This window comes from Podarcis pityusensis (genome assembly GCF_964106645.2).
Source record: "Podarcis pityusensis genome assembly, chromosome: 3".
NCBI lineage: Eukaryota > Metazoa > Chordata > Lepidosauria > Squamata > Lacertidae > Podarcis > Podarcis pityusensis.
The window spans coordinates 4581791-4724739 of NC_138026.1; the positions used below are offsets into that span (position 1 = coordinate 4581791).

At 44.9% G+C, this 142949-nt stretch overlaps 6 protein-coding genes and 1 long non-coding RNA gene across 8 annotated transcripts in view; 4 read left to right on the forward strand and 3 right to left on the reverse strand.

The window, feature by feature from the left end:
- Window positions 1-851: 851 nt before the first annotated feature.
- MCM3 (minichromosome maintenance complex component 3) lies at window positions 852-23636 on the reverse strand. The gene is made up of 17 exons (XM_080997374.1): window positions 23477-23636; window positions 22412-22524; window positions 21208-21416; window positions 19990-20120; window positions 19002-19240; window positions 17461-17569; window positions 16591-16744; window positions 15913-16044; window positions 15249-15457; window positions 14095-14269; window positions 13183-13309; window positions 12025-12175; window positions 10711-10851; window positions 7273-7376; window positions 3593-3684; window positions 2420-2492; window positions 852-1564 (listed from the first exon to the last, which is right to left on the reverse strand). The coding sequence occupies exons 1-17, from the start codon at window positions 23552-23554 to the stop codon at window positions 1366-1368; spliced, it is 2436 nt and encodes an 811-aa protein (XP_080853500.1). The 5' UTR covers window positions 23555-23636; the 3' UTR covers window positions 852-1365.
- A 13359-nt stretch (window positions 23637-36995) lies between these two features.
- Window positions 36996-46180, forward strand: PAQR8 (progestin and adipoQ receptor family member 8). 2 transcript variants are annotated; one of them, XM_080998306.1, is made up of 2 exons: window positions 36996-37133; window positions 44278-46180. In XM_080998306.1, the coding sequence occupies exon 2, from the start codon at window positions 44312-44314 to the stop codon at window positions 45368-45370; it is 1059 nt and encodes a 352-aa protein (XP_080854432.1). In that variant the 5' UTR covers window positions 36996-37133; window positions 44278-44311; the 3' UTR covers window positions 45371-46180. The 2 variants fall into 2 exon arrangements, with proteins under 2 accessions (XP_080854432.1, XP_080854433.1); XM_080998307.1 differs by having other exon boundaries at window positions 37019-37133; window positions 44288-46180.
- Window positions 46181-51430: 5250 nt separating this feature from the next.
- Window positions 51431-67947, forward strand: EFHC1 (EF-hand domain containing 1). Its single transcript, XM_080998305.1, has 11 exons — window positions 51431-51582; window positions 52494-52715; window positions 56622-56909; window positions 57798-57947; window positions 58718-58910; window positions 59904-60124; window positions 61441-61581; window positions 62950-63163; window positions 64028-64175; window positions 66477-66690; window positions 67796-67947. Exons 1-11 carry the CDS (start codon window positions 51520-51522, stop codon window positions 67865-67867), a joined length of 1926 nt encoding a protein of 641 aa, XP_080854431.1. The 5' UTR covers window positions 51431-51519; the 3' UTR covers window positions 67868-67947.
- A 4104-nt stretch (window positions 67948-72051) lies between these two features.
- TRAM2 (translocation associated membrane protein 2) lies at window positions 72052-115514 on the reverse strand. Its single transcript, XM_080998763.1, has 11 exons — window positions 115292-115514; window positions 93258-93321; window positions 87713-87822; window positions 86871-86987; window positions 83129-83187; window positions 79754-79838; window positions 79055-79125; window positions 78234-78338; window positions 77549-77692; window positions 76109-76287; window positions 72052-74285 (listed from the first exon to the last, which is right to left on the reverse strand). Exons 1-11 carry the CDS (start codon window positions 115409-115411, stop codon window positions 74212-74214), a joined length of 1128 nt encoding a protein of 375 aa, XP_080854889.1. The 5' UTR covers window positions 115412-115514; the 3' UTR covers window positions 72052-74211.
- Window positions 115515-121728: 6214 nt separating this feature from the next.
- On the reverse strand, window positions 121729-126123 carry LOC308473644 (uncharacterized protein). Its single transcript, XM_080999447.1, has 3 exons — window positions 125918-126123; window positions 123770-123869; window positions 121729-122027 (listed from the first exon to the last, which is right to left on the reverse strand). The coding sequence occupies exons 2-3, from the start codon at window positions 123834-123836 to the stop codon at window positions 121885-121887; spliced, it is 210 nt and encodes a 69-aa protein (XP_080855573.1). The 5' UTR covers window positions 123837-123869; window positions 125918-126123; the 3' UTR covers window positions 121729-121884.
- A 3507-nt stretch (window positions 126124-129630) lies between these two features.
- On the forward strand, window positions 129631-131250 carry LOC308473935. Its single transcript, XR_013984421.1, has 2 exons — window positions 129631-129792; window positions 131000-131250. It is a non-coding gene; the product is annotated as an uncharacterized lncRNA (long non-coding RNA).
- A 7503-nt stretch (window positions 131251-138753) lies between these two features.
- The window catches only part of LOC308473028 (cysteine-rich venom protein TEL1-like), a gene marked incomplete at its 5' end in the record, with an annotated part of 15163 nt that continues 10967 nt past the window's right edge, over window positions 138754-142949 (forward strand). The window contains one exon of the mRNA XM_080998277.1: window positions 138754-139008. Within this exon, the coding sequence (XP_080854403.1) occupies window positions 138754-139008 (255 nt within the window). The remainder of the gene's footprint in view (window positions 139009-142949) is intronic.

The following is a 142949-nucleotide window of genomic DNA, read 5'->3' on the forward strand; positions in this document are numbered from 1 at the left end:
TAAGGATGTAAAATGAGTATTTTAACTTGTAAAACAGAAAATTTAATAAAAATTATATACAAAAAGAGAAATAAATGAAAGTTTATTTTAAGAGAGACAAGGAAAATGAAGAAGAGATTAAAAATTCAGGGGGAGGCACTGCACTTGTAGGAAACACAATTCTGCACAAATGTTTTGTAGTGGCAGATGCTATGCACCTTGGAACCAGCCCTGGAGCAGGGCCACCTCAGGAACCAAGCTTCACCCAAAGCAGACAGCACCCAACCTGTTCATCACCCTCCTAGATACTAGCAGATAGCTCAGGTTAAGGAAGTTCTGCTTACAAATAAATGCAAGCAAATATCCCAAATGTTCTATTTCCTTGCAATCTTAAAAAATATACATTTTCCTTGCAATCTTAAAAAATATATATTTTTTAGAATGGCTTTTACTATTTCTATACATTTTCCATTTTAATTCTAGCTGCAAAACTCCCGCGGTATCAAAAAGGACAAGATAAAGACCAAAGGCAGAATACAAAAAGAAGTTTTTAGCCTTCCTAGCTCAATTCCCCTATCACTTTGCAATGATAAGACACATGGCTGTCTTATGAGGGAGGCATGTAGCTGCCTGTAGAAGTAATTTTCTCTAGCTATATGTAAGTTGAGGCTTCCAGGATCATCTTGATGCATGCTATACTCCAGTAACCAAAATAACTTCAGAAAAAAGCAATTGCTTTCAATGTTATGTAACAGAAACATGACTCAGCCATGATTTAATTTTGGAATCTTTGTTCCCAAAGGCAAAGCTGGCAGCGTATATAATGGGGAAGAGGAGCTACGCATGAGTACAGATACACAGTGAGAGAAATGTAGTATTTGTCTTTGGTTGCAAATATACTTTAATAGCTTCATTCACTACAACCACATTTGGGTTATTTATTAAAAGTCTGTGTCAAGTGATTACATTCGTGAAGAAAATTTGAGCTGCTAAATAACAACAAATTGCAGGCACTGTAGGCTGTGATGGTTGAGGGGACAAAGGTGAAAAGCTTATAATTGCACCACTGTGCTATGTCAGCCTCTATACGTTTAACAACAGGAGATTTGCACAGATGTTTCTTTCCACCACTGGTTTCTTTAGGACATACCAGTGATTTTTAACTAAAAATTGCAATTAAGTACTTTTGAATGTAAATGTGTTCTCCCTTGCAAGAAGAAAAAACCCAAGGCAAATAAACCCACATAAATGTTTTATAACATGGGCATCCCAAGTTGCAGTCAGTTCTCCTAATCTAGATGGCTCAGGTGAGGAAAGCCAAACTTTTTAGATGGTCCCTATAGGAAGGTGCTGAAAAGGGGATTCTCCACACCATGGAGCTGTTCATCAGATCAGGAAAATTATGTCATCTGACATCATGATCTGGTTGTCATCTTGCATCTGTTCCAAGGCCACCTTGACTTCCGCAGATGAAAAAGGGTTTGGGTTGTCTCGATTGATGGACTCCATTAGGCTCTTCAACCCCACAGACTGCGCATGAGCAGCTTTGAATACCTCCAGAAGGGCAGCCTTGAATGCTTTCAGTCTGTGCAGGTAGAAGAAAACAAACAAGGAGTCAAACAGTATGGTTTGGCTACACAGAACTCGGCTAGGCTCTCAAGCCATGAAGCAGCTAAGATGCTTTTAAAGAACAGTGTTTGAGCTCTGAGTCTCCCACCGCTGTTTGCATATTATTCTCTGCCTCTGCCACAAGATGCCACTGTGTTTCTGCTGCAGGAAGCGACAGCAGTCTGCAGTCTCTATCCATCTTTAATAGAGAGAATACAGAACTGGGTGAAAGAGGGTGAACTGAATGATCCCTCAAGTGGGGCACTTTGGATCTTAAAAAGGCCAGCCATGAAGCCACTGAAGGAAATCCTTATGTTTATGCCTTATGAGGCTCGGCGGGGGGGGGGGGGGGGGGGAGATGGGGAAATCCCTCACTGGATCAACATGAAACTTCACAATGAACCAAAAGAGATGCAGCTAATTTGCATACCTTAGTCATAAATAACTAGCATCATTTGACAATCTTTCAGACATGACAATCTTGGGTCTTATTATAAAATTACTTTGAACTACAGAAAACTACAATAAGACTGAAATCCCAACTGCCCTTATCTGGCAGTAAGTCTCATTTAACTCAGTAAGACTTATTTCTGAGTAGACACAGTTGAGATTGCACTGTTAGCCTCTGAAAATAATACTGACAAATGAGTTTTCACATCAAGGGTCAAAATAAGCATGGCCTTCTTTGTTTTATTTATTTAAACTACCACATTTTCAAAATGACCAGCCACAAGACTACTTGTAATTCTGCAAAGTCTCAAGGATCACACTAGTGCTTGAGCCTGAATCCCATTAAACTCTGACCTGTAATATTTATTTGCATACTACCCACCTGGATTCAGCCAACTTTGACTTAGTCTCACCAGTGCCCAAAGGTTCAGTAGTCTTGGGAGTGTGTGCCTCAACTATATAATATCAAGGAGAGATGAGTTAGTCTTGAAGGTGTCAGAAAATAGGGGAATGCAATGTCAAGTATTTACCAACAAACTTTGATCTATCATAAACCAGCATAAACTTTAATGGATTCATCCTCTTTATCAGATGTGTCTAACGGGTAATTAATGAATAACAGATTTGTTGCTCTAATAGACTTGTTCAGTCTTTAAGCTATAAGACTTTGTTGTTTTTGCTGCAACAAACCAACACAGCTCTTTCTCTCTGGAAATTATCCTATTTATATAGCAAATATTTAACAGGCAACCCGTGTGGTCTAGTGCAAAGGCATCAAACCAAGACCTATGACTGATGCTATAATCCTACATCCACAAACCTAGTAACAAGTCTCACTGAACTCAGTGCGATTTATTCCTTAGCCATCTTCTGTAGGGTTGCCCTGTTACATACCTTTTTATTTCTTGAGTACTGTTACCACAGAAAAATAAAACACTTTCTTTGGTTAAAGAGCAGTGGATTTTAAGAGACCCAAGAGCAAAGTTAACTCAAAAGGTTTGCAAGTACTGGAGAAACAAATACAGTGGTACCTCGGGTTAAGAACTTAATTCGTTCTGGAAGTCTGTTCTTAACCTGAAACTGTTCTTAACCTGAAGCACCATTTTAGCTAATGGGGCCTCCTGCTGCCCCTGCGCTGCCGCCGCATGATTTCTGTTCTCATCTTGAAGCAAAGTTCTTAACCCGAGGTAATATTTCTGGGTTAGCGGAGTCTGTAACCTGAAGCGTATGTAACCCGAGGTACCACTGTACTGTGTATATGAACAATTTGCAAGTGGTAAATTCTGGAATGGCGAAAACAGAAAAGCAACAGTTTTTCATAGTCTGGGGAGTTCTCCAGGGAAGTCTGCGAGTTGACACTAAGCAGCTCCAAAGCTATCACACTTTCAGCAAGCTTGCCAGAGGTGAAGTGACTTTTGCAGCCAACTGCATGCTGAAATCCCTTGTGGGCAGATTCTACTGTGCAAATGAATCAAAAATATAGCGCAGGAATGCTTTTTTTTATCTGAATCGATTCATCTACTAGCCTGAGGAAGACCGGAGGGAAACTGCTCACCTTCTGGCATTTCCTCTTCAGTGTCGCTGAAGGAATAGGGATCATGAGTCTCCCCTTCCACTGGCTCATGACCACTAGAACGCGTCTTCCTCCTACAGAAGGACAAAAAGTTTATAGCAATATTCTCACCACCCACAAATGGATAGAAATACCTGGAGTGTGTAGATTTGTGGAGAAAGGGAGGGAGAGGAGTATTGAGCTAGAAACCTCATTTTATTTTTTTAAAACTGTAAAAAATTATTCTGTGAAACTCTCCCTCCCTCCTATCTTCTACCTGGGTAGGGGACTGAATACGAGGGTAAGACTGGAAGCCAGTGACAATGGGAGGCAGAAAGCTACGGACTGAATAAAGTACCTTCCAGACCCTTCTAGTTTTATTACCTACTTCGGGTTTGTCCTTCAGATGGGTTTGAAACTTGCAGCCCTTCAGATATTGCTCAATTACAACTCCCATCAGCTCTAGACAGCATGGTCAATGGTCAAGGCTGAGGGAAGCGGTAACTCAACTACGTCTGGAAGCCCAAAGGTCCCCACATCCCTGTTTTAGAAGAAAGCAGTCCAAATTATTCTAGATTTTACATTAAAAGCCATATTCTATGCAGTAACCTAATTGTAGCCATTCAGGTGGATGTATGGGGGGGACGACAATAATATTGCTTTTAGTTTTAGATGTCATTATTTGGGGTTGGAGAAGGAATGTGCAATCCATTTGCTGTGCGTAGACTGCACTGGTTACCTATTGAAGCGGGTTGTTTCGGACTATAAAATCTTTGCAAGTATCTTAGCAAAGAGGTTGAAAAAGGTGTTACAAGAAGTTATACATAAAGATCAAGCGGGTTTCCTTCCTGGCAGACAGATGAAAGGTAATATAAGGAATATAGTCAATCTGTCAGAATATCTGACAGCCAGGAATGAGAAACAAGCAGTGTTAATATTTGTGGATGCAGAAAAGGCCTTTGATAATATATCTTGGGACTTTATGTTAAAAAATTTAGAACGCATGGAGGTGGGGAATGAATTTTTTAATGGAATAAAAGCGATATACACTGAACAAAGAGCTAAACTGATTGTAAACAATATGACTACGGAAGAATTAAAAATATCAAAAGGTACGAGACAAGGATGTCCTCTTTCACCATTGTTATTCATAATGGTTCTGGAGATTTTCCTAAATTCAATAAGGAGAAATGAAGCAATAAAAGGTGTGTCAGTAGGCCGTAATGAATATAAAGTAAAAGCCTTTGCTGATGATCTGGTAATAACAGTGGAAGAACCGCCGGAAAGTTCAAAAGTTGTTTTGGAGGAAGTTGAACAATTTGGTCAAGTGGCAGGGTTTATATTGAATAAGAAAAAAACTAAAATGTTAGCAAAAAATATGGATCAAGGTATGATAGAAACAATGCAACAACAAACAGGGATAGAAGTGGTGAAAAAAGTTAAATACCTGGGAATCTGGTTAACCCCCAAGAGTATTGATTTGTTTCAGAATAATTATGTGCCAGTGTGGAAGGGAATAAAGAAAGATCTAGAGGTGTGGGGCCGAATGAAGTTATCCTTTTGGGGGAGAATTTCAACGATTAAGATGAGTGTGCTGCCAAAGATGTTATTCTTATTTCAGACAATTCCAATAATTAAGGGGACAGCGATATTTAAAGAGTGGCAAAGAGCAATTTCAAGATATATCTGGCAGGGTAAGAAGCCAAGAATTATGTATAAGTTATTAACGGATGCGAAAGAAAGAGGCGGCTTCGCCCTGCCAGACTTGAAATTATATTATGAAGCTTCATGTCTCTGCTGGTTGAAAGAATGGATAAAGTTTAAAAATACTGAGTTATTGGACTTAGAAGGTTTTGATAACAGATTTGGCTGGCACGCATATCTATGGTGTGAGAAAAGAAAGATTCATAAAGGTTTCGAAAACCACATCTTTAGAAGATCTCTCATAGAAATATGGGAGAGATATCAAAGTTTATTAGAATCAAGAACTCCCCACTGGCTATCTCCGTTAGAAGTTATGAGTCTTAAGAAAGTCAATATGAGGGGGAACTGGATTACATATAAAGAATTGATTATAAAGGAAGGAGGAAAATGGAAAATGAAATCCTATGAAGAAGTGAAAGAGTATGTGTATGATTGGTTGCATTATTATCAGGTTAACGAAATGTTTAAAAAGGACTTAAAAGAAAGAGATTATGAGGTAAAAGAATCGAAATTTCAAATAGAAATAATAAACAATGAAAATAAAATTTTGTCCAAGATGTATAAAATCTTGCTAGAATGGTATACAAAAGATGAGGAAGTTAAATCGGTTATGATACACTGGGCCAGAGATTTGGGTTATAATATACAGTTTAATGATTGGATAAAACTGTGGAATGAAAATATAAAATTTACGGCATGTACTGCATTAAAGGAAAATGTTATGAAAATGATTTATAGATGGTACATCACACCTGTGAAACTGGCAAAAATGTATAAAACATGTAATAAGTGTTGGAAATGTAAAGAAAAAGAAGGAACATTTTATCATATGTGGTGGGATTGTAAGAAGGTGAAGGGCTTCTGGGAAATGATATATAATGAAATGAAAAAGATGTTGAAATATATGTTTGTTAAGAAACCAGAGGCTTTTCTTCTAGGAATAGTAGGAAATGAAATAAATAGAATGGACTGTAAACTTTTCCAATATGCAGTAACAGCAGCGAGAATATTATTGGCCCAAAAATGGAAACAGGAACAACTGCCGACGCTCGAAGAATGGAGAATGAAACTGATGGAGTATGCTGAACTGGACAAACTAACAGGAAAGATCAGATATATACGAGATCAAAAGTTCATTAAGACTGGGGAAAATTTTCAGACTATCTGAAATGTGTATGTGATGAGCAAATAACACTAGTGGGATTTCAAGAAGTTCTGTAAATGATAGAGGACTATTGTATTGATGAAAACTAAGTGTGTGAAGGTTTATAAAATGCAATATAAAATTAGGAAATGCGTATTTAAAAATTTGAATAATGGATGATTGTCAGAGAGGTTGAAGGAAGTCTAAAAGAGAAAATATGTGATAAATTTAGATTGGATACTATAAATGTATGTTGGAAAATTTAATAAAAATTTTAAAAAGAAAGAAAGAAACGAGTTGTTTCAAAGCTGCCCACCTGCCCATCACCTGACGTCATGTGATGCTTCCCTTTGAAGCCCCAACTTTCAGAACTTCCAAGCAAGTATCCTGGCAAGGGCTTTCCATAGGACCGGAAGTGCATCTTGCTTGCTTTAAGCTCCCAATTGTTGCTTTGAAGTGCCTCCCTCCCTTCCCCGCACCTGTCATCATGTATGATGTCAGGTGGGGTTCCTGAAAATGGCCTCACGCTTGCTCTGTGAGCCAGAGGTTCCCCACCCTGTACATTATTGTGTGCAACCACACAGCTTGTGCATTATGCAAAACACACACAATGTGACCCAGATTATCTGGGCCAGTGAGCTGCATGTAACTGTCTGAAAGCAACCCACCAATTGAGCCACCGGCTGAACAGATAGTTGCAATGAGATGGAAATGCAAGATGATCCATTAAATATGACAATTTTGTGGTTTTGCTATCTGTTGCCCAATGAAGACTTTTTCTTGAAGAACAAAAAAGCACATGTGGGTTCTCCTTACACCGCTTTTCTTTACTTACCTCTTTTTCTCTCTCGTTTCACTTTCTTGTGCAGCTTCATTCTCCGTGTCTGGGTCTGAACCATCTTCAGTCTGCTTCTTTCGCTTCTTTTCTTTTTCCAAAACCTTTGAAATGAAAGAAGCCCAAAGAATCTATAAGTAGGTCAGCTAATCAGCCATTTGCTCAGGAGCCGAGAGGTCTTAAAGGCAGAAGCCATATACACAGCCCAACAAGACAATGACAAAAATCCACCAACAACATACAAATCAATATGGCTAACCTGATCCAAAACACCCACCCACCCCACTCACACATGAAAACAAAGATCACCACAGCCAATCACAAACAAACAACCACACCCTAGGCTAACCCCAACCTCTCTCACCACCAAAGGAACACAAGTGAATAGCAGAGAACCTGCACAAGCGACGCTGACACAAAACCCCACATATATTAAGTAAAATAGAAACATCGCCACCCGACCCCACCCCCCCAACTCTTTTTCCCCTTTTCTTCCTAATGTCTCAACAAATGAAACTGATCTGTAAAAAATGTTACTTGGAGAAAAAAAGAGAGATTGCACATACTTTTGTAAACCAAGAAAATCTTTAATAAAAAATAATAATCAGAAGGTGCAAAAAAAAAAAAAAAAAAAAAAAGGCAGAAGTCATCAGCAATGTGGCTCCTTAGAACAGGAGGGTGAATCTTAGGTGGTTTTAAGCCTTAATTAAGGTTCAGTCTCCAAATAAATGAGATACCCAACACTGTAGCTTGAGGAGACATATAACCTGCACAGAAGCATGTTGACTTCTGTGTTATGATTAATACTGCAAGGATTTAAGACAATGTGTAGAAGAATGCAACCATTCGTTTCACAACACACCTGATAAAAACTGACTCTGATTTTCCTGCTCGCTGGACCAAAATTATGTGGCGACTAGCTAAGACACCTTTTTATTCCATCAGGCTTATGCAGGCAATTAAGAATACCTATTTCCACAATAGTTATTTGATTTAAATTCGTTTTATATTATTTTTATTGTATGGTTTTATGCATAGCTGTTGTGAACTACTTAATTAAAAAAATGAAATGGCAGTAAATAAATATTCTTATATAAATAAATGGTGGCTGTATGGACAAAGAGATTGATTTACTCAGTATAACTACAGTCAATAAGCTGACCACCTGCATCTGTGAAATGCTTTGTAATTCAGGAGACTGTAAATTCTCCTCCATGTCTCAAGAAGGCACAACCCACCCACAATCTCACTCGAAAGCCCCCAGGAACACTACTAGAGAAGTAAGCATTCATTACTTAGTATAGCCACTGCAGCTTCTGTTGGCTCCAGCTTGCCGTCAATGACATGGAGCTGAGATCAGGATCAACCAGCTAATGTCCAAGTAACGAGGGGCAGATTCATATACCGTATTTTTCGCTCTATGAGAGGCACACGACCATAAGACGCACCTAGTTTTTAGAGGAGGAAAACAAGAAAAGCCAGCAAAAGCCGCAGACTCGCTCGCTCAGCAAGCCTCTTTAAAGATAGAGCGGCTCTTGCTGGCTTTTCCAGGAGGCGGCAGAAGGGACTGACGGGCTGCCCTCTGTCCCTTCTCCCACCTCCCTAAAAAGCCAGAGCAAGCTGCGCAGCTATCGCTGAAGCCAGCAGAGCAAGAGCGATAGCTGCACAGCATCTCTTGCTCTGCTGGCTTCCCAGCGAAGCAGGATGAGGGACAGAAGGGGCTCCATAAGGGCTCCCTTCCGTTCCTCCTCTCACTTCGCTGGGAAGCCAGCAGAACAAGAGGCGTTGTGCAGCTCTTGCTCTTGCTCTGCTGGCTTCAGCGATAGCTGCGCAGCCTGCATTTGCTCCATAAGACGCACACACATTTCCCCTTTTTGGAGGGAAAAAGGTGCGTCTTATGGAACGAAAAATACGGTACATTAGTTACTAATAAAGGAAGGTGTATTTTACTGCATCACACTGTTGGTCCATCTAACTGAGTACCACTTCCATTCTCCAGTGTTTCCAACAGGAGCCTCTCTCGGCCCTACCTGGAGACAGCTGATCTTTTGAAGATAAAAGCATGTGCTCTACCACCAAGCTACGTCCCTTCCTCATGAGTTCAGGATGTCTGGGCAGCAGAGGAGGCAGCGTGCTCCATTTCTTCTGCTCATCCAACCTGCAGCATTCCTCCTTTCGTTTCCCAATCTCACCCTTTGTATGAAAGCATTGCCGATGTGTGTCAAGATACCAAATACAAGCCAAGTGAAGAGAATTTTATCACCTATGCACAACTGCTCAGAAATCTGCAAGATGGGGGGGGGGGGAATGACAAGATTTTTGTCTCTTGGAAGGATACTACTACAACAACTGACTTATCAAGTGGTCCTAACAGTGCTGCAAGTCACCACATGGTAAATAGTTACCTGCACTCTCTCATTCTGCCCTTGGCTAAGTGGGGCAGCACCATGGTGCACTTACTTTTTGCTACTGAAAATCCTTTACCCTTCAGGAACAAGGATGCATGTGTTGCTTCAGCACAAGCAAACGGCCCTTTGATCCCCTCCTGAAGGACTAGTAATTGGTCCTGCCTCAACCCTGGCCAGAAGTCAAGTGCAATAGAGCTCTACTTTGTGCAGTAGAGATGCGCACAGCAATGACCATTGTCAGGGAAAAGCTTCAGCACAGCAGCAATAATTCTGGTTCCTGGACTCAGCAGAGTGATGGAGTTCTTCTGTCCAATCCAGCGACATCTGTGTAGCTATTCACACAAGTGCTGAGCCATTACAAAACTCTGTACAGCAGATAACACTATAGGTTTTGGGAGCAGCAATACAATTACCGTATTTTTCGCTCTATAGGACGCACTTTTTCCCTTCTAAAAAGTAAGGGAAAATATGTGTGCGTCTTATGGAGCGAATGCAGGCTGCGCGGCTAAGCCCAAAGCCAGAACAGGGAGACGGAGCGCTGTGCAGCGCTCCGTCTCGCTGTTCTAGCTTGGGGTTAGCTGTGCAAAGCTTCCGCAGGGCAGCAGGGTGAAGGCTGTCCCCGAAGCCAGAACAGCAAGAGGCTATCCCAGAAGCCAGATCCCTCTTGCTGTTCTGGCTTCTGGGGTTCAGAATTTTTTTCTTCTTGTTTCCTCCCCCCCAAACTAGGTGCGTTTTATCATCCATTGCGTCCTATAGAGCGAAAAATATGGTAAGCAAACCTCTGCCACTCGATGAGAAAAGACCAGCATCCTCTTCTGCCGTTTGTGAATATGAAGGTAAAGGCCATCTAATTACTGATCACTATAGGCCACCTTGGGAACATTTACAGGGAAGAACACTTGAAATAATGGATGACATTAGTACCATTAAAAGATACAAGCCAAGCGCTACCAAATACCTGTCCCCAGGTTAGATGCATATTTTTTTTTGCCCGTTATGATAACAGGCAATCCAACAATAGTTTGCACACCTTTTTGAAGTAGGCAAATTGCACCAGCTCTAAAGCAGCTTTGGCATCCTGCTTGTCCACTGTTTTGCTCATCCTGGCTTTAGCATGTGCAGTTGAGAGTCTGATCAGAGTTTCCAGCGTACGGGCCGTTATAGGGGAAGTCTGGAAAGTAAGATAGAACCATTGAGCTGCTGAATGATAAAAAGAATGAGACTCCCATTTCTGGCAATCACTTGTAGAACAAATACATAGCAGCACATAAAGGGGAGAATCCACAGGGCTCTTTTGCTATAGGCCAAGCAAGGAGACTACCAAGGTTATGCAGCTGACAATTCAAGCTGCAGGACAAGCCTCTGATAAGCACTGCATGCTCCTGTAATCTTCCACAATGTGAACTGCAAATGTCTCTCTCTCTCTCTGTCTCTCTCGCCTAGGCAGGAGACAACTACATGCAGCCTCGCTTCAGGTTGCATTTTTTCAGGTTATGGAACTGCCGAAACCCGGAAGTACTGGAACGGGTTACTTCCAGGTTTCGGCGGTCATGCATACACAGAAGCGCTAAATCGCACTTCGCACATGTGCAGAAGCGCCAAATTGCAACCCGTGCGTGTGCAGACACACCGCAGCGGGTTGTGAACATGCATCCCGAACGGATCACGTTTGCAACCTGAGCGTCCACTGTACATGTAATTTCTCAGATCCATAAAAAGAATCTGCCCACCCATCTGCCAATACTAGTGTGTTACATGCAGTTGCATTTTTTTTTTAAAGTGTGCTTTAAATTCAATGGGATTTTAATCTGAGGCTACAGGCTCCACTCCTAGATTTTGTATGTTATGGATGGGGGCCAGGGAACGTTATGGTGCTCAGGTGACTTCTATCTGCACAAAATCCTCTTATTAAGCAGTGTTGCAGCCCTATAGCATTGTTCCCCTGCTGCTGTTATTCAGAGAGGAAAGTGAGGATTTCCAGGCCGAGTTCGGCTGACTGAAAAGCAGCTAAGCTGCACATCGGAAAGCAAAACAGCTGCATAGTCAAGGCTACTTTGATTCAAATATACAGTACAATTATTTGTTCCTCCTCCTAAGAGTTCAAAAGAAACATTGCTTTTACCTCAGAGGTCCAGTGGTGTAAAGTAAGCTGAGGAACAACCACATGCCCATTGCCATCCAGAAACCTCTGCAGTTCAGCAGGTGTCTGAACTCGGGTTTCTTTGTGTCTTAACACAATGTTCTTGTGCTACTACATCACATGTAATATGTAATTTTCTCAATTTCAGCTTTGCTCTCCTCCCCCACCTTTTTCCCAGTAAAAAGGACCCAGCCCCCTACTCACTCTAGCCACATCAGAGCTGATCTGGTCCTGACTGCGAAGAGAAGAATATTCCTGAGCGATGAAGGCTGCTGCTTCCTCGGTCAAGACTGGCTTGATCATCTTGGCAAAATGAATGTATTTCCTCATGAACTCCACACTAACGATCTTCTCTCTGTTTGGCAAACGCAAAGTGATCAAGTTCTGTAAGCAATTCAAAGTAGGTTCCTAACCTTCAATGGGTCGAATACACAGCCCTAACTGTAAAAAGATGAGAATTAAAGCCAGTGAACCCATTTGCCATTTCCCTTTTATGAACCCTGCAGCCTCACATCCCTAAACTAATGTTTGTATTAAGAACTGTGGTGGAAGCACCTTGCAGGAGGGAAGTCTCAGAAAAATGCGGGGGGGGGGGGGTTGCCTCTCTGGAGGACTCTCCTTACCTCCAACTCCCAGAACTGCCCTGCGCAGAGAAGGAAAGTAGTAGGGGGGTCCCCAACACAAAAAAAGATGGAGGGGCGGAATCTTCTCTATGAGGAAGAGTAACAGTGCTTAAAGGCTTTCAAGTTTAGTGGGGCGGAACTACTAAGGAGGATAATATGAACAAAAGCTTATAAACTCATAAATGCTGGAGCCAAAAGTTCTCCTCTCTTGCCACAATACCTGTCACCCAATGACTTTGGATTGGCAATAGATCCACCACAGACAGAAGTACAATAAGCGTAAGGAAGTCAATGAATTCATTGCCACAAGGTGCAGGGCTAGTTGGGGGTTGGAGAGCTTCAAAAGGGGGGAGTCATGGAAGATGCAGCCTATCTATAGCTCATCCCTGCAATGAGAGGCTGGCGAACAACAAGAGTAGGGCAGTTCCTTCCATCTCCTGCCTGTGAACTTTCAGACACACAGCTCACCATTGGAAAATAAAAGCCAAACCTTTGGTTTGATCCAGCTGGGCTGCTCTTATACTATCTAACCAAAACTTCCTGTCAGTTCCCGAGAAAGCAAAAATATTGGGTGTGTGTATGTGATATAGGGCCCCTGAATATAGGCTACTGATTTGCATTTCTATAAGGTTTGGAGGCTGCGCTTTAAGCCACCTGCGTTTTAAGCTACAGTAAGTGTGGCAGGAGAAGAGATTACAGCAATCTATCTGCAAGGAGGAAGACTGTGGGAGGCACTCACTTCCTCCTCTTAGGCCCATGCAGTAGATCGTCGTGTTTTTCATACACCTGCAGCTCGTGGTCCTCCTCCTCAGCAAAGGCAGGATCATCGGTGGCCAACAGCTCAACGGTGCTGCCCAAAGGCATGGCTGGAAAGAGAAGGGAAGGGTTGCCTGGAGACATATCTAGGTCACATTCAATTACTATAGCAACAGACATGAAAACCAGCACCTTCTCACTGTACTGTTTCCTGAAAAGCTCCATTTAAAAGAGAAAAAAAATCTGGGCAGCAGAGCAAGTTTTAAGTCACTACCGATGAGAAAATATTATAGCAATTGGGCAGTGCCTTTACTGGCATGTGCATGGGCCTCTCTAGGCATGCACTGTGCGCTCAGTGGCACCATTCCTGTACACAGCCATGCAGAAGTGGAAATTCTGGCTGGTACAGCTTCCCTGCAGGGATGAGAAGAGCCAAGTTGCCAAAGCTCCCTCTAACAATGAAAGCAGGCGTGGTGAAATAAACTTGCATTATTGGTCCATTTTTGACTCTGACCCTACCCACAAGGGGCATGTTGCCCAGGAGGAAATGTGGCCCTTGGGCTGAAATGGTTCCCTGATCCCCGTGATAGGAGAAAAGTCTTCTGCTTTTTCTCCCCTACACATCTGCATGCTAAAGTTCTATTTTCTCCTCAACTTCCAACCTGGCTTCCTGTTAGTTGCAGTGGAATTCCTTATCTAATGTTAGGAGCATCCCTGCGTTCCACAGGCAACTTAACATGATCGTTCCACCTCCCACAACAGCAAGTGAAGACCTGAAAATATGCCATGGCACAACAGGAGTGTTGCTTACAAAAGAAAGAAGCCTTGGGTAATTCTGATTAATTCTCATGTCACATAGGATTTCCCACAAAGCTTTTCGGGAAGAGAGACTCACCATCTCCATCCTGTTCACCAGCTGCTCTGTAACGATGCATCCGCAAAACATGGTCCGAAATCTCCCGATCTAGCTCTGGATCCATTTGATCCAAGACAATGAAGAGCAAATCAAATCGAGACAGTAGAGAGTCCTGCAAGCCAATGTTCTCCATGGGGGTTTTGTATTGGTCATACTGTAAAAAGTTATATGAAAAAACAGCACGTTCAGCCTGCAACTGTTAAGGGTATCTTATTCCTAAAGAGGGAAATAAGGCCTACTGGATGGGGAGCGCGATAAAGAGAAACCCAGCATTTTCTGAAATAAAAAAAATAAGAAGCACAAATATTGCTACTTATGCATACCATGGTACTGTTTTTAAGTACAGAAAATGCAGGTGAATGACAGCCAAAGCTTGCCATTCATATTCCCCTCATTCTCTATTACATAAAAGAACTCCATTTTCAAATAAAGACAAACAAACACAAACCACTGTGGTGACTCTGGCCTGCTTGACAAGGCTATTGCCATTTTTAAAGCCACTTTTAGGAACAACAACAATCACATGTCTATTCATGTGCATATATACCTTGTTCCCTTTGCCTACGTATTACAGCACTTTGTTTTAATTGTTTAATATTAAATTATCCACCCTGAAATCTTATGTAAGGCAGGCTATAAATGGATTAAGTAAAATGTGTTTAGTACAATTCACAGCATGTACCTGGGTCATTACATCGTGAATCTCCTGTTTCTGTCAGCAAACCTCACTCATTGCATGAAAGACCACAATATCAACTCACGTGGTAAGTTCATCTGGATCACATGTTTCAGAGAACTCTTTCTCTATCAACTTGGGGGAAAGAGGGCAGGAAGCACCCTACCTGCTTGCCAGTCACTGAACAAAGTGCAAAATGCAGATTGATGCCAACTGAAGAATTTCACCTGAAACTATGCCAGGGGTTCACCATCAGCAGTGTGTGAGAATGTATATGACCATCTGCAGAAGGCTATCCCCATATTTAAGATGACACAACCTCTTTAGCTGCAGCCCCACAAAGTGACTAACAAAACCAGTATCAAAATTTAAAGCAATAAAAAGAAAACCAGAATGGTCTGCAAGGTCAACAACTCTGCCATTAGGTGTGCCTGAAGAAGCATCCGTAAGTACTCACCTTTCCATACACTGGGTTGGCAGCTGCTAGGACGCTGCAGCGAGCATTGAGCTGGGCCTGAATACCTGCTTTGGCAATGGTAACGCGACCTTGCTCCATCACCTCATGGATAGCTGTGCGGTCAATGTCAGACATCTTATCAAATTCATCAATGCATACCACACCCCGGTCAGCCAAGACCATGGCACCTGCTTCCAGACAACGCTCTCCTGAAGACAGTAAATTGAGAGTACACATGAGTTTGGACACAGCTCCCTTCACACCTTTCCAACTAGGTGAACTGGAATACTGATATCCAAGCACTGAAGTGTTATACTACTTCCCCATCTCCATGAACACAGTAAGCTGTCCCAGCACTGTCCCTTAACATTCAGTAAGTCCTACAGAAGATCAAAGACAGTCTAGCCCATTGCTATGGGCCTCCAGTTGCCCTGGATCAGAAAATCGAAGCACACATGTTGATTACACCCATCCACTGACCACAACTTCTTGAGCATTCATCTCCAAGTTAGCAAAAGCAATATGCTAAGCAGTACATATTAGCCAAAGGTTGCTATTCCACCTGAAAAACAGGCTATTTAGCAGAATTAGCTCCTAGAGTACTGTTTCCATCTATGAAGCTGCCAATAATCTGTGCAGCTTCTGCGCATAAATGCTTACTTACCAGTTTCCGGGTCTGTAGTGACGGCAGCAGTCAGACCAACTCCAGAGGAACCCCTGCCTGTGGTGGGGATGGCCCGTGGAGCTGTGCACAGTACATAACGCAGCAACTGAGACTTTGCAACAGAAGGGTCACCTGAAAGAGAAGAGAGAGTGGGCTCGTTATGATGTTAACACCGCCTCAGTACAGAACCGCTAGCCTTCCATTTTGGCCCATGAGACTATCATGGCCAAACCATGCTCACTTGATGTCGTCTATGGCATCAGGTATGGGGCAGACAAAGCTGAAGCTGGGCCAAAAAGGGTTTTGCAGGCATTGCTGATTGGCTGATGATCAGCACCCAAAAAGCCCTACGCAAAGTGCTGTGCTCGGGACTTCACAACTGCTGGCTATCAGCTGACCAGCGCCACCTGGACAGTGCTGGGCTGTGCCTTTGCCCATGGGGTTTGATTTCAAATTGCAGAAGCCCAGACAGGTCACACAAGGTCACAGAGGCATTAGGTGATTGACAGATGGGTGGCCCTGGCCCCAACTACTACAGGACAACTAAGTGGCAAAGCAATACAACAAAACAGAATTTAAACATCTTCAAAACAACTAAAAACATCTAAACTATGGCTAGCAAGATATGAACATTTCCATGATATATATTTTTTAAAAGAAAAGTGCCCACAGTCATACCAATTAGCAGGATGTTAATATCCCCTCGGAGGCGACTTTTGTTCTCCAGCACCTTCTCCACTCCACCAAGCAACATGCAGAGAATTGCCTTCTTGATGTACTCGTGCCCATGGATACTGGGAGCCAGAGACCTTGAAAGCTGATCAAACACATCCTAGTTTCAGGAAACAAGTAGCAGAAAAATGTATTAGGAGGTGCCCATAGACAATTAACCATGGTTTCAAATGGCAACAGAAATCAAAACTACTTTCAAAGCACATCAGGAAAAGGAGGGTTCCGCCACAATTGTATGGAGGGTCAGAACTGGTTTAAGGTAACACCCATACTGGAACTAATATTTTTCATTATCAGTTGAAAAAATGTAATACAGTACAGTGATCATGATATATTATGGAATACGTCAGTGCAAGATGACGCTACAGAAACACACTAAGATGTATTTGCTTATTAGCGGTATTTGAAGGCCAGTATATGCCGAAGTTTCTCAATGTCTCACAACAACAAAACCCCACAATTTAAAACTGAATAAACCATAAAATGAGCAGAGTAAAAATAGCTTTAAACATAAAAATTCAATGCAGACATTCCTAATCTTACTTTTAGTTTTGATTTTACCATAAACAGGCTCCTTGCAATTAAGCTCTAAAGCCCTTCACACTACTCTCTGCAACCACAGTTTTTAGCACAAAGTTTACAAGGTCCACTTAACACATTCCATTTTTAGGCACATGGTTTAAACATTGTACGCCTCAGAACTGACTACAAGAAACACATGGATTGGTTGCAACTCTGCTGAGTCAACATTAAAGCAAACCTGAATCTTCCCAAGCAAAATATGTGAAATTGCCCTAACATCATAGCCCAATTTACCTTTGAGTGGCTTTTGCTGAATTTTTTTATCTTGGAAATATCAGCTGATGAATATTCAGGCCGAACCTCCTTATTCATCTGCTTCACTTGGCAAGCAATCAGAATAGTCCTAGAGAAGGTGAGAAAACACAGACCCTTTGTTACAGGTCTAGACTGACCAGCTGCAGATTAGCGGAAGATTGCTCAATTTTTTTTTGACAAATCTTACGTCAACAAGTGTTTGGTCCATTTCCAATGAGACTTTAGAGAAGGTACAATGCTCAGGGAACCCTTTTTTAAGCCATACTCCACTTCACTACATTAATATCTGCAGAGCTATAATGTTTTAAATTTTCAAAAGACTTATATTCACTAAAATGTATCTCCAGGTTTTTTTTAAAACACACACAGAGATAAAACACCATCTGAAGAGTCTTTGTCTGCTTTCTTCTTATACTATATGAATGGTCTCCAAGATGATGGGCTGGTTCACATGCAGCTAGAAGCCATGGTTTAGCACTATGTACACAAGCCACAATGAACCTGAACTAATTACACACTACCTCCCTGCCACGGCTGCTTCCCAATACTGGCCTCATATTGAAGGCAAGTCTGAAGTGGGGGAAGCCTGTGCACACAGATGGGGAACAATGTCATTTGTCCTACAGCCCCTTCTCCTTAATTTAGTGTGAGGACAGGCAGGTTGTACTTGATGAGCAGAAAGGGAAAACGCTTCAGAAGCACTTCTAGTAAACCCAAATTACCTAGGAAAAGTATTAATTGGCTACTAAGCCAAAGAACAATTTGTGGACCTCTGAATATGATACTAAGTCTTCTGGGTGCTGCTACTCTCCTGCATTTAAGAATGGCATGTTCAATGGGAGGATAGAGGGATTATCAGATTTTGCATTCACAATTTACATATTGGCATGTGTAAATTCTTATGTATGCACCACCTGCAATTTTAGGAGAAATGTGTGATGGAGGAGAAACAAAGGAAACCATTTTGTGAGGGGCTTCAGGCAAATTCTTATGATAGGAGAGAGACAGAGAAACACAAACAAAAAAAAAACCACCTCATACTGAGAGAGGCCAACAGAGATCACATAGACCAAAAACAGCAAGTCAATGCTTAAAAGGATCATAAGAACATGTGTGAAGGGCAGAATCACACAATTTATCAAGAGAACTAAGATCTACATGATGCACTTTAGAAGTCAGGCTATCTGGAATTTTTTCAGCACATATATTTGGCAATGTCCTTTGTGAAATAAACTGACATTAATCCTCTTATAGAATGGGGGGGGGGGGCAGGTCTTGGCATAGCAATACCTTCCCTAGGACAAGGCAGAATCTTTGTAAACTGCCAGAAGATTTAACAGACAAGAGGAATGAAGTTTAAAATGTTGTAATATCATTACCATAACTAGGCAGATAATGTTTTCAGATTCTGTGACAAGTAGGCAGTAGTAAGGGCAAGAATCCATTGCAAGAAGCCTTGCTGAGTCGTATGATTTTATGACAGCACGCCAACAAATAAGCTTGCCTGTTGAGCGTTTTACCTAAATGTCCCTGAAGTGTAGCCACCTTTCTTTCCTGGCAGACAACGGAACGTCCCAATGACCTGCACTCTGTCCCCTGGTTTCACCTTGTCTACCAAGTCATCGTCTAAAATGATGTCCACAGAGCGAGGGAGCTGCCCAGCTGGTGCTTTCTCTGGCATCTCTTGGATTGTGATTGTCTGGTGGTCCTTGTAGGTAGACAGGCCAAACTCTGTCTCAAGCGGGTTGTTCTCTTCATCCTAGATAACCAGCGTAAGATAAAAATATAACTTGCTTTTTAGTGTAGCCTGTTATGTCCACACTGGGTGGTGCCCAGGCATGGTCCAAGTGCCACTTAGGGAAATCCTGTCGTTAAGTAATTTAGCAAGGTACGTCATGAGAGATTATTTTAACTGTAAGCTTGGAGGATCATAAAATAATTGGTTTTTTTATGGGCAAATAAATTGAAGAGATTCTGGTAGACTCACTACTTCAACACATCAACACTTTCTGCTATTATTATTTGTTAAATTTGTATACTGCCCTATACCTGCAGGTCTCAGGGCAGTTCACAATGTATCAAGACACAGCTGGTTTTTCAGCCAAAACAAAATCGTCACAGTTAAGGAAGGTTACAAGCTGACCAGTATATCCTGTAGATCACTGTGTAGAAGCAGTTGCAGAAGCATCTGTTGCTGCAGCATCTGTTTTGCAGGAGGGGTTACACATAGAGAAATTGAACAGCACAAACCCTTTCAGACAACAATTTTCTTTGGGGGGTGCATCATTTAGAACCAATTTTCAGGGAGCACAAAGGGCAGCAGGACAAATAGCCTCCCTCAATTCTCTCTCCTTTTAGCAGAAAAAGAATACATGAAAGAAGTGCTCTTAAAGAGGTATGAAACTGAGCAGAAAATAGACTTGAGATAATTTGGATAAAGGATCCACTGAGGAATGCCCATCCGGTTGATGGGAACACCCTTGAGGACACGGAACCCACTTGGCTCACCTTGGTAGGGTAAACAGCAGCTGATGGAAAAGGTTCCAGGGATGTCATATCTGTGTACCGGCGCTCAATTGTCTTTTTGGTAGCAGGGCAATAGTGTACACTGCGCACAATCTTTGGGCGGACCAAAGAACCTGTGTTGGAGTGGGAACAGCCTTTAATTTTGTTTTAGGTCACAATACTCTGCAAAAAGAGATGTTGCATTAACAGCATTCACCCCAGACATTCGCAAGTGAAATTCCAAATTTCCATTTCAGAGCCTAACATTAAAAGCCTGATTCTGTCCAGGGCTACAGCCTAAATACCTGTTTAAATATGCTGTAACTGACTCCAAAGGAAATCTATTTCCCACAGGTGCTTCCTTACTCCCCAGCAATAGCCATGACCAACATCAGAGCTCATGAATGTTCTTTTTCAGAACGTGCTTCAACATTCCCAATTCCTTGTCAGATTCCTACACTCTCTCTCTTCCAGCTAATGCAAAGACAGGAAGAAATCCCAAAGCTAGATTGACAGTCTCCAAGCTGGCTGGGGGAAGATTCTGCTGCTCCTGGCCCACTCCCCGTACCACTGTTTCCACACAAATGTCCTCTCCCACAGTAGCATCAAGAGACAACCCCCACCCCAGCCACCCATCTTCCTTTGTGACGGCCCCACCCCAGTCAAAAAGGCATTTGCCAAGGTAACATTTACTTCCACCCAAATACATAAGACCTATACAGGTATTACAAGGCACATAAAAACACACAGGAAAAAACAAGGGGTTGTGTGATGGCTGCGCCCCTGCCCTCTTCAGTCTGGCACTATCAGCCTTGATTTGCAGACTTGCAGAGAGCAACTGTGTGAAACAGGCACCCTCCGGAGTCCTGCATGCAAGGAGGCACCTTGTGCATTGTGGAACCCATGGAACTCATGGAAACAAGAAGCTCCCTGCTTCACACAGTTGTCTTCTGCAAGTTGAGGCCTGTGGGCAGCATACTCATTGCCACTGCCCCCCCATGTTTTCTCTATACTTCAAGGCAACACCAAATAGGGTCACTATATCCATTATGCCACACTTAGCTTTGCCCTGCAGAGTCATTTACTTAGATCACTGATGGTACATGTTTTCGCAGAGAAATCATGAGAGGGTCTTAAGTGCTTGAGAAGACTACCATTGGTCCCACTACATTCCCATCCATGCAGTGTTAAAAGCTGTCCTCACTTTGTTTTTTAACTCACATTTTGTTACAATACCCTCCACACAGACAATGCAGCTGAGAAAGTGGGATGTCAACGTCCGTGGTGTCACATGTTTAGATCCAAAGCTTCCCTCAAGCCCAATGTAAAAATCTTCATATTGCTTGGAATAGGTGGCATCAACAGAAGCAACAAAGTCCTTCAGGGCACGCTGGAAAGCCACCATCTCCTCAAAGGCACTGTTCAGCAAACTGGAGCAAAGATGAACAAGACTCTGGTGTCAGAATCCCTAATGCCATGTCAGCCCCTACCAATATGTCAGTTGCTGGCAGTTTTTCCCAGGGGAAGGGAGACAGAAGATCCCTGGTCTTCTAAGGGACGCTTATTGGCCTTCCTCCCCTTTCCCATCTCTGTGGCCAAACAGTTCTTTCTTCCTAAATGGAAACTACATCAACTTCTGCCATTTTACTCTGCTTATGCTAAATCTTCATAACACTTAGGCAGGAAGAATCCACTGCATAAATATAAGATGGATTTCATGCATGATCTAGTTGAGATTCCTGCACTGAAAGGGGTTGGAAACTGCAGGGCGAGAATCCTCAGGGGTCCTTCCAACTCCACAATTCTATGATTCTGTAATGGGCTGCCCTAGCTAAGAAATGCTACACCTGGAAGCTTTCCAGCAACAAGAGCCAGAGAAATCAGCCACCATGGCTCCTGAAAAGCACTTAAGACAGCCTTCTCTTCCTTTTTCATCTCTTTTGAGGTTATTGTTTACATTGTGTTACCACTCAATGGGCTGTTTTATATTTTCAAACCCTGCTCCAGATTTAATTCCACATATACAAGTTTCTTACTGTGGCAATTTTAAACCATTGTTTATCAATCACATTGACAGTAGCATCTTATTCTTTAAAAAGTAGCTGTCATATGCAGTTCTTTGATTCCATTCCAGTGTGATGCATATTAAGGCTTTTGTGTCTTAAACGTTGCATTATATACAACAGATCTATTTGTATTCATTTATTAAAAAAACAGTTGTACAGGAGGCAGTGAGATGTTCCTGAGCTTGCAAGTACTGTAGCTAACCAAAAGAAAAGGGAGGGGGAAGGGTAAGAGTTGGAAGGGACCCCTAGAGTCATCTAGTCCAACCCCTCCGCAATACAGGAATCTCAACGAAAGCATAAACATACACACACTATATCTATCTATCTATCCGCGGTGACCCAGCGCAAGTTTAACTTACCGACTGGCTCTTTTCTCATTTTTTCTTCGGAGGTCATTGATGTTCACAATCAGGCGGTACTGGTTGTCGCTAATCATGTCCCGGACTTTACTCTGGTAAATCCCCTGGTCCTCCTGCAACAAATATCAGATCACAACCTTTGCTAGAGCCCAAGACCCAAAGCATTGTGAGGGACTCCGGCATCACGCAGGGTGACACGTCCCCCCCCCAAATAGAAACAATCGCAACTATACACCTGTACATATATATATATATATATATATGTATACACACACACACACACAGTCATACCTCGGGTTGAAGTTGCTTCAGGTTGAGCACTTTCGGGTTGCGCTCCGCAGTGACCCGGAAGTAACGGAACGCTCACCCATGTGCAGACGGTCAAAATGATGTCATGCGCATGTGCGGAAGCGGCGAATTGCGACGCGCAGACGTGGGCTGCGTTCGCTTCAAGATGCGAACAGGGCTCCAGAACAGATCCCGTTCGTATCCAGATGTACCACTGTGTGTGTATGTACAGTGGTACCTCGGTTTAAGTACTTAATTCATTCCGGAGATCCGTTCTTAACCTAAAACTGTTCTTAACCTGAAGCACCACTTTAGCTAATGGGGCCTCCTGCTGCTGCTGCCGGAGCACGATTTCTGTTCTCATCCTGAAGCAAAGTTCTTAACCTGTAACACTATTTCTGGGTTAGCGGATGTAACCTGAGGTACCACTGTATACACACATATACATACATATACGCGCATATATATATGTATATCCACGCAGCATAACCATCAGGATGGGCGTGAGCTCTATTCCCTGGGGGCTTAAGCCCTCCTTCCCCCAGGGGACCCCCACCCACCTAGGCCTGCCTCACCCCTATGACCCCCCCCCCGGCCTTTCGCCAAAGCCCCTTCGCAGCCCCGCTCGGCCCGAGGAGGACGCAAGAGGTTTCCACAGGCACCCACAAAATCGGGATTCCAATGAATTCAATTTTACGAAGCGAGGCGCGCCGAGGCCCAAGTCCTAACGAGTCACGAAGTTGCACTCTGCACATGCTCGGCCGCCGCCCGGCCCACCTCGTCGTCCAGGAAGTCCAGGTAGTCCCTCTGGGCCTCCCTCAGCTCCGCGTCGTCCAGCACCGCCGCCGCCGCCATCCTTCCTCCCGGCTCCGTCCTCTTCCCTCTCCGGCTCCCTCACGGTTTTGGCGCCAAAAGCGCGCCGCCTTTTCCCGCCAAACCGAGCGGAGGGCGGGGGGCGGGGCTCTCGGACACGCCGCCCAATGGAACGGCACGCACGGCGCGGAACTCCGAGCACGTCCGGAAACTGCCGGCCAATCCGGCGGTAGGCGCGGGAGGGAGGAGGCGGGGCCCTCGCGCCCCCGGTGCATTGTGGGGCTTGTAGTTCGCGGCCGTGAGTTCCTGGTTTCTCTCGGTTTCCCGCGCGAATTGAGCCTGCCTGTATAACACTGCAGCCAGGAGGGGGCGCTAATAGGCCTTCCCCCCACCAAATAAGGGTCAGCGAACTTTTTCAGCCGGGGGCCGGTCCCCTGTCCCGCAGACCTTGTGGGGGGCCGGACTATATTTTTTTTGGGGGGGGGGAGAACAAATTGCTATACCCCACAAATAACCCAGAGATGCATTTTAAATAAAAGCACACTTTTTACTCATGTTAAAACACGCTGATTCCTGGAACCATCCGGGGGCCAGATTGGGAAGGCGATTGAGCTGGATCCGGCCCCCGGGCCTTAGTTTGCCCACCCATGCTCCAGTGCAAGAGTTTGGTTCCTTTGCTCTCCACTGCTACAGTCGGGAGCCTGTTATCCCTGGGATTCTCCGGGAAAGAAACGCCTAAGAAGAGCCTTGCAGGATCAGGCCCATGAATAGCCCACCACGTCCAGGATCCTGTTCTTGCAACGACCAACGTGGGGGGGGGAAGGGTTAACAGCACCCCCATCCCCAGACGCCACTCCCCATCCTGCTCAAATCCCCTGCAACATATAAACACACAGCTATTCAACGTGTAAAAACTTTTTTTTTAAAATCAATGGAGCCACACGACTGTCACGTCCCTCTTGGCCCAAGAGCGCTATGCAAAGGAGCCTCTGCAGCAGCAGAACTTTCTGTGATGTGTGACGCAAAATGGGGAATAAGAATCACTTACCCTAAAATACATCTTTCAACCTGATCTCTCTGTATTTCTTAAATAACCGGTGATCTTTAGCACATGATTTTGACTGATGCCAGTGGTCCTCCCTCTGTCGGCAAAGGAGCACTTACTTAACACCTGCGGGGGCAGGATTGCTCCCTTAATCTCTCCTCCTTTTTTTACGCTACGGAAGTTGTGTTCTTTCTTCTTCTCCTTTCACACATGATCATGTGTAGTGAATTTGAGGTGTTTAATAACAAATAGCCTACCCCATCATTTTCCTTGTGATTGGTCATATCAGCAGAATCAAGTGCCACAGAATATCTGTTCCGCATTTGTAAGACCTCAACCGTTTACTTTGGAACTCCCTGCCCATTGAGACCAAGCAGACGCCTTCCTTGTACTCTTTTCAGTACAGTTCCTGCTAAAAAACATTCTTGCTTAGACAAGCCTGCCTAGATGCTTAGAAAGTTGCGGTAGTTTTAATCTGTTTCAGTATTTTAACATTTTTATGTTTTAAAGTAGTGTTGTGTTTTTTTCTTGATTTTCTTGGTTTATCTTTTTGTAAACCACTTTGAAGGTTTTTTTTTAATGAAGAAGAGGTATATACATTTTATTAAATAAACAAATGACAGCTGACACTGAGCATATAAAGTCTTGTGTTCTTTATATACTACTAATGATGAAATGGCTCACTAAGACTCTCAAGCATTTCAATTTTCTTTCTGTTAAGTGTGTGTGTTTCTTTTTTTTAACAAGAATAAAAATATATTATCCATTACTTCTTATATTGTTTGTATTTTTGGGTGAGGTGTACATGTGTATATTTAGTAGGGCTTCTAACATTTTTTATATCATGTGTTAGTGAACATATGTGTACTACTAATACATTAAACTAAACAGACAAAAAAATCAAGGTAAAATTCACCTCCAACTTTCCCTCAAAAGACAGGCGTTCTATTGAAAACATCTATATTTGGAAGCCCATTAAAATGACTGTGTTAATTTTCAACATAAAATAATAAACCATCCAGTCTTGTAAACAAAGAACAAGGAAACTGCAGCCAAATCTCCCAGTATTGAATGGAGGGATAGGTAGAACCAACATCTTCGTAGTAACACAACATACCCACTCTGGGCGGCTTACAGCATATATAAAAACATAATAAAACATTAGACGTTAAAAAATGTCCCTATACAGAGGTGCCTTCAGAGGTCTTCTAAAGGTTGTTTAGTTACTTAGCTCAGGGGTCGCATAACTCCACACCTTCCTACATTTCTCCAATGAAAATAGGGACGTCCTAAGGAAAAGTGGGACATTCTAGGATCAAATCAGATTCTGTAAATCCAGGGCTGTCCCTGGAAAATAAGGACGCTTGGAAGGTCTGGCATGAATGAATGAAGTGGAGCAACAACAGCCACATAATAGTGCTTCCTGCCACCCCAATCTCTGAGTGGCGTGAAATTCCAGGGGTCCCAGGCACTTCTCCAGGGTCTGTGTTTCCTTTTGGAAATGACGCACAGTGGAGACTGTGGTGTCTTTATGATATATGGTTTAATTCCACATATATACAACCTAAGCCTAGATGGAGAGTGCAGAGCAGTCACATACTAAGAGGGTCTTCTTGCCTTCTCTCTAAGCGCAGCGTTGGATTCAAACAGACACTAGCCATTTCTCTGCCTCCTGCTCTCTCTCTCTGTGTCACATAATTTCTTCCTCCTGGCTTCTAACCCACCTGGTGTGAGGTGGATCTGAGCTGTGTATTGGATGCTTCTAAACCCACAGGACATCACTTTACACACTTGACGAAGCTGATAGCAATCCTTGAAAGAAAGAAAAAAAGACTTTAAAGTGATAAAATTTTAGATGATAAATGTTTAGAATTTAAAATGTCACAAGACTGTTGTTTTTGCTGCAAGAGACTCACAAGACTACCCCTATGAAAATTAGTTTAATGGGCTAGATTGTGAAAGAAACTACCCTTAAGGCTTGTAAATACCCACTTAACTGGATACCAGTAGCAAGTTAAGGCGCTATGAAGCAAGTGGGTATGTTTGTGACAAGCACACAGAATCAAAACATGTGTATCTCACAAGCAGCACCTTTTAGGGGGACGCGGGTGGTGCTGTGGGTTAAACCACAGAGCCTAGGACTTGCCGATCAGAAGGTCAGCGGTTTGAATCCCCTCGACGGAGTGAGCTCCTGTTGCTCAGTCCCTGCTCCTGCCAACCTAGCAGTTGAAAAGCACGTCAAAATGCAAGTAGATAAATAGGTACCGCTTCGGCAGGAAGGTAAACAGCGTTTCCGTGCGCTGCTCTGGTTCGCCAGAAGCGGCTTAGTCATGCTGGCCACATGACCCGGAAGCTGTAATAAAGCGAGATGAGCGCCGCAACCCCAGAGTCGGTCACGACTGGACCTAATGGTCAGGGGTCCCTTTACCATGCTAAATCATTGTTGGCTGCAGCCCTGCTCCCTTCAACCGAAAAAGTAAAACAGAAAACGGGATATCAGTGGAGATAGATAATTCTTACTCTTTCAGCCCTTTAAGGAGGTGAAATGGGCCTTCAGTTGTACTTTGCAAAAAGGGTCGCTTGTCTCCCCATCCCAATAAGCTGCTGTTAGAGATTTTGGGGGGAAACAACGTCATGGGGCCATATTCTTAAAGTGATTGTTAGCTACTTTGGTTTTCATTATTCAAAGATTTTTTCCATGAAGAACAGCTTGTGCCCAAAATGTATCGGGAAATACAGTGGATGCTCGGGTTGCGAACATGTTCTGTGTGGGATGCACGTTTGCAACCCGCAGTGACGCGTCTGCGCATGCGTGGGTTGCAATTCAGCACTTCTGCACATTCACAAAGTGCGATTTAGTGCTTCTGCGCATGTGCAACCGCCGAAACCCGGAAGTAACCCATTCCGGTACTTCTGAGTTTTGGCGCGTCCGTAACCTGAAAAAATGCAACCTGAAGCATCTGTAACCCGAGGTATGACTGTACTATTGTTGTGGTGGTTTTTAAAGCACCATCCTGGAACCCATTGGAATGTTTTTAGAGACTTAATATTTGAAGGATGGGTCAGGAGCAGGCAGCCTACGATTTCCTGATTCTGTTTTGTACCTTTTCTTGCTCCTGAACGGAATAGAGTATAGATAAAAAGGAGTCTTCTTTTGCTGGCGGCAACAAAGGCCGCCAGTGTGACCTTGAGCCGAACACCTGTAAGGACCAAGAATGAAAAATGCATTAACTCAGGCTCAGTAATAGCCTTGTATGGTAATTGGCATTAGAACCAATGGCCCGTGTCAAGGTAACGAGATTGGAACTAAAAATAGTGGCTGGCTGCTCTCCGTGTGAGAACGCCTGTTTGAGCAATGCTAAAGCCATGTTCTATTGGAACAGTACAGCTTTAAAGAAAATAGAGAAATGAAATGAGAAGGCACGAGCCTTGGCTGGATTGACTTCTTTCTTTAACCCCCCCCCCCATGCCACCCCTACCTAGGGTTGTCACCTGTCCTGTATAATACAGGATTGTCCCGTATTTCGTCCCGCATTGATACAGTTTGTCCTGTATTTCAGGTCTTTTCTGTCTCTGCCAAGTTAGGGATCCTCTCCAAATGTATGTGTTCGAAAAGGTCATGTATTTAAGCTCTGGGTAGCCAAACCCGGACCAGTCCCAGAAGGCCACCCTGTTAGGCTGCAATAGATTGTAATGGATTGCTTTGAAGTCACGTCAGCAACAGATGAAAAAATAAATCGCCCCCAATTGCCCTGCCCTGTCTTGTATTTTAACAGAACAAAGGTGGCAAGCCCCCCACAAGATCTAAGAGAGGGACCACTGTAGCGCTATCTCCGCAAGGTTAATTGTTTTTATTTTGTAGCTATCAGTAGCCATTGTTTATTGGGCGACTATCAGTAGCAATACGCATTCTCGGTATTACCTGGTGCCATATTTCTGAAAGCTATCTCTCTTAATGGTGGTCATATATCGGCAGGTAGAACCAACCTTTGGCTCCCCAGATGCTGCTGGTCTAGAACTCTTGTCCTGCCTGATTATGAGCTGGTCTGCTTGCTGGGTCTGCCAGGAACTGGGAAGCCAGCAATACCTGGAAGGCTGCAGGTCCCGTCCCCCATATCAAATCTGATTCTGATGGGAAGATGCAGGCTATGGCATTTCTGTTCTCAATTAGCAGCTCAAGCACAAGGGTGGGGAGCCCTTCTGCGGCCCGAGGGGCACATTTCCTCATGGGCCCCTGACCCTTCCTGGGGTTGCATGCCAGTGGTGGGAGAAGGCAAAGACAAAAGCGGGTGAACTGACAGAGACGGTTCTCACCTTTCCACAGTAACCTGCCTTCCAGCTCCACAGGTGCCAGAGGTTTCTGCAGGCAAACGCAGCCCTCTCTCCCCACAGTTCAAGGGCACTTTCTGGCCATGCGAAAGCGCTCAAGGAGGGTGTGGAGCAGAGTCGGCGGCCTGGGCAGAGTTTTGAGGGCCAACCAGAGACTCGGACAAGATGCCCTGCCTTTGCGACAACAACTTGGTAGTTTTTTGACCAGTCAGTCTGGACTGTGGTTTGTATGATGGACAATTGGTTTTTTTATCAGTGCTGGTCCAGGGACAATTTATGATGTTTATTTAAACACCTTACAGCCAAATTCTATGCACGGAAAAGTATGGGCAATGTCTTTCATATCGGCAACAACAGGGAGGTGTTGGGTGTTTTTTCCTTCTTCTTCTTCTTCTTCTTCTTCTTCTTCTTCTTCTTCTTCTTCTCCTTCTCCTTCTCCTCCTCCTCCTCCTCCTCCTCTTCAGTTTTTCTCCCCTAACATATACTGTGAGTAATATGTCCATGTTCCCTTCCACCTCCTGCCTTTGCTCCCCTTGGCCCTGGCCCAAGAGGCATTATGGCTTGCAAACAGCTGAGCTGCATTTTTATTTTCCTGAGGAAAATAAAATATTATCCTTCCTTGACTAAGGATAATCAGAAACTTGGGAAGTCCTGCTCCTCCCTGACCTTTAGCTGCACACTGATATTGCTGGCAAATTCAGATGACGGGACTTGTTGCCTTTTGTTTGTCTACATGAGTCAACGAATTCTTTCTTTAAATTATCCTCACTGTTAATAGTAACCAAGGAACAATAAAGCCAACATAACTTCTGGCTGAAAGATAGCATGGTCCCTAAGAAGGCAAAGTAGAAACCGCCTCTCACTCAGAACAACACCCTCTGTGAGTCAGTCCTGCAAAGTAAAGACAGGGAGAAGTTAGTTTTTTAAGGCCCAGCGTAAAAGCCAAATACGATCAAAACCCACAGGGTTGCTGTTAAGTTGTGGGTGAACATATCAGACGACGCAGCGATTTCTCCAAAGCAGCTCTTTATTGGTAAGCTGGAACAGAACTGAACAGCAGTGGCGTAGCGTGGGTTGTCAGCACCCGGGGCAAGGCAAGTAATTTGCGCCCCCTGACCCGTGGATTTTAGTAGGGGCAGAGAGCTGCGAGTGCGAGCGCGCCCCCCCGATGTTGCGCCCGGTGCGGCCGGCCCCCCCTGCACCCCCCACGCTACGCCACTGCTGAACAGCAAACAGCTCAGCCGGCCTCCTTTTATAGGCAGCCAGCTGTCAACATTGTAACAACAACCACCACCACCCAGGGTTTCCAGCCTAAATTACCGTATTTTTCGCTCTATAAGACGCACCAGACCACAAGACGCACCTAGTTTTTGGAGGAGGAAAATAAGAAAAAAAATATTCTGAATCCCAGAAGCCAGAACAGCAATCCCTCTTGCTGTTCTGGCTTGTGGGATAGCTGCACAGCCTGCATTCGCTCCATAAGACGCACACACATTTCCCCTTACTTTTTAGGAGGGAAAAAGTGAGTCTTATAGAGCAAAAAATACGGTAACTTACGAAGACCTGAGTGAAAACTATATACACGATACTCCTGGTGGCCAGGGTGAGAACTTCAATACATAACAGTTGCAACTGCCATTATTTTCAGCACCTCTCTCTTTTCTCTCTCTTTTCTCTTTTTTGTAAATCGACAATGTTAAAAACATAATTATGACCGTCTGTAATATATGTTTTATTTCCTTCGTACCTCACACTTCGTATTTCCTTCGTACCTCACACTTTACAATTCTTTCTTCTGCCAACCCTGCTTGTATTTCTTAGGGTTTTGCTGGCCTTTAGTCACAGTTGATTGTATTCGCTACTTTGCCCTGGCTTGTTGGCTGATAATTTATTGTGTATTTTTACTATCATTTCTTTTGTGACCAAAGCCTTCTAAAATTTAAAAGAAAGGCAGTGTATAAATATTTTAGATAAATAAATAAATGTGCCTGTAGAAGAGAGGATAGCATTTTATGCATCTGATATTGTCCACAAAATCTTACACCACAATAAATTTGATAGTCTGTAAGGTGCCACAAAACTCTCTTTTCCTTCTGCCAACAGAACTACTAATTATCATGATGAATTCTGCCATGGATTGTTGCCTGCTTAAAAAGTATCACGACCTTCCACTGTCAGACAGAAGGAATATGATTTTTCTGTCTGGTCTCATGGGAGCATCAGCTAGATTCTAGTATATGATTCTAGTATATGATTCTAGTATATGATTCTAGATTCTATTGATTCTATGATAGCCATGTGATTCTATGATAGCCATGTTCAAATATATAAAAGGATGTCACACAGAGGAGGGAGAAAGGTTGTTTTCTGCTGCTCCAGAGAAGCGGACACAGAGCAATGGATCCAAACTACAAGAAAGAAGATTCCACCTAAACATTAGGAAGAACTTCCTGACAGTAAGAGCTGTTCGACAGTGGAATTTGCTGCCAAGGAGTGTGGTGGAGTCTCCTTCTTTGGAGGTCTTTAAGCAGAGGCTTGACAACCATATGTCAGGAGTGCTCTGATGGTGTTTCCTGCTTGGCAGGGGGTTGGACTCGATGGCCCTTGTGGTCTCTTCCAACTCTATGATTCTATGATTCTATTCTATGTCACTTCATTTCACATTAGATTATCTATCGTGAAGATAGGAAGTTTGTGCATGCTTTATTTGCAAAAAAAACCCTACACCATTGGCAATATAAAATACAATGAATACATATATATATAACAAATGCACACAAACATATTCTGGTCTGCTTTGCATGTCATGCTGGCATTGCTTTCAAAATAGATATGCTGTTAAGCACTGGATTTCTGCAGGATAAATTTGATTTAATTACAGTGATCTGCTGAATAATTGCTTCTAATACGGATCCTCAAATATGATATCCATGTCTTAGGTTTGCTGAGCAAGAGAAAAAGATTTTGGGGTTAGCAAGTCAGTAAAACATTTTAAGTTCACATTATCTAGTACTGTACATTTCCAGAACAACTAATCAATATTTTTTCCTGTTAATGTTCCTTGTGCCCAAATTGAAAACAAAAACAAAAACTTTAAATTGAAGCTGATTTTTCAGTGATAAGTAAAACCAAATTGATTCTACAAAAGATGTAAAAATAACGCTCCACAGAAGGTTGTTTTATAATTTAAAGAATATATTTCTTCTATTTCTTTGGTTGATGGGGGTAAACTGGACAATGAGATCCAGAGGTGACAAATCATTAGAATCTCAAATGTATGTGCATACTTTCTAAAATGTTTTTGTATTTTCAAACACTTTTCAAGGTCAGTGGGGGCGGGAGAGGGGAACTTAACGACCCTGCTTTTCTGCAAGAGCAGTTTGTAGCAAAACAAGTCTGTTATCCACTGGTTCAAACTGGGTCTGATATTTGACAACCTCTGTTCTGACTTAAATAAAAACCTCTTGACCAGTTCATCATAAATACTCAAGTATAGCCACATGAATGTACAGCGGTTTTTTTAAAAGGTCGTTTTGCTTATGGTTTATATAGTGCTGCTATCCTTTCAGAAGTCAGGATATTTTGAAATGCAAAGAACCCCTTTTTTCATAGCAGAAGATCAAATAATGATAAGCAGGCAGTGCAATAATCCATCTACAGTGGTACCTCGGGATGCGAACGGGATCCGTTCCGGAGTCCCGTTCGCATCCCGAAAGGAATGCAAGACGCGATGGCGCACCTGCGCATGCATGGGTCACGTTTCGCCGCTTCCGCGCATGCGCGTGACGTCATTTTTAGTGTCTGCGCATGCACGAGCAGCGAAACCCGGAAGTAACGTGCTCTGTTACTTCTGGGTTGCTGCGGAGCGCAACTCAAACGTGTTCAACCCGAAGCACATTCAACTTGAGGTATGACTATATTCAACTGCTCATGTGGCAGATAGGCTCTGGTTCAGGTGATAGGGATGGGAGAACGCTCTCGCCATCCCTATGTGAAGGGTATTAATAATAATAGAGCCTGTGGCAAGAGGCTATTGGGCAAGAGGGAAAGTCATCATCACTATGATGTTTGTGTTTTCCTACCCAAAATGCCTTTCACCACCTCCTTTCAACATGCACTTTTGTTCTTTGACTTTCCTCTCTCCTTCCACCTCCTTTCAACCCCACCTCCTTTCACAACCTGTCTGCCTGTGGCCTCCTTCTCACTGCTCCTGCCTTCTTCCCCTTTGCTTTCTCAAACATTTATACACCTTTTCCTGCCTTCTTGTGCTTCCTTTCACCTGCTGCTCCTGCCTTCGTCTCTCCCTCTCACTTTCCATTTTACCTGGCTCACTTTCTTCCACCTGATGTCATCTTCTCTGCCACTTTAACTTGCCTTTCTTCGACTTTGACTCCTTAGGTCAACTTGCCTGAAATCAAAATAAACAGGATTTCTGGTAAAGGTACGTCATTCTCAAAAACTCAGATAGCCAGCAGCCATACTTGGTTGGATGATGACATCTGTGGACAATCCTCAGAATCTTTGAGACTGAAGTAACATACAGCTGTAGTTCCAAAACAAAAAGGATTTTTTGTTTTGGTTTTTAATTTGCAGAGTCCTGCCATTCTTTTGAAAAAGGCAAATCAGCACTGAAATATTCAAGTTACAGTCCTGTACATACTTGACTTCTGACTGACATAGTATCTGCTTGTTACTTTAATTAATGTTAACTAAGGTTTTCTCTCCCTCTGGGGACCTGAGCCTCTTCCCTCTTTCTTGCAGGTTTCAAGGTTTCGTTTTGCTTTTTCTATGGGGGCCTTTCTTTTCCTCTGTCGCAACCACTGCTTATCTGCCCTCTCCTTGTGTCCACTTGCCTGCCCAACCCTCCTACCCTTAGAGTGTGCACTGAACACCACTCCTTACTATTGAGTGGACTCTCACACTGTTGGGCTTGCCCTCCAGAACGGGAGGTGTCTGGACATACCCCTTCCAGAGTGAGTGCCCCACTGCTGCCACCAGTCTGAGCCCCTCTTTTCTACAGAGAGCAGAGGTGCCCTATGGCTTCTAGGCCTCCCGTCACAACTCTCTGGCTTTTGTGGCATGTCATCCACTAAAACTGGGTGCACAGCCAGGGAGCATATGCCCAACCGGGATGGGACTGATGCATCAAGGCTGGGTCGGGTCAGGCCAAAGTGGGGAGGTGGGAAGAAAAGGGAAGAAAAGGCAGCTGAAGGGTTTGCATGTAGTGACAGATTTTCTGGAACCCACTGAAGACCTAGGGAGATGTTTCAGAAGGAAAAAGAGAAAGTTTACTGCTTAATGGAGTTTGCTGGGTAAGTCCACTAAAGTCTACCACCTCTAATCTGAGCGTATTCAGTGATGTCCTGCTGAAAGGATCATGGCAGCTTCCAGCAAAACTGCATGATTTTGTAACCTGAGAATGAGTCAAGCATGTGTTCAAGTTCTGGCCTTTTTTAAGGTGCACACTTTCAAATTGCACACTTAACACTGCAATGTAGTGTTTGAAAGTATGTGTATCATACTCAACAGAGAGTTAGGATTGTTTGAGTCTCTCTGTTGCTTATACATTGTGAGACAAACTTGGGTATAATGCTGTGTAATGAGCGATAGCACTATTTGGACTTGTGTTTGTGTAGTCATACACTTGAAAGTCATGCATTTGTGGCCAGTTTATAGTTGCTTCTCTATTTGAATTTTCAGAATACACAGAGTGGGGGAACTACCATTGTTCTCCTACCCCTTCAGAGCTTCAAAGGATTTCAGAGACACAGCTGTTTTTCACAGCTGCTGTGCTACTGAAAAACAAATTGACCTAAAGGACATGAAGATCTGGTAATATAAAAGAAACTATCTTTGAAAAGATCAAGGGTTTGGAGAGAGATGTTGTTTCTTCCATTGCTGTTAGTCTTTAAAGCTGATGATTGCTGATCATTGTCAGTAAATATTATAAATTAGACCTGCAGAGGTAAGATAGGGGCTGTTTAAGCTGACTGTGGAAAAAAACAAGTGCAGCACGTTGTATAGCATGTGTCAGGAAAGATGAGTGTGCATAAGTCCAAGTGACTCTCATGCATGTGATCGTTTGAGTGATCCTATTGTATCAGGGTGAACATTTTGCAGAATGCAAGTTTGTGACTACACCAAAAACTGGGATTCAGTTTGTAGCTGTCAGTTTCTGTGCAAATCTTGTGGGCACACACATATCTTGTGATTGTCTAGGATGCTGACACTGTCCCCATAGTGGCCCCGATTCTGATCTGGAAAACAGAGCAGGTTCTCTTCCAAGCATCCTTACGACCACAGTGAGAGTTTCACCATAGCTTTATTTTGATAAGTGGGAGGGTGTGTGTGGTTTTTTTTTTTTTTAAAAAAAATTCTCTTTGCTCTGGTTTTAATTTGGGGCGGGGGTTGTTTGTTTTATTGTAAGTTGCTTTGAGTTGCCCTGGGCAAGATAACATTCAGCTTGGCAGAAAAATTATGAAAAAATAAAAAGGAGGTGGACATCCAGGGAAAAGAAGACCCTGGCAACCCCATGTGCCATTGCACCCGATATGTTTTGACTATGTGATTTGGGCTTCAGGTGTGATTCTGGGAACTCACCTCTTTGAGGTCTGTGCCCTGGACGGCTGCCTAGTGGCCCTACTGATAGCACTGGCCCTGCAAACCCTATAATAAAAAAATGCTACAATGGAGGCTGCATTTGCAGGGTGATGTAGGGGGCAGGTAAAGAGGAAATGCAGGAAGAGGAAGACGAGGAGGGCGGTGAAGAGAGGAGGCAGTTCCCACGTGTGTGCAGGGCATCTCAGATGCAGACCTCACAGGAGTTGACCTTGGAGGAGCTCAGCTTTATACAGTTCAGTTTTTGTTATACAGCATCTTACAGATTTCTGGTGATATTTTAGGCCTTTGGCTAATTAAGCAGTCTATGGCAGGGGTTCTCAAAGGGCGTGGCAGGAGAGGATGACAAGATTCATGAGCAATCATAACTAAACATTCAGTGTAAGATCAAAATGAGAGCAAGAGCATCAAGTGTGTGTGTGTGCAGGGAAGGTTCATGTTCTTATGTGGTTGCATTGTTTTATATTTTCTGGATGTCCCATGATCGTATTCTAATGTAGTTGTGTTCTATGTTACAAATCAAGCACTGCTGGGAGTTGTTCGTTTGTTTTCCAATCATGCTGCACAAACAAATTCTGAGTGTGGCCCAAATAAAAATATTTGGGAACCACTGATCCTTTTAAACTGGGTGGGTGGGTGGGTTTGATGAATAGTTTTTTGGCTGTTGTTCCTTACTATGTTATTTTTGTGTGTTTATATTGAAAGCTGCCCCATGATCCTCAGACGGCCGATATAGAAATGTAATATATAATAATAATAATAACAATAACCAGGAAGGCCAGCTTGAATACAGTGGTACCTCGGGTTACATACGCTTCAGGTTACAGACTCTGCTAACCCAGAAATAGTGCTTCAGGTTAAGAACTTTGCTTCAGGATAGGAACAGAAATCGTGCTCCGGCAGCGCGGCAGCAGCAGGAGGCCCCCTTAGCTAAAGTGGTGCTTCAGGTTAAGAACAGTTTCAGTTTAAGTATGGACCTCCGGAACAAATTAAGTACTTAACCCGAGGTACCACTGTAAAATATTCGGGTGGGTGGGAGGTAAGCCCCGCCCACTTAACCGATCACATGATGCGGTGCACACACATTATTTGAATGGCAATGCTCATCAACTTTGGAGAGTCCGGCCCCCTGAAATATTTTATTGGGGGGGGCGGGCTGAAGGGATCTCGGCTCCTATGATAACAAAAACAACTTTACTTTCGCAGCCTGAAGAATTTCATCATTCCCACAAGACATCTGTTTCTGAGCATTGAAGTCAGCCAAAAAACAACACCCCCCACCCCGCCCCCGCTTGTGGTTGTGCGCAGCCAGCAAGCCCCTGTCCGCGTCGCCTGGCGCGCAAGACAGGTTTCCCCCGGCGCCCGCCCGGGCGCGCAGCTTCGTCGGCCTCGGCGGGGCGAGAAGCCCCTTTCCGGAGGAGGAGCCCCGCCGCTCGAGTCCGCCCGGGGAGGAGGAGGAGGAGGAAGGGGCGCGGCGGCCGAGAGGGAGGCGCCGGCAGCTCGCCGGGCAGCTTCTGGGCACGGCGGGCGCCCCGAGATGCCCTTCTCCGGGGCCGGGATGGAGGCTCCGCCGCGCACCCACGGCAGCTGAGCGGGCGCCGCGCATCGCCCACCTACCTGCTGCTCCAGGTGAGCTGGCAGCGGGAGTGGGGGGGGGGCTGTCCAGAATGCTCTCCAAGCATGTGCAGAGTGCCGTTTGTCCTCCCGCAGTCAAGCGCAGCGCATCGCTCGGGCGCAGTCGAGGGCTCCCCTACACACCTTTTTAAAAAGCCCCCCAGGTCCGTTTGCATCCCGGCCCGAAGCCAGGTGAGGAGAGGGCTCCGGCGGCAGGATCCCACCCCCCACCCCCGCCGGATGATGCCCGTCTCTCTTTTTTCCTGGCAGCCCCTTGGCGCTCCGCCGCAGGTGCCCAGATGCCCGGAGAGGAGCGGCTGAAGGGCGCGGAGGACTTTGCGCAGAGCCCCGCCAGGGCGCCTGGCGAGGTCTGCAACGCCGCTGCGAGGAATCCTCAGCGAAGGGCGCTTGCTGCGTTTTCTTCGGTCCTCTCTGCGCGCGTCCGGGCTTGTCTTTGCGCACCCGCGTGTCCTGTTTGCGTTGCCTCTCTCTTTCAGCTGCGTTGCGCGGTGCCTGAAGGTGGGTTTTTGCCTCGGTTTTTCCTTAGCGGCGAATCTGGCGCTCATCCTCCTCCACAGTCTAGGAGGAAGGCGAGATGGGCTGCCCTTCATTGCTCAGAGAGTTGGTCCTTGGGGGACGATGCAAGCCCTTTCCTACCCAGCTGGCCCGTCCTCATCTACCCCCTGCAATTAATTGCAGGAGATCCTACTCGAGATTACTTAAATTGGATCACATTAACTTGTTGACCGGTCTGTTGGTGCTCACATGGGGAGTGGGTGGGTTAAGAGAATAGACTCTCCATAATCTTTCAACACAGCCCCATTGAATTGTAACCTGCTCCGTTTATTTTGAATATGGAATATTGTTGTTTCTTTAATAATTGCCAAGAGTGCAATTTTGTGTGTGTGTGTGCTTTGATGAGGGAGATGAAGGGAGGTTCCCTTGCAGTTTTCTTCCTGGATTATCTAATTGCCCATCAAATGCTACACATACAAGACCCAGGAATCTTGAGGAGGCCTAGATTCTTGCTTGTATGCAAGAATCAAGCGCTGGTTGGAAAAGGAACAGGTCAGTTTCCCTGCTTCAAAACTCACAGCGAAAGGTGCTCGATGAGCTGTCTTGGCAGCCTAACTTGTCTCTGGGCGCAGATTTTCAAACCCCTGGATGGCTTGGGCCTGTTGCCCTGTTCTTGCTTGCACAGAGGAAGTCCAGGCTCCAACCTTCAAAGGTTTATAATGTCATTGGTTAGGTGTGGCAAGTCTTCAAAAGGAGCGCTTTGGAGGGAACTGGAGAAAAGGAAAGCAGTGTGGTTATAAAAGCATCTCATGTGTACAAGTTGCAGAATCAACAGTGGTAGAATTTACACAAAAGCTCTTACAGTTTATTAAGTTAATTAGGATTAGTGTGCCCCTCCTAGTAAGGGTAAAAGGAAGGAATGTTAACTTCTTCACTTCTCCATAAACAGTATAAGAAGCCACATATTTGGCTGAAAAACTATGCAGAGGAATCTCCTCCTCGTGCACTTTTGTTTTTAAGTTATTTTTGGTACTTAGAATAGTAGTTTTGTTTTTCTTGAGTCAATTTTGCAAGTGGGTAAGGAATGTCTTATAATGGCTTTTGTTGATAGACTTTTTTTACGCTGTTACAGCCTTTCAGCAAAGATTTCCTCTGTTTATTTGTGGATTTAAAGTTTTTTCCAGCTTTTGTGTAAATATAAATACACTAGATAACTTATCTTTTTACTGTTGTTGTTTTTCTGAACGGATAATGCTTTTATATATTCTTTGTTGTGGATCGATCATCTTATGGAGCTCCTTTTTCTTACACCCTTTCCAACTCAGTCTCCTGCTAAGCCCTTACCACAATTTCAGGCATAGTGCAAAAATTAGGAATGAACTAACTAATCAATTATTTCTCCAGCTACAGTCACTGACAAGTTCATTCAGCCTCATTTCTCCATTAAGATGATTTTTTAAATAAAAAAACTGCATTAAAATGTGAATCTAAATATGTATTTCTGGAAATACCCACCACTAGATATATTTTCTCTCACTATACTAATCGTCAAATACATTTTGATATATATTTTGAGCAGAGAACTGTGCCACCATAATTGGAGAACTGCAAGCTGCATTCTGAACCACACATTATTCCAGGAGGTTTAAGTCAGGTCAGCTAATACTGGAATTAAAGTCCTATTGTATAGGTTATTCCCCTGAGGAACCATGCATCGCTCAGTTCTCCACTGGAGCTTGCAGAGGTCATAGAATTGAACTTAGCCTGTGCCAGCTTCTAACAGTGTTCGCTCATATACAGCATTTCTGTGAATTCAGGCTTGATTGGCTTTCTGCGTACCATGCAACCACAGTTATCGCTGGAGTGTTTGCAGTGGATTCTGCTACATGCAGCTTTGCATGAGAATGCATGCGTTCAAGGCCCAGGGGGTCAGCAACTTTTTTCAGCCGTGGGCCGGTCCACTGCCCTTCAGACCTTGTGGGGGGCCGGACTATCTATATTTCGAAAAAAAGTACAAACGAATTCCTGTGCCCCACAAATAACCCAGAGATGCATTTTAAATAAAAGGACACATTCTACCCATGTAAAAACACGCTGATTCCCGGACCATGCGTGGGCCGGATTGAGATGGCGATTGGGCCGCATCCTGCCCCCGGGCCTTAGGTTGCCTACCCCTGGTTCAAGCCCATCAAACAAATGAATCGTGCAAAGTTGGGATGGGTGCTGCCAAAGCCTTATGAGGAACGGTTGAGGGAGTCAAGTATGTTTAGCCTGCAGAATAAGAGACTGAGAGGAGATATGAGAGCCACCTTCAAATATCTCAGGGGCTGTCACATGGAGCAAACTTGTTTTCTCCTTATCTGAAGGTAGGACTTGAACCAGTGGCTTCAAATTACAAGAAAAGGGATGGACTAAGCATTAGGAAGAACTTTATGACAGTAAGAGCTGCTTGGCAGTGAACGGACTCCCATGAGAGGTGGTGGACTCCCTTTCCTTGGAGGTTTATAAGCAGAGGTTGGATGACCACCTGTCATGGATGCTTTAGGTGAGATTCCTGCATTGCAGGGGGTTGGACTAGATGACCCTCAAGGTCCATTCCAACTCGACGATTGTGATTTTATGTTGTGAACCACCCTGAAACCTACGGGTATAGGGCGGTATACAATTTTTTAAATAAATGATAAATAAATAATAATACAATGCTGTGATTTTGTCATCATAACTGCTGTATTTTGCCCCTGTTTCTTTGCTGTGTCCTACTAGGAGTCCTTGAGGGATGCGGGTGGCACTGTGGTCTAAACCACAGAGCCTAGGACTTGCCGGTCAGAAGGTCGGCGGTTTGAATCCCCGCGACGGGGTGAGCTCCCGTTGCTCAGTCCCTGCTCCTGCCAACCTAGCAGTTCGAAAGCACGTCAAAGTGCAAGTAGATAAATAGGTACCGCTCTGGCGGGAAGGTTTCCGTGCGCTGCTCTGGTTCGCCAGAAGCGGCTTAGTCATGCTGGCCACATGACCCAGAAGCTGTACGCCGGCTCCCTCGGCCCATAAAGCGAGATGAGCGCCGCAACCCCAGAGTCGTCCGTGACTGGACCTAATGGTCAGGGGTCCCTTTACCAGGAGTCCTTATCTGCTACTATTTTGTGATTTTAGGCATCTGTACTATTCCTATGTTTTGTAGCAGCCATTGCATCACACACAAATAAAATCAATCTGACCTCTATAGAAAAGGTTTAAAAATAATTAAAAATTTGGGGGAAATAATTTGCCAGTGTACTGCATCTAACCTTTTTCTAAACTAGAACTCCTTCAGACATTTTGGGGGGAGTATTACATAGACACCCCCTCCCCCAAATGCCAAGCACAGCAAAACAAACATACTGATACTTCTGGAAACACGTTTAAAAGTAAAAACAGTGGACTATTGAACCATAGAAATGCCGAATTCTGTACTCCCTGGGGGCACATGAGCATAACTTTGCAGATGGGAGTATATGAGCTCAGTATCCTGTTTTAGTACTGCAGTCAGCCAGATGTAATTGAGAATTGGTTGCCCAATGCCAGATGTATTATGCAAAAGACACCTTACAGAATGCTAGGCAGACCCATCTGATAGATGCTCTCCTTTCTGTTTAAACTGACTTAACAAGTTTTAAAAGCTCTTGAAGCTGTGAAGATGAGCTTGAAACTGTGTGAGCAATGCTTGGTTTCATTTCAGAAGCTGTGTGGAAGGACTCGGATGGGGGGGGTGATTAGGCAAAAAAAACCCAGCATTATCCGGAGTATTCTGGCTATAGCAACACCCATTTTATCCTCACGTTCTTTAATACGTGCACCAGCTAGTTGTGCCTCCCCCAGTCTCTTTAATTCGCATCGGCTAAGTTACTCAGACAAGTTGCACACAAATGCTGTTATTTGGGAGTAGCCAAAATTATTCAGCTCTCCGAAGGATAGAGGGTAAGCTGAGGCTGAAATAGATGCCCTGCGAAGTGAATATAGCTGTTCAGCAAACGGCTTCGCCCACGCAGAAATGAGAGAATAGAAGCTTTGTGGAAGTGAAACAGTGGAGGCTGCTGACCTTGGGCTTTTCAGTCTGTAATGTTAATTGCTTGTTGCTTTGTTCATCATCACCACATGACTGCTGAAAACTGGCAAGTTGCTCTTGTTTGCTAATGTCCTGGAATTTTCTCAAATGAAGGATTCAATGAGCGCTGTTGATTTTTTAATATTTTTTTAGCTTGTTGTCCAACTCTTCAGTGTTTTCTTGATGTTCAGATATTTCTGAGAAATATTGACTCTTAATTTAACTCTTCCAACACCAGCGTTTTCATCAAGACACCACAGATGCACCGTACTTGTTTTGTTATCCAAGCAGCATGAGATGGTTATCTGTGGTCATGGGAAACTTGTAGAACAGATTTTCTTAGTGTAATTGCGATAAAGAAAATGTGTCCTTTGCATCTGCTAATAATGAACTGGGGGAGTTATGTGGTTCCTAATAACACATTTAGCATCGGTTTGGACCATAGTACTAAATGGAAACTGTGTGGAAGATGCTGGCATTACAAAGTGACAAAACAAGTGGATAGAACAAAAAACCAATGAAAGCCCTCACAGGGTTAGCCGTCATCATCCAGACCTTTTGATTTTGTGTTGGGGGGGGGGGTGAAGTTGAGTATAGCTGCTCTTTCTATTTCAGGGAAAGATGAAACAGTGAATTCTGAATTAATTTAAACTTCAAAAACGGTTGTTTTGAAAAGCAGCTCTGGTTGAGGTGGATGTGAAAATTAGGCTCCCTTTCGCTGGAACTTCGTTTTCAACAGTGGAGGAGTGGGAATTTGGTAACATCTGTGAAGTGGGTGGAGAAAATCATTTGACTTTCACAGGAGGTGAGAGTTAGCAAATTATTACGTGGTCAGAGGGCCTTTTTCCTCTTCCCCTTTCCTCCTCCTTCTTTTAAAAAAACATAATTTGCTGCTTGAAGCAGCTAGGAACTGTGACTCCTGCTACACACTTTCAAAACAGAGCAAGAAATCACCATGTGCATTGTACAGAGGGGAAGTGGGAAGATGGCTGCCTTGGCTATTGTAATTGTAAGCTAACTGTCCGCCCTCTTGGAAGTCCATCTTCCTCACTGGATTGCCCATCTCATTCTCCTGCTCTTCAGGAGGGTTTCTGCACAGGCAACAACCTTTGCAATTTAGCTGGACTGATACTTATGACCTGGCCTTAGTAAGATGCCAGCGTGAAGCAGCTGGAGGTGTAATACAAAAGCAAGGAACACTAGGCTGCCAGCTTTTGTTGTTTAGTCATGTCCAACTCTTCGTGACCCCATGGACCAGAGTACGCCAGGCACTCCTGTCTTCCACTGCCTCCCGCAGTTTGGTCAGACTCATGTTTGTAGCTTCGAGACCACTGTCCAACCATCTCGTCCTCTGTCGTCCCCTTCTCCTTGTGCCCTCCATCTTTCCCAACATCAGGGTCTTTTCCAGGGAGTCTTCTCTTCTCATGAGGTGGCCAAAGTATTGGAGCCTAAGCTTCAGGATCTGTCCTTCCAGTGAGCACTCAGGGCTGATTTCCTTCAGAATGGATAGGTTTGATCTTCTTGCAGTCCATTGGACTCTCAGGAGTCTCCTCCAGCACCAGAATTCAAAAGCATCAATTCTTCGGCCATCAGCCTTCTTTATGGTCCAGCTAAGAATGCCAAACAATTGAAGGACCTTGCCTTCAAAACTGAGGAGCACAATGATCTTTAATAGTTGCTTATCTCCCCACTGGGGTGTTAGGGGAGGGGAGGTACCTCTGGTGGGGGACATGGCCTGCTCCTTCTGGAGTGGCTTGTCCTCCTTTGGTCCACACCCTGCGCTTAGCTCTCACCTCAGGCTCCTAGAAGCTGTCAGCAGCCACACCTCCAAAAATGGCTTCGACTGGCCGGCTAAACCAGGTGAGGGAGCCGATGGGTCTCAAACCCTCTGTGGGCTCCGGCTGATTGAGTGGACAAGACCAAGAGTGGGTCCAGTGGTCAATAAGGTGGCTTCTGCACATTCTGTGGAGGGACATGAGGTCAGATGGGCCTCCTCGATGAGCTACCTTCCCAGGTTGCTGAGCCCCATCAGTTTCCTTTACCGCACGTGCAGAAGCCTCCTTTCTGACAGGCATCATGGTAAGAATGCATACGTTTTAAGTCCATTGGTTCCTTAGTTTGCAAGATCTGTGAATGGGAGCGGGAGTCAACGAATGCATTCCATCAGCGGAAGCCCTGTGGAAGTGCTTCTTCAGGAGGGCTTTCTGCCCCCCAAATTGCCTCAGGGAAGTTGAGGGAGCTGCCAAAACTGTACATGGAGGATCATTCCCTCTGAGAAGCTGAAACACTTGCTCAGATGCAACTATCGCCTTAGCTTAATGTTGAATTCCTCCTAGGATGTGTGGTTGTTTTCTTAAAACAAGTTTAATAGCAGCTTTGCACAGGGGAGGAAGGAGACCATACACAGAAGACTTGAGTTCCACCCTCCTTGCTCCTGCCTTCTGTCCATACTTCTTAGATATCGTGTGACACACAGTGACATACACAGAGACTATGAAATATCTGCCTCCGCTTATTTTCAGTTTCTGCTCTTGCTAATGGCTTCTCTTTCTCTTTTCGCTTCAGGGATCCACAGGACCTTGCCACACACTTCGGCACGATGACAGCCATCCTGGAACGGATCAGCACCTTGTCCGTCAGTGGACAGCAACTCCGCCGACTCCCAAAGCTCTTAGAAGAAGGCTTCCCCAAGATGCCTGGCACCGTCAAAGAATCCGATGTCCCCCAGCTCTTCCGGGAGCCGTACATCCAAGCTGGGTATCGCCCCACGGGGCAGCATTGGCGCTACTACTTCTTCAGCCTCTTCCAGAAGCACAATGAGGTGGTGAACGTCTGGACCCACCTGCTGGCAGCTTTGGCTGTGCTGCTGAGGTTTAATGTTTTTGCGGAAGCGGAGGAGTTGACTTTGGAAGTCCAGTCCCTGCCCCTCTTCCTCTTTGTCCTCTCCTCCGTCACGTATCTCACTTGCAGCCTCTTGGCTCATCTCTTGCAGTCCAAGTCTGAGATGTTCCACTACACCTTCTACTTTGTGGACTACGTTGGGGTCAGCGTCTACCAGTACGGAAGTGCCCTGGCCCATTTCTACTACAGCTCTGATCAAGCCTGGTATGACAAGTTCTGGCTCTTCTTCCTGCCGGCAGCTGCCTTCTGTGGGTGGCTCTCCTGTGCTGGCTGCTGCTACGCCAAGTACCGCTACCGACGCCCTTACCCCGTCATGAGGAAGGTGTGCCAGGTGATCCCAGCAGGGCTGGCCTTCATCTTGGACATCAGCCCCGTGGCACACCGTGTGGTTATGTGCCACCTTGAAGGTTGCGAGGAGACGGCTGCCTGGTACCACACCTTCCAGATACTTTTCTTCCTCGTCAGTGCTTATTTCTTCTCCTGCCCGGTTCCCGAGAAGTACTTCCCAGGTTCCTGCGACATCGTTGGCCATGCCCACCAGATCTTCCACGCCTTCCTGGCCATCTGCACACTCTCCCAGCAGGAAGCCATCTTCCTGGATTACAAGAACAGGCAAGACATCTTCCGCAGGCGGCATGGACCCCTCTCCGTCATTCTGTCCTGCGGCTCCTTCTTTGGCTTAGTGGCTTGCAGTGCTGTCACCGCACACCTCCTGCAGCGCAGGATCAGGGTGGAGCTGGCCAAAAAGGAATCCTGAGGGATCGCCGTGGGGACTGGGCTCAGGCCCGGCCTGCTTGAAGGAAACCAGCAAAGATGAGACTGCGTATAAATACTGTATATAAGTAAATTAACAAAGGGAGTTGCCTCTATAAATTATAAACAAGGAGTTGCTTGCAGTCTGGAACTACCATAAAAAAGCTGCCTTATGTCCTAAACATTTTATTTTTTTTACTGCAGTGTAATAGTTGCTGGCCAAAGAAGCTTTCCAGGCAGATGTTTCTAAGTTGTCCTGAGTTACCTGCTGAAATTTGTATGTATGTCAAAGAGAAGTGGGAACGGATAAATAATATAAAAGGGAAGTACTACGGAAATGCTCATTTACAAAGGCACAATTCTAACCGAAATACTAAATCTGTGTCTGTCACAATGGATGTCAGGGTTCACGTACCTGAAAACCAAAAGTAGGAGTGTGTGTGTGTGTGTGTGTAGGGAATCCCTGCATATAGCAAAGTAGCATGTCAGGGAGAAGACCAGACCAGACCAGACCAGACTTCATCCACCTGCCATGCTACTGCAAGAGTTTTGTTTTTGCTTTGGGAGGCATTTAATAGTTTGAATTGCTACCTGCAACTGGAGACAGCACATCGTAAATACAGGTTTGTGAACTCAGGAGAACTGGGTTGTAGATCCAGGTATATGGTGAAGATTGACAGGGTTCAGGGAAATAACCCAATTTGGTCTGTTTCATTTTAATTACCTGTGGCCTTGAGGCTTGAACTGCTTCCTGAGTTGTAAATTTCAGGAATAAATATTTTACATGTCAGTAATACAGATAGTGCAAACAGGAGTAATGTTTAGTCTCAGTGATCTGTTTACCACTCTGATTTAGGTATTTGTGAATTCACAGCTCTTTTGTGGGAGAGAGAGAGAGAGCCACCTTTTCTTCTAGTAAGATGCCCTGTACTAGTATGTCCAAATTCCGTTTTTCTTCTGTGGGTTCCTGTTTGTTTAATCATAGCAAACGATTCCCCCATAGCAAAAGAGAAACCTTCCTCTAGGTGTGTATCCCCCCCCCCTACTTATGTCCCTCACCTCACCTCCTGAGTTGGTGAAGAGGAAGCAAGGTAATGTAGCCATACATGCAATTTTCTCTTGCTCACATAATCTCTTGGCTCTCACATTTTTTCTTCCATTGTTGAGATGTTTCAGATAGTGCAGCCGGCTTCCCTCTGCAACTTGCTTGAAGGATCTTGGGATGTGGAAAATAGGAGGGGAGAACATTTCAGCAGAACAGATACGAGAGAAAGGGAGGGGTGGGAGTCCATTTTGATGGGGTTCAGCTGGCTGTGAAGACTGGTTTTGACAGGAGCCCTATGACCATAAAATTGGCTGCTTCTCCATCACCCTCCTGGATCCTCTGATTATGCTCTGATTGTGAAGGTCTGTAGCGTCCATCTCTCTAGAAAATACAAGATCTTCTTGTATCTCCCAAAGGCTGTTATTTTTGTGTAGCCTAGTTCCTCCTTAGCCCATTTCTGTTGCCTCCACTGCACACTCCTGCTCAAATCAGCTGTCTGGGTAATGTGGTGAGACTTTTCTTCTCCTTTCTTTACACATAGCCAGAGAGGGACTGGTGATGTCTTCATCCGATGCACGTTGCCTGTTTCGCTTGCCTGCAACCTCTCCCCACAACTCCAAAGAAGCCGTCTTTGTTTGTGCAGTGGCTGTCTCAAATGTACACACCTCCGCTTAACCACAAAATTAACATGAAATCAGATGGAAATTGGTTTGTGGAAAACCTAAGATAGATATGGATTGTAGCTAATGTCATGTACAGCTTCAAACACCAGCCATGGGAACGAACTGGAACCAGAGTAAATGTCATGTGTACACAGGCAGCCTAAGATAGTGGAGCTTCAAACACCCCATTCACTTTCAGCTGTTCCTGCTATCCTTCTACTCTGCATGGGGTGAGCTCTGGGACCTGTGTGTCTTTTGAGAATGAGATACAGTCGTACCTTGGAAGTCGAATGGAATCCGTTCTGGAAGTCCATTCAACTTCCAAAACATTCGAAAACCAAAGCACGGCCTCTTCGGACGTTCGGGTCCCAAAATAATGTTTGCAAACCGGAAAAATCACTTCTGGGTTTGCGGCATTCGGGAGCCAAAACGTCTGAGTACCAAGGCGTTCGGTATCCAAGGTACCACTGTAATGGTATTGAATTACTACTCCAGTCTTGCCCACCTCGAAAGGACACACAGATTTACCCTAATCATTGAAGGAAGGCCAGTTAGGCTGGATTTACAGATGCACCAGAATGAGGCAGTAAAGTCCTGAGATGGTAAGAGTAGACCGTATCACTTTAGACTGCATTACGTGTGTGTGTGTATATATATACATACACACACACACACACACATATATATATATATATATATATATATATATATATATATATATATATATATAAATTTTTAAATGCACACACGTACTACCTGGAATGATGTAGCCGTCTTGCAGTGCTAGTTTAATATTTTGCACTGGTGTTTATTTTTTAAATATAATTCCTATCTGCAGAGTAGTGGGTACCATACATTCTGCTACCTAATTCTTCTCCATAAGACACATCTTGTACCAGATTAAGAATGCACTGGAGGTGTCAACATCTTCTTAGATGAAGCAAGGCTGGCGTGACTGATGGGTTTTGGTTTCACTGATAGTTTAGGGACCATGGTCTTCCATCTTCTCTGTCCTTTCCATCCCATAACCTCCCTCCCTGGCTCCAGCTTCAGAGTGTATTTTAGGGACAGCTCCTTTGGAAGATGGGCTTACCCGTAATGGCCTGGCTTCTCCTTTTGGAAAACGGCAGCTAATTGTATCCCAGCTTCTCTTGGACAAACAGGAACATGCAGAAATTCAGCACTAGTACCCTTCATGAAAATTTAAACAACGATAGAGAAAGAAACACTCAGGGATTGGTAATGAGATATGAAGCCATTCTTTCGTTAGAGCAATTTGAACGCATGCCCAGCTTGACTGTGAACAAATATAACGGGAACCCAGCGAGTCTTGGGCCTAGGCAGGATGAGGCTGTGTTCAAAGCTCGGTTTCCATGGGACCTGGTTTCTTTGTTGGTAGGGAATCAGCATGAAATATTAATTTCTCCTTTGGCTTGAAGGGTAGATTTTTGCATAAAATTGACTCCTGTACTGCTTGCTCTGCAGCAGTCAATGAGGCATATCATTCAAACTCGAGTCACTGAGTGTAGGCGCACTTTCTACCTTTGAAGCTGACGTTCTTGCTTTGTGTGCGACTCGGAATCACACGTGTAAAGTCAGACCCCCAGTTTCCAGCAAAATGTAATTTTCAACTGAGACAACTGATAGGCTCCGCTGATAGGCATCATGTTATCTTCTAGCATGTCGCTGTACTTAAACGGTGTTAAACAGAACATGTGTATGTTCTGTATGTAATGTAATGTAAAACTCGGTAATAACAGTAAAAACTCAGTCATAACAGAAAATAACTTTTCCAAGCTACTTTTGAGCCTGAACAGTGCATATCTGAAAGCCATTCTGTTGTGCCAGAATATGGCAGAACTGGGATAGATTCTGGACAGTAAGAATTCAGATTGCACCAGGGCCCATAGGTGTGTCGTTTTCAAATGCTTCCCCTTTGTAAAATCTAAACATCTCCCTTTGTGCCGCAAACTAATACAGAATAAATCTCTGATGTGATGGTTTACTACATGTGATCTTTTTACACCATTGAGCATTCAAAAGGACGACTCAGCCCACTTTTGCAGGCCGAAGTAGTACAGTAGTACAAAGAGAATACTCTCTGTAGATCACCTTCATGAATTTGGTGAAAGTTAGTTTGGCTTATGTAGATTTTAAAAACAAGGCATTTAGTCTTAACGTTTCTGATTTAAGTGCACCTCTTGCTTTTTGTCACCAAAAGTTGTTAATACAGTATAAGATATTCAAATATGTGCTAAAATTATTTGAAGAACCCTTATCAGCTTGAAGTTTAATGCAGCCGATTTCACTTTTAAATTACCACAAATTGAAAACTAACCAGCCAGAAAAAGGAACGCATGAAATGTCATGTTGGATATCTTTAAAATATAAGAAGGGAATTGATATGTTCATCGTTCTGAACTGGTGGACTGTATGAAAATTCTCAGTGATTTTAGACCACCACCTAGTGGTATAATAAACCAAGATTTTCTTATGGCTTTAAAACTTTGGACTTGAGATGTGTTTAACTTACACTTGAGGCTTGTCCCCACTTTTGCATGGGTCTGAGCAGCTTCCCTTCTGGCCCACTCCATTCTTTAGCTCTAAATCAGAACCAGTGACCATCTGCAAAAAACCCAGTTGCTGTTTGCTCCAATTGAGTGCTAAAGAGCAGTTTTCCTCAGAGGCAAGCAGCAGGACAAAAGGAACTCTGAGCTCTAAGCCCTTGCAGAGCTACTTTATTTTAATTCAGTAGGAGGTTCCTTTATAAATAATAATTTGACCCAAGTTACTTTTCTATTATTATAATTACTGTATGAGATACTAGTGCTGTCCATGCCCCCCTCTCTGGGACTTCACAAGTCACGTTCATAGCTCCTCAAGTAGTCAGTGGTTGAATGTATACTTCATACTTGGTTGGCCTAAAACCTGGTATTAAAAGTGATGACCGAGTCCCATTTAATGTATTGAAAGGTTTGTGACTGGCATCAGTGGGCCTAGAGATAAGCATGTACGAAGACTTCTGAATTACATTTAGTTTGAAAGAGCACTTTGAGGACCAATCAGGTGATTCCGAAAAGAACTTCGGTGCAATCGGTTATTCTCCAGATCCACTTTAGCAGCAATACCTTCCTCAGATACTTTCCATAATCAGTTGCTGCCACTCCTTCTCTACATTTCCAAGGAGACTTAGCCAGGACAGATGTGTTAATTCAAAGGTTTGTTGTCAGGTAAAGTAAAACTGATTATCTTCTATAGAACAATCAGACAGAAACCTGCAACTTTTACTTTGCAGACGCCATTACGTCTAGATGATCAACAGCAATTGAAAATGTAAGCCTATTTACAATAATACATTCTCACCAAGAATTGGGGGATGAGAATGTCATCTGCAGCCTCATACATTGTTGTTCGTGGGCTTGGGCAGGATATGAATTTAATAAATAAATAAATTTCAACTGTTCAGGTGTGGTGTTTAGGCAGAACAAGGGCCGAGTTATGTGAACTTATTGTTTCCAGTACATAATTAGAGGAGCACATGCTAGGTGCTTCTGGTGTGTTTTGTGTACTTATGCCTTTCAAGGGATGGTTTTTAATGATAATTTTTAAAAATAAATTAAAAATAAGAGGGAGGGGGTTATATTTTCTTTTTTCAACCGGGGGTGTTAGTTTTGATACTGCACAAATGACTTCTCCTTGTTTATCTCCTGAAGTCTGTATTGTCCGGAACATTTGCACATTTATACTGTATTAACAAATGTTGAAGGGAATCAAGAATAAAAGTTGAGAAATTTAAAATAAATATTCCAGTCAGCTGTGTATTTTGTCACTGAATCTGAAAGAAAAAAGAAGTCTCTTAGTGGAACTTATGGGAGAAATTGTTCCATGGGGTGGTTGGTTGGTGGGGAAGCAGCAAAGAACTCTGGCAAAATGGTGAGAATTGTCCTGGAAGCAATTTCACTTTCCATGGAAAGTGTCTTGTCTCTTTTCCTTGCAAATTAGGCAGGGGTGGGGGCGTTTCACTAGCAATGCCACGCCACTTTTAAAATTCATCTACAAAAAGTTCATAGTCATTTTGTAAGAAACGCACTCTATCCGGTCCTAAGCATTTTTTTTCCATATAGAAGCACCTGCCACGATGCTAAAATTACACTGTAAGCATTGGTGCCAACTCCTAGGGGTCGAGGTCTCTTCCGTGCCCCCCCCGCCCCAACATATTGGAGGGGGGCAACTCTACGATTCGAGGAAATGCAAGAAGCAGAGGGGTCCCCCCCCCCGACTTTTTTGCTGGGAGAGAGCGGGAAGCAGGCGGAGGAGGAGGGGCTGCGCAAAGCGCGCGCAAGGAGGGGCGCTCCATCTCAGCGCGTCGCCGGTCGCCGAGGAAACGCGCGCGTTGCCCGGCTGCGAACGGGGAAGGGAGCCGCCTGGCCGCCGAGGCTCGGCGCCATGAGCTCGCAGCCGGTGCAAGGGCTGCCCCTCCTGCCGGGCTCGTCGTTCCGGGACCCCACGGTGAGCACAGGCGCCCCGCCGGCCCCGGAGCCGCGCTCCTTCCCCGGGACGCGGGGCGCAGAAAGCGCCACTGCCTGCGCCCCGCTCGCCCCGCGGAAGGAGGGTCTTTGCGGGGAGCGGGGGGGCTGAATGCCGGGCCCCAGGGCCGGATTGAGGTTGGATGGGGCCCTAAGCTACCGGAGGTAACGGGGTTCTTTATATGTCCAGCTGTCCTTTGTCAACAACCAATTGCCGCTGTTTTTTTGTGATGCTAGATGGTAATTTATGGATCTAAAGGTAAAGGGACCCCTGACCATTAGGTCCAGTCGTGACCGACTCTGGGGTTGCGGCGCTCATCTCACTTTACTGGCCGAGGGAGCCTGCGTACAGCTTCCGGGTCATGTGGCCAGCATGACTAAGCCGCTTCTGGCGAAACCAGAGCAGCGCATGGAAACGCCATTTACCTTCCCGCCAGAGTGGTACCTATTGATCTACTTGCACTTTGATGTGCAAGATTGTGGAAGAAGAAGGTGGAAGCGATTTAAAGTTTCAGAGGGAGAGGATTGTGTTTGTGTTTGGAAGACTGGCATGCCTTAGGAATAACTCCATATCCCTGGAATGGATCCCGATCATCCTTCGCTAAAGCGTTTGGAGGCACCTCCTATAAATAAGCCACTTCTAAAGGCATCCAGCAGGTCTGCCTGGCATTTTTGAGGCGCAAAATCCTTCCCCCTGTCTCCCGGCTGCATGGCTGGGAACTGGAGAACTCATGCAACTCCCACAATTTTATGCCAAGGATCACGGCGTGTGCTCTGACCCTATCCCACTACGCAGGGTGTTCCCGCCCCCAGCCATTGTACATTATGCACCTTTGCTCAGCAATGACAGTGATCTGCCCCGCATCCGACTCTTGGTTTTATTTCTTCCCATAGAAAACTGCCTTTCATCGCTCTCAGACCTTGGGTTACAAGAATGGCTTTGCGTTTAAGCGGCTTCCAACCACAGGGATCGGTGGCCAACGGCTGCATGTCAACCAGTTGTCCCCAGCTGAACTGGATGAACTGGCCAACAAGAGACCCACTTTGACCTACGGCCAAGCCAAGCAAGCCCCACCTTCAGACTTCATCCCGGCCCATGTGGCTTTTGACAAAAAGGTACTGTTCAAAAACATCTCATTTCAGAAATGCCCAGTCCTGGAAAAGTGTCTATTGGGAAGCTCAGGGAATGATTGATTTTAGAAAACATTATTTTCAAATATGTCTTTGGCAAAAGACAACCAAAGCCTGGCTAGAAAAAGAAATTCTTTGCTTAGAAACCATGCTGTTTCAGTGTTTCAGAGTTCTCCTAGAAGCTAGAAGGCTGCCAGTCCAAATAGTTGGAAGAGATTAATGATGGCAAGAGAACTGATGAGCATATTCATGTTTCTGTTTTCAGAACTGTGCTGTGTGGACTAATCTAGGTGTGCAGGTGTCAGAGTTTTGTGTCAGAACTGAGTCACAGCTGAATCCCAGTCCAGCGGAGGAGGACAATTTAAAGTTTACTAAGGGCAAGTTCTTTCTGCCCATGTTTCCTTCCCCAAATCGCCTCTTCCCAGCTGTTTTTTCTCTCTCAAGAGGACTCCATGCATTTAAAGCATGTGATGCCCCCCAAAAGTATCCCAGAAATTGTATTTTTTTATGGGTGCTGGGAATTTCAGCTCTGCGAGGGGTACACCACAGTTCCCAGGCTTATGTGGAGAAATCAAGTGCTTTAAATCTATGGTGTGTAGTTAGCTTAAGTCTGGAATTAACCTCCACAGAGCAAAAAAACAGCTGGGGAGAAAATGTGGTTTTCTTCACACCATGCAGATGATAAAATTATATGCTTTTATGAGAAAATCAGTACCTGTTTTCTGAGGTACTAATTTTTGAACCATATCCAGGTAGAATGCAAATTGGGATAGTCCATAGTATTAGGTCGAAATAAAAAAATTTCCTTCCTGTAGCACCTTAAAGACCAACTAAGTTAGTTCTTGGTATAAGCTTTCGTGTGCATGCACACTTCTTCAGATACACTGAAACAGAAGTTGCCAGATCCTTCTATATATTGAGAAGGTGGGGAGGGGTATTACTTAGAAGGGTGGTGGGAATCGGAGATTGGCAGATAGCTGAGATGAGCCTGTTGACGACTCTTAACGACTGTAATAGGTCTTACAGGAAAAGGCAAGGGGTGAGAAGGTGAGAAATGGCTTAGTCATGTATAATGAGATAAGAATCCGATGTCTCTGTTCAGACCAGGTCTCTCCATTGTTTTAAGTTTGGTAATGAGTTGTAATTCAGCAGCTTCTCTTTCCAGTCTATTTCTGAAATTCCTTTGTAGTAAAACAGCTACTTTGAGATCTTGTATAGAATGTCCTGGGAGATTGAAGTGTTCTCCTACTGGTTTCTCTGTTTTGTGATTCTTGATGTCAGATTTATGTCCGTTTATTCTTTGGCGTAAGGTTTGGCCTGTTTGTCCAATATAGAGAGCTGAAGCTCTCTATATTGGAGAGCTCAACCTTACAATGAATCAATCTATGCAAGAAATACATTTTTTGGACACTACTATAAAAATACAGGATGGACGCATAGACACCACCTTATACCGTAAACCAACTGACCGACAAACATATCTACATGCCTCTAGCTACCATCCCAAACATACCAAACAGTCCATTGTATATAGCCAGGCACTACGTTACAGCCGCATCTGTTCCAATTCTACAGACAGAGACTCTCACCTAAGAGATCTACAGCAAACCTTCTCAGAACTAAAATACCCAGCAGATGAAGTTAGACAACAGATCAACAGAGCCAGACTGATACCCAGAGAGAACTTGCTGCAAGACAGACCCAAAAAAGAAAATAACAGAACACCACTAGTCATCACATACAGCTCCCAAGTTAAAACAGTTCAACGCATCATCAGAGATCTACAACCTCTCCTGGACAATGACAGTTCTCTTTCTCAAGCTCTGGGAGGAAGACCTTTCATTGCCTACAGACAGCCACCCAATCTTAAACAACTCCTAACCCACAATAATACTACAACCAGACTTAACACGGACACTGGCACCAGAGCCTGCAATAAACCCAGATGCCAACTTTGCTGCCACATACACCCAGACAACACCATTACTGGCCCCAACAACATCACACATACCATCTCGGGACTATTTAATTGCTCATCGTCTAACATTGTGTATGCCATCAAATGCCAACAGTGTCCTTCAGCTCTCTATATTGGACAAACAGGCCAAACCTTACGCCAAAGAATAAACGGACATAAATCTGACATCAAGAATCACAAAACAGAGAAACCAGTAGGAGAACACTTCAATCTCCCAGGACATTCTATACAAGATCTCAAAGTAGCTGTTTTACTACAAAGGAATTTCAGAAATAGACTGGAAAGAGAAGCTGCTGAATTACAACTCATTACCAAACTTAAAACAATGGAGAGACCTGGTCTGAACAGAGACATCGGATTCTTATCTCATTATACATGACTAAGCCATTTCTCACCTTCTCACCCCTTGCCTTTTCCTGTAAGACCTATTACAGTCGTTAAGAGTCGTCAACAGGCTCATCTCAGCTATCTGCCAATCTCCGATTCCCACCACCCTTCTAAGTAATACCCCTCCCCACCTTCTCAATATATAGAAGGATCTGGCAACTTCTGTTTCAGTGTATCTGAAGAAGTGTGCATGCACACGAAAGCTTATACCAAGAACTAACTTAGTTGGTCTTTAAGGTGCTACAGGAAGGAAATTTTTTTATTTCGACTATGGCAGACCAACACGGCTACCCATCTGTAACTGGAACCATAGTATTAGGTGTTGTCTGAACAAACCACTTTAATAATATGAAATTACAGGCATGCCTTTTCAGCAACAATTAAAGACTGATTAGATGTTTATTGTTGGTATCTAGCACTTAATTTATTAAAACATTTCTACACTTATAGACAGCCTTTCTCTTTAAATTTTAAGGCAGCTCATATCAATATAAACAATATAATTAATTCAGTACACCCTATAATTGCACCCCGAACAAGCTGTTCACCTGTACTGAGGAAAGAAAGTTCTTGTTTTATTTTCTCCAAATTCCTCTTGGTCGAAAGACATTTAACCTCAGGGTCACATCTTAGGCCCACCTGACCTGTTTTCATAGGACTAAAGGGAATGGAGACCATTGGGCTGCTAGTTGCTGCCATTGGTCTCATGTTGGATGGAGCTTTCCTCCTGTTTCCTGAGACACCATATCCTTTTATATAACTCCTGGGTTTAGCATGTCCCCATGTGCTCCCGCTCTCACAGGATCCGCTCCCTGCAAGAGAAGGGCGCGCTGAATTTTTCAGCTTTCAACTTCCAAAAAACCAGGGTTGCTAAAATAGTTGTACCGTGACTTGGGAATCCAAAAGATATTTTGGTTACATTAATATGTTAGTCTTGTAAAATAATTTAGTTAAGGCAAAATGTGTGCAAAACTGCATAGAAATAAGTGCCAAATACTTGCAGTTATATCATGTATAAGAGCTTGGATGTTCCACCTCCTTTTGTGTGAGACAAGGGTGAAGATCTACCTCTGATAGAGAGCTTTGCCTTCCCCCTTTTCCTTTTCTTTTTTGGTTGTTTTCTTTTTACCTAGATTAGTTTGTTTTTTATTGTATTGTATGTTGAAAAGTTTCAGTATTTTTTTTCTTAAAAAAGATTGCCAAGTATTTGCAGTTATATTATATATTAATATTATTATTATTACTTATTTAGCATTACCTGGTATTCTGAGAAGGTAAAATTTAAATTCTTTGGTTTTCCCAAAGCAGTTTATGTTCTCCATCAAATGTAGACTTACCAAGCTAAATGTTGTCCAAGCACAAAAATAATAGCAGACTCAAAAACATATTTTTAAGAACCTTCACTAAAGAAATTTGCAAAAATTAAGTTTCACCTCCTAAAACGACACATTCTTCTGCAAGGGTGTCTCCTGCGATTTTACCATGAAATAAATGCCTTGTGTTTCATGGGGCTCTTTTCCCTGCAGGTGCTGAAGTTTGATGGTTACTTTCAGGAAGATGTCCCCATATCTACAGAAGAGCATTTCCGCATCCGCCAAGTGGGCATTTATTATTACCTGGAAGACGATAGCATGTCTGTCATGGAGCCCATTGTGGAAAACTCTGGGATTCCCCAGGGCAAGTTCATCAAACGCCAACGTCTGCCCAAGAATGATCGTGGGGACCATTATCATTGGAAAGACCTGAACAGAGGAATCAACATCACTATCTATGGCAAGACCTTCCGGATCGTTGATTGTGATGCCTTCACCCAGGTACTGGCACCTGGGCCGCTAATTTCCAGAACTGACTGGGGGAAAAGTAGGAAATGAGTCAATTGCAGTATTGCAATAGACGTGTTACAAAACAGATAGAGAGGGAAACGTACATCTTTTGTCTCCCCTTTCAATTCATAGATTCCTTTTCACAGTTCATTTACATTTAGGGGGACACTTTTGTCACAGACATCTTACAGTTGGGGGGAAATTAGGGGGGGAGAGAGGTGGGGGGTTGTATTGTTCTTTCGTTCTGTTGCCTAGTGTTAGTGGTAGGGCAGGCATGGCCAAACTTGGCCCTCCAGCTGTTTTGGGACTACAGTTCCCATCATGCCTGACCACTGGTCCTGTTAGCTAGGGATGATGGGAGTTGTAGTCCCAAAACAGCTGGAGGGCCAAGTTTGGCCATGCCTATGGTAGGGGGTTGGGTCAGCATCCTGTGAGTAGGTCCTAGGGGGTTCCTGAGCTTGGTTGATTGTGTTCTGTTGATTGCAATGTGGTTTGTTTGTATGTGTTTGGGGAGACAGGTTGTCGGGTCTGTTAAGCCACACTGATTTGTATGCTGTTGTCGTGTTGTGCTGTGTGATGAACAGGAACCACACCGGGGTGAAGTCATCCTCCTTTGTTTGTCCCTGTGCTAGTTTAAGTTTGTTGGTCAACTTTCCCATACATTTTGATACCAGTGGTCTGTCTGTGTTCACTCCTGATAGGTCCTTCCAGTGTCTAGTCATGATGTTTCTGGCTGGTGAAATTAAGTGACTTATGACTTCCTTGTCTTGGATTAAATTGCCCCTTGGATGGAGATTTTGTAAATCGAAGCCCCTTTGCTGTTCTGCAGTTCCTTGCTGTCTTTAGCCTGGTATTAATGACATGGCTGTCTTTTCCTAGACTTTTCTGGAGAGCCAGGGAATAGAACTGAACCCTCCGGAGAGAATGATTTTTGACCCTTACACAGAGCTGCGTAAGATGCCTCTGCGCACATATGTCACACCCTCAGATTTCGACCAACTCAAGCAGTTTTTGGCCTTTGACAAGAAGGTGAGTCTCTGGTTTGTTCTATTTCAGATGCTTTCTCACACACCTTTCTATATAATGATGATGATGATGATTAATACTACTACTACTACTACTACTAATAGTAATAATACACCCTAAATTCAAAGCAGCAAACTAGCCTCCTATGATAAAATCAAGAAAATATCAATCAATAAAACATGTAAGTAAACAAAACAATTAAAACAGGAGAAGATTAAACACTATAAAGGCAGTCTGAATAATAATTATAATTATAATTATGTGCCTGTATGAAACAGAGACTGTGCTTGCTTCTTTCTTTCTTTCTTTCTTTCTTTCTTTCTTTCTCCCTTCCTCCTTTCCTCCCTCTCTCCCTTCCTTTATTTAGAACTTGGGCTTATGACTGGCATTCTCATATGATTTACACAGCTGCCTTGTACTAAGTCAGACCATCTAAATCCAATTCAGCATGTTTTAAACAGATTCTTATATGCATGTAATCTATTAATGTTTAATTGTGTTTTAATTGTTGTTTTCCCTGTGCTTTTAGCAATACTTGGTTTTTATCTGTTAGCTGCCTTTGAGCCCCCTCAGGGGGAAAGGTGGGGTACAAATAAATTCTTCATCATCATCATCATCTTCATCTTCATCATCATCATCATCATCATCTAAGACTGCCTCCTCTGACTGCATCTTTTTCTTAGGGCCTTTTTCAGCGGAGGCTGAGATTCAGTGGGGCTGGGCAAAGTCTGTTCTTCCTCACCCTGAGTTCTGGCCCCTCCCGTTCCTTACAGGTCCTTCGCTTCTATGCCATGTGGGATGATACCGAGAGCATGTTTGGTGAGAACCGGCGTTTCATCATCCACTACTACTTGGCAGACGACACCGTGGAGGTCCGGGAGGTGCATGAGCGGAATGACGGCAGAGACCCTTTCCCTGTGCTGATAAGGCGCCAGCACCTGCCCAAAAAGCTTGCAGAGAAGAAAGGTAAAGGGCACCTGTGCTTTATCTTTTAGGGTTGATGTGTAAAAGGAATACCTAACTGGAAAAATTGGCGTGCAGAAGGTATGTGTGCAAGCAAGAGTATTTGGGTGCAGTGTGAATCCCATTAACATTTTGTATACCAGCAACGCATTCAGTGCTATTTTTCTAGAAAAGGAGGTGCTGGAACTTCTCCTTTGTTCTCTTAGAATGGCAATGGTGCTGGAACTGAGCTCTGGTTAGCTCCGGCTGGAAAACAGCCCTGAAGGCATTAATATGGGAAAGTGGGAGCTTGATCTATGGCAGGCAGTAGCCAGGATGAGAAGTGTGTATGAGGCTGGGAGAGGGCCCTTTTTCAGACAGTTGTGGTAGAATTAGACAGGTCTTCTAGCATGCGATGGGGTTAAAGCAGTTAAATGCTCTGTTCTGATCACATTGCTGTCTAAAGTCCTAAATGTACTCTTGTCTTTCTGAAGGATGCTTGCTGCGTTTTCTTTAGTTTGCTAAATATTGCCTGATGATACATTCTGAGATCCTTTGGAAATTACTTCCAGAGTTTAAGCATGATCAGTTTTGATCTGTTTAAAATTGCTTGTCCCATTTAAATTGCTGAGGCACTGAGGCTTCAGTGTTATCACCATTGCAACTGTTTGTCCCCGGAGATACCGTGTTTTTCGCTCTATAAGACACTCCAGACCATAAGACGCACCTAGTTTTTGGAGGAGGAAAGCAAGAAAAAAATATTCTGAATCCCAGAAGCCAGAACAGCAAGAGGGATCGCTGTGCAGCGAAAGCAGCGATCCCTCTTGCTGTTCTGGCTTCTGGGATAGCTGTGCAGCCTGCATTTCCCACACACATTTCCCCTTACTTTTTAGGAGGGAAAAAGTGTGTCTTATAGAGAGAAAATTCGGTAGTTTGTACTTCTTTCGACAGCTGAATACTCTCCTTCCTTAGGAGTAATCGGAGGCAGGACACATCTAACCCTCTTTCTTCCGCTAGGACCCTTCCCAACTTGTGTCCTGGAGATCTCTGATCAGGAAGTCCTGGAATGGTTCACGGCTAAAGATTTTGCCGTAGGCAAATCCACTACCCTCCTTGGGCGCTCTTTTTTCATCTATGATTGTGATGAGTTCACGCGGCAGTTTTATCAAGATAAGTTTGGCATCACTGACTTCCATCCAGTCGATGTAAGGAAGCCACCTCCGGAGGAAATCAAGCAGGTAATGGCAGGGAGCAGGAAGGGGGAAGATGGAAGAGCGATCGGGGTTTGACTCAAGGCTAAGGCTCCAGTCCCTGCCCTGCTTGCTTGCAAGGAAACTGAACTGAGTAAGGGGCCACCTTTGAAGGTTACTTGGAAACTGCAATTAATCCAGAATGCGGCAGCTAGACTGGGGACTGGGAGTGGCCGCCGGGACCACATAACACCAGTCCTGAGAGATCTGCATTGGCTCCCAGTACGTTTCTGAGCACAATTCAAAGTGTTGGTGCTTTAAAGCCCTAAACGGCCTTGGTCCAGTATACCTGAAGGAGCGTCTCCACCCCCATCATTCTGCCCAGACACTGAGATCCAGCGCTGAGGGCCTTCTGGTGGTTCCCTCATTGCGAGAAGTGAGGCTACAGGGAACCAGACAGAGGGCCTTCTCGGTAGTGGCACCCACCCTGTGGAACACCCTCCCTTCAGATGTCAAGGAAATAAGTAGTTATCCTATTTTTAAAAGACATCTGAAGGCAACCCTGTTTAGGGAAGTTTTTTAATATTTAATGCTGTATTGTTTTTAACATGTGATTGGGAGCCGCCCAGAGTGGCTGGGGAGACTCAGCCAGATGGGCGGGTTATAAATAATAAATTATTATTATTATTATTATTATTATTATTATTATTATTATTATTACATGCAAACACCTCTCTGCTTATGGAGTCTTGGCAAGCCACAGCAACCATTCCTAGAGCATTCTGGTCCTTTTTTTAGTGGTTAGCTTAGCATTAGCTCTGCAGCCAAATGATTATGCATCTTTCCCCCATCAATGTTGAACCATATGTCGGTTCAAGATGGAGCCTCACAAGGGCTCTGCTAAGGCCAGAGAGACATCCTCACTCCCCCCCTCCCCAATTCAATTGACAAACTGCATTTTCATGTTAAGTTGGAGGGCAGCCACCTCTAATAAGTATCTCATTCCAAAAATGGGATACTGACTGACAGCTGGTGGGAGATCATCCGCTGTCATTAGCTCCCCTCAATAAAGCTCAAATCAGCTCTCCAAGACAGACAGGGAGCGATCAGTTCTACAAAGGATGGTCTGCCAACTGACATAACACCAGAGATCTGACATCAGCAGAAACTTGGGGATGAAGTTAGCTGGGACGCCTCAGAGGGTATTGACAGAGGACTATACCCCCCCTTCATCTCTGCTGTAATGGAAGATAATGGTGATACAACAGAAGGTGCAAAGTGAATGAAGTCCACTCTATGATCTTGTGAACAAAGTTGCATAGCTTGCATTATAATTCATTATTTGTGGCTTCTTTCCTCTGCAGGAAATCCCTCCATACAACGGTTTTGGTTTCCTTGAAGACTCTCTCCAAAACTGCTTTAGTCTGATTCCTCAAGCGCCCAAGAAAAACGTTCTCAAGATGCTAGAGAACGACCGCAAAGTGTTGCGCTATGCAGTTAGGATGGTGAGATGTCCTGACATGCTTTCTGGAGGGAAGGATGGGTTTTGGAGATTGGGTGTTCTCATCTCTAAGTGCAATCTTTCAAACCCCCAAATGGTTGGATTTTTGTGTAGCATGGAAGATTACTCCCAAAGTAGGAGTGCCTAGGCAGGGGCGAATCCTAAATGAGGCATCGGGGACGCTGCTTCACCTGGCCTGCTGCTGCTCGCTGGCTGGCTGGGGCAGAAGGGAACAGGCAGGTCACTGTGCCTGCCTGGAGCTGGGCCTGATGCCAACAAGTGAGGGCAGTGCCCCGGGCTCAGGACCCAGAAGATCAGAAGCCAGCTCAACCTCTTCCCAGCCTGGAATGCTCTGCCACACACAGGGATCCCTTCAGCAGGTGGAACAGGGAGGTCCGTGCCAGCAGAGCGATGTTGGCATTACTCTGCAAGCAGAGTCCGTCAGGGCTGCATGGAGGGACATGCACCCTGCTGCCCAGTCTTGATGCAGACGGCATTTGGATTGCAGCATCCATTGATCAATCTACTCATTAAGTCGTAATGTTAATCCTTTTCATGATGCTTTCAACATCTCAGGGTATCCGTTTAGTGATGTTATTTCTTCATCAACGTACATGGCATTTAAAGCCAAGCAAAATTTCCTGTGCTGAGGAGTTTTAAACTGCAGCATAACAGTAAGGAGGCATTGAAGGAAGGAAAAGAGCAGGAGAGACTGTGATAAAAGGTAGCACACGTTCCTGCTGCATTGCTTTAGTAATTTCCTCATTGCATCCTCAACCTTCTCAGCAAAGTCGAGCATCAGAACTACAGACCGTTAACAAACAACAGAGTTGACAGCGGTTGAATTTACAAATGGTGACCCTGTTTTCTACAGGAACAGGCTGTGAGAAATGTGCCCTGTCACGTCCTTTAGAGCCGTGGTTCCCACAGGGGGGCAATTTGATTTTTAAGGGGGGCAATTCAAGAATGAGTTATTAACAGTGAATGGCCTTTTAGACTTTCTCCATGTGAATAGGAGAACGCTTTTTGAATAATAAGTATTATATGTCACAGGGAGGGGGGCATCAGGATTTCAGAGGTGCTTAGGTGAGGCATGGCAAAAAAAAAGCTTGGGAACCAGTGCTTCAGAGCCTTCTTAAGAGCCTTTCTGAGTTCTTAGCTTTTTGGAAGCAGATTTTTAACCAGCTCAGTTGTTTTCTGTCTGACAGAAACGAACAGGGTGGTGCTGCTGTGCTATATACTAGGATGGAGAGACAGTTGGGGTGGGGGTGGGGGCAGCACAGTTGGGGGGAGGTCAGGTGCGAGGTGCCATCCCAATTACACTGCCTGTTGCTGCTCCCAGTGCAGTGATCTCTGTATGTAATCTCTGCAGGAATCTCCCAATCCTGAAGACAGTAAGCGTCATTTTGTGCTCTCCTATTGCCTCGCCACCGACATGATGAGCATCTATGAACGACCTATGCGCAATTCAGGAAGAATTGGAGGCAAATTCCTAGCCAAGACCAGGGTGTGCAAGCCAGGGTCCACTACAGACATTCCTGTTTACTATGAGCCAGCTGACTTCACCATTGGAGCCACGGTGGAAGGTGAGTAGAAGACAGCAGGTAAGTAAATTGGACGCTCTTACGTCAAAGTGCAAGTAGAGAAATAGGTACCGCTCCAGCAGGAAGGTAAATGGCATTTCCGTGCGCTGCTCTGCTTTGCCAGAAGCGGCTTAGTCATGCTGGCCACATGACCCGGAAGCTGTACGCCGGCTCCCTCGGCCAATAAAGCGAGATGAGCGCCGCAACCCCAGAGTCGCCCACAACTGGACCTAATGGACCTTTACCTTATGTAGAAAACAGTAATGTTGCTGGTTTTTTCTCTGTTAGCTATCCAGAGTGTAGTCTGCCTTTGCTATTGTGCTGGTCAATATCTTGGCATGCAGTTGAATAATACATCTTGAAGTCATAATAGACCATTTAGAAACGTTTTGTCCAATTTCCCTTGCATTTGTGAGGCACAATGTTTAAACCCAACTAGCTCAGAACTGACAAGCTGGCTAAAGCACTGCTGAACCCTTTGCTGAGGAATCAGAGTTCTTTAAGGTCTCTGACCTCCAGATCCCTTTTGCATTACTCTCTACATTGTAGGGAGAACAAAGCAATAAGGAATTGAGACGGAAGCAGAAAATGCTGGCAGTCCATCCTTTGTTTTAACTCAGCAGAGGACTCACCAGAGAGCTGTAGAACCGGGCACCATTCTCTGCTCTCTGGTGATTGTAGGCATGGAAGGTTCTGTTCTGAGTTTTGCTCTGGCCACTTTGCAGAGCGAAGGAGACTGCCAGGCTGCAGGATCAGATGAAAACTTTGGCACCTTGGACTGGACACTTATTCTTCAAAGAAAGTGCTCGATCGTCTGTGCAGCTTGTGCTTAATGGTGAACACTGGTTTACTTTTCCTTCATTCCAGTGTTCAGCCACAGGTTCATCATCGTAGACGCTGATTCATTTGTCCTGAAGTATATGGAAGGCAATTTGGAGAGTTTCCCACCAGCAGTTGTGCAGTCCATGAGGGATCACTTCGCACCTCGCCAGGCAGCAGCTGAGGCAGTAAAGAGGTGGGCTTTTAAAGAAAACCCATGCAAACGTTTCTCCAGACATCATTAGATTCTTCTTGGGTAGCTTCATTCCATATTTCTTAGCGTGACGCTATCCATGCCCATCCTAGGGCCATTATATGCATTGTGCAGACTAAGGTCTCCGTCTTACATTATCACCACGGGGAGGGAATCATTGTAGCAGTCCCTCGGACACTATGGAAGTACCATGAAAATCCTCAGGGAGCCTCTGCTACTCTTCCTTTACTAGCTGTTGGGGAGTAAGAGTGAGAGAGAACTTTTCCATTCATGGCCCGTCTTGTAGGCATCCAACTGGTTGCTGTGGGAAATGGGGTGCTAGTCTAGGTGGGCATTTTGCCTGATTCACTAGGGCATTTAAAATGAATCACAGAACAGTCCAACCCCTGAGTGAGTCCATTCCACTTCATACGCTTACGTTAGTTTTCCATCAATTCTAATCGTGTCCATTCAGACATTTCAAGGGTGTGCATGTCTTACCGTATTTTTCGCCCCATAGGGCGCACCAGCCCATAGGGCGCACCTAGTTTTTTGGGGGGGAAATAAAGAAAAAAAATTATTTCCCCCCCAGCCCGAGCTTCCCCAGTCCCCATAACAGGCTGCTCTCCGCAAGCCGTGGGAGGGCTCCCGCGGCTTGCACAGAGCTACCCGAAGCCCGGGCGCGACTGCTCAGTGCGCCCCAGGCTTCGGGATGCAGGCAGCTCTCCGCAAGCCGTGGGAGCCCGGCGGGAACTCCCGCGGGCTCCCAAGGCTTGCGGAGAGCTTCCTGAAGCCTGGAGAGCGAGAGGGGTCAGTGCGCACCGACCCCTCTCGCTCTCCAGGCTTCAGCGAAAGCCTGCATTCGCCCCATAGGACGCACACACATTTCCCCTTCATTTTTGGAGGGGGGAAAGTGCGTCCTATAGGGTGAAAAATACGGTATTTTGAAGACTCTTAAAGGGTGCATGCTAAAACTTTCTACCCTAATGGTGAGGGGTTTTCCTTTTTTACACGCAGGGTGCTATTTGTTGATGGGGAGCAATTCTCCACCTGGTGTCTCAAATTGTGACACCTATCGGAAATTGTAGAGGAAAGAAACAATATCTAGGAGGAAAATAAGAATATTTGGTCCTAGTTGTTTCAATGAACCAATATAGGAAACGGTTGGCTACTCTTGGTGTACCTTTGTTAGTCAAAGGTGCAACTTCCCACTTTAGGAATTGTGCAGTTTAACCAGAAAAAACACGGGGAAAACAGAAAGCTTTGTCTAGCTGCAAAATAGAACCGGAGATTCCTACCTTACTCGGAATTATGTTAAATTTTGTCACAGCAGTGTTTATCATTCACAAGTCTTAATCATTTTCTCTTGTAGGCGGATTCACTAAAAATTTAGTAGATTAATCAGCGGGGCTGTGAGTTAGGAGCAGGCTGCTGCGTTTCTGTTAGAACAACAACAAACCCTTTAAGAGGGGACTTTCTGGCAGATTTTATTTATTAAATAGTAATTTGAATGTCTTTGTTGAGGTTTTGCCAGTATGCAAATTTATCTAATTTTAAATCAGTTTCACTAACAGGCTGGTGAATAAGGAACAACCAAGTCTGTTCATCTTTATTTTTTATTTTTTTAAAAAATAATATTTATTAAAGTTTCACAAAAAAAAGATCACATTAATAAAAAAGAAAAATTTAAGAATAAAAAAGAAAAATACACAATACAAAATACAAAAATACAAAAAGAAAAAGGAAAAACAGTTAAAAACAATTCCTTCTTTTCATAACTTCTTTTACATTTACTTGTTTCCCGGACCTCCTCATACCTCCCTCTTTTGTATTCCAATTCAGTTGGTTAGTCCAGCAATTTCTTTCCCTCCTTTTTAATCCCAATCCTTAATCTTAATATATTATAACATTAAGTTTTTACCTATTAAAAACCAATTTTTCCATTCTTTTAGCCTTTTTAATCCTAATCCTTAATCTTGATATATTTATAACTTTGAAGCCTGTACAGCTAGAAGCCACTTAACTTCAATCCAACATCACTCTAACATTCCTTAATTTTGCAATATTTCTGTAAATAATCTTTGAATTTCTTCCAATCTTCTTCCACTGACTCTTCTCCCTGGTCACGGATTCTGCCAGTCATTTCCGCCAATTCCATGTAGTCCATCATTTTCATCTGCCATTCCTAATGATCTGTACGTAAGCCTTTCGAGATCATGGTAGCCAAGCCAGACAGGCTCGTGCACAACGGAGGAGGCGTACTTGCCGACTCGTGAAAGACGTTCCTCCCCCCCCCCCTTGTAGGTTAGCTTCAGATGAGCCTGACAAACAGGAGCTGGATGCCCTGACTGAGCAGATACAGGAGCACATGAGGAGACATAACTACTTGCCAGACAGCAACATGCAGGCAGCCTTCCTCCAGCAGGACAAAGATGGCTCAGGGCTCCTCAGCAGAGAAGAGTTCTGTGCCCTCTGTGACCACTTCAAAGTGCCTGTCGATGACCCCCTTTTCCAGAAGGTGAGGAGTAGGAATAGTCACAGCATCTGAATTTTGCCAAGAAAGCCACGGCAGCGATTTGCACTAACCTGACCGCTTGTCTGGTGCACACGTATCCTCATGAATTCAGTGGCACTCACTTCCGAGTCCGTTTTCGTCATATCGTATGCCAACATTAGGACAAGGGCAGGCAACGTGGTCAGCAGCAGGGGCCGCGATGGAATCATAAAACAAGAGCAAATAGCGGCACTGCTTTCTTGAATAGAATTTGTAATGTACTTCTGGTACAGTGCGAGTTTCCTCTTCACTGTTGGTGAACAGTGAAGAGTCTGGGAACAAGTCAAAATCAACAGTGACAGTAAAGTATTCATGACCTTTGGGTTACAGTGGTACCTCGGGTTACAGACGCTTCAGGTTACAGACTCCGCTAACCCAGAAATAGTACCTCGGGTTAAGAACTTTGCTTCAGGATGAGAACAGAAATCGCACGGCAGCAACGGGAGGCCCCATTAGCTAAAGTGGTGCTTCAGGTTAAGAACGGACCTCCAGAATGAATTAAGCTCTTAACCCGGGATACCACTGTACTTTTATTTTTTAAATAAATAAATAGTAGATAATGAGTGAACAAAGCTTCCTCTTTGCTGCCTTAGCTTTAGATCTGTTGACAATTCAAGCTGCAGTAATTAGAATTGGCATAAATTTAGGAGAGGGCCATTTGCCTAATATCTCCTAGAAAATTAGAAGTAGCGACCCTTGGGTTTTTTTGAATATGGGTTCCTTCCACACCAGCCATTTTCTCTTGAATTGCCCTCTGTGGCTCATTCACTTTTTTTACAGTATCCACATTGTTGTGAGCTCTTTGGATTTAAGTGGTTTTTGGAGGTGCCGTTTTTTCAGACCTCATTTGTGGTGATTGTGTGGGGGGGGAGGGGGGAATACAAAGCAATTGCACTACTAGCCTGACCCACTCTTTTCAGGGTTCCTGTTGGCGACAAACTATTTCTCACCACTGTGGAGCTGCATTTGTTCTTGAATATCAGATCCATTACAAACTGCCCCCTGCTAGTGAAATGGTAATATTACCAGATTTTTCAGCTACTTGACTTTCCTTCTTTTTCTCTTCCAGCTGATTGCCCTTTGTTCCCATGGTGAAAACCAGATCAGATACCCCAACTTTCTCAGAGTTTTTGAGGGGTGAACACCAAAAGGTATAAGCAGCAGCAAGAGGGACTTTTGCATATAGATCAACATGGATTAAACTGAGCTAATTCTTGTGCACTTGTTCTGGTCTCTTTCCCCTTCCATCCTGCAAACCTGGCAGAAATGGACATCACTGCACGCTCATTCCACTTGAATACCTTAAACCTTCCGAGAAAGAGCTCCCAGAATTATAATCACACTAGATAGATAGATAGATAGATAGATAGATAGATAGATAATTGGGGGGGGGGGGGTAGAGAGAGGCCTTTGGACCTAGATGCGGAAAGTCATAAACCCTTCTACTTTACTATGCCACTTACCACAGCTAATTAGATTTTCTACTCCAGAAGTGACCCCATGTCTGCTGTTTAGCAACATCCCCCTGTAATGACCCACATTTGCTGTTTGATTGGCAAGGGGGTGGAAAGGGGAGACTATTCAAACGTGAAGTAATTTGTAGCTGCGGTCTGGTCAGGGCTGCCTGGGACGTTTTGCCGCTAGAGGAAAAACAGGTAATCTACCATCTTGCAGTCTCTTCCTCCACTGGTCGCCTACTGGGATGTGCAACGCCCCCCCCCCCCCCCGGGGTCACATGGGTGGTTCTGGCTCTGTTATGAACCACAATACATCCGAGCATTGCTTTTTTTCTAGGGGGACGCAGACCCTTAAACATTTTGTGAATCAAAGTTTGGCCTCATTGAGGGGCAGCATTTCAGTATGAGTAGGAAAATGAGAGCACCCCTAAACATTTTTTTTTAAGGAAAAAAAGCACTGCATCCGAGTGCTCCTAGGACCTTTGTGGTGAAGGGCAGTACCAATTTAATATCCTCCCCTTTCCCCAAGGAGCACAAGATGGCATAAATGACTCTTTTCCTTATCCCCATTTTATCGTCAGCCTAGCCCTAGGAGGTGGTTTATCTACAAGGCCCAGTCAGGTTTCAAAGCTCCATAGATCAACGTCCTTTGTAGACTGGGGTAGTGTGTGTAACTGTGGGCCATCTGAAGAGTTGCCTTATACACAGTGTGACTGTTCGTCTCAAGTAGCAGAGTCTTACTTTGGCAGCAGCTCTGTCTCAGAGGTAAAGGGACCCCTGACCATTAGGTCCAGTCGTGACCGACTCTGGGGTTGTGGCGCTCATCTCACTTTACTGGCCAAGGGAGCCAGCGTACAGCTTCTGGGTCATGTGGCCAGCATGACTAAGCTGCTTCTGGCGAACCAGAACAGCGCACGGAAACGCCGTTTACCTTCCCGCCAGAGCAGTACCTATTTATCTACTTGCACTTTGACATGCTTTTGAACTGCTAGGTTGGCAGGAGCAGGGACTGAGCAACGGGAGCTCACCCCATGGCAGGGATTCAAACCGCCGACCTTCTGATCAACAAGCCTGAGGGGTTTAGTGGTTTAACCCACAGCGCCACCTGCGTCTGTCTGAGGTAGCAAGCACTTAAACCAGGACATTTCTACAGCCAGCCTCCCCAAAATGTCCAGCCTGCACCTCCAGCTTAGTCAGACAAACTGGAGACTGAATTTTCCATGCCTGGCCTCACAACAAAGGAGACCTATCTGCTGAGGTGACTGATGTCAAGCCAACTCATGTTAGTGGTGAATGCACGCGCATGAGTTCTTGATATCTTTCTATGCCTTTTTATTTCAGAAAATATTGTGTCACAGATAGCTTTGATAAAAGTTGTTCCAACAACAAAAATTAATACATACTTTAAGGTTTTCAATGGTATAAGGGGAAAAATAATTGACAAGGAATTCCTGAAAAAAGTCCTCTCCTTCCCACCGCTCCAGAGCCATCAAGATGAAATGTAAAATATGGAAGAACAGGCATTTTATTTCAGCTTCCTGACTTAAATTTGGTCCATAATATTAACACACACCCTGCCACAACGGGTACACATTCAACACCATATTCTGTTGTATACTTTGCAACAATTCTGACGTAGTTGTGCACTCAGGATAATAAAGGCTATACTTCTGGACGACACAAAATCAGGAATAGAGGTAACTGATTTTTACCTGTAGTAGTAGAGACTGACCATCTGCCACCTCTATGATGTGTTTTACATAGCATTTACCTTTTGTTCGAAAATCGCCCACAGAACACATAAGGATTGTATGGGCAGAAGAGTTAAAAGGAATTCTGTTTTCCTAACCGCTTTACCAGATAGGCACTTTAAAAACAAGCAAAACCTAAGCTATTTTAAAGAATACAAATTTTAATGCCCTGCTGTAAAGTATCTATATACTGAGCTTTGGGACGTTTGTGGCTAGACCTGCAATATATTGTACACAACTTCTGATCTACCTAGGACATGAGGGGCAGGAAAAGGACTGTGAGGTTACCTCTCTCAACCCAAAACAGGTAACAAAGGATAACTCCCCGCCTGGGCAAAAAGTAATAATAATAAAAACCATCACATTAGATAAACGATTGCCCTATTTCCTCCTCCCAGAGTCAGAGCACTCACAAGGGACCACAAATCTAGGTGAGCTTTTTATTGTCCAGCCTGGGAGGAAAACTATGGGACAAGGAGGGGTGTTAACACTCAACCAAGTAGCTAAGAGCTCAGTGCTAGATGGGATAGCCTTTTCCTAGCTGAAGGCATCCCTCAAGGTCAAAATGCACTTGGGGTGTTGTTTAATTACACTTCGGTGGGTGGGGGGGCCTCTGAAAAAGACATGCACTGCAGCTGCTGAGATGGCAATCTGAAGCAGATCACCAACACGGGAGACAGAGTTGGGACTTGGCCCCCACTTTAGAAGCACCCTTTTATTTCCCTTTTTCAGGGTGGGAAGAATGGGCAGGGTGGTATTCAGAAAAGGCAGAGCTAAGGAAACCTGCACGCACAGCTTCTGCTTCAAACTGCAGCCTCAGTGAGCGATTGCATTAAAAACATACACACAAAAGAACATAACTATACATAACACCTAGTTCTGTTCTCAGTCGCCACAAAAGGACCACAAGAACAAAACGAACGAGATTCCTTGCAGCTTCTGCATAAAGTTTCAGAATGAAAGCTAGTTGTCTAGAATTAAAAGCAGGCAAATGAATCTGGTCTGCTGTGGAACTAAGAGTACATGTTTGCATACTGAGGCTTGTGCTGTAATACAGCAGAGACACTTTCCATTAAGGTACTTACTAAGGAACACCTACCTATAGTATAAAAAAAGGCATAGAAAATTGAGGCAATGTGTTCAGCAAAAGCTGTCCCTTTTATGACTAGCTAAACTGGTGTACAAATGTCGGGGGGGGGGGACGGGACACTACATGGAGAGACATACAGAAGAAAGGTACAAAAAGGCTATGTGGCAATGTAAGGCACTTGTATTGTTCTGCAAGATGCTACACGGTGGTTTGACAACTTTGTGCAGGAGGAAGCAGGGTTGTGCAGGCTGCAGGCTGCTTTGTGCACCTTTTAAAAGTGATCCTCTGAGCTGCCTTGGAAGACATATGGCGCCGGTTGCTGCAAAGTCAAGGCAGCTCTGTTTGGTGTTCTGCAGCAGCTTGGGGTCTAGCACAACAAAGTAAGGAGAGGTCCCAACTTAAAACAGTGGTGTCTCTCTTTGGAACAGCGTCCAACAATGCTGAGGAAGGTGAGGGCAGAAGGAAGGCAGGCCCGACTCCCATTAGGCTCCACCAACAGAGAGCTGCCTTCACAGCTGCGTCCTGTTGGCTCAGCCCACTTCACCTGACCTGCTTATAGCACCATCGTCCACCCAGCATCGCCCTTCACTCCTATTCAAAAAAATATACAGATGAGGTATATTTGGGACTCAACAAGGAGCGACAGGCACACGCTGGTAAGTTTGGCTTCGGCTCAGAATGTCCCTAGTCTGGACATTCCAGGTTTTGGAGGAAAGGGAAACTGACGTCTCCAGGTACGCTCCCAAGTAGCGCCTACAGTGAAAGAACAAGGGAACAAGAGTGTTTCAACTCCTCATTCTTGGCAACGTTCCCAAGGGCTGTGCAACCGGTGGCCAAGCAAGCTCAACCAAGCCCCTGCCTTGGCTGCCCCTCTGTTTTATTGTCCTGGAACATGAGATACAAACACGGCTTGGTGGGTTAAAAGTTACGCCGACTCAACTGAAGGACACTACGGGATAAGAATGTGTGCACAAAAATAGAAAGCTGGAAATGAAACTTGCACCAGTTACTATAAAAGATCCCATGGGGGGTGGGGGATATTTAAAATAATAAACCAGGCATCTGGTGGCTTGAATGCCGTGAAGAACCACCCAGTCACTCGCTCGCTGTGAAGGGCTGCTGAACAAGCTGCCACTCCCTAGTCTGTGTCGACCCTTTGCAGAAGCCTCCTTAGCATGCATAAATTGGGAAGAAATGCTGTTGGGATCAAGAATGCAGCAGAGAATGGCACAGGGGAACATCCACCACCATTTATGGCACAGGAGAATGGACGCTTCAAGCCCCCATTGTCTGAGGCACGAGGTTTCTAAGTAGCACTTGCTGGAAAAGGCAGCTGGGCTCCGGGTCCTGTTTGCAGGCTTCCCAGGGGACCTGGTTGAGAATGCTGGACTCAATGAGCCACAGGGCTACAGGGCATAAGATGCTCTTATGTTCTTAAAACACGTGCAAGGTGATCCAGTTGCACTGGGGACAAAGGCAAGTCCCAAAACCCTGGAGACTGAGGCAGACACAACTGCACTAAGGAGGACAGCGGATGCCGTTCCCTGAAAACCAAAAAGGGCAGCGGTACAAAGAAGCTGTCAGTTCTTCTTGGGTGAAGGATCCATTCCCTCTCCCAGAATACACTTCTCACCGTTAGTTCCACTTCAACAAAAAGAGGAAGTGTAGCAGTTAGAGAAGGGTGGCCCCCGAGGTAGACTGTACACTGAGTGCCCCCCACCAGTTAGAGAATAGGTGACAGTAGATGGAAAGCAGTTTCACCCATGAGAGAGATTTCCTCTCACCGCATTCATAATACATCCACGTATTAAAGGTTAGGAACTGTGCAGCATTCTGTGTGGAAGAAACCTATGTAGCCTTAGAAGAATACCATTCTCAGGAGCTGCAAAGAGCAGCCAGATTGGAAATGGGTTCAGATCTCCTTGGACAAAACTTGTGAAAACGTAGGGACGCCTGAAAAATAGAAGGCTATGGTTGCCATCCTAAAGACACTCGCTAGGGAAGAACAAGAGGCTTACTTCGGAGCAAACGTGCACTGAATATGCTGTAGAGGCAATAATATTGCTGTCCTATGTTGGTATGGGTGGGCCACTTGAACATGACAGACCCAGTCATAAAGATTACACCAACACTTCATGAAGGAAACTTGCTGCAGAGGAAACAAAGGCACGAGGAAACTGTCCGCTTGCTAAGTAAGGAGGTCACAGACCACCCACAGACGTCTGCCCTGATCTGCTATTTCAGTGAGCAGTGAATCTTCTCCCTGGACTAAGGCACAGTCGGCTGAGGATGATTCTCAAGGCCTGGGGAGATGCAAAGCATGTCTGACACATACCAAGCTGCCAGGCCAGCATTTGTTGGGTGTTTCAGGAGAATGCACTAAATTCTATTTTCGGCTAAGAGGAAGCAGTATGGGAGAGAAACTGTGCACATCTGTCCCCTTCTCCAGAATGCAACTGGCTAAAATTTCAGTCTCTGCGAATAGGCATAGCACAACCCAAAAGTTACATACATACTAAATTATGTTTGCGCACTTCGCCATCATGTTGTGAAGGCCTGGCACATTCTAAATGTTCCGCTAAGATTACTAGATATGTAACAGAATTAGGAAATGCAGGCAGAGAAGGGGCCTTAGAGGTTTGCTCCATTTCCCCCTCCAATGCCATTTCCCACAAACTCGCTGTGCAAGAGTGCGTTGTCTGAAGGGGTCAAACCTCCACATACTACCCAAATGTTCTATTGTCCCGGCAACGAAGCAAATCATGCCCTACAGATGCCACCTCTCCAAACCACGAGATCCGGCGAGAGTGAGGTGGCTGATACTAAGTCAGGGAATGGGCTTTCAAGGAATAATTGCTTACAAAACATCTCTGGGTGTAGCAAAAGCAGCAAGAATACATTGGAGGACAGATTAAAATGAGCAATAAGAAAATACACTGGCTGAGGAAGGGGTTTGTTTGGTGTTCTGAAGCCCCACTGCGGATGGAGAGGGGCTTTTTGGTTACTGCAAACTGTCTGGAGGCAGAGAGAGAAGGGGAAAGAGCTTTTCGGTGGTACGTTGATTCAAGCCGTTTGAAACAGGGCTTGGTGAAGACACAAGGGAAGGAGCTGCTTCTTATTCCCAGAGTCCTTAGTCTCGCATTTTCCATTTCCTCCTCCAAGATTCCTTGAAGACTGTGCTTTGGCTCTAGGGAGACTTGATTTTCTTGGTCCGCGGCGACGTACCATTTTCTGCTTTCACCACTCCGTTTTCATGGTAGCCTGAGGTGTGGGGAGAAGGAGAAAATGGTATTTTAAGAAAAGTCTTCGGTAGGTGCTTGTACAAGGCTTTCAAAGACTCAAAGAATGGAGTCTGGAATGCTATATTTAGTACTAGAGTTTTAGGGTGAAGGCAGTGCCCCCCACCCCCTCAGCTAACTCTGAGAGTTCACATTGTCCCCTGAGGCTTTCCGAAGCCACAAGTATGGGGTTTGGTGGTAATGAGCAGAACTGCTCTACAGGAAACATAGCTGAGGCTTCTGGCAGATTTATCCTATGATGTCGTTGGCTTAACTGGTCATATTCTGCCGTCCCTCCAAAGATCCAGCAGTATGGCTCTCACGCATTCACCTATCCTGGAAATTTGCAGTGCCAAAAAAAATTGCTTGGGCAGCATCATGTGAACCAAAGACTATTATCTTGCCCGTTAGACCCCAGGGAGTGTCTGGGTGAGACTGGGGGGGGGGGGGGGGGAGCTGCAAGGGAACCAATAGGTGTCTCTGGGCCACTAATCCTCCCCCCCAAAAAATATGTGTGTTCTAGCTGCAGCAGCTGCTTGGGACCTAGCCAAGTCCGGCCTGTTTCAGCAGAGCTCATCGCACAGACCAGAAAAAGCCACTATTGTCTACTAAACGAGAACAGTTGCCCAATTAAAACAACCCTAGTCACTTCTTCATATATATCTTAACAAATTAACCAGATCTGCATATATTTGGCATATAAAAGAACAAACCACATGTGTCACAGCAGCAGGTTATTAGCTTAGAAGAGGCGTCTCCCACATTCGTTTTAACACAGAAGATGAAGGTTAATTCTGTGTCCAGAGCAGCTGTTTACCAGCTCCATCTGGTACGCAGGCTAAGACCCTACCTGCCTGCAGACTGTCTTGCCAGAGTGGTGCATGCTCTAGTTATTTCCCGCTTGGACTACTGCAATATACTCTACGTGGGGCTACCTTTGAAGGTGACCCAGAAACTGCAATTAATCCAGAATGCAGCAGCTAGACTGGTGACTGGGAGTGGCTGCCAAGACCACATAACACCGGTCCTGAGAGATCTGCATTGGCTCCCAGTACGTTTCCGAGCACAAGTGAAAGTGTTGGTGCTGACCTTTAAATCCCTAAACGGCCTCGGTCCTGTATACCTGAAGGCGCGTCTACACCCCCATCGTTCAGCCCGGACACTGAGATCCGGCGCTGAGGGCCTTCTGGCGGTTCCCTCATTGCGAGACGTGAGGTTACAGGGAACCAGACAGAGGCCTTCTCAGTAGTGGCACCCGCCCTGTGGAACACCCTCCTGTCAGATGTCAAGGAAATAAGCAGCTATCTTATCTTTAAAAGACACCTGAAGGCAGTCCTGTTTAGGAAAGTTTTTAATATTTAATGCCGTTTTGTTTTTAACACTTGATTGGAAGTCGCCCAGAGTGGGCGAAACTCAGCCAGATGGGCGGGGTATAAATAATAAATAAATAAATAAATAATAACGCCTGCTTCTTTTCGTTCTTGATGAGTATTTTTAATTATATATTTTCAAATCTGCTGCCCAATTAATCTTTTCCTCCCAGGTGAACAATATACACATTTTAAGAAACGGATTAATCTGACCACACAGTCAGCTACACACTAGAGCGAAGGCACATCGCAAGCTGCCTCTCACGCCAAGTAGGGCCCCTGCTCCCTCTCGCTCAGTACTGCCTGCGCTGAACGGAAGCCCCTCTGCAGGTTCCAGGCAGGCAGCCTTTCTGAGGGGATGCAGTGCACACGCTCTCCCACACAGCGCTCAGAGCTCAAACCAGACATGGGTCTGATGCCCCAGCAGGATGCTCACCTGACTCCCTTTTGATGGTCTTCAGCTGCTGCTTGCCATGGGTGGCGGCCGCAGCCGCAGCGGCTTTTTTCCTAGTGCTCTGCTCATTCCAGTACTCCCGCCAGCGCCGCAGCTGAAAGTGGATGAAGCGCCACATCATCCAGGCCTGTGAGAAGCACACCAGAAGCAGGACGCACATCCTGGGGGAAGCAAGCAAGGGAAGGCAGGCTGTGACTGAGCAAGGAGCCAGCCGGCTTCAAAGGGGCGCCCCGGGGAGTGAAAGAGGCTGCCTTTCCATATCGAAAGCCCTGGGGAAACCTAGACTGAGGGCTGGCACACCTGAGTTATCAACTCTGCCACTGCCCATCTTGGGCTGGTGGGCATGCGCATTTTGCTTTGATCCACAGCCAGATCTCACATGGCGCTGTATGAAAAAAATCTTGAAGATAACAGTGGACAGCTTCATTCAGAGGACTCATTTCCAGGGAGAAATGAAGCTATTTGTGCTCGTTTACCAGGGAGAAGCTATTTGTGCTTGTTTACCCTCAGAACAAGGGATGCGGGTGGCACTGTGGTCTAAACCGCAAAGCCTAGGACTTGCCGATCAGAAGGTCGGCAGTTCGAATCCCCACGACCGTTGCTCGGTCCCTGCTCCTGCCAACCCAGCAGTTCAAAAGCACGTCAAAGTGCAAGTAGATAAATAGGGAAGGTAAACAGCGTTTCCGTGCGCTGCTCTGCTTCGCCAGAAGCGGCTTAGTCATGCTGGCCACATGACCCAGAAGCTGTACACTGGCTCCCTCGGCCAGTAAAGCGAGATGAGCGCTGCAACCCCAGAGTCGTTCGTGACTGGACCTAACGGGCAGGGGTCCCTTTACCTTTACTCTGAGAACATTTCAGCTAGACTGGGACTGGAGCCCCATTTAGGCATTATGTTACCCTCTGGTAACGTAAACTTCAGGTTATTTTACCAGCAAACCCGGAACTGTTTTGCCGGGCACGCCTGTGCACAAGCAGTCTACTGCCACGCACGGATGCGCAGAAGCGGCACTTCTGGTAGCGAAAACTTTGGGATACGGCCAGACCTCCGGAACGGATCCCGTTCGCAACTGAAGGTACCACTGTATATTCTAAACAAACCCATGGCATCTCTCTTGTGGCTACAGGGCACAGTCAAGTACTAGTTAAGGGGGATTTCTAACAGGTGCCCACTGCAGTCAACGGTGGTGCCAATTTAACACTTAACCGTGTTTAAAACCCGCAGGGGAAAGGGAGGACACAAATCCTGTACTTTATGCTGTGGGAAAGAGATGGGAGCTGGACTGACTGGGAGGGAACTGTACTGCTCCCATGCATTACTTCTGCACCAGGCCTAAATAGATGGAGCCCTGAACTCATCCAGCATCCCTGTCTTTGGGCTTTCCTTTGCTCACCTCCCAGAAACAAAATGCGCCCGAGCCTTACCTGAAAAGTAAAGTGTTGAAGTTTCCTTTCTCGGGGTCAAACGCCTGGTTCTCCACTCGAGCCAGCCCAAAGCCAATGACCAGAACGGATAGGGTGAGGGTGAAGAGCCGGGAAACGACGAACACCACTGCCCAAGCATTAAACCTTGTGGAATTAAACAGGAGACCATTCGACATTTCAAAAGAGGGATACTTGCCATGCCTCTTAGGTGGGCATTTTTAATAATGTACAGGAGCTGTCAAAGACTGTCAAGAGGCAGTAGTAGCGATTCAGAAGAAATGCAGTGTGCAAGTTATTTAAGTGGTGCACCCACAAAACACTACACTGAGCTGTAGTCAACTATGTCCTATTCAGAGTAACCTATTGAAATTAACAAAACTATGGTAGTCGTCACTTAATTTCAATGGGTCTACTCTGAATAGGGCTAGCACTGAATGCCACCTATTGGGTGTGATTCAACTAGTGAGTCCCATCAGTAGACGTTACTCAGCAATTATGTTAGAAGTCTTTCTTTCTTTCTTTCTTTCTTTCTTTCTTTCTTTCTTTCTTTCTAACTCACATATAGAGTACAACAGGAGATGATACTGGAAAGGAGCATCTAGTCTTAGAATTCCCCAGACATTTGCTAGTGAGCCTCAGAGGCTGAAAGGAAAGTCATGCTTCACCCACACAGAAGAGCACTTACAGCTTCTCGTTGTTTTCATCTGTGAAGTAGAACAGGCGAGCCATATGGAAAAGGAATTCAGCTACGTACTGCAGCAGCAACAGGATGAGTCCCAGGCGTGTGAGGCTGGAGAAAGGGAAGGACAATGGTGATTGCGGCAGAAGGGATGAACACCTTTTGAGCCTCCTCCTCCCTCTCCCTAGCATTTTACCCCAAGATTCCCCTCAGGGTCCCTTCCGACTCTATAGATCTATGAATTAAAAGGCTGTGCTGCAATCATGGAAACTATCAGACGAATCAACCTTGATTCCACCTCGGCACCAGCTTGGCTGCAGTAGTTGCCGGAAGGAGACATACAAGGCGCCATCCAACTGTCTTAGGACTCCACTCCAGATTTGTGTAGGGTTTTTACCCCTTTGTCTTTTCTTCTCCCAAATATATCCCACAAAGCGGTGGAAGTTTAGGACCACTTTTCCTTCCCCAAGATGGGCTGCCTTCCCAGGTTGGCCGGCCCCATCTGCCCCTCACTTCCCTCTACAGCACGTGCAGAAACAGCTTTCTTGACCGTTGGACCCACTATGTTTGCAACATAATCATACAACAAACAACAATATATTATACCAAAAATTAATAAACAAAGGGCTTAGGCAGGTTCTCTTAGAAGGCTGGAAACCAAGCCTGCTTTCTTGTAAAGTTTAATTTAAAACCGAAGCAAATTATACAGCTTTGGAGCTGCAGACAGAAAAACGCTGGAACTATTTATCAGGAGTTCCTTTTAACCTGAAGAGAAAGCAGGTGTGCAACATTGCCATGTTGAAGACGGTGGGACCCGCAACACTTACTTCAAGAGGTATGCTCCAGCTATATGAACTAGATAGAGGCTGATATATTGCAGCTGACGAGGAATCTCTTCCTGCAAAGAAAGGGAAGACCATAAGAAGCCAATGTGCATCATAAGAGGCAATGACTGGCTGCATCTAACACAGACGAAGTAGAGCAGGTGCAGTCAAATGCAGGGCCTTGGTGCATCTTGCATCAAAGAAATCCGCATGCCAGTACAACACACTGCTGCACTTTCCACAAGGCTTCCATGAAGAAATTCAAATATGTTAGTGGGAGGGTGTCTTTTACACACCACTAGAACCCAGGTAGGAGAGCAGGAAAAGTGCTTTTCAAAGTATTTTCTACAACTGTGAAAATGTACCCTGGCTTTCCTTGGCCTTAAGAAAAAGCATCAACTTGGAAACTTCTTTGTCAGTTTAATATTATTTTAAACATTCATTCAATGTTTTTTTTTGTATATAAAAAAAACTTATTTATTTCGCTTTGGATTTAACAACTCTGCTGGTAACTATGGGTGAATGGAATCTCATGCGGACACGTGAGTGGGTTGGCAGAGGAGGGACTGATCTCTCTCGCTCACCCACTGGCTTAAAAAATGCAGGCTAGTAGCTTTTGTGGCCTCATCAGCACAACACCCACCCACCCCATTGGCCTCCTAAGAACCCTAAGAGGAAGTTAGTTAGGATGATGGTACTCACCTTCCGCACCTTTTGGAAATATAGTTCAGGCAGTGAATGCAGCCAGTAGGACAGCTGGCAAAGGTAGAAAAACTTCACCTGGAACCTAATGTTTAAAAAGAAGAAGTGCATTTCTTAAGCATCCACATGAAGCAAAACATTTTTTGCCATTCTCCCTCCTGACTGTGAGGTCCTCCTTTTGAAGCTTAATGGCACAGACGTTTCGGAAACGGAGGATTCCTGAGACTGTCTTAGTGGATGAAAGCTGGCCATTGACCCTTGGCAAATGCTGCTGCAAAATATGTTGTGACGAAGGGGGAGAAAGGGAAATGAATCACTTCTGCTAATCTGGTGCACTCTGGCAGGCGAGGAAGCAGATGGCCACATCCTAGCTCTGTGCTGGGTCCCAGGCAGAGATGCGAGTTTGCCAAAGTGGTGCTTTGCAGCTGTCGTGAACTGCTGAGAGGCACCGCTAGAGGGATGATAACATGAGCGGAAGCCTGACTTGCTTATAATTCATGCTCAGTGACGACAACTCAGGAATCAGACGTATCATTGACACATAGACTATGGAAAAACTACACACCGTATCCAAACAATATTTATTTAGGACCCACGGGGCAGCCAAGGATATTGATAGGATTGCCCGATAATAAATGTTGGAAATGTAAAGAAACTGAAGGTACATTCTTTCACCTTTGGTGGACGTGCCCAAGGATTAAGGCTTTCTGGGAGATGATCTATAATGAAATGAAAAAGGTATTTAAATATACCTTTCTGAAGAAACCAGAGGCCTTTCTCCTGGGCATGGTTGGCCAATTGGTGCCAAAGAAGGATAGAACTTTCTTTATGTATGCTACAACAGCAGCAAGAATACTTATTGCAAAGTACTGGAAGACACAAGATTTACCCACCCTGGAAGAATGGCAGATGAAGGTGATGGACTACATGGAACTGGCGGAAATGACTGGCAGAATCCGAGACCAGGGAGAAGAGTCGGTGGAAGAAGATTGGAAGAAATTTAAAGACTATTTACAGAAATACTGCAAAATTAATGAATGTTAGAATGATGTCGGAATGAAGTTAAGTGGTTTTAGTAGCAATGTTTCAAAGGAGTATGTAAAAATGGATTGTTAACAGGTGAGAATCTAAAGTTATAATATATTAAGTTAAAGGATTAAGATAAAAACAAAGAGGGAAAGGATTTGCTGAATTAACTAATTGAACTGGAATACAAAAAAGGGAGGTGTGAGGAGGTCAGGGAAACAAGTAAACGGAAGACAAGACATGGAAAGATTGATTTGTTTTTAAGCATTTTTATTTTTCTGTATTTTGTATTTTTTTTTTTTTTTTTTTTTCCTTTTTCTTATTTTTGTAATCTTTTCTGAAACTTTAATAAATATCATTTAAAAAAAAAAAAGGATATTGATAGGATTTAGGACTGAGGCTGATGAGACAAAAGAGTTCCAGAATACCTGCACAGCCTAGCAGAAGAGAGGCCTTGTGGAATCAGGAGCAGCTTGTTTCTAATACCAGCTGTGAGGGTCTCTGGGGTAACTTTTATGCCTGTTAAGATGCTCTGCTTTACAGTAACACTGAAATGTTCTCAGGATACGGAATAATTTTGTTTTTTAAAAAAACTGCATACTTAAACTGAGGCAAGCAAAACTAACCAAAAGCCAATTTATAAATCTCTAGTGGAATTGCCTTGAAAAAGTATGAATACCAGAGTTGAGAGCAAAATTGTAAATTTATCGTTTCAATTCCTTCATCACCTGCCCAAATTACATTTAAGCGCAGGGTAAGATTGGATGTCACCCATGGTGAGCGATAAAGGAAGTGAGGCCCCATCTGCACAATACACTTAAAGCAGTATCATGCCACTATAAACAGTCATCGCTTTCCCCAAATAATCTAGGGACATGTAGTTTGTTAATGGAGCCGAGTGTTGTTAGGGAACTCCTGTTCCCTTTTGAGAACTACAACTCCCAGAACTCTAGGAATTGTAGCTCACGCTGGGCGGGGGAGCGGGGAGGAATGTGGGCCTCTTGAAAATTCTCAGCATGCTTAACACACACCAGTATCTCAAACAGACCCATCAATCATGCCATTATGTGTACACTTAAATCACTGTTAAAGAAAACGTCATCATTTTCCCTACATTCCTACAGTGGTCAGGGTGTGGTCTGAAAGCACCTGATCTAGGGGTGACCACAGCTTGGCACCTTTGGTTCCACGACAGGAGAAAGGTGAGATATAAAATGTAAGGGAAATAAAATGTAATATGGGATTTTAGTTCAAGAACCAGACACAATTTCTCAGAATGCAAAAGGAACTCCATACGAGTGTAGAATCAACACAATCTTTTTTATCTGGCTGGGTCAAACCTTTCAGAGCTCTTTTCATAAAACACCCTTCTTGAGATGACATGACATTATTAATACTGGAGGGGAAAAAGGCTTCAGGGACACAACTGATACATCAGAGAGAATCTAAGGAGTACTTCTGTCTGTGGAAACTGGAGGTGTGCTTGACTCCAACATTCCTGAGAGAAGTATCAAGATCAGGATTTGCGAACAGACACAAGAGCAGAAAAACGGACCTGAAGTGTGCTAAGGCTGCTGTCTGGATTACTTGGGAACGAACTTCCTGTGGTTGGGACACAAACCTTTAAGAAGCGCCCAGGACAATGCGCAGTCCGTTCTTCCCCTGCTGTAGACTGCCCCTCCGAACACCTATTGGCAGACGGTTTCCTTTTCCTTGGAAAGGGAAGCAGCCGCAAGAGTTGGCCTCATGGGGAGCAAGACCATTTATGAAGCAGAATTATTGCCCATAGACAGTTTGGAGGCAGAAGACACTCCTACAAGAAAAGCGAAGTTGCCCCATTCCCTGGAATAAAATGGTTGCCTTTAAGTCTAACAACAGAATTCACTACCACAAGTCATAGTGCTTGTTGGTCCCTTGGAGAGCTCTAGAAGGAGACGAGATCATTTTGTGGAGGAAAGGCTACCGGTCCTGATGGCTATGTCTTGCCTCCAGTGGCAGAGACCCTATGTCTCTGAATACAAATTGCTGTGGATTCCAGCGCAGGAGAAGAGAAGGCTCACAAGCTCATGTCCTGCTTGCCCACTGGGACATCTGGTTGGCCACTGTGAGAACAAGGTCCTGGAGCAGAGAGGTCTTTGGTAGGAGCCAGCAAGGCTGCCTCAGGTTCTTAAGGACAAGGATTAAGCGTGCAATATCAGCATTGCACACAGGAGGGGGCTGCAAGATCACTTCTGGCCGGTTTGAAGATGCAACTGAAGAACTCAATTCACCCTTATTCCTGTCATCACTCACTCCTGACCTCAGATAAACCAACAAGGAAGGAAGTGGTTGTACTCTGTGGCTACTTACGGGAGATGAACATGAGGGTAGTTCTCCCACAGACTCTTGGGGTTTGATAAGTATCCTTCCTGAAATGAAGGAAGACACACAAAGTAAGAGAGGGAGTGGGGAAGAAAGGTGAGTTAGCAGCGAAGTCTGGCTAAACAACAGCTGTCCAAGTCCCCATTGCCTCTGCTAAAGTTGATATGTCTAGGTGACAACTCCAAGCTATTGCGGAAGACTCTGCGAAATATAGACACCTTTTCTTTATACAATAAGCAAACGATGGGGAAGTTCTTTCTACGACAAGGGTGGGGAACCTGCGGCCCTCCAGATGTTGTTGGACTACAATGCCCAGACTACCTGGCCAGGCTGGCAGGGGCTGATGGGATGCAGAGTTCAGCAACAAATGGAGGGCCACAGGTTGTGCACCCTTGTTTTTCAGCAACAGCAGTTGCAGATGAGTGGGGTTGGTTGTTGGCCTCTGTCTGTCTTGAGGGACAATGGAGTGGCGTCTGGGGACGAAGTCAAACCACTGTGTTAGCAACACCAAAGTGACCTCCCTGGGGCTCAAGTCTTGGCAGTGTGTCTGGAGGTCTTGGGCTGTCCAGATAACATGACTCCCCTCTTGGTCCCTGTGATGTGGTCCAAAGGAAAGCAGAGCAATGCGTTTGGAACCCCAGCTTGGCTGCAGGAGTTGCCAAGTCACCATCTTAGGGACTCCACTCCAGATTTGTGTAGGGTTTTTACCCCTTTGCCTTTTCTTCTCCTGAAGATAGTGGAGGTTTCAATGTTTTTCCTCCTCCTAGATAGGCAACCTTCCCAGGCTGATGAACCCCATCTGTCCCTCATTTCCCTCTGCAAGCAGCATGTGTGGAAGCTGCCTTCTTGACCGCTCGACCTACTCTGGGTCTCGTCTGCTCAATCTGCCACAGCCTGACTTTGCATGCAAGGGAAGTCCCTAACTCACCAAGGGTTTGAGACCAGGGTACTGAAACAGGAAAGACACCCTCCCTCCAATACACACACAAATGCAAATCCCAACACTCAAAGTTCAGAATCTGAAAACCAGATGCAGAATGAAACCGTAAAACAGCTGCAGAGGACGGAAGTGGCTGCTGGGCAAAACTCACAGAGTTTCAGGGCTCAGAGAAGCCTCCTTCAGCCAGGCATCATCAGCGCTGGCACAGAAACAGCTTTAGATGTTTACTCAGGAGACAAGAGGCCCTGCTTAAGCAATCTGGGCATAAAGGGGTGTGATGGGGAGGGAGGGAAGCTTGGCTGACAAAGCCTCTTAGATAAAAGCCATCCTGCTGGTTCTTTCTCAAGGCAGATGGGCTGAAGTGAAGGTTTGAGAAATGGGACCAGGTCCCCACTTCACCCCCACCTCTCCTTCTGAAGGTCCCTCCAGAGCTCAGCTGCAGGGAAGTATCTGCCCCCCCTCAAAAGTGCCATTTGCAAATAGATTTAAACCAGCAACACTGCAATCAATTTCCCACACATTTCAAGATGAGACCAGCCCAGTACCTCTACCAAAGTCATTCAATGTAAAAGCCATAACTGGTATGAAGCACGTAAACGTAAGCAGGTACTCGCTTGGCGTTAATAAGGATCAGGCAGACGCAGCAATGGAGAATAAGAAGGTGAAGTTTATTGCCAGGCAATAAGGACCCAGTTTGGAATCTCTTCCAAAAGGAACTGGGACCCCGACTGACAGAAATCCAGAGGTCTTTATACCTGAGCAGATCACAGCAAATCATAGATCATGAGACAACCATGAGGCAGTCACGATATTGCCAGCGAAAATTAGCCAATTAGCAAGCTTCTTGCCATGCTTCCAGCTCCAGAGCTCAGCTGCAGGGAAGTATCTGCCCCCCCTCAAAAGTGCCATTTGCAAATAGATTTAAACCAGCAACACTGTGATCAATTTCCCACACATTTCAAGATGAGCCCAGCCCAGTACCTCTATCAAAGTCATTCAATGTAAAAGCCATAACTGGTATGGTTATGATGCAACTGGAGTTCCAGCAAGCGTGCTGGCATTCGTTATTTTCCCATCCTAGGAGGCAGTGGCAGGCCATGTATCTGAGAAGACCAAAAGCACTGGCTGTACTCAGTGATGCAAGCCGAGTGCTTGTCCTCTGGTCCGTGCCACAACCCGTGTGGCAATGGACCCATGGCGAGACGCGTGGCAACAGGAAATGGCAGCAGCTAGTAGTCTGATGGCTGCTGCAGGCAGCACCACTCAAGGAGACTTCCTTAAGGAACAAGGTCGCATGGACTTGTCACAATGGCCACGGAAGGAAGTAATTCAGAATTGGGCCTTTTGTGGTTAGTGGAGGTTAGTCTTGAAGCTAAGATATCTGCCATACAGAAGTCAACTGTAACAGGAAGCTCAAGAAGCAGGGTCAAATGAGGATCCCGTGCGATTAATAATGGTGGCCTCTCCGACTGCATTGCTGAAAGAAATGACACCACAGTAGGAGAAGTCTGCCTTGGGACAAAACAACCTGGAAGCCATTCTCTAGGACAGCCTTTCTCGACCTTGGGACCCCAGATGTTGTTGGCCTACAACTCCCATCATCCCTGACCACTGGTCCTGCTAGCTAGGGATGATGGGAGTTGTAGGCCAACAATACCTGGGGAGCCTGCATATCAGAAAAGCCCACTGCGGTATCTGGTCTGACTGCAGAAAGTAACCAGAAACCCCAGATTCATTTTAGAAAATTTGCGCTCCCTTGTGTTCAAGGTGCAAAAGGGATTGGTAGGGAAAAATGTATCAACTGCTTAGAAAATCAATGTACAGAATAATCATCAATGATATACAAATTCAAATTGTAAAGTACGTATGAAGTTTTATGTCCGGATAGTTCTTGTAGAAAGAGGAAAGTTTTTAACAGGCATCTAAAATAGTACTGCGAGTTTACCTGCCTAACTGTAAGTTCCAAGGGGGGAAAAGGGAGATTCAAAGCAGAGGTGCTGCCACACTGAAATATAGACTCCCCACAGATACAGAATGAACCAGTATATGGCATGTCCAGGTTCTGCAGATCAAAATGTTTGAGTGAGCAAGGTGGTCCTTCATGTAATCTGGTCCTAAACTGTTAATTTTTTTATATACTAACAATAAAACCTTGAGATGTGGCCCATTTTTTAATTTTAAAAAATTGCACGCATACAGATTTAAAACTGTCTGAGGTCCATCACAGAGCCAGATTTTGAATTTCTATACCAAAATACTTGTTTTGGTATGTCATACAATTCCCACTTTGGGTTCAGAATGTGCTTGTTTGGAGGTTCTAGCAGGGGAGCGCAGCTATCATATACCCTTGACCGAAGAACGGTACACTCCTTCTATCTGGGATGGTCGTCCTCTTCCACCGAGCGCACAGCTTCGGGAGGGACGCACATGGAGCGGTGAGGGAGGAAGGGGACACCCGCCTAGCCAGCCAGATCAGCCGAATCAACCCTGGCGATCAATGGGGTGACAGATGTCTCAGCCAGATCGCCCTCACATCCAGAATGTGACCTGAATAGCAAGTGGACATCAATACACTTTTCAAAGTCAGCAGTGTATGTGGGGAGAGTTTGAACCATTCCCTCTAAGTCCTACCAGCAGACCCACATCCTGAATTAAGAGGTGCTTTGAATAAGGTGATCCTATTTGGCCACTTCCCGTAATGTGATCACATGTGCGCAAAGGGGAAGAGCAGAGAAAGCAAGCTGCACCCCATGTATAAATTCACATCCAGTCTTTCTAAAGGAAGCTTACCGTTGCCAGTACATATAAGCACCAGGCCATGGAGGCAATATGAAACGCTACCAGCTGCCCAGACTCATTGAACTTGCTGTGCTTGATCTTGGAAAGGTGGAGCCTTCGGTTGATTTTCTAGAAGAAAACAAAAATTCAGAAAGAAGGGAAGAAAAAACCAAAGCATCCTACGTCCTCAAAACACAGTAGCTCAAAGCTTCTTTTTAGCATGTCACTATGCCAGCCCTGGAAAGTTCAAATCAGGTGATCAGAGGATACCAAAAAAGGGCCCACCAGATGTTTTGACTTGGCTTAATAACCAGCAGCCATTATTTGTGGGTGCAGTCAGTCCACCCTAAAATGCAAAACGAGACAAGGCCCAGCGAGGGAAGAAGGAGAGAGCAACGCCACAAAAGCCTGAAGACGTCAGAGGGACCCTCAAAAGGAGAACACTGAAAAGAAAAGAAAATCTCACCCAACCTCAGGAACAAGCAGAAGCAGTCCTGAGAAGGCAACTGACTTGTTCCAGCCAGGAAAGAAGAAAGAAAGAAAGAAAGAAAGAAAGAAAGAAAGAAAGAAAGAAAGAAAGTTAAGTTAAGAGAGGGAAGTTATAGTTGTCACAATGACACAAGAGTTAAGAAAGTTCACATTCTTCAGTCCCACAGTTTGGTAAAAGCTGAATGAGAAACAAAGTGTAACATTCCTCTTCAAGTCCATTTCACCTTCTAGAAAACGGGACTAAATACTTTCCTGGAGCCATGGGGCCACAGTAAAAAGCAACTGTAAATTTGAAATGTTCTACAGCCCACAGCACAAGGGAGCGGTGTAGGTACTGGCTAGCTTGTATGAAAAGCAAGACTTACGTCCAAGGCATACTCTTGCACCACAGCATGCAGAATTATTGCTATGAAGATGTAGAAGAGGATTGTGACCAAATCCTTCAGCCCGTAGTGATAAAGAACAATTTCACCATCTGAAGAAGAGGAGCGGGGTAAGGGAGGAAGAGATTAACATTAAAGAGTTAAGCTGGGAAGCCATATAGGGATCAAACTTTTAAAGGCATCCGCTAAGAGGCAGGATTTAAGTAACAAAGAATTAGTTCAAATGTTGGCAAGAAGCAGAAACAGACCACCATGAGCTTAGAAGAACTGAATTTAACCAGAATGCAGAGCAGATGTGGACAGTTCAACACACATAGACGTTTACATCTCCTTCCCACCCCTCGGGAGCAAAGGTGGTTGGTCCTCTGAGAGCCTGTTTGCATGACGTGTTATTCTGAGATAAGTGTCCCATGAACTCCCTTCATCATCGGATTTATTGCCATGTTCCTTGGGGGCAGGGGGGTGCCAGGTGAAGTAGTTCAGAGGACTCTGGGAAGACCAAGGGTCCTCAACTCACCTATTTTTCATCCCCGGGTAAATGACTGTGGTGGGTCGAGATCACAGTTCCATAGCGAAACACAGTGACCTGCGAATGACCCAAGACAGTTAGCGGCAGAATCCAGCTCAGGGCTGCTTCTCACTTTACATTTGTCCCTTGTGTACGGATCCACCAGAACAGATACACAACTCATGCCAGCTGTGAATGGAGGGTGTACATTGACATTACAACTTTCTTGTCATGACATATAGAACAGGGTTGCCATATGTCTGGATTTTCCTGGACATGTACAGGATTCCAAGGGCAAAATTACCATCTGGGGGGATTTTTAAAAACTCGGCATGATGTTTGGGTTTTTGCAAACAGAACCAAGAAGCTCAACAACTTGTAATCCTAATATAGAAGCAGCGGCAAAGAACCACTGAACTGGAAGGAGGGGGACCTTGGGGGTCACAGAGTGCAGGATCTGTAAAGCGGAATGCGATTGCAGCATCACCAACAGATGGGCTCCCAGCTCCTGCTTAAACACCTCCAGAGAAGGAGAGCCCCCCACCTTCTAAGGGAGTCAAGCAGCACCCATCTTTAAGAGGCTTCTCTCTCCTAATATTTAGCCAAAATCTATTTCCCTGCACAGGTTCTAATCCTGTTCTCTGGAACAAAGGGAACATGTCTGCTCATCTTCCATGTGACATTTGAAGATGACTGTTGGGTCTCCCCTGAAAGTCTAAACTCAGCTTTTTCAACCATCCATCACAGGACTTGGTGTTGAGACCCTTCACCATCTTGCTGTCCTACTCTGAGCACACTGCAGTTTGTCGAGGCCCTTCTTAAAACACTTGCGCCCGAACGTAAGAAGAGTCCTGCTGGAGCAGACCAAAGGCCCATGTAGTCCAGCGCTCTGTTCTCACAAAGGTCAACCAGGTGTCTATGAGTAGCCAGCAGGACCTGATCGCAACCCCACTTGGCCCTCCTGTGATTCCCAGCGCCTGAAATTCAGAGGCCCAGTGCCTCTGACAGCGGAGGCAGAAACAGAGCTCTCAGGATACATAGCCACTGGGTACATATATCTGTCCCATCCTCTTATAAATAATCCAAATTGGCAGCCAACCACTGCCACTTGTGGGAGGGAATGCCATGGTTTAACTATGTGCTGTGTGAAGTGCTTTTCTGGGGGTGTCCTGAATCTTCCAACACTTTCATTGAATGTTCCTCAAGTATTGAAAGAGGGTGGAAAAAAATTACCCATCCACTATCTCTACAACAGGATTAATTCAATGACATCACTTCTTACTCACCTTTTGTATAAAATAAAAAGCCCCCAACATTCAAACCTTTCCCCATACAGAGGTCCTCCATTCCCTTCGTCATTTTGGTTGCTCTTTTCTTGCCCTCTTCCAGTTCTGCAGGATCCTCTTTGAGGAGAGACAACTAGAACTGCACACAGCATTCCAAGTGAGCTCACACCATGGATTTGCATGAAGCTGTTATCATATTGGGCATTTTATTTTCAACGCCTTTCCTAATGATCCCTAGCACAGAATGTGCCCTTTTCACAGCTGCCACACTCTGGGTCGACATCTTTGAGAAGCTAGTAGCTATGACCCTAAACTCTCGTACCTGGTTGTCACCCTATGTTCACACCCCATGAGAATGTATGTGAAACTAGGTTTGTTTTTGGCCCAGTGTGCCTCACTTTGAACTGCATTTGCCATTTTACTGCCCATTCTCCCAGTTTGGAGGCATCATTTTGGAGTGTCTCAGAAGAGGAATGTCCAGAGGGAAACAGACAGGACCCAATGCCTATTCATGACCTGAACACAGCACTTCTGATGATGGAGTCTAGATATGCATTAGCCTTATCAGCTGCCCTTTTGCACTGATAACTCACATTTAAGGCTGGCTGCATCCCAATGTTCTAGTCTGCCAAGAGCGCTTTAACTCTTGACTCCATCTTCTATGATGTTAGCTACCCCTTCCAGCTTTTTGTACATGTGACAAACATCCTCTCAACATGTCAGCTGTAAAAATGTCCTAGCAGTGGGTCTAGGACAAAGCCCTCCAGATCGCCCTTGTTTCCAAGTTACCTCCACATTTGTGTCTTGCACCTTGAAGAGTAGTGATTTAAAGGTGTGCCCCCCTCCATTCACAACAGGCATGAGGTATGCATATTTTGTAGTCAGATATCCTAAGGTGAAAGTGGGAAGTGCCTTTGGGGTCCCCAGAGTACCTTGGTTCTTTATTGCAGGGTGTTAACATTACAAACCAGGGATAATTATCTGAACCCCGGTAGCCCCAGCACAAGCACTGAGGACCCTAGATTAATGTGCACTTTTTTGTTAACGCAAATAGTAGCCATGGGGAAGTCTGAGAAGGTGGTGGTGAGAAAAATCTAACTTTTACTACCTCCTGAGTCTGTGGTTTGCATTTCAAAGGAAGCCTCCATCTCTTCTCAGAATTACTGTCACCAGCCTGGAGATATTAAATTGATAACACGGGCAGCTAAGTTTATACTGCGCTGCCCCAGCAGAGCAGACTGTACAATCTCAATGCATAGACAGACAGAAACCCTCCGTCTCCAGGGTTGCTAATCTAGCTCTTTGCATCAGCACGCGGATCATTTGAATATGAGGCTCAGGTTGTCAAGTGAGTCAGACCTAAAGCATCCAGAGCCAGCCCACACTCTTTTTCTTGAAGAGCTGTGGTTCAGGGCACGTGCCAAAGACCCCAGCAGGAGCAAGGGACATTGTGAAGTGGGTGACTCAACCTGGGTATTTCCACAGCTGCGGAAGGAAGGCCTCAGGGAGCACATCCGTTTGGAAGTGCTTTATGAACACAGAGGCAGGGCAGCAAAACTGAAAGCGATGCTGCTCTAAGTTCAAAGAGGGCCTTTTTAGTGAAATATTTCTCTCTATCTCTCTTTTCTTCCCTTGGATAATGAGCGCGGCCCCTTAAGTCTCCAAGTGGTGCAGAGAACTGTGGGACCTCTTGCCTCTCGCCCCCCGCCTGCCTGCACCCACTTTCCCTCACCTCCTGGGGCAAAGAGCTGGGCAGGCTTGCCACAGCGCAGGTGAGGAGGAGGAAGGGTGCCAGGAGGACCTGAGAAGGGCAATGCCCCAGGTAGCCATTTGTGGGAGCAGAAGCTTCCCCTGGGGTTTTCTGCTGCATTCCCGTTTTGCTGCTCTTGCCATTTTGCTTCGTCTTCTGGTTTTAGCTTACGGTTCTCATCAACTGTACATTGTTTAAAAATGCGGCATTTCACGTGACGTGTCCTGGAACCACAGACATCGTTCTCAGCCTCAAGGAGTTACTGCATGTTTTGTGCAAACACACATTAGAAGCCTAATGCTGGCTTTTTGCTAGAAAGCAGCTTCCGGGGAGGGGACTGTGGCCGAGAGGAAAGAATGCTTAACCCTTTCTTCAGTCCATCTGTTTCCCTGCTCCATATCAGCACCCCAGTAGGTTTTCCTATGGCACAAACATACACACAAATTTTGAAACCCCACAAAAGGGGGCCAGGGAGGAACAACCTGGAGTGGAGAATTGATGGGCTAACGAAAGGGGTTGTTCAGCCTTCCACGTAAACAGCTCCTCTGCTTTCAGTCTCACCCATGCAGAGCTGCTTCACCAAAATGAAAACTGCAGAGAGCTTGGCATGTTCCCCTACTGTGTAGTCTAGCCTTAGACACCAGATAATAATAATAATAATATTATTTATACCCCGCTCATCTGGCTGAGTTTCCAACAAAACACTAAAATACAATAACCTATTAAACATTAAAAGCTTCCCTAAACAGGGCTGCCTTCAGATGTCTTCTAAAATTTTGGTAGTTATTTTTCTCTTTGACATCTGGTGGGAGGGCGTTCCACAGGGCGGGTGCCACCACCGAGAAGGCCCTCTGCCTGGTTCCCTGTAATTTGGCTTCTTGCAGCAAGGGAACCGCCAGAAGGCCCTTGGCGCTGGACCTCAGTGTCCGGGCAGAACGATGGAGGTGGAGACGCTCCTTCAGGTATACTGGACCAAGGCCGCTTAGGGCTTTAAAGGTCAGCACCAACACTTTAAATTGTGCTCGAAAACGTACTGGGCGTCAGTGTAGGTCTTTCAAGACCAGTGTTATATGGTCTCGGCGGCCGCTCCCACTCACCAGTCTAGCTGCTGCATTCTGGATTAGTTGTAGTTTCTAGGTCATATTCAAAGGTAGCCCCACGTAGAGCGCATTGCAGTAGTCCAAGTGAGCGATAACTAGAGCATGCACCACTCTGGCGAGACAGTCTGCGGGCAGGTAGGGTCTCAGCCTGCGTACCAGATGGAGCTGGTAAACAGCTGCCCTGGACACAGAATTGACCTGTGCCTCCATGGACAGCTGTGAGTCCAGAATGACTCCCAGGCTGCACATCTGGTCCTTCAGGGGCACAGTTACCCCATTCAGGACCAGGGAGTCCTCCACACCCACCCGCCTCCTGTCCCCCATGTTACTGCTGGCTGCTCAGATATTCATAGGAGGAGGTTGGAAACCATCTAATAAAAAAAAAATAAACCCAACACACTGAAACCTTTATGATGACATGTTGACAATGGGGTGGGAAAGGTTGGGGGGGGGAAGTCCCTCACTTTTCCAGAAAAAGTTAAACATCTGGCCTGAGAGCTGGATGGACTTGGGGCTGGATGGAGAAAGGGGACATAAAATGAGCATTCCTCTGTCTCCTTTTATGTCACAACCCATTCCCAACATGCAGGGCTTGTTAACAAATTTCTGGGGTGAGTCAACCAAGCAGGGGTGGTTTCATGCCCCCTGTGGAGGGCCACAGTTTCCCTCACCATGCGGTTATAATAATAATAATTTTATTATTTATACCCTGCCCATCTAAGGGGTAAATGGAGGGAGAGCAAGGCCCACAGGCGATATAATCACAAGGAAGCTGGACTGTCATGGTGGTGACACAAAACTAGTTAATGGGAAATCCAGGGCTCATAGCTTGCAGGGTTTAATACCACCAAAGTGCTACCAAGGTATGCATAGGCTGCCTTACCTGCTGTAGGCACACTGACGTTATACTGAGGTAAGATGAACAAGAAGGCAGTCTTGGCTGTGACCTGTAAAGACAAAGTAAGTTGCTCTATTAGTTTGTATGGAAGTCCAAATGGAAATCGTTTTGTCGCAGGCATCTTGTGGGTCCCACCATCACAACGAAAGGGTGCTACCACAGTGATAACCCTATCCTACTGCTCCAACATCCTCGACAGGAAGGACTCCATTGCAAATTATTTTGAAAAGCGAGAAGTTAAATTCACTTTTCCCGCAAGTGAACACAAATATGCAAGACTACAGAAACATGGGAAACCAACTTGGCGCCTGCCATAACTTTTGCACTGCAGCTGCAATCAGCCCCACCTCACCTGGCCAGCAGACAGGGCTGGTGGGCATTGTGGCCCAAAGCATCTCGAGGGCACAAGGTTGGCTACCACTGTTGCAGATGTGCTTCCTGCTTCCAGGAGACAGAGGTGCTGCTGCCTGAGCTTGAAGTTTCTATGCTTTTTTTGGGTGAATGACTGAATCTGTATGTGCCTAGAATTTCCTCCAGGTGGGATAATTCCCCCCCACCTGATCTCTAAAGAAGAGCGTTTGTCACTGGTCTCCTTTTCCCCAAGCCAGGCTTAAGTGCTTGAGCTGAAGAAAAACCAGGGGACCAGTAAAGCCCACCTGCCAGACTAGGGCTGCTGTGCTTTTAACAGTTGCATGGCAGCTAAAAAAATCAGCAGCTCAAGCTTGTCTGGTCATTGCATGATGGGGGAAGACTGTCCTACAAAATTACTGCCTGCTATGCAGCTGTTGAGGAGGCAAAAGGCCCTGTTCAAATCTGTAGAGCATCCAATTCATTCCCAACCAAAGATGAGGGGACAAATTCCCCCAAGATTTCCAGGCCCCTGAGGATAAACATCAGAAGAGGCAGACGGCAATCCAAGTGTGGGTTAAGGCACAGAGGCTAGCAAGGATATAAAGAAGGAAGTTAGTCAAGCAGAGCCAAGACAAATAAGGAGTTTGTAGCTAGTAAGCATCAAGCGGAAAAAATGAAGGCAAGTATTAGCCGCCGGTTCTTCATTGTATACCCGTTATGTCAAGTATGCACTCTGGATGAAATATAGCTAAAAATGTTGAAACAGCACAGCCTTCAGTAGCCAAGGGGTGCAGATGGGCGTCGGAAAGGCACTGGCTTAGAATTTAGAGCGGAAGAGGGACTTTAACTGAAGTTCATTTGCAGAACGGAGGAGGAGTTTGCCTTCCTGCTGTGGACTTCGCAATAAAGAGCAGCCCGTCTTGGAGAAGGGACTGCAGCAGCTGGAACTGGGCCCAATACAAACAAAATCAATGAGTCACCCACTGGGAAAGAATTAAATAGGCAAGAACAAATAATAATAATAATAACCAGGAGACTGAAGCCTATAGCAGTTCTGTGTATGTTGGGAAGGGAAGGATAGTAAACAGCTACATTACTAGAAAGCAGAACTTGCAACAGCTAGGCATGGCTCACTTTCTTGATCTGGCAGGGAGAGATGGGGGGGGGGGGGGAGTAGCAGCAGGCCAGGCAAAATTTAGCTTTTGCAACTGCAGTCACAGCAAACAGGGCACAGAAATAGGGAGGCAATATGCAGGGATAGGATTCTCCTGGTGCAGACTGCTAAACTGAACAGAACCTGATCAAAAGCCAATTTTACCACTAAAGTGGTCACGAAGCCCACAAGATATTCTGCACTTGTAAGTGCAATTCAACTGAAACACAATTTTATTGACTTTGGGGTCTTCTGCATCCTCCCAGTCTACCAGTGTTTTCAAGAAGAGGTCCTAAAATACTGTATCTCCTTATTACTCAGTTGTGTGTTTTCTTTCTGTCTCTCTTACCAGAGAAGAAGAAGAAGAAGATTTATTTGTTGCTTATTCTTGCCAAAGGCAATTCAGAGCCCCTCACACAACCAGAAGACCCCAAAGAAACAAAACCCCACATAGATACGTTAAAACAAAAACTACTTTTAGGTTTTGCTTGTTCTACATTCTTCCCACCAGTGGTTCTTTACTCTTCTAACAGTACATCTCGCTGAGTGGCTTGCATGAACCAGAAAGCCCAGCCTTGTCCGAGCACAGGCTCCTAAAGGGGGCAGCCGGCAGCCACTCTGCTTCTCCCCATTTTGCTGCCACTCTGCATTGTGCTAAGCACTGGCTTAGCATGGTTGTCTGAACTGCTGTCAGAATTCTAAGGTGTCAAAAACAAAACGAATGTTCGTAAGTGCATTCTTGTAACAGAACCAGGATTCATCCTTAATCACTATTTTCACAAGTCATGAGCTTTGACTGAGGAGGAGCAAAGCAGCCTCCAGGAACCGTACGGCTTCTGCAGGCCACCTGCTTATTCGTAATTAATCCTGATTTTATTGCTCACACAGTGGTTAAACTATGCCTGTTCTTTATTGGCATTTCTTACAATTTGGTTGCAAGCTCTCTCTGTGTGTGTGTGTGTGTGTGTGTGTGTGTGAGAGAGAGAGAGAGAGAGAATTTCAGTTATAGACAATAAAGTTATAGAAAATAAAGTAATAAAAGAACAAACAAAAGAGGGAGAAAAAATGCAACAATACAATAAGAAAAAATAATAGAAAACAGTAAATATGATCAGTTACATTTCCATACATTATTATGCAGATACTGTATATAAATACTAGGTAAAGGGACCCCTGACCATTAGGTCCAGTCGCAGACGACTCTGGGGTTGTGGCGCTCATCTCGCTTTATTGGCCGAGAGTCATCTGGCCAGCATGACTAAGCCGCTTCTGGCGAACCAGAGCAGTGCACGGAAACGCCATTTACCTTCCCGCCAGAGCAGTACCTATTTATCTACTTGCACTTTGATGTGCTTTCGAACTGCTCGGTTGGCAGGAGCAGGGACTGAGCAACGGGAGCTCACCCCGTCGCGGGGATTTGAACCTCCGACCTTCTGATCGGCAAGCCCTAGGCTCAGTGGTGTAACCCTCAGCACCACCCGCATTCCTGTATATAAATACTACTATCGTCCAAATACATGTATGACAAGGAGTATCCCTTCTGCATTCCTCCTAATTTGCCCGTGGGGATGTTAACACATCTTCCTAGAAATCCTTTCTTCACCCCACGTTTCGGTGCATTCATTGCCTTGTCGCTTTCCAAACCACAAAAAGTTCTGCAGGCTTGAAACCACGTTAACTGGTCAGTTCCAGAACGCCCATGAATCCCGTCAAATACATTGGGCTGTAGCCAACTAAGTCCTGCTCAGGGTAGACCCACTGAAATTAATGAACCTACGTTAGTCATATAATGGGACTATTCTGAATAGGCTTGTGTGGGATACCATCCTGACAGTTTGAAGACACTCATCACTCAGCTAACTATGTTGTGCAACCCAGGTCAGTATCTGCAATGAAACGAGATGATCAAAATGCAAGAGGTATCCACAGAACGATGCGACAGATTTAAATATTTCTATATTACACATATAGAAAACTGTTATGAGTGTAATTTATTGTAATATCTCTCTTATGCATCAACCCCCCCCACTGCCATTAAGATTTACAGTTGTATATAAAATTGGGGGGGGGGTGTCAAAGTTTAACTATCACTGCAACCATTTTTCAGTCTACAGCTCTCACTGCTTCATCTCAAATACTTCACCCATAATTCACCTTTAAAGAAATGATACAAGTATGCACAATAAAACAACGAAAGCTGTTCTAAGCTTCCCATTTTTTTAAAAAAATGAAGACATAAAAGTGAGCTAGAGCTATTATTTCTTTAACACATGTGTACAGAGTGGGGTCCTATCTTAACAGATAATTTAATCTCATTTGCAGGGGCATTTAAAATTCATGCCAATTTTAAGGGGGGGGAGCACTTATCCTGGCAATACTAGGCAAATATCTTTACTATCAGGTGACAGGCATGCTGCAAGGAATTCAGACAACTTCTAGCCTCACACTCAATAGGCGGCTGAATTTCAATAGTGAATGTGTTCCTGGGATATACAGGTATAGGCAACAGACTTTACAAAACCTGGAGAATTCGGAACAGCAGCTGCTTGCAAGGTCAGTGATATGATTCCTTACCCAGACCCAGACATTGCAATAAAGAAAGGATATTGGCATGCTATGGATTCTGTCAGGGAAACAAACAGCCCAAGAAAACCTGAAGAACACAACAGCTGAAAAGGCTGCTGGTCAAATTTGTGGATAAGGATGCACTGTGCCTCTATCACAGCTGTAAGTTTAGTATTTTTACATCCCCACAAGGCATATTTTAAATTTGCCCTTGTCAACATTCGTTTGTTTGCTCTTCGATTCATTCAGGTCACTCTCAAAGTCAACAAACCCAGACATTTCCCTTTCCCATCATGGTTCAGGGTTCAGTTCCTCAGATGTTTGTACTTCTTTCCACCAGTGCCATTTGAACTCACCAAATAATTTGGTATCACCGGATTATAAGTCTACCACACCATTTGCTCCTACATTTAAAAGAAGATGAAGGAGGCTCCCTTTTTGAATGCTAGATGCAAGAAGCATCTGTGGGAAAAGGCACACTCATCCACAGAGTAAACCATGGGCATAGCCAAACTGAAGAAATTAAGAAATATCAGTAGTGAGATATTCAAGACTTCTAGTGACCTCCCAGACTCACCAACCAATTCTTAAAAACATGCCCTAGAAATCGGAGCACTGAAGTCAGTCACCAATAGTTGCAATTCACCTCCCAAGTATTTCTCATAAAAACAGGTCTTTAGATCTTTTTGAGTTGGACTAGTATTCTAATGCTTTATCTGTCGAAGCAAGAACGCCCCAATTATGTGGGGGTTACATTCTGGCCCACTGTGTGCATAAGTGAATTGGGCCTAAATGGGGAGCAGACTGCTGTGTCTCCAGCTCATGAGGAGAACTTCCCTGGAGCCCAAAGAGGACACCCCCTTAGGGCTCCGGGGAAGATCTCCTTGTGAGAATAACAACAGGCTGTGTGCAATGTGAGAGGACCTACAAATACCGTTAACTTGGAGGGTGTATACCGGTAATTTATATTTATTAGAATCCATAGCTAGCTCACCCTTAATTCTGATTCCTTATAACCCAAATAAGCCTAGTAACTGTATGTGAAACCATCCGGGAATGTATTGTATTCTGGTTGCTATCTATCCTCTATCTATCTATCTATCATCTATCGATCGATCGATCGATCGATCGATAGATATAGATCTCTCTCTCTCTCTCTCTCTATCTATCCATCTATTTTCTGGTTGTTCTCTATTCGAGGAGGGTTTAAAAATGGACCTTTGGGGAGCTGCTGGCAATGACTAGGTCCTTATCCTGGACTCCACATAGAACTACAGACACTCTTTGAAGATCACACAGCCTTTTGGGCGGGTTCACCTCAACGTGCTCTATAAATAGCAGCTCCTATATTGAGCAGAGCTCATAGGCTTCACTTGGGTGAACATGACTTGTGACAGTACCAGTAAGGAAATGTTGGGTTTCCACATGCTGTTAGTCACCGGATCAAAATAAATGATTCAACAGAAAGGAAATGCAAACACAGAGAGAGAGAGGGGAGGGGAGAGGGAGAGAGAGAGAGAGAACCCTGAATTATCTCTGTAATGCTTTTGGGCAGAAGGTTCATTTTTCCTATTCCTCAGCGGCCTTAACCAATTTGAGAAAAAGCAAAAAAACCAAAATGGGTTAAACCTAGGCATACTTTGCTTGGAAGCAAGACCCATAAGCAAAGTGTGAGCTGCTCTAAGAGGAAGCTGTTTCCCCAGCCCTTTCCAAATGAAATAATAGGCTGCTTATGGGTGAAACCAAGGTAGGGAGAAAGAGTGCAAGGAGGTCCCACTCTCGTGCTATGGGATGTCGACTGGAAAGTGTGGCCCTTTTGCTTCAAGACAGAGGTCTTTAAGAAGTCAGGCACACCCACAAGTTGTGTGAGGCCAGCGGAAACCCCACCATGATCTCTGCTGAGCTATCCTGAGCTATCCGTATAGAAGACAACAGTGGAGATGCCATATTCTGAACAGCCGCCTTGTCCTGCATATCTAGGCCCCTTTCTCTGCTCTTTTGTGAGTGCAGATCTTTCTGGGGACACAAAGCTGTTAGCCTCTCACAGGAATCTTTATGTTATGTACTGAGTTGAATAGGATCCAAACTGCAGCAGTCTGATTGGTCCTAGAACAATAGGATCTAAATTGCAGCAGTCTGATTGGTCCTAGAACAATAGGATTCAGAATGCAGCAGTCTGATTGGTCCTAGAACAATGCAGCAGTATGATTGGTTGGCAGGAACCACCCAATCATGCTCCAGATATAAGTGAATCCACAACCTGATTGGCTTACAGTAGAATTCCAGAATTAGCCAATCATGTGCAGCCCATTGTGCAAATAATGTATATAAAGCAGATACTTTGAGGGGACTTTCATTCATTCCTCCTCACCACTATGAGCTGAATAAAGAGCATGAAATCACTTTGCGGACTCTGAGTATATTTCACTTTAGGACCCTGCTTGAAGGAGGCGCAACTGCCACTCACATCACAGATGATGAGCAAGTATGCATTTCAATTAATTGGGACTTTACTTCCTACTAAATGTGTTTGAAATTATAGACTAAGCTAGATAACAATAGAAAGAAGAAGTGGAGAATGTTACCAATGAGGAATTAGGGAAGCAGATTCTTTTTACACAACTGTTAAATCGTTCATGCATAATTTTTCACTTCCAAAATTAAAACTATACTCATTTCCAACTAAATAAGACACGAGAAACAGACCCACAGCTGCACTCAACCAACTGTGAAATACGGATACTTCAAAATGGGGCAAAGGAATATGCCCCACTCTTATCAATCTCTCACAACCGGTGATGTAAGGCAGAAAATTTTTGGTAGAAAATTTTCAGTAGTTGTTATATTCCTATATTTTTACAGCAAAATTCCATCTTAAAAAAATTTCCCTAAAATAAATTAGTAGCATTACAAAAAGATATCATACCTTGTGAAACATTTTTCCCAAGGTCATCCTAAGGAAACATGCACCCATTTAAGTGCTTTACATTTCATTTTAGCATACTCACGTATCAAAATGTGCACAATTATTCAAAGAAAAATAATATCCTAGTAATTATTTTATTCTGTTGGAAAATAACATTTAAGCCACATTTAAGTAAGCTTTGTTCATTTTTTAATCCTAAATATTATTTCAAATACTTTTAGGTTATTGGGAAACCTTTCAAGGTATGTGTTTAGCATGTAGAACATGACATACTTCAGTTTCGTTTGCTAAATGTCAGCCCAGTGTGTTAAATCAGGTTCCAGTCAGTTTTTAAAGCACTGGAAATTTTCCAGAAAACTCACACCATTGCTAATAACCTAAATTCCCATTGCCTTTAATTACACGTTAACTTTTTTTAAAAAAATGATATTTATTACTTTTTCAAAATTTCCAACACAGCACTACAAACAAAGAGAAAAAGAAAAAAAAGAAAAAAAAGAACAAATCAAGCAAAAACAAACAAAAACAATTTAAAAACACCTCAAACATTTTCAATATCTTATATTTCATTCACTTATTTCCAGCGACTTCCTTGCACCTCCCTTTTTGTATTCCACTTCTATTATTTGTTTCAGCAATTCCTTTCTATCTTACTCTATTTTCTGTTCTATAATTATCTTAACACATTCTTGCCATACTTTTCCTTTAATTTTCTATTAATCTATTTATACTTAATTCCTTATGACATTTCTACTAAAGCCATGTAATTTCATTCCAACATTTTTCTAACATTCCTTAATTTTACAATATTTCTATAAATAGTCTTTACACTTTTTCCAATCTTCTTCCACCGACTCTTCACCCTGGTCTCGGATCTTGCCAGTCATTTCCGCTAATTCCCTATAGTCCATCAACTTCGTCTGCCATTGTCCAATACTTCAGTGTTTTCAAGACGCAACCATTCTCTCAACCAGCAAAAGGCAGATGGTTCACAACAAAGTTTAAAGGTCTGGCAGGGCAGGTCCACCTCCTTCTTTAGCATCCATCAATATCTTAAGCTTAACTCGAGGCTTCCTGCCCTGCCAAACAACTCTAGGAGCATCCCTCTGCCACCTCCTGAGACCCTCCATCCCATCCAGAGCTTGCAATGTTTGAAACAAAAGCAACATCCCCAGCAACACAGCAGTGTGTTGCTGTGTTGCACGTTAACCTTTTCTTCCACACAGCCCAACATGTCTCCAAAGGAAAACTTAAGAACATGAAAAGAGCTTGCTGGATCAGGCCCAAAGTGGCCCATCTACTTCGGCATCCTGTTCTCACGGAGACCACCCAGGTGTCTGTGGGGAACCCGCAAGTGGGAAATGAGCGCAACCACCACTCTGCCCACCTGAGATGCCCAGTGACTGGCATTTGAGGCATCCTGCCTTGGTAGCGGTGGCAGAACATGGCCATTGTGACTAGTAGTGACTGAAAAGTACAGTCATACCTCAGGTTACAGACGCCTCAGGTTGCGTTTTTTCGGGTTATGGACGTGCTGAAACCCGGAAGTACCGGAATGGGTTATTTCCGGGTTTTGGTGGTCGTGCATGCGCAGAAGCGCTAAATAGTGCTTTGCGCATAAGTGCCGAATCGCAACCTAAGTGCCGAATTGTAACAGACGTGGCGCTGCGGGTTACGAACACTACGGGTTGCGAACGTGGCTCCCGCACGGATCACATTCGCAACCTGAGCATCTACTGTACTAGAACTGTACAGTGGTACCTCGGGTTACATACGCTTCAGGTTACATACGCTTCAGGTTACAGACTCCACTAACCCAGAAATAGTGCTTCAGGTTAAGAACTTTGCTTCAGGATGAGAACAGAAATTGTGCTCTGGCGTCGCGGCAGCAGCAGGAGGCCCCATTAGCTAAAGTGATGCCTCAGGTTAAGAACAGTTTCAGGTTAAGAACGGATCTCCGGAACGAATTAAGTACTTAACCCGAGGTACCACTTGTCAGGACTGGTCGTTGTCCTCTTCAGATCACCACACAAACGCTTCTTGTTCTTTTATAAAACTTTTTATTGCGTATTAACAAAACAATCTTATAAACGGTTCTTAACTATTATTCCTCAGAGTCACTTATTTCAGATACCTTCTGAGCTCTGCTTCTCCATGACCAGCCACCCTCAAAATGGCGAAGGCGCCTTTCCCTTCGTTTTCCCGCTCTTTTTTCTAACCTCCTGGCTAGAGCTGGCCTGTATCTCCCCTCCTCCGAATCTGAGCTAGAACTGAACCCTTGCCCTTCCTGTGAACAGCCGGTCCCTCCCTGTTGTTCCTCTTGCTCCCTTCTATTAGATTCACTGCTCTCCTTCCCCCCTTGGGGAATGCTTTCTCCCTCTGAGAAACTGGAAACCTCTAACTCTTCCCTGACACCACTGTAGTCTGGTCCTCATTGAGTGCCTTTCCAAAGCAGCAAGGTGGACAACGTCCTTCGTTTCCTCTGGAGCCTATCCACACCTGCTCCTTTGCAGGTTATTTACATTTGCCCAGCTTTCAAAACAGCAACGTTTTGTTACTGGGGGAATTGCAATATGCTGTGTGGAATGTGTGCACCTGAATGCAGTATTAGAAATTCCCCAGGAGTCAGGTGCGGTTTCTGACTCGCGCTGGTCTAATTGTGACCACGTGGAGATCTCTGGATGCCAGATCTCTGGCAACGGACATCTCCCTTTGGCTGGCCCCTCCAGGTTTCTGAAGCAGGTAAACAGAAAAGCTTGTATATTTGGTGGTTGAATGTGTTGTCAATGAAATGAAATCATCATCATCATCTTATTTGGGGGGGTGGGGTGGGGTTTGGTGCCTAGACGTTCTGTTGAGGTGACCACAACCTAGCTTGAAGGAGCCATTTGGCAATTAGCTTATACAGCGGTACCTCAGGTTAAGGACTTACCGTATTTTTTGCTCTATAAGACTCACTTTTTCCCTCCTAAAAAGTAAGGGGAAATGTGTGTGTGTCTTATGGAGCGAATGCAGGCTGTGCAGCTATCCCAGAAGCCAGAACAGCAAGAGGGATTGCTGCTTTCACTGCGCAGCGATCCCTCTTGCTGCTCTGGCTTCTGAGATTCGGAATTTTTTTTCTTGTTTTCCTCCTCCAAAAATTAGGTGTGTCTTGTGGTCTGGTGCGTCTTATAGAGCGAAAAATACGGTAATTAGTTCTGGAGGTCCGTTCTTAACCTGAAACTGTTCTTAACCTGAGATACCACTTTAGCTAATGGGGCCTCCCGCTGCCGCCGCACCACCAGCGTGCGATTTCTGTTCTAATCCTGAGGTAAAGTTCTTAACCCAAGGTACTATTTCTGGGTTAGCGGAGTCTGTAACCTGAAGCGCCTGTAACCCGAGGTACCACTGTATATCTGAGTTTCTAACACTGAAAGAGCAATTAGCCCTGGCACAGTGCTGTAGTTTCCATATGCCAGAGCCTTAAGTTAGACCAAAGCAGCAGCTTTTAGGTTCTGCCATAATCAACCAAATTCTTGCCTTACATGTTGAAGTCTGGAGAGGGTCATCATTTTACTGCAGGGGTGACTTAACTTCTGGCCCCCCAGATATTGCTGAACTACAACCCCTTGATCTCTGAGTATGCAGGATCGTGCTGATGGAAGCTGTACTTCAGAAACACCTTGGGGGGCTGCAGATTAACCAGCACCGTTCCATGCCTTTGCTTCAGAGAGGCTGAAAAACGTTTTGAAAGTCCCTGGCCAAGACGGAACAGAGATCATCATTTCAGGCCAACACAAACGCCGACAAAAGGGTTAAAAGAAACCAGAGTTTCCAGAGGCCTGGAAAAAGGAAAAAAAGCCGTCCTGGGAGGAAACAAGCTATTGTGAATCAGGATTCAGCCATTTCCTTTCTATAGCCCTCCATCGTCCAGAGGATACCAAGCCTACCCTCAACTCATGAAAGCCTTCTATAAGCTCCAGCACGAGGCCGTAAGCTTCAGAAATGCTGATTTCAGTCCAAACAGACCAAAACAGGATGAAAATATGGGTTGCAATGGACTGTGAAGTGAGAGGAACATGACTTGTGCAGTTCAGACAATCCAAACTGCCCCAGCATCACACAGCCACTGCCACCCAAGTCTAAGGTAGCTCAGAACTGAAGCAGAGACAACCAGAAACCGAGAAATAGATGCTGCATCCTATGGCATTTATTTTATTTCAAATAAAAATACTTTTTAGGCCACCTTACGTGATAATGTCCTTTGTTGGTGACAAAAAAAACCCAACACTACTCCCCTAGTGAAACATCAAGTAGATGGCAAAAAATAACTACAGATTACTCTTCAAAACAATCCCCGCGACGGGGTGAGCTCCTGTTGCTCGGTCCCAGCTCCTGCCAACCTAGCACCACTGTAGCTGAACTACAACTCCCATCACTCCTGGGGCATATGGGAACTGTAGCTTTCAACAACACCTGGAATAATAATAATACAGTGGTACCTCGGGTTACATACGCTTCAGGTTACAGACGCTTCAGGTTACAGACTCTGCTAACCCAGAAATAGTACCTCAGGTTAAGAACTTTGCTTTGGGATGAGAACAGAAATCGTGCAGCGGCGGCGCGCAGCAGCTGGAGGCCCCATTAGCTAAAGTGGTGCTTCAGGTTAAGAACAGTTTCAGGTTAAGAACAGACCTCCAGAACGAATTAAGTACTTAACCCGAGGTACCACTGTAATATAATAATATTATTATTAATAATAATAATTAATAATAATAATTTATACCCTGCCCATCTGGCTGGACTTCCCCAGCCACTCTGGGCTGCTTCCAACAAAATATTAAAATACAGTAATCCATCAAAGATTAAAAGCTTCCCTAAGGCCACGGGTAAGCCACCTCTGCTTTAAAACAAATACAGCCTAGCATGAAAAAAAGCAAGAGAGAGAGAACTAGTAGGTTAAAAAGCTTCCCACAAACAGGAAAGGCAAATGTAGAGCAATCAGCTCCTTGCCAGAGATTCCTTGTACCTTCAAAGCACAGTGAATTTGGCAGCTACAGCTTCTCATGAGTAAGAACTGCCTGCCATCTGCTCCACTCCTTCCTCTTATGCAACTTCAGGGGAAGATCACCAGAAAAGGAGACATTTAGGCTATAATTTTCTTGCACCCCTACCCCAGTTCTCAATAATGGAACTGGTAAAGAGAAAGAGTGATTTATATTGCTAAATATAAGTAAAATATAAAAAGTAAAAAGCAGGTGAAAGTAAGGGTTGAGGGTCCACCAGTTTGCCCTTAAGCCAGAAAGCAAAATGGCATATGCCGAAAAGTTTACTTTGCAGAACAAGAAAACCAATGGTCGCCCTGAGAGCCAGGAAAATAAGGCAGTCGTTGCCAGTTGGATCAAAGTGAGAAGCAAGCAAAGAGAGACTGAACAGAGAAATAATGCAATTATTGACACTTTCGTGCAATGGAGAGAAATTGCATATACCAGCCCCAGCCTTGCTTCTCACAAGCGTTCCAGTGCCTTTGCACTCACTGGCTAGAATGCCAAAGGAGGCTTACAGGGCAATCCTATACATGTCTACTCAGAAGTAAGTCACACACAATGGAGCTTAGTCCCAGGTACACACATGCAGTATTTCAGCTTTCTTTGGTATTAAGCCATTGGGGATAATACCGACTGCTCATTTTGCTTTTGTAGGTTTGTAAATAAAAAAGCTAGTCACTGTATTTTGTTTTATGTTAAAGCAGAGAAGCTAAAAAATGAGGGACGCCCCCACCGCAACCGATGGCACAGGTCAACATATCAATGCCTTTAGCATCCAACATGTTCAGCAAATTCAACAATCTCAATCCCAAGAACCACAGAAGGCTCTGCATGGTGGAAGACCTCCTCCTTTTTGTTTACTACGCTGATGCATTCTGATTTCAGTTTCTGGGGTATTTTGTTCCTGTTTCCCCATCTAACAAAAACTAAGAGCACCTGCAGGTGCATCTTCTTGCAGCTCCACCTCTAACACTGTGCAAATTACATTACAAATTTTTTCTTAAGGCAGCAACAAAAATGCAAGTTTTTGTGAGCAAATTTCTGCGCCCACCAACCTTGCAAGCACACAGCTGGCAAACCGTGTCCGATGAAAACAACACAGGTAGGACAGACGAATTGCATCCACTGGAAAGTACGTAAACCGCTTAGCTGACAAAAGCCATCCAATGAAAACCACAAGTGACCAGTTATTCAGCAATGTATTTAGTATTGTGCAATGGTGCCAAAGGAGAAGAAAGCAAGTTTTTCTTCCGGATTAAATAAAAGGTAAAGGGACCCCTGACCATTAGGTAAAGTCGTGACCGACTCTGGGGTTGTGGCGCTCATCTCGCTTTACCGGCCGAGGGAGCCGGCGTACAGCTTCCGGATCATGTGGCCAGCATGACTAAGCCGCTTCTGGTGAAACAGAGCAGTGCACGGAAACGCCGTTTACCTTCCCACCGGAGTGGTACCTATTTATCTACTTGCACTTTCACGTGCTTTCAAGCTGCTAGGTTGGCAGGAGCAGGGACCGAGCAACAGGAGCTCACCCCGTCGCGGGGATTTGAACCGCCGACCTTCTGAGCGGCAAGTCCTAGGCTCTGTGGTTTAACCCACAGCGCCACCCGCATCCCTTCCGGATTATATAGGAATGAATAATTTTTTGTGGGGGAGACACCACCATTTTCTTCTTCTACGCAGCATCAAAATCATGCACTGTGTTATGAAAATCATTGGCTTAGCAAAAGCTGCTTCTTGTCTTGCGAGCCGCTTCTGAAGCTGCAGACACAATCCAAAGGCGAGTGAGATCCTATCTAGCAAATGGTGAATCCTGCTCTTACCTGGATTTTCATTTTTAAATATGCAATGCACTATACCACCTTTTAAAACACTGAAGTGTTTGCGTTTGCTCTTAACCATAATCCTGCAAGGCAGATCACAACAGTATTACATACAGAATCTTGAACTTGGGTCTAACCCTGGCTCTTGTTTTCCAGCTCAAAAATTCTGCAGCTGAGATCATTCTACTGTGTGAGGTGTTTTCCTCTAGTTGTTTTTGTGGGGGCAGGAGCAGGGGGGAGCGGGAAGAGGCCAAGTATTTACCTTGAGCTAACTCACATGACTTATCAGCCAGCACAGAGAGAGGCATCTCAAAGTTTAAATGGGCAGGTTTCACCTAGCGGCAAGCAACTAAAGGTCAACTCCAGGCAACCTTCTCATGTCTTTGTCCTTGCAAAATTTTCTCAAGGGAACTCAGATGTTCCCCCTTTAACATAGAGGAGCCCTAATCTAGCAGGAGTCACAAGCTGTCTGGTTCACAGGAAATCAGGCCCTGGGAATCTTCAGTGAGAACCCCGCTGCAAATCTTGTAGCCTGCCGGCAACAGCAGCAGTTTTGGAATTTGTATTCCTACCAGCTGTGATTTCTGACTAATTAGATCAGCAGCAGAGCACACACACACACACACACACACAGTTCCCCCATCACCAAGTCACCCATGTTTCTGTGTACTGGAAACTACTTGTTAAATGAAGTGAATGGGAGCGCAAATGCAGCTGGAAGTCTCTCTTCTCCAATTTGCTCGCACAAAGTGAAACGTGGCACTGAGGAGCAAAGAGACAAGGTTGGGCTTTGGGTTTTTTTAAAAGTCAACTTCTCAATCGCACTCTCGACTGAGCCACAGACGTGCGCGCACACACGCACCCCAGCCAGACTCCACGTCAGAGTTTTGCAAGTGTGCCCCCTCATCTGCCCCCCCCTTGCCTGCAAACTAGGGAGGGAAGAAAGAGAAAGCCAGAAAGGCGAAGGAGGAGTTCGACATTCCTGGCATTCCTGCGCAAAGTGCCAGGGTTGCGGGGGGGGGGGGGGGAACTGCCTGGAGCGACAGGGAGAAAGACCTTGGAAGGAACCCCCCTTGGAAGGCTGGGGCGGGAGAGGGAGGGGGGAGAAAGAAAGCCTCCATTCACAACTACCCAAATCTCGTTAGAGGGATGGAATTTGGGACAGTCTGAAGTTCTGAAAGAAACCCTCCAGCTGTACACCACAAAAAGGCAGGCCTGCGCAGGAATCAGACAGAGGACATTCATGTCTTGGCAGCAGCAAAACATTCCCTGGGCTCCACTGGGCAGGAGGTGGGAAGCAAGAGGAACCAAAGGCTGGGGGGGTCAGGCTGGCTCTAGGCATCCCTTACACAGAGAGGAGGATCCTTTGCTACCCAATACGTATTTCCAGTAGGGAAGGAACACCATCGCCAAGGAAGGAAAGCAGCCATGAAATGCCAAGGTTGAAAGAGGAGGGTTGGGAATGAAAAAAATGGGTTAAAATAAGGCCAAGGAACATGTGAGGAAGATGTGCTTGACTCCCCCTCCCCCCCGTCTCAAATACAGATGGGGTGCAATTTTGATCTCTGGCACAGGATCCTCTCCAGTGTGAGAGCCAGTGTGGTGTAGTGGTTAAGAGCGGTAGACTCGTAATCTGGGGAACCGGGTTCACTTCCCTGCTCCTCCACATGCAGCTGCTGGGTGACCTTGGGCTAGTCACACTTCTCTGAAGTCTCTCAGCCCCACTCACCTCACAGAGTGTTTGTTGTGGGGGAGGAAGGGAAAGGAGATTGTTAGCCGCTGTGAGACACCTTGGGGTAGTGATAAAGCGGGATATCAAATCCAAACTCTTCTTCTTCTTCCAGTGCTCCTAGAGAACTTTCCCCCACAATTCCATTTTTGTGATCCATGCCATTTTTCTGCAATTGCTTTCCTGCCCAAAGGGAGATGGCAAATAGGGAAGGCATATTGTGGGGTCCGGACGCGGGTGGCGCTGTGGTCTAAACCACAGAGCCTAGGACTTGCCGCGACAGGGTGAGCTCCCATTGTTCAGTCCCAGCTCCTGCCCACCTAGCAGTTTGAAAGCACGTCAAGTGCAAGTAGATAAATAGGTACCGCTCTGGTGGGAAGGTAAACAGTGTTTCCGTGCGCTGCTCTGGTTTGCCAGAAGCGGCTTAGTCGTACTGGGCACATGACCCGGAAGCTGTCTGTGGACAAACGCTGGCTCCCTCGGCCAGTAAAGTGAGATGAGCGCTGCAAGCCCAGAGTCGTTTGCGAATGGACCTAATGGTTAGGGGTCCCTTTACCTTTTTATTGTGGGGTCAGGCTTTTTTATTTTTAAAGGAGTTCTATCAGTACAACATGAGTGGGTGATATCAGCATAATACAGTCCACGTCATGAGTTTGATGTGCTCACCATACAAGTGCCATACAGATGAAGGAATTGAGGGGATGGTCATCAAATTTACAGGTGACACCAAACTGGAAGGAAGAGCTAATGCCACTGAAGACAGAATCCAGATTCACGATGACCTTAAACAGATGGGAGAACTGGACCCAAACTAACAAAATGAATTTCAACAGGGACAAATGTAAGGTTCTGCACTTGGGCAGGAAGACCCAGAGGCACGAGTATAAGATTAGGAACACCTGGCTTACTAGCAGGACATGTGAAAAGGATCTAGAGCTCTTGGTGGACCACAAGCTAAAGAACATGAGTCAACAGTGTGATGCTGCAGCAAAAAAAGCTAACACTATTCTAGGCTGCATCAACAGAAGTATAGTGTCCAGATCAATAGTACTTCTCTATTGTGCCTTGTTCAGATCACACCTGGAATGCTGTGTCCAGTTTTGGGAGCCACATTCTAAGAAGGATGTTGACAAGCTGGAACATGTGCAGAGGAGGGCAACCAAGATGATCAAGGGTCTGAACCAAGCCTTATGAGGAACGGTTGAGGGAGGTGGTCTGTTGAGCCTGGAAAACTGAGAGGAGATACGAGAGCCATCTTCAAATATCTCCAAAGCTGTCGCATGGAAGGTGGAGCAAGCTTATTGTCTCCTGCTCCAGAGGGTAGGACTCAGACCAGTGTATTCTAATTACATGAAATGAGATTCCGACTCAACATCAGGAAGACCTTTCTGACAGTAAGACAGTAAGAGCTGTTCAGCAGTGGAAGTGTCTCCCACAAGAGGTGGTGGACTCTGATTCCTTGGAGGTTTTTAAGCAGACGCTCGATGGCCACCTGTCATGGATGCTTTAGTTCAGATTTCTGCATTGTAGGGGCTTCGACTAGATGACCTTTGGGGTCCCTTCCAACTCTACTGTTGTGTGTTTCTATGAAAAAAGAACAAAGTGCTTGCGTCTTTCCTGCCATACCTGCCACATGCTCTGGTTGTGTGCTGCAGCAGCGAACCAAGCTCACAGAAAGCCATTGTCCCAATAACATGATCCCACGAGTTGAACATGTAAATGTCTGGGACATCAAACAAGCATAGGAAGACACAAGAACTTCCCACGCTGGAGGAATGGCAGATGAAACTGATGGACTATATGGAACTGGCGGAAATGACTGGTAGAATCCGTGACCAGGGAGAAGAGTTGGTGGAGGAAGATTGGAAGAAATTCAAAGATTATCTTCAGAAACACTGCAAAATTAAAGAATGTTAGAGTGATGTTGGATCGAAAATAAGTGGTTTCCAGATGTACAGGTTAAAGTTATTGATAGACTAAGATTAAAGATCAGGATTAAAGATGTTTAAGGAAATGGAAATTTGGTACTTAAGAGGTAAAATTTTAATGTTATATTACATTAAGATTAAAGATTAGGATTAAAGAAGTTCAAGTGTTATATATTATATTAAGATGAAAGATTGGGATTAAAAAAGTGGAAAAGAAATTGCTGGACAAACAATTTGGACTGGAATACAAAAGAGGGAGGTATGAGGAAGTCCAGAAAATAAGTAAATTCAAAAACGGAAATGGAAAAGTGATATTGTTTTTAAGTGTTCTGGTTTTTTTTGTTTCTTTTGTATTTTGTTTTCTGTGTTTTCTTTTTCTTTTTGGATTATGTATTGTGTATTTTTGTATTTCTACTTTTATGTTTTTTTTTGTTTAACTTCTTTATTGAAATTATAATAAAAATCTTTTAAAAAAACACAAAAACAAGCATAGGAATGCACCATGGCTGGACCGGCAGCCAAGCCACAGCAACCATGACCATCCACAACACTCCCCAAGGAAAACAACCTACACAACAGTAACACCTCAGTGGAGAGATAAAGCAAACACAGCTCTATAGGTGGAGACAACATGCCACCAAATTACAAAGCAGCCATCGCTGGCTCCTGCAATATGCAGACGTACAAGAGACAACCCACCAGCAAGAATCGACCTGGTTTGTCCCTGCTTGTGCAAAGGTCAGGTGGGTTGCCTGGCTGCAGACCCAGTGAGCAATAACATAGAGATGAAGTAGCCCAGAAACCCTCCCAAAGTAAGGTAAAGGTAAAGGGACCCCTGACCATTAGGTCCAGTCGTGACCGACTCTGGGGTTGCGGCGCTCATCTTGCTTTATTGGCCGAGGGAGCCGGCGTACAGCTTCCAGGTCATGTGGCCAGCATAACTAAGCTGCTTCTGGTGAACCAGAGCAGCGCATGGAAACACCGTTTAGCTTCCCGCCAGAGCGGTACCTATTTATCTACTTGCACTCTGATGTGCTTTTGAACTGCTAGGTTGGCAGGAGCAGGGACCGAGCAACGGGAGCTCACCCCGTCGCAGGGATTCGAACCGCCGACCTTCTGATCGGCAAGTCCTAGGCTCTGCGGTTTAACCCACAGCACCACCCTCGTCCCTGGGTACCAATACCATAAAGTAGGATACCGGTAAAAGGACCTGCTTCCTAACGCAGCCTTGCATTTTCTGAGGACCCTCTCTCACCATTGCTTAATGAAAACCGTTTATTTTTTAAATGCTTTGAACATCCATTTTGACCGCGTAGTGAATGAAGGTTGGCTATGGATTACGGAGTGAAATAATGTCTTTGCCCCATTTTTTTCAGTGCATATTTGTCTGTGATGCTAATTTTCTAATCCATGTCAGTAATTCATGAGTGACAGAAGGAGGAAGCAACAGATTACACCACATTAGCCCAAGAAGAAAAAGAAAGCTGTTAAGTGTCCCCATGAGGTGAACCATGCAAGGCTCTCTTGGATAGCACCATACATTAGCAGATATTTTCCACATTTCTCACTTCACCCACCCACCCACCCCCTCTAAGAGGGCTATCCAAACAGTTGCTCCCCCATGTAAAGGGGTGGAGAGAGAGCCCTGCTGTTCAGAAACTTTTTAGCCTCAAGGAATCTCTTTCATGTTCATTTATCTGCTCAGGAATGTCCTAAGGCACAGAGTTCATAAAGGATGCTACAAGAGCACACTGCAGAATGCATCCCCAACGGCTGTAGGGAGCAATCAGAGTTCCAGGGGAGCAGGGGTTTCATGATTAATACTCTCACTGAGAAACCTCTGAACAACTTCTGAGGATGCAAAGGTTTCCCTGGGACCGTGTTAGAAAGTGCATAGATCATGCCACCAGACAGTGACAAAACGACAGGCCTAGGGACTGGAGTGGTGGGAGTTTGATAGGGCTATTCCATGTTACAGTGATAAAGGTAAAGGGACCCCTGACCATTAGGTAAAGTCGTGACCGACTCTGGAGTTGCAGCGCTCATCTCGCTTTATTGGCCGAGGGAGCTGGCACTTGTCCACAGACAGCTTCCGGGTCATGTGGCCAGCATGACTAAACCGCTTCTGGCGAACCAGAGCAGCGCATGGAAACACCATTTACCTTCCCGCCAGAGTGGTACCTATTTATCTACTTGCACTTTGATGTGCTTTCGATCTGCTAGGTTGGCAGGAGCTGGGACCGAGCAACGGGAGCTCACCCCGTCGCGGGGATTTGAACCGCTGACCTTCTGATCGGCAAGTCCTAGGCTCTGTGGTTAACCCACAGCACCACCCACGTCCCCCGTTACAGTGATAGTGTGGCATAAATTCTATGGCTCCAGCATAGCAATGCTCTCTGTCTGCTTCTGGACACCGATGAGAGATTTCAGAGGAAAACTAAAAGGAACAAGACGCCCACAGGTAAGAAGAGGCTAAGAGAAGAAGAATTATCTGCAGAGTAGGCAAAAAAGGGATGCCTTAAACAGCCACCAATTAGCAAAAGGGAATTGAAGTTATACAAGGATGAGCAAAGTGTGTCTCCGGAACAGCACAGGGTCCAGGATGCTGGGGGTGGGGGAGATGTGAGTTTGATGTGGTGATTGTGCCTGCTGTTCTATGCCAGGAAGACTAAGCAGAAGCTTCTGTTTCCTTCCCTCTCTTGGCCTTCTCCACTGGGCAGCATGGCAGAGAGGCCTGGCCCAGGTGCCCCTGATCTCAACTGCCCAGGGAGACAGAAGACAGGACCCAAGGAGCAGCCAGGGCTCCCTCCGCTGTGGGGGTGCACTGGAAAATAGCAGCCTTGTGCAAGATTGTGCAAGACTGCTATTTTCCAGTGCACCCCCACACTCCGCCTCCTGGCAGCACAGCAGGGAGGATAGCGTCAGACCCCAGGTACCTTCCTCCTTGCTCATCCTCTGTGCTCTCTTTCTCAATGAGTAACAGCAGACTCTGCGCCTCCTCCTTGCTGCTCCTTTGCCTTGACTTGGAAAATGCAGGCAGGTATAAAAGGAGCAAGGGACGCGGGTGGCTCTGTGGTTTAACTTGCCAATCAGAAGGTCGGCGGTTCGAATCCCCGCAATGACGGGGTGAGCTCCCGTTGCTCAGTCCCTGCTCCTGCCAACCTAGCAGTTCAAAAGCACGTCAAAGTGCAAGTAGATAAATAGGTACAACTCCAGTGGGAAGGTAAACAGCGTTTCCGTGTGCTGCTCTGGTTCGCCAAAAGTGGCTTAGTCATGCTGGCCACATGACCCAGAAGCTGTACGCCGGCTCCCTTGGCCAATAAAGCGAGATGAGCGCCGCAACCCCAGAGTCGGCCACGACTGGACCTAACGGTCAGGGGTCCCTTTACCTTTATAAAGGGAGCAGCAGCCCGAACTGCCTCTGCATGCTCTCTGGGAGCTGCAAGTGCTGCTGGATTGGGCCCTACTGCCCAGAGGTGGAGGGCAAGGAAACAGGGGCAGTGGCTTGCTGCTTGCTCCCCTGAGCCGGAAACGGCAAGCGGCAACAGGCACAATGAATTTAGTCGTCTCGCCAAGACGGGTCACCAGACTCCTCTTCCTCCTCCTCCTCCTCCTCACTGCTGCCGCCGGTTTGCTTGCAGAGGAAAGAAGCACCCAAGAAGCAGGCAGTGGCTGAAAGATGTGTACTTATGGGGTTGGCCAGATTGACCCCCGCCAGGGTGCAGGCCCAGGGGGCGTGGTAACTGCACCTCTCCACATGGATACATCTGCCATATATGCTTCAGCTGATATTCCTGAATTGCAGGGGGTTGGACTAGATGACCCTCGGGTCCCTTCCAACTCTACCATTCCATGATTCCTTGCCAATGGCCAGAGGGAGCCGAGCTATGCCTCTACCAGTCGGTGTGGACCGCGCTGAGCCCGGCGCTCCAAAGGGTCCGACTCGGTACGGGCAGCTTCCTCTGTTCCAGGTGCCCAGCCCCACCGAGGCCCATATTCTCCAAGCCGTCGGGGAAGCAGCCTCCTCCTCCGCTGCTCCTTGGAGCTGCCAGCCGCTCGCCTGCCTCGGGTGGGAGAAGGAGGAGGCCGCGTTTCCTGCCGCGGGCGAGAGAGGCGGCGCCCCCGACGGGTCTCCTCCTGCGCGGCAGCTCGCCAAGAGCCAGCGCCGGGGGGCCGGAGGGGCAGCTGCCCGGCACAGCTGACCCCTGGACGGCGGCTCCGCCAGCAGGACCGGGCGCGGATGCAAGAGCAGGAAGGAAGCTCGTGGGCTCCCGGGGGGGAGAGAGAGGGAGCGCCGTCGGACGCGGACGGGGACAGGCTCCCGTTTGGGACACCCGTGAATCGGAGCGCTTAAGGAGAAGTAGGGTTTGTTTGGCGGGGGCGGGATGTGTCCCAAAGGGCCGGGACAGCGCGAGGAGTGGCTTTCACCTCGGAAGGGGCTCCTCCTCCTCCGCTGGAAGCAGCAGCTCCCTGCCGGGGAGCCCGGAGGAGGAGGTGGGGTCCCGCGGCCGGAGGCTCACCTCGAACATGAGCGCGACGAGGACGCAGAGCACCAGGCAGAAGCCCACGTCGGCGTGGTTGTGGATGAGGAACTCCTGGCTGAAGAGCGGGTGGCTTTTGGCCCGCCTGCGGAACGCCATGGCCGGCGCCGAACCCGCCAGCAGCGCGGCCCCCGCCGCCCCCTTCAGCCTCCGCGCGGCCGCGACGCCAACTTCGCCTGCTTCTTCCGCGGCCCCTCGGACAACTTGGCGGGCGGGCGGGCGGGCGGGCGAGGCGCAGCCCGGCCCCCCAGCGCAGGCGCGCCTCTCGCTGCTGCCGGCCTGCCGGGCTCCTCCGCCCCGCCCGCCCGCCCGCCTTAGCCCGGCCTCTGCCTGGACGGGCGTCCGCCGGGGGCGGGCCGGGGGGCGGCCCGAGTGCCGCTGCTGCTGCTGCTCCTGCGCCGCGCCGACCCCGCCGCGTCCCGCCCGGAGCGCGCTCTGCCTTCGCCCGGCGGCCTGGCGTCGTGGCATCCCGCGGAGCTGGACGGGACCCAGCGGCCCAATTCCGGCCACGTTGGCTTCGGAGCGCGCGCGAGAGAGACACCCGCGGACTTTGCGCCCCAGCGCCTTCGGGCTTTTCCGCTTTTTTAGTCCTTTCTGCAGGAAAGAGAGAGAGAGAGAGAAGCTCCTGGACTGAGCTGGCCTTTGTCTTGTCTGCTCTCAATGGTGTGTGTGTTTTTGCGTTTGTGTGGTGCACACACACACACACTTTGCTCCGCACAAGGTGCACAGGATTGCACATACCTAATGGGTGGGCATTGCTTTATACATAGCGCGTGTCGAGATACGTTTAAGAAATGTAAAATTTCAGCACAATTGGCTGTGGCAGTGTGTGATGCATATAGGTACACAAAGAGTAGTGTCTTGTCTTTTAGAAACTGCTTGTGGCACAAGCTTGCGTTAAAAATGTGTAGCCTGTCACCAGTTGTTGTTTTTTTACACACTTAAACCTTCTGCACCATCAGGAGGGCTGTGGAGTTTACTTGCAATGGTGTAAACTTGGTGCCAAAGCCAGTCCATAGATAGGCTTCCCACTGTGCCTGTTCTTCACCTGTGGCACCACACACACACACACACACACACACACACACACACGACCAGGGCTGGCCCAAGCCATTTGGCACCTGAGGGAAACCACAAAATGGTGCGCCCCCCCCAGAAGCCGGGGAAGAGGCGGGGGGGGGGGAGAGAGAGAAGATCTACATTGGGAACAAGCGGGGGAATCAAATTAACCTTAGCCCACCACTGAAGTGAGAATCAAAGGCTGTTAGGGGTGGGGGAAGAGGCCCATTCTGAATCACGCTGGAGCCCAGGAGATCCTGGAGGGCAGCCCTTGCCATTTCCCGGGAGAAGAGCAGCAATGCCTCCCATTGTGTACCACAACTGTTGCTGCCACCATGACGGCCAGCTGCAGGCGATGCAGTCCTTGGAGGCGGGATATGCTGCCCCTGTGGATCCTGCCACCTGAGGCATTTCTCTTCCCTTGCCTCGTGGGTGGACCGGCTCTGTATATGGTGAAGCCCAGCAAGTTTAGGGATTGTACAGGCCAGGGGAAAGCATCAAAACAAACAGTGCGCCCACCCCAGCTCCTACAGTCTCCCACCCTGAACTTGGAATAGCTAAGCTGCCAGATTTCTGCAAATTAATTCTGGGCCACCTCTCCGTATCATGCAACTAATCTACTAAGATATGTTCTGCTTTCAACAAAGATTTTTTTACAATTCAGCAAAGGGCTGATGTTCCGTCAGTTCCTTTAAAAAAGAAAAACTCTCCCCCTTGGGAGAGTGCATGAGTGTTTGAAGTCTCTGCAGGCTAAGAAATTCAGTGAAGATGAATTTATGTGGAGTAGTCATCTGGGCTGAGTTACAGTCAGGATTCCTGAGCTATTACGTATCAGCCTGGAACTGCGGGAGTGTATCTTATAAAACATGCTTATATGCATGCATAAGAGCCAACTCCTAGGGGCTGAGGTCCCTTTGCCTGCCCTCAATAAAATGTTTGAGGGGCCCACCCCCCTCCCAAAGTTGATGGATGTTGTCTTTCCAATGGTTTGCATGCACCATGTCTTATATTTGGTTATGAGGGGGCGGACTTACCCCCTATTTTATTCAAGTTGGCAGCCCTGTATACATGGTACTGAAGTTAGTTTACTAGTTCCCAGCTCCTTACTCGGGTTAAGAACTTAAATCGTTCTGGAGGTCTGTTCTTAACCTGAAACTGTTCTTAACCTGAAGCACCACTTTAGCTAATGGGGCCTCCAGCTGCTGCCGCGCCGCCAGAGCACGATTTCTGTTCTCATCCTGAAGCAAAGTTCTTAACCCGAGGTACTATTTCTGGGTTAGCAGAGTCTGTAACCTGAAGCGTCTGTAACCCAAGGTACCACTGTATTTGCTCTAAAGTTTGAAACACCTTAAAGGAAAGTTCATGTATCCATCAACTCCAAAATAAACCCATAATAAACACTGGGATATGACATATCACATAGCTAGTCCCTTGAAGCCCAACAATTATCATACTTGTGAAACCCACAAATCCCCTTCTGTGCAGTCATAGCAAGGCAGTGTACCATAGAAACAGGAAAAAATGGGTTTTAAACACCTACACTCAAAACCAGTTGTTACACTTAAAACTGAAACCATACAAAATAGACACTCATGGTGAACACCCACCCAGTTATCCTGCTGAGAAAGCCTGCCGGAGCAAGAGTGTCTTCAGTTGTTTCCGGAAAGTGCAAGAAAAGTGTGAAATAGCAGAAAGTGTGAAATGGGGGGCAAATCCCCAGAATCGAATAATGCATCTTGACCTCCCCCCCCTTCATTTCATATACTGTGCTAGCAACTGTTGAAGCAAGGCTGGAAACTTGCCCGTTGCTGCTTCTTTCATATGGAAAAGACTGGTTGGTGATGACGCTGCGCCAGCCTTTGTCTTGCTGGTCCCTCCAGTGGCCACCAGACGAACTGAGTGAATGAAATGGAACACAAGCTAGCCAGGCAGTGGGATTTTTAAAGCCTGACCTTCTGCCTGACTATCATCCAAGTGCAGGAAAAGCACAATCCGAAACAGGAGACAGAAGAAGCTATTTCTTTTATTCATTTTTAAGCATTTATAAACCGCTTAGTATTTTAAGCATCTCTAAGCAGTCTTGTGATCACCGATGAGAAGGCTTGATCTCCTCTAATCCAGTTTTTGTTATCTGAAATATACTCGGAGTCAAGTGTGGATTTCATGCTCTTTATTCAGCTCATAGTAGTGAGGAATGCCAGTTCCCCCAAAATTTCTGCTTTATATAGATTATTTACACAATGGGTGCCACATGATTGGCTAATTCTGGGATTCTCCTGTAGGCCAAACAGGTTGCGGCTTCACTTCCACCTGGAGTTGGATTGGGTGTCTCCTGTGGACCAATCAGACTACTGCATTCTGAATCCTATTGTTCTAGGATCAATCAGACTGCTGCAATTTGGATCCTATTCAACTCAGTACATAACATTATCTTAACCCAGTATTGAAGTAAGTTTATTTGGATCCATTCTAGTCTGGCTTCAGGCCCAGTCACGGCACTGAAACTACCTTGGTCACCCTTGTTGGTGACATTTATCAGGAGAGAGGTGCCCAATTCAAGGTGCTCACATTCGTGTTTAAAACCCTAAATGACTCGGACCCCAGGTCTTTGAGAGGTTGCCTCCTTCCCTTCAGACCCTTTTGGGTGCCAAGATTGGCAGAGGGCACCTCTTGGTGGTTCCTCCACCCTCAGAGGCTTGGGGTGGGTGGTGGCCCAGGAGAGGGCATTCTCGGGGGCAGGCACTCCCCATAGAGGTGTGCATGGCATCTTTATTATACAGCATCTGAGGAAACATGGGCAGCATTAGAACTCACTACTTCGTGTTGGGTTTAATTTTACAAAAGGAGAATTAAGGTCAGACGTCTACAGGAAATTAATAGCTACTTTCTGACCAATGACAACCAGGAGCTTAGCCAAGTGATGATTTGGGATTCTTTCAAAGCTGCCCTTGGAGGTCATAATATTAAAGAGGCATTCTATCTAAAGAGCCAGAAACTTCATGCAAGTTAGCTTTGTTGAAATAAATTATTTCCCTGGAAAGACAGCACAAACTCGTGGAGAGCAAGCACATTGTGAATTACAAGCTTTGGACACTGATCACATCTCTGTTGCCATGGCCAAAATGTACAGTATGTATTGCAAATTTGGTAATAAGAGTTCTAGATTCTTGGTGTGAGTGCTACACATAAAGGGAAAGAACACAACCACATATGTAGAGTTCTAACTTCGGAGGGCATGCCCTATTATAGCTCAGCTTCTACAAGCAAAATATTTACATGTTTTTATAGTGACTTCTATAATACCCTTCAACTGAGAATATCCGGACATGAGACTCAGCCACATTAGTAAAGAAAAAGTGTTTTATATGCGTTATAGCACCGTGACACCAGATGGCACGGTGGAGTCCCGTCTTTCACCAACGTGATTTTTCACTATGCAGTTTACAACGCATTTTCCTGAAACACTTTTTCGATGTGTCCAGATCCATCCCTGGTTAAACAGAGTAAAACTTAAGCCCTTGAGTCATCAGCACAGAGACTTCATGGAAGAACCCATCTCAGAACAGGAGATCTTTGACGTCATCAAAAAGCTGAGAAGGGGGAAAGTGACAGGCCTTGGTGGGTTTTGACTCCGAGATTGTTTTAAATCCTAGACCAACATATTGTGTAATTATGCACTCAATGGTAGGACTACATCTCGGTCCTGAAAAGAAACCAGGCTTTTTATAATAGTGAAGCCAGGTGAAGACCAGAATATGCTGGGATCTTAGCCATCCCAACTCATTAATCAACCAGGGCTGGATCTAGACACATCAAAAAAGCATTTCAGAAGAACACGTAAACCTCATACAGTGGTACCTCGGGTTACAGACGCTTCAGGTTACAGACTCCACTAACCCAGAAATAGTATCACGGGTTAAGAACTTTGCTTCAGGATGAGAACAGAAATTGTGCAGCGGCAGCACAGCGGCAGTGGGAGGCCCCATTAGCTAAAGCGGTACCTCAGGTTAAGAACAGTTACAGGTTAAGAACAGACCTCCGGAACGAATTAAGTACTTAACCCGAGGTACCACTGTGAAATATGGAACTCCACAGCGCCATCTGGTGTCACAGTGTTATAATGCATATAAAATGCTCTTCTTTTTTTTTGCTAATGAAGCTGAGTCCCAGGACATTAAAATTTTGTAATCAATAAAATTAATAATAATTTTTTTAAAAAAGATTTTGTGTAAGCTTTCTCGGTAGTATGCCTCAATTTTTTATTGGTGCATACTGGTCGTACTGGTTTTTAAAGGGAAATTCCCTTATTCCGAATAGGATTCCTCGCAAGAAAAGGGAAAAGTTGACAGCTATGTTTCAAAGGAGTAAATTTCAAACACCATTTCCAGGATCCTAAATTTGACCTATAAAGCCAATTCCCTCTGAAGAAAGAGGCAGTAAAACAAAATAGTTTGCAGTGCATCATGATCCTAAAAATGCTTCCTGAAAGGTAAGCCAACCAGGTTTATTGCAGCGTACAGCAGAACAACGCTGTGCACTTAATTTAAGCGTGGGGTGGTGCAGCGTTACTTACACTGTTGCAACGAGAATGCATCATATTCTTCCGAGACCAGGGAAAAGAGTCGGTGGAAGAAGATTGGAAGAAATTTAAAGACTATTTACAGAAATATTGTAAAATTAATGAATGTTAGAATGATGTTGGATAGAAATTAAATGGTTTTTAGCTGAAATATTATAAGGGAATATGAAAAATGGATTACTAACAGGTAAAAATTTAATGTTACAATACTTTAAGATTAAAGATTAGGATAATCAAAGAGGGGAAGGATTTGCTGAACCAACAAACTGAACTGGAATACAAAAAAGGGAGGCGTGAGGAGGTCCGGGAAATAAGCTAATGAAAAATAAGTAATGGAAAGATTGACTTGTTTTTAACTATTTTTATTTTGTATTTTTCTTTTTTCTATTTTTATTTTGTAATATTTTGAAAACCTTAATAAATATCTTATATATATAAAAAAGAGAATGCATCATATTCTATAGCATCTCAACCAGCATATTCTGAATACAAATGTGCAACCCACAGTTGTCAGCAGCAAATGTTTTGGGAGCACCTAAAGCAGTGGTTGTTGAAGCTCAGTGGGTTTTGGCCCCATAATTCTAGCTTTTCTACAATAAAAGTAGTGTATAATAAATACGAGCAGTCAGCAATGCAAATTTCAGTTCTGTAATATCAATCTCCATTTGCAATGGTCTGCCATAGCAGACTTGTATAAGACTTCAGGGTTTTGAAAGACCGCTTTTGGCAATTTTGGAGAACTCATCAAGACAAAAAACACGCACACTGCACAAATACATATTGATATATGTTCTCAATAATGAACAGCATTTATTTATGACCATGTAAACCATTAGACTTTCTCCCCTGACCACTGAAGTATTTCTCCCAGAACCACAAGCCTTGTTAAGGGCTGCATATCTCCCTTCCTTCGCTGCCGTTTCCAGCAGGCCTCCTACTGTCTGTGTCTCCGAATATCTTCAGCATCGTCAACACAGCAATTTCCCATTCCGTTGTTGCATCGGCCAACATAGACTTCCACAGGATGGCAGAGAGTATGCCGGCAAACTCCCTTTAGTCTCCTACATCGCCCTGTGCCTTCATAGAGAAAATGAGACTTTGTGAGTCTTATCGGAGCTGCTGTGGACTCCTGTGCAGAAGACATTATACGAAGCTGGAGAAGACCAAGACAACACATGCACAGACTGGACTGCCATAAATCTCTTAATACAAGAGATTGAGATCTTAGGGGAAGCACCAGCAAATCAATATCCTTGCCACTCAATTCTCCCTACCTAGATGCCCTGTCAGCAATACTGGGGACATCTGTAAGAAGGCTCTTTTGGAATGTTTGCACAGCTTACTATCGTACCAGGACTCTAAATTCTGATTTTCCTCTGCTGTTTAGGTGCACAACAATGCTGTTTATATCCTGGTACTCAGGAGACCATCACACAATATTGCACATGGACAAAGAACTGGTGTACAGAGGAATATTTACCTCTTCTTGTCTCCAGCATCACGCAATGACATGCATGTGTGCATAGGAGCCAACACCCAGGGGCTGAGGGGACTTCGCCCCCATAAAATATTAGAGGGGGTCAGGCCCCTCAAAGCTGATCAGCATTGCCATTCAAATGGTGTGTGCGCACCGTGCCATGTGATTGATTATGCGAGTCAGGGCTTACCTCACCCCCCCCCATGTTTTATTCAAGTTGGCACCCCTGCATGTGTGGATAAACCCTCGCCAATAAATCACCACAGGCAGAGGCTTGCTGTCAGCTGTAGCGTAACACTTTCTCTTGGCGGTGGCTCATTCAACATACCCATTCAAATGTTGCTGATTATTGCAGGCCCTTCAGATGTTGTGGGTCCTTTCAGTTCCAGCAGGGCCAATGGCCAGGGATAGTGAGAGTTGTAGTTCCAACAAAACCTGGAAGGCCAAAGTTCCCCGACTCTACTCCTGCCCCTCCATCAGTTTAATGTTTCTTTTTTAAAAAATACCCATTGCCAGTTCCCTGCTTATAATAACTGAATGTCCCATCTGCAATCCTAAGCCCTCATTGTAATTAACTTCTGACGCATTGCTCTTGCTTCTTCACCTTCAGATAGCTAACAATAGCCTAGGTGCTCTGTATTATGTAATACGGTTTACAGTCCTGCAGTCTTTTGTGCTCTTACCTGGGAGTAAGTCCCAATGGCTACAGGGGGACTTCTGAGTCACAAGCTGTACCGATGGCCACCAAATCAGATGGACGGCAAGGCTATCAATGGCCAATACTAGTCTATCTACTACTTCCAATATCAGAGGCAGTGTTTCTCTGAACACCAGTTGCTGGAAATTGTGTGTGTGTGTTGTGCTCATATCTTGCTTGGGAACTTCCCATGGAGGCATCTATTTGGCAGCTTTGAGAACAGATGGGCTTTTGGTCTGATCCTGCACAGCTCTTTTCATGTTCTAAAATGTCAAACATTAAAAACTTCCCAATCCAGGGCACAATTTCTAGCCTTCAGATGTAGTCGGAAAGTTGTGTGGTTGTTTATCCTTTTGAAATAATAATTTAAAAAGAGCAGGGGATGAATAGGAGGCAGTCCTCATAAATAAACATATTGTTTGCCACACCAAGAGAAGCAGGAGGAACCTGCTAGTCACCTGGGAGCTCCCTGCAATAGTTATGAATTAATTTGGTGACAATAACCCACATGACCCAGTCGGGCCATTTCCAAAGAGAAGGGTTATGAAAACACACATAATACGGAAGAGGGAAATGAGTTTTTCCTTGGGGAAAACACCAGAGCAAATTGAAAATGTGTATAGTTCACACCCTTTTGACACTTACCTGATTTGTCCAGGTAGGCAGGTTGGAACAGGAAAAAGATAAGCAGGAAAAAACAAAGAATCCTCATGTTGGCTGATGTATAGCTGGGACTCAAATTGCACTAGGAGGGAAAGTAGCACAGATACAATGAGACTGTGCTTCTTAAATATATGATATCTATGAAATCTATGAAATTAACAGGCACTTCATGCCACCCAAATAAGGGCCATTCCTTCTGCAATGGGGGCAAGGTGTGTTTTTGTTTTAGGGTTTGGGGTTTTTTTTGTTTTTTGTTTTGCTATCCTCCTGTATTCACAAAAGAAACATAACACATTAGCCGGCAACTCAAGAGTCTCAGCCAGAGTAAAAAAAAATGTATTTTTAAATATTTGGGCAGTCTGTAAACAATTCATTCATAGGTAAGCACTTTAAAATAGCATATATTTCACTGAGAGAGTTAATCACATGCCTGGGGTTGATGTAACTCTATTTAAAAAAGGATCTATTTTATTCTGGTTTCTGACGATTTAAAGGTTTTTGATGTACCACCAGTGATTTGGATTTGGACTTAAGCACATATTTGGTCTTACTGAAACCAGTACATCTTAAAAGCGCATAACTTTGGCTGGATTGAACTCATGCTCAGTATAGAGTCAGTGCTCAAATTAATATTTTTTTCAACCTGCAAAAGAATATAATGACTACAAAAGAAATGGATAGAAATGGACTATGAACCGGAATGGAAATCTAGTCTTCTGTATATCTTTCCTGTATGTAGATTTTGTATTCACACGACAGTCTTTCATGTGGAAGAAAATAGTCATGCCAGAATTGGAATTCCAGAATTATTCCATTTTATTGTGGGATTATTGTGGTGTTTTTTCGTTTTAAATCAGTTTCTAAAACATACTTTCACATGTTTTTTAAAAACCTGGTCAGTACAGATTAAGGGATGGGTGAATGTTGCCTGAGTCCTGCAGTTCAGTTGGCATCAGCCTTGAGTTGGCAGGCTTTGCTGGAGAAGGAAAGAGGAGAGGGCAAAACTGGGCAAACTTGGGCTGCAGAAAAGGAGATCTCCCCTTTCTACGACTTCATTTGCTTTCGAAGCAGGGAAGGGATGCTGAATCCGTTCAGTGGTGGCTGGGGAGGGCTGTGATCAGCCACAGGGGGCAGGGGCTGACCAGGAAAGGACATCAACTGAACAGGAGCCTGAGCAGGAGGGTGCAGTCTTGTTGCCTAGAACCAGGCATCTCCTTGACAGAGGAGAGCATGCTTGCAGCCCCAATATTCCCATAAGGCAAGAGAGTCTGGCAAGTGAGCAAGGCACGCCTTGTCTTTAAAAGCTTGGCAGGAGGTGCGGGGAAACCTCTTGGGACATCTTTGTGTCTTCCGTCGAGGCCCAATATACTTGCCTGAATAAATATCTCTTTCTTACTTCCAAGTAAGAACTTCTGCCTGTGTCTGCTGGGTGGGAGACAAGACACAGTGACCACTCCAAGAAGAAAACCAAACTAACTGTCAGGTGTGCGTGCAGGAGCCAGGCCCTGTGACCAATAGGACTCTGCAGAACTGGGGCCTTCCTAAGTTTGTTCTGAAGAACCAAGGCGCAGGCACGTGGGTGAGGCCGATTGGTAACTCACAGCACCTGGTGGCAAGAGCTGGGAAGGGATATAAGGTCAGCATTTTCCCTTCGGCTCTTTGCCACAGCAACAGATTCCCTGCCTTGCTGCATTTGACTCCTTGACTCCTTGCTTCTTGATCCTCGGACCCCTGACTTCGTGACACCCGGCTCTCTGACCCTCGGACTCTTGGCTTTCTGACTCCTGGCTTCTGGACTCCCGTTCCTTCTCCCACCCCGCTGTCTTGCCCCTGGTCCCAACGTCCCCAGCCGAGACTTCGATCACCCGTGAACCGGACCATGACACTAACCCCCTCTGCCCAAAATGGGCACTTGCACCCAAGTGTGTAGTTGTCTTCTATGGGCCTTGTGTCTGTGTGTGGTTGTTTTTTTTTTAAAAAAAGCAACCACCTTCACATCTCAAAATAATTCCAAAGGTCACCTTCTCTTCCCATGTTTGGCCAATTTAAAGAAACCTAAAAAATTCCAAGCGATATAGTCCAAACCTATTAAATCAATGGCAGTTTTTCTATTGGAACGTAGAACTTTACCTCTCCTTCTTGCCTCTAAAGCCTGTGTGAAGAATCTATAATAGCAGACTATTTCCCGCCAACATCAAATTGGAGTGTCTATGGACAGTGGCGCTCGCAGGACAGTATTGATATCTGAGTATTCCTGTCTTTCAAGTGCTGCCACCAGTTTCTGCTCCCAGTCTCAGCTGGGCCTCCAATGGCTGCAGAACAGAACCTTCACCACAGAATCCCTGTGACATCATCATTTGTGACATTCAGGCAGAGGCTTTTCTGATGCCCCTCCCACCATTCTCTTGCTTATCATACATAAAATTCAAAGACAGTTTGTGTGTGGTAGATAGGATCAGAATCAGAAGCCAGGGACCCCATAATGAGTTAATACTATTAAATTCTTTTTAGTTCTGCCCATTAGCAAGACCCTCTGCATCAACCCTGATATTATTTGAGTAGTCCCCTCACCAGGCTTCCCCATCTTCTGAGGTCAACCAAGTCACTCCAAGTAACAGGGGTTTATTGATAGTGGTGTTATCCTTATGGTACTCTTTAGTCCAGGCCGAATCTCACTGTTCTTGCTGAGGGTACCTGAAATTAAGGATCAGAAATGGGGCTAAGCCGAAAGACCAGGAAAAGGTGAAATAAGCAAGCTGAATATAAACGGACTATTTGGTTCTTCCTGGGTTCATGTGTTTGTGACTGATCCCAATCCCTCTTGGCCCTTTTCCAAGGAGCAACATCACAACAGGTGGTTCAACCCCATTGCTCCTTCAGGAGTTTAGTTCCTCAGATCATGAGACATGACAGCTTTTACTGGTTCTGTCCAAAGTGTTTTATCTGTGAAGGTCTCACAGCCTTCCCCTTTGGCCTACAGGCCATTTTACAAAATTTATCAGTAAAAACATCCTTTTATTGTCACATGTGAGCAACCTGTGGACCATTGCAGCCCTTGTGGGTCTCCCCTGAGCTTGCCACTCTGCTCCTCCCCCAATTTTGTGGCACAACTGTGATGGGGGAGCACCGTGCATGAAAATGGCCATCTCTATGTACCATCTTGCCCAAACAGCTGCTTGGCAGGGAAGGATGGGGAGGATGTTCGAGAGGCTACCGAGAGCCTTGCTATCAGTGGCTTTCATCTAAAACCAGAGGGCAGTTTATGTTCTCTTTCCTTTATTGATATATGAACATCCCTGGGTGTGTCTGTGTGCTTGTATGCAGAGATAGGACTTCTCATTGCACAGGTGAAAAGAGATGTTGAGAATGGTGAAACTCTAGGCACACGCTGTGCACTATTTCTCTGTGGGAGGAAATGGACAAAGAAGAGAGGTGTCCATTTTGTTGCTGAGACAGAACACCACAGTTTGCAATGGACATTTCATTTGGCAGCAATCCTTCCTTTCTTGGTTGGTCAGAAGAGCCACCCACAGCACAATGGCAGGGGTCGGTAGTGCCGGGTGGGGGGCCGGAGAGGCAAGGGAGAGAAGTTCACACTGCTTTGGGTTTCCAACCAGTAACATAGCACAGGGCACTTGCACCAAAACCAGCAAGAGGGATTTAAGCAGTTATCTCAGGCAAGACTCACAGCACACATACTTCTGCCAGGGAGGGGAATCTTCTAAACAGGCTGAAACAGATCCTTTCTTTTGGGACAAATGACTATTGCTTAATAACTTACCACACTATAACACACAAGTTCACAGTAGGTGACAAAGATAGTCGTTGGCGTTTGTAAGGATGACCCATTAATGCAGAAATGGGGAATGAAAGAAAAAAATCTCATAAAAGGTGAGTGTTGATGGCAGTGGAATGGAATTGTTGTGTGATGAGCAGCTGATAAGGAGGAAGAAATAGTGGCTTGAGACCTAAAGCAAGACTAGCTTCGGGGGTTTTGAGGCCTCACACCTTAGTGAAGACACACCATTGTTTACAAACTCAGCATCTATTTCTTTTAACGGGACAATAAAGCAGAGGTGTTTTTTTTTTAAAAAAAACCAACAACATCTGAATAGGAAGAAATATATAAACATGGTTTCACAGACTTACAAATTCAGTTGCATATTAACATATAATTTATAACAAATTAAACAAAAACAAACAAAACAGCATGAATTTAATCTTGTAGACCAGGGGTCAGCAAACTTTTTCAGCAGGGGACCGGTCCACTGTCCCTCAGACCTTGTGGGAGGCCGGACTATATTTTGAAATGAACAAATTCCTATGCCCCACAAATAATCCAGAGATGCAATTTTAAATAAAAGGGCACATTCTACTCATGTAAAAACACGCTGATTCCCAGACTGTCCAAGGCCGGATTTAGAAGGTTATAGGCAAGGCTGAATATCACTAGAGTAATATAATGTACAGTAACCTATGGTGTTTAGATTGGTGAGCACAGGTAAATAAATATCAGTTTAAACTGATAATAATTTAGATGTACTTATTTCAATATCCATTCATTTTGTTACTGGTTACCTTAAACAACCCAGAAGAAGTGACTCATACACACCAGACGGTAGTGACGCTGTAGGTACTGTCCTGCCCTATGCTCCATTGTTTGTATAATTAATAAAAACTTACCAAACCCTATCTAAGCTGTCTTGTTTCTTTTGCCCTCTTGCCACTTTTAATTTTTGTGTCAATTTTTCTAACAATACTTCATGCCAGACACTGCTTTACCATTGGTCTATATTTAATAAACAGATCCTGAAGCTGAGGCTCCAATACTTTGGCCACCTCATGAGAAGAGAAGACTCCCTGGAAAAGACCCTGATGCTGGGAAAGATGGAGGGCACAAGGAGAAGGGGACGACAGAGGACGAGATGGTTGGACAGTGTTCTCAAAGCTACAAACATGAGTTTGACCAAACTGCGGGAGGCAGTGGAAGACAGGAGTACCTGGCGTGCTCTGGTCCATGGTGTCACGAAGAGTCAGACATGACTAAACAACAACATATTTAATAACAGTAAAAATTTTGGTTAAAAATATGGCAGCTAAGGTAAAGGTAAAGGGACCCCTGACCGTTAGGTCCAGTCGCAGACGACTCTGGGGTTGCGGTGCTTATCTCGCTTAATTGGCCAAGGGAGCCAGCATTTGTCCACAGACAGTTTTTCCGGGCCATGTGGCCAGCATGACTAAGCTGCTTCTGTTGAAACCAGAGCAGCGCACGGAAGCGCCATTTACCTTCTCGCCAGAGCAGTACCTATTTATCTGCTTGGACTTTGATGTGCTTTTGAACTGCTAGGTTGGCAGGAGTTGGGACCGAGCAACGGGAGCTCACCCTGTCGTGGGGATTCGAACCGCCGACCTTCTGATCAGCTAGCCCTAGGCTCTGTGGTTTAGACCACAGCACCACCCGCGTCCCAATGGCAGCTAAAGGGCAGCATATTTTCAGAGGAGTTTGTTCCAGAGTTTGGTTCAGGCTCTTTCTGGGGAGTGCATCTTATGCAAAACCACGAAACCCTGTGGCAATTATACAACCTCACTGAACCTGTCACAAAGATCCGGCTAATTAGCATCTGTTCATTGGAATGCCTTCATCCTGTAATATTCTATTCATGAGCATTCATAATAAAGGTACCGGTAGATGTTTTGTAGGCAAACAAAACTGAAATGCAAGCTTCACCTACCGGCGATACTTCTCTGTGACGTAGCAAATAAACATCAACAACAGAAAATTGCAACATAACTTTTGATAAATTGCCATTGCCATGGGGATAACTACATGGTTTCTATACCTCCCAGTTTCACTGAGCCACTATAAATGGAGGTGCAACCTTCCTCCTCACTGTGTGTCTCTGTCTTCTCTTTTCTGAAGACTTCAGGATCTCTCGCAGCACTCAGCATGAAAGCCCTTTTTCTTCTCTTCGCTCTCCTCCCGCTGGTGTTCCCTGATGATCCAGGTAAGATGCATCTCAGTTCCAGGGCGACTGCAAAGCAGGGGCAGCCAAGGCAATGTCACCCAGTTGTTGCTGGACTGCAACTCCTATCAGCTGCAGCCAACATGTCTTTTGGTCAGGGATGATGGAAGCCATCTGGAGGGACCCCACACTGGCTCTCCTTGCTGTAAAGGGTGGTAGGGAAAGAAAGAGTCTTCAAATGACGAATGAGTAAAAAGTTTTGAGACGTGAGATTATCAGTTACCTGGGAGAAAAACGGAATTAACATGCTCAGCGTGCTAAAAGTACGACAGAGGAAGGTGCCTTATACCAAGTCGTTTCATTGGTCCTTCTGTACTCAGATCTGTACCCTTCAGCTTACTTGCTTCAGAGATAATAATAATAATAATAATAATAATAATAATAATAATTTATTTATATCCCACCCTCCCCAGCCGAAGCCGGGCTCAGAGCGGCTAACAACAATAAAATAATACAGCATTCTAAAATCAATTCATTATAAAATCAGTTCAAATCAAATTGATGGCATCCATTGGGCTAGAGTTCTGTGAGGATTGTCAAAGGAGGGGGTCAGGCTGTGCCTTGGCCAAAGGCTTGGCAGAACAGCTCTGTCTTGCAGGCCCTGCGGAAAGATATCAAGTCCCGCAGGGCCCTAGTCTCTTGTGACAGAGCGTTCCACCAGATCGGAGCCACAGCCGGAAAAGCCCTGGCTCTGGTTGAGGCCAGCCTAAACTCGCCGGGGCCCAGGACCTCCAAGATGTTTTTGTTTGAAGGCCGTAAGGATGCAGAGGAAAGATTTCCAGGCATGCACACCAGAGTCTTCAGTATCTGATTCTAGGTTAGCAAATGAACATTCTCATTACTGTTTAAAACAATGTTTGGTATCTGAATGAGAACCCAATCCTTCTGAAAAGGATGGTTGTGGGCAGGTTTCCTGCATTGCAGGGGGTTAGACTAGATGACCCTGGTGGTCGCTTCCAACTCTACAATTCTATGAAAAACAAGACCAAGACTTGTGATGCAAAGACTCCCAGGCTGTGAAGTTAACATGGGAACATGCCTTTCAAATTCTGCAAAGGATACCATGAAGTGCTCTTTAAGAAATACTATCTCTGTGCCTCTTATATAATACTTAAATAGGTGCTTCCTCAAATACAAGAAACAAAGAAACTTACCATATTTTCTCCACTGCCTTTTTTTCTCCTTTCAGAGACAAATGAATCTGACACGGTTGCTTGTCGGAAAAACTTCAACATATGTTCCACTTTGCTTTGCCCCGTCTTCTATACAGCCAATGGAACCTGTTATGACGGAAAGCAAAAATGTTGTGTACCTTGGAAGATCAAGGAAATGTTGTTGCCCCTCCGAAAAACATGAAAACGAGCAATGCCATTTCTTTGCCTAATGCAGATAAAATGCACATTGTTTTCCTTTGATTAAAGACTCAGGTTTAAACAAAAACATTTTGCTTGGATTGTGATCATTAGTCCATAAATAGCACAAGGAATTATCTGAAGGTCATGACAGCATTTGACTGCTTGAAGGTTTACCCCAGCCACTGGATGGCTAGAGAGCCATAAGTGAATTCCCATGAGCTCTTTGGAGAAGAACAGCTTAAACATATAACAAAACCCACAAAGGTAACAATTGCATGTATGGGCACAGAGACAACCAGCTATTCTGTCCCAGGCAGTGGTCTCAGCTGGAAAACCAGGCTGTAGCCAAGTAACCTCCAGCCTCTGCTGAATTTAGGGCACCAGATCATGATGTCCTGCTAGCTCCAGTTCCAAATCCAAGAAGCAGAGCCCAGTCAGTCACAGGTCAGGTTCCAGCAAGATAAGGCTCAGGCATGTCCAGGACATCAGATATAATAGTTGTGGAATGTATGTTGGGAGTAAAGCAACAATACCTGAACCGGAAAGGCAACATGTTACTCCTCCTTACTCATTCCTTCTCTTTTAGTAACTGCTTGTTGGCAATTCCATCCAGGGTTTTACTTGCTTCCTGCTTCTTCTACTAGTTCAAGGCGGTTACAGGATGAGCTGGTGTTAACTTCTTGGCTCCATCTTGGTCACCTGTAATATGGATGCTTAGAATGGCTTTGTCTGACATGAGTAACAATCCTTAAGTTTTCTTCACCCTTTCCACCAGCAGTCTTAGTGGGCGCTTTCTGCATGCTGCTGCCATGTATTTACCCAACTCCAACAAGATACACTGGGAGATCAGGCCAGCGCAGGCTGCTTGGCTGGTTCCTCCTGATCAAGGCTGAAAATGATGCAGAGGAAGCTACTGGTGCTCACAAACACCACATTCCACAATAAACTGTGTGTGGTGGGAATAGTGATGGTGGCTGGGAAGGCAGATAGCAAGCAGACCCAGGTGACTGGGGTTCTCTGAGACAACACACATAAGGCATCCAAGAACCCATCTGATTATGTTGCAGGTAGGATTGGGGGAGAAAGTTGGGTGAGTTTGCACGTTAATGCGAGTGTACCTACCGTAATTCACATTTCCCAAAACATCGTGTGTACTGAAATGCAGCCATCCTTTGGAGTCCACACTTCTCTGAGTTTTGTGATGCCGTTCTCTAACCCCAAAATGTGTACATCAGGGGACAGTGTGCATAAGTATGCATACAACAGTGAAAACACCACACAAAGGTGCATTGTATTAGGGAAAAACTGTTTGGAAAACAGTGTGTTAATATAAGGCAATTGTGTACACATATTAGAGGAAATTTATGCTAAAATGCTAAAGGAATTTTTGTGAGGACTTTTTTCAATAGAAAAAAACCTATTGCACTGATACAGAATTGTTTGCTGGATTTAAGATTGGAAAAATGAGAAACAGAGTATTTTAATTTATTATTTATTTGGTTGATAAAAATTCTATACCAGTTGATTGGGGAAAACCTCAAAGCAGTTTACAAAAAAGATAAGACAATAAAACCAAGACAAATTTACAACCCTACTTTAAAACATACAAAAGTTAAAATACTAAAACACATTAAAATCACCTCAATTTTCTAAGAATCTAAACAAGACTGTTCTTAGCACCTGGTTGGGTGGGCACTCGTAGGGTAAGGCAATTTCATTGGGCTTTGAGGCTTTGTATAGTAACAGCAGCACCTTGAGCTTGGCAAACTGGCAACCAGTGCAGATCTCTGAGCACAGGTATCATATGCTGTCAAACCAGTCGCAGTTGGTGCAAGGCACTTCTAGCCTACCTGAGCCTCCAGTGACAGCTGGATCCAGAAGGACCCCTAAACTACGGACCTTCTCCTTCAGGGGGAGTGCAACCCCATCCAGGGAAGGCAACTGACCAATTTCTTGGACACAGGAGCTACTGACTCACAGTGTCTCTGTCTTGCTAGAATTCTTGCTTTGCTTATATTTCTTCAAGCCTTTCCCCACTGTGCCCAGGCAGTGGCCCAGGGACTGTGCAGCCTCTCCAAATTCAGATGTTATGGAGCTGAGTGTCATCAGAATACTGGTGGCAGATCGCCCCAAAACTCCCACTGGTTTATTATTAAATAGCAGGGAGACGAAAGGCCCTCTCCCAATGCTGCTCTCTGGACTTGGTCCTGAAGGTAAGATGGGAACCACTGTAATCCTGTGCCCCCAGTTCCCATCTAGAAGCAATAGTAAGGTCACGCTTCCCCTGTCCCACTCTCTGCAGAAGGTCACCCATCAGGACAACCAGTGAAATTGACACATTTCTTCATCATTAATGGGGCAAGTGCTGGAGCTTAGGAAGACAAGCTAAGCCTTGGCAGCGATTCTTGTCCACTAGAGGACACTCCTGCCTAAGAGACTGCCTTACGGAGACGAAGTGAGCATGCCAGCCACAAAGCGCTAGAAAATCTCTCCAGGAGATGAGGTGAGGCCTTTTCTGTGGAGAAATTTTTGAGACCCAAGTCCTATCTAGAATAGCCAGAAGACAGCCATATCAGAAGTGTGATGCCTTCTGATTAACATGGAATCAGGCCTCCAGTGCTGAGATAGGACCATCAGAGTGAGAACACTGTAGAATTAAGTTTAAGATATTAACTGATGCAAAACAAAGAGGGGGCTTTGCCCTGCCAGATTTAAAGTTGTATTATGAAGCCGCAGCGTTCTGCTGGCTAAGAGACTGGCTACTTCTTGAAGACACTGATGTGTTGGACTTGGAAGGGTTTAATAATGCTTTTGGATGGCATGCATATTTGTGGTATGACAAGGTTAAAGCAAATAAGGCCTTTAAGAACCATATTGTCAGAAAATCACTGTTTAATGTCTGGACAAAATATAAAGACTTGCTGGAAAATAAAACCCCAAGGTGGCTTTCACCTTTGGAAGCTAAGGCCCGAAAAAGACCCAATATGGAGGCCAAATGGCCAAAATATTGGGAAATTCTAGAAAAAGATGGAGACAATTGGAAATTGCAGAGTTTAGAGAAAATGAAAGATAAAGTGCGAGACTGGTTACATTACGCTCAGATTAAAGAAGTTTTTAAAAATGACAAGAAATTAGGGTTCCAGGTGGAGAAATCGAAAATAGAAACAGAATTGTTAGAACCTAAGAGTAAGGTACTTTCAAGGATGTATAACTTGCTGTTAAAATGGAACACACAAGACGAAATGGTTAAATCGGCTATGATAAGGTGGGCGCAGGACATTGGGCATAATATTATGTTTGAGGACTGGGAAAGGTTGTGGAGTACTGGATTGAAATTTACTGCATGTAACGCTTTGAAAGAAAATGTAATGAAAATGATATATAGATGGTATATGACCCCAGTCAAACTTGCAAAAATTTACCACCTGACTGACAATAAGTGTTGGAAATGTAAAGAGTGTGAAGGAACATTCTTCCACCTCTGGTGGACCTGCCCTAAAGTGAAGGCGTTCTGGGAAATGATTTATAATGAACTGAAAAAGGTATTTAAATATACCTTCACTAAGAAACCAGAGGCCTTTCTTTTGGGTATTGTCGGCCAAGGGGTGGTAAAGAAGGACCAGACATTTTTTATGTATGCAACAACAGCAGCAAGGATACTACTCGCAAAGCATTGGAAAGTTCAAGATCTACCCACACTGGAAGAATGGCAGATGCAACTGATAGACTACATGGAACTGGCTGAGATGACCGGCAGAATTCGAGACCTGGGAGAAGAGAGGACTGAGGAGGATTGGAAGAAATTTAAGAATTATTTACAAAAACATTGCAATTTGAGTGAATGCTAAACAGGATGCTAGATCAATATAACTGAGCACCACTAAACTTAGATGACTTTAAGAAAATAAGTGAGATTGAGAAAATATAACTCTTTTTGAGAACTAGAAGATTATGAAGCATAGAAGGGATATAAGAATGCAAATAAGATAATAAATTGCTGACAAAAATGCCATAACGATGAAAGTGGGAGCGGGAGATGTGAGGAAGTCCAAAGAAAATGTGAAATTATGTTAAGATATATGTTACATTGTTCACTATGTTTATTTCTATTGTAAAACCCAATAAAACTCTTTAAAAAAAAAAAGAAAAAAAAAAGAGTGAGAACACTGTAAAGCCGTACCTTTGAAATTGCCTTCTGTTTTCTAGCTGAAGTGGGCAATCCACCAATTAAATATAATCAATTAATTGATGAATCAATTAGTAATCAACTGCATATAAAAAATTGGACAAAATGTCAACATGGGTGGGTTCTTTGGGTTTTTTTAACATTGGAAGAAGTATAGCATAATAAATTACCAGACACAGCAAAAGCCAATGCCACCTCTCTCATTCTCTTACAGAGTTACACCTTGGCCTGGACCTGGGAAGTGGTGAGGAACAGGTTCAGCTGCAGCCCTCACAGGAATGCCAAGGAAGCTGAGCCCTTCCTTTTTTCTGGAAAGCAAACAAAAACAAACAAACAAACAAACCAGTTGTGGTGTTGTTGTTTAGTCATTTAGTCGTGTCCAACTCTTTGTGGCCCCATGGACCAGAGCACGCCAGGCACTCCTGTCTTCCACTGCCTCCCGCAGTTTGGTCAAACTCATGCTGGTAGCTTCGAGAACACTATCCAACCATCTTGTCCTCTGTCGTCCCCTTCTCCTTGTGCCCTCCATCTTTCCCAACATCAGGGTCTTTTCCAGGGAGTCTTCTCTTCTCATGAGGTGGCCAAAGTATTGGAGCCTCAGCTTCAGGATCTGTCCTTCCAGTGAGCACTCAGGGCTGATTTCCTTCAGAATGGAGAGGTTTGATCTTCTTGCAGTCCATGGGACTCTCAAGAGCCTCCTCCAGCACCATAATTCAAAAGCATCAATTCTTCGGCGATCAGCCTTCTTTGTAGTCAAGACCAATTGATGCATTTTCTCCGTTGATCCCTTACAAGTTCTTATATTTATTTCTTGCATACATTTAAGTGTATAAACCTATTTCAAAAATAGTGAATGTGAATACTTACATGCCTGATAACTCCTTACATGCACCTTGAAAGCATTTTCTCCATCCCAGAACCAAAGCATCTCCATAAAATAAATGCCTAAACATGTCATTAACCCACAGCTCCACAAATTAAAATTGGCTTTCACTAAATAATCAACTGTCACTATACTGTAATCCTATCTTCTTTGGCAATAACTCATAGCCGAGTAAGATAGACTTCCATGAACAAGGTCTTAACAGTGAGTCCATAAGTGACTGTGGAGGCCAATTCTGGATCCGCACATCCTTCCACAGTGGGGACATAGGTTTCCAGGCATTAGCTGATTACGGTGAGGGGTTGCCAAACGTGCCTTCCTTTTAGTACATTTCTCCCTTTCATCCTGAGTTTGAGTGTCTTCAAAGCCCATGACGCTCAAACTCAGGACGAAAGGTAAAAGCTGTTCTCCAATTGGAGGTATAATCCTTTACCTGTTTATCCAGAAGTAAGTCCCCCTTTGATCAATGGAACTTATTCTCAAGTATAAGATCACACATTAAAGCTCAAGTTGACCATCTTATTTAATATCTCCTTTCCAAGGAAGGATAAGTTCCTTTTGTTACAACTGGAAATATTTTATAGGTAGTTCTGCCTTTCTTTCAAGAGCTTTGTTGAAAGCTCAGATTTCTTGGTCTTGTGTTTCACAGCATTCTGAGTAGGTATTACCCTGGATATCTGCGTTCCTCCATAGCTCAGTGAACTGGCTCACGAGTTTTCAGCAAAGCTGTGATACTGCCAGATAAACATGAATATCTCTTCTGTCCCTAGAATGTTAAAGTGGACTTCTCCCTACAGTTTTCCTTGTTGCTCACCAATAGTGTACAAATCCAAAGGAGAAAAAAAGGAGGAGTGAATGCTTGCATTTCTACACAATAGCTTGAAAAGAGTGGCCTCATATATGACCCAGGGTTTTCTCTTAGGACCAACCACAGAGTAGGCTTGTCCACATTTTAACATTAGTCAGCTGTTAATTCATGTTTTCCTCTTTCAAATGTTGCTTGAGGGTAATGTACTGTGGACTATGCAAATCAAATGGGAATGTAAACATCTAGCAAACATACAGTATGCTCTGGGGAGGACAAGGCCAGCAGTGGCTGGAGCACAGTATTCGCCACAGTAATTTGCCATATACTTTCTCACCAATTTGGTGAAGGGAGTGGGAGGCGAGGGGAGACGCAAAGAGCGGAGGGGAAAAGGCACTGTTGAGTAGGATGGGGAGATCTATTAATGGGGAGGGGAAACTCACTACTATGAAATTTGGCAGCAGAGTGGGGGGTTTAGGTCACAGAGACTTATGGGCCCTACTTGCCCTGTAGAAGGATAAACTCCACATCGGAGTTTATTGTGTGTTTGCAGCTGTTTGTGTTTTGTTTTATTTGCACAGTCCATGTAACATCGCCTTCAAATACCACCAGTCTCAAATATTTCCCCTTGTAAATTTGGGTTTACCTGATATGGGTGGGGTGGGGACTGTCCAGTTTGAGCATTATTCAGCTGTTAATCCACCCCCACGCTTCAAATTAGACCAGAGGAGCCCACACCTGCATGTATATGACAAGAAACTTGGGTCTTCCCCATTCATCCCAGTTGGGTCCAGAGTGAGTGATGGCGTTGGCTCTTGGGCCAGCTCCACCCTGTCTTCTCCCCACTTTTAGAAGACCCTTCCTTGTGGTTTGGGGTTGGCACCTGTGGGTGGGGATACTGTCATTGGACCTCCTGCCCACCCACATGTTCAGTAACCAAGAGGAGATACATCAGCTGCCAGAGAGGAGGGGAAGCACATCTCCACCTATAAGCCACTTACTTATTTGATTTTATGAGGCAGACAAGGATTCCTTATGCTTACATTTTCAAAAAAGAAAAAGGTCCTGATCTTCAGATTCTCATTATCCACTGACTCCACAGGAAATGTGGAGTGGGAACTAAAAAGATGGAATCCAGATTGGACGTTCAGTTCTCATTGTTGGAAGCACTCTGTACATAAAGGTTCTTTTGATAAGCAATAAAATGCTTGTTACCATTTCCTATTTTATGATGCCATGGCTTTATGGCGTATACAGAGATGATAGAAAACATTCAGTTAGGTACATTGAACTATGTCAGCTTTATGTTGAAAAGTAAGAGCACTTTGTTAAATCTAAGCATCATTTGTTTCAGCTAATCTTTGCAATATGACTTTACACATGCAAGTTTAGAAACACATGACTAGAATGAATCAATGCCCTTCTTTTTTTAGATTTGCATGTGAATCCTTCCCATACTATGCTTTAGATCCCTGTTGTAATTTCTTAATAACTCTAAACAGGCAGTAGTGTATCCAAAACAGAAACAGAGGGTAGCAGCAAACAAAAGTGGTCACACTCTTTCTAAGTTAGGCTTTGATTCACATGTTTGAGTGTGTGTGTGGTTTTCATGGTGAGTGATCCATTGCCATCTGGTGAGATGTTAACTGGAAACTCATCCTCTTCTGCTACATGAAGCTGGGGGGAAACATTTCCTCTGATGCAAAACACAATTATGGAGAAGGTTCCTGACAACCTCTTCATTTCCCAAGCTGAAGATGGTTGTTTGCACAGTGAATGGAAGACCAGCTCAGACAAGCATCTCTGTGATTCAATGCAAGCACGACATCTGGAGGAGAAGGCTGGGGTTGGGAATAGACTGTGGTGTGCTCAGAGGTGTGGCTTTGCCACCAACTGCACAAATATGGCCCAGCCCCTTCTGGAGCTAACCAACCACCTCAATATGTCCATTGTTTTCAGTATAGGAAAGGCATGCAACCACATAAGTGGCTGGAGGGGGTTGTATATGACCCCTAGGCAAAAAGGTTTTGGTAGGAGTGGGCATTTGCCTCTGGGTGAGGAGTTGAAGGTTCAAATTTGGATTATTCTTGTAATAACCTGAGTAATGGTTCAGTTGAATATATTTCTAGGGGGTGAGAAAGAGAGCAGGAATTGGCCTGCTTCAACTCCTACAAGCTAATATTGTTCTGTAGTGGGGATTAGGGTCAGGAGGATGTGTACTAAAAAAGGTTCTCTTTCCAGATCTATAAAGAGTGATAGGAAAGGTAAAGGGACATTTTTCCTCTTTCCCACTCCAGAATTGTCCCTCACTTGCTATGTGGCAATAATCAAACCTCATTTTGAGCTCCTAATAGTATCATAGCCAAGGAAGTTTTCAAGAAGATGGGAGAGAGGGAGAGAGAGAGAGAGAGAGAGAATTCCTTTCCCAGCTCCTGAAACCTTCCACCTCAACATGAGAGCCTCCACAGCACTTCAAAATTCCTGTTCTTAGGCTACTAGAGGCCTGAGTAGGATTCATACCATTTGTGTTCCCACTTGGTATTTTGAAATTCTGTTCACTGTAGAAAACTGTGGTTGGTGAAAATAATTGTATTTTGTGTGGCATCTTAATATAACTCAAAAGCAAACAAAATCTATGGACCATCAAAGTTGAGCTGGCAGCATATCAGCCACATACTTCCTAAGAAAATACAAGACTTTAAGGAAATGCAGCTTGATGTTGAATATTGTTTTTTGTAGTACTCATTTACAAAGCAGGAAGTCTTCCTGCTATATATATGAATACACCGCCCCATTGCAATTTAGATGTAACTGCTGCAGCCTGTCCAAGTACCCAAAAAGAACTGCAAAAGGTAATGTAAAAAAGCCTTTATTCAGGGGGAGAAATAGAAGAAAATCTGCTTCCTAAAGCAATGGTCTGTCAATGTCTTTTAAAATTCCTATATAATGTCATTATTCCAGTTCAATTTTAATTTCTTAGGTTTATGTTTGGCATGTGTATATGTGTTGCTGGTATACTGATTTTAATCTGAAAGCATGTTCCATTCACTTGGGGCTTCGTTACTGCCTTTATGTCCTCCCAAATCCTTTGTGTTCCATGTGGTGATGGATTCTTATAAATCTGCCTTTATAATGAAACTGAAAGTTATTTCAGTTGAGCTTTCTCTTCCTTACTTGCGTATTGTCAACCAGAGCTATATATTGTCAACCAGAGCCTGCAAGAACTGTATGGCATGGCTGCTCCAGCAGCCTGGCTCTTCCCAATCACTGGGTTTTAAGAACGGCGTGCCTTATTGGAACTAGCTATCTTTTCATAAATACAGATTATGGAAAGCTTTATCGCTACCCCTCAACTCCCCCCACCATTGCCTGAGGCTGGGCTCTGGGGTCGTTGGGCTGAGCAGAGGCATCCTTGGCCCACTTCTTCTGATACATCACTTGTCCACACTTCTGCTTGTTCTGCTGCTGAATGGGAACAAACATCAACTGGTTTGTCCGCAGACTGGCGTTTGCTCCAATTCAGTGGTAAACACCAGGTTTTCCCATGGGAGGCAGTGAGAAAAGTGAAAAGCCGCTCAGTCCTGTGCTCTCTGTGATTGGAACAAGCAGAAGTGTGGACAAGCAAAAAGTGATATTGGTACTTTCCAAGTGCAGCCTTCATTAGGAGTTTAGAGGAATTGTGGGCTCAACCACACTTCCTCTTGCTCCGTGCTTCCTAGGCAAAGGTCCCGGCTTTTCAGGCCTGTGTCCAAGTGGGAGGTTTGTTGTTGTTGTCCTGGTGTTTTCCCTGGGAAAACATATGTTTTCCCACTGAATCTGAGCAAATGACAATCAGGTTTTCTGCAGAGTTCCTGAGCCTAGAAAGTGTGGAGCAAAGCTAAGTGTGGATGAGTCCTAAGATAAGTAACCTTACACCAGGCTTCCTCAACCTCAGCCTTCCAGATGTTTTTGACCTACAACTCCCAGGATCCCTAGCTAGCAGGACCAGTGGTCAGGGATGATGGGAACTGTAGTCTCAAAATATCTGGAGGGCCGAGGTTGAGGAAGCCTGTCTTACACCGTCCTTCCCAAGACAACCTTCAGATTCATTTTTATCATTTCATTGGGGGAGTCTAATTACTAAGCAAGTTGCATAATGTCTAAATATTGCCATTTTCTTTCAACAATCTATGATTGCTTTCTCTCTCTTTTCTCTGTTTAATGTTCCTATACATTTTACATTCTGTAACTTTTTATTTGTGGTCAACTATAAATAAACTATATTTGTATCTCCTGTCCCTAAATATAATATAAATATAACTGTTAAGACCATATTCATGGAAGACAATCCTCCTGCACGTGATCGCCAAAGAAAAAGAAGACGAAAATATAACAACAAATATTTCATGTATAAGGAGCTTCTAACTGAATTTTCTGTTGATAGAAAAACATAGACAACTGTGGTCAAAGATGTTTACTTCATTCTTCTTGCTATCAGAAGGGTTTTCCAGAAAAGACAGTTGATTGGTGACTTGATAATGGTGGATGTGCCCTCAGAGCGTGACAAAATTTTGTATGAATCCACCTCAAGGATTCGCTTCTAAGCATACTTACTATGAAGCTGGTCCTATTGAATTCAGTGGGATTTGCTTCTAAATACAGACTTGCATTAGATGTCAAAAAACAAAAGGTTCTAATCACATTTGCTGATTGTTTTTGCTTCCCCAGAAATGCTTCTTCCAGCTGTACTTGCTGCCATTGGCTGCTATGCTGCAACAGTCCCTAGGAGAGGCAAGTGTCTTTAAGATTATAAATCTTAGACTACATCTGTCAGGCATGGCTTGGCCAGGGATCTGCAGTTACTTTGAGTTCCAGACTACACTTCCGTGTTTCTTACTGATCTTAACACTATTTCTATGCAATTTTGGTGTAGTGGTTAAGAGCAGTAGATTCGTAATCTGGGGAACCGGGTTCATGTCTCCACTCCTCCACCTGCAGCTGCTGGGTGACCTTGGGCTAGTCACACTTCTCTGAAGTCTCTCAGCCCCACTCATCTCACAGAGTGTTTGTTGTGGGGGAGGAAGGGAAAGGAGAATGTTAGCTGCTATGAGACTCCTTAGGGTAGTGATAAAGCGGGATATCAAATCCAAACTCTTCTTCTTCTTCAAAGATTTAAGAATGCGTAAGAGAGGTGGTAGAAGGCATGAAACTAAGAGGAAAAATACCCATGCAATGCTTGCAGGCTTTTTCAGTGGCATAGCTGTGAGGACATCATTTACTCTGAGGCAGTAGTTTTTCTAAGTTTCTGCCTCTGGGGAACTGTTCCCACATCCACTTGTCTGAGTCCTTGGTCATCCTCTGCCGCAGAACCTCAGCAAATCACAAAGCATCCTAGGCCATGCACAGAGCACTCACTAGGCCTGTTGAGTTTTGCCCAAGCAAACTGAGCATGTGTTAATCAGGGGAATGGGAAGCAAAAAATTTAAACAAAAAGAAGACGAGAGCATCTTTGCATGCAATAAGAAAAGCCCCACACTTCCGCTGTGAAGACAGATAAAAAGATTTCGTTTGGCTTCTCTGCAATCTCCTTATCCCCCTTTAGCTCACCTTTGACTCCCTGGTCATCCAAGGACCTCCTGCTATAAATGTTTTGTTGTTGGTCTTAATGTTTCTAGCAATGCGCTCCTCAAATTCCATTTTAGCACCTTTTACCTGCCTCAAGAAGTGCAAATTAGGCAGAAGCACACTAAAAGGTGAACTCAATGAATACCTCCTGCACCCTTTAGCTGGGGACTTTGCTGGTTTGAGAGTGTTGTTTTTTGTTTTGCCAAAGCTTCTCAAGCAACCATTCCAGTTGCCAGGGTTCAGTATTCAATTGCCCTCAAATTCACTTCCTGCAAATTCACTTCCTTGCCTTGCTTCACAGCCCTA

Coding starts and splice junctions, on each gene's coding strand:
- MCM3 (XM_080997374.1), bottom strand. CDS start 23,554: ATGGCGGCGGCGGCGGTGCTGGACGACGCGGAGCTGAGGGAGGCCCAG. Junction 20,121..21,207: donor GGAGGGTATTGTAACAAAAT/GTGAGTTAAAAA, acceptor ACTCCAACACAG/GTTCTTTGGTCCGCCCAAAG. Junction 3,685..7,272: donor GAAACGAGAGAGAAAAAGAG/GTAAGTAAAGAA, acceptor GTCCTTCTGTAG/GAGGAAGACGCGTTCTAGTG.
- PAQR8 (XM_080998306.1), top strand. CDS start 44,312: ATGACAGCCATCCTGGAACGGATCAGCACCTTGTCCGTCAGTGGACAG.
- EFHC1 (XM_080998305.1), top strand. CDS start 51,520: ATGAGCTCGCAGCCGGTGCAAGGGCTGCCCCTCCTGCCGGGCTCGTCG. Junction 56,910..57,797: donor ATTGTGATGCCTTCACCCAG/GTACTGGCACCT, acceptor GTCTTTTCCTAG/ACTTTTCTGGAGAGCCAGGG. Junction 64,176..66,476: donor GCAGCTGAGGCAGTAAAGAG/GTGGGCTTTTAA, acceptor CCCCCCTTGTAG/GTTAGCTTCAGATGAGCCTG.
- TRAM2 (XM_080998763.1), bottom strand. CDS start 115,411: ATGGCGTTCCGCAGGCGGGCCAAAAGCCACCCGCTCTTCAGCCAGGAG. Junction 87,823..93,257: donor CGTCAGTGTGCCTACAGCAG/GTAAGGCAGCCT, acceptor CCTCTTCTTCAG/ATGGTGAAATTGTTCTTTAT. Junction 76,288..77,548: donor TTCAACACTTTACTTTTCAG/GTAAGGCTCGGG, acceptor TGCTTCCCCCAG/GATGTGCGTCCTGCTTCTGG.
- LOC308473644 (XM_080999447.1), bottom strand. CDS start 123,836: ATGAGGATTCTTTGTTTTTTCCTGCTTATCTTTTTCCTGTTCCAACCT. Junction 122,028..123,769: donor TGCCTACCTGGACAAATCAG/GTAAGTGTCAAA, acceptor TTCTCTATGAAG/GCACAGGGCGATGTAGGAGA.